The sequence below is a fragment of the Centroberyx affinis genome, unplaced genomic scaffold, assembly GCF_046629955.1.
Source record: "Centroberyx affinis isolate AG114_WGS23_722 - 3 ecotype Tasmania unplaced genomic scaffold, CSIRO-AGI_Caff_v1 ptg002428l_1, whole genome shotgun sequence".
NCBI classification, from domain to species: domain Eukaryota; kingdom Metazoa; phylum Chordata; class Actinopteri; order Beryciformes; family Berycidae; genus Centroberyx; species Centroberyx affinis.
This window is the reverse complement of record NW_027280673.1, coordinates 4-130,048: the sequence shown is the minus strand read 5'-3', so window position 1 is coordinate 130,048 and position 130,045 is coordinate 4. Positions and strand designations below refer to the sequence as shown.

The window sequence follows — 130,045 nt, the reverse complement described above, 5'->3', positions numbered from 1 at the left end:
TTTATATTTTCTTGTTTGGACCCAAATTTCTATCTATGCACTCAAAAGGGTTTGCACAAACTACAATTTTGGATTAGAATCAACTGAAGTATCCATGCAATGTCACAAGCAGTCATGTAAGCCTAAAGGGTGGAAAATGTTTTTGTTTTTTTTAATTATTAATAATGACAATAATATATGAAGGATAAATTGTGATTTTTATTTTCAGACCTTGATTAATTAGGTGTATTACATGTATAGTACATGTTACCTGGTATGGGGTGATTTTATTTAAATCCATTTTGCAACCTGAAAACATTTAAATACACTATATGAGTTGTAGATACACTTACGTTTATAGCATAACAAATTGGCCGTTCTTGTGAAAATGGTTTTTGAATTACTGAGGAAATTGGAATAAGTGTTACGCCTCCATTAAGTGTATCAAAGACATGTATGTTAGGGTTAATACTCCTGTCAGTGCCCCTGACCAAGGCACTGGCAAAAGAACTGGAGCTGGTCCCCAGGTGCTGTACTGCGGCTGCCCACTGCTCCTAGTGTGTGTATAGGATGGGTCAAATGCAGAGGACAAATTTCCCCACGGGGATAATAAAGTATACAAATACAAATACAAAAAAATTAATCCACTGGCAAGAGCCCTGTGGCTGTAGGTGGAGTCATGAACCCTGATTTACCTCAGTACAGGGTCCAAGACAAAGGAAAGCCCATGCAGTCTTTCATACACCTTATATATGTTTTATAGATGCTCGCAAAATAAATCCTTAGACCAGGAATTTTCCTTCTCAGCAACAAAAATCCACGTGCCATCTATGTGACTGATTGTGGCTGCTTTCCTACCGGTCTGGTCATTCATCTCCAGTCCATATTTAGTTTGATAATGGCCCTCTCCTTCTGCACCACAACAGACTACAATGTCCGGTAACAACACAGTTTGTCGTAACAACACAGTTTGAAACTCCTATTTCCCTTATTTCCATATCTATCTCTCTGCCCTTTAAACCCAAATAGTTTACTTCTCACTCTCAGCCTCACTTCAAAGACTTTTCATATAAATTGTGTCATATTTTCTGTCAGTTTAATGTTGTTCCTTACACTGCCTGCACCACTTGGTCCTCTGTTATAGGAGTCCTGCCCGGTTTGTTGATGCCTCCCAGCTCTTATTGATTTTGCCCTGTCAACCTTCATTGAATACTCGCTCTGTGAAGAGGCACAGACCAAGTTGGAGGTGTAAGAATACTGGGAGCGAGACAACATTGCATTGCCCATCGCCTATCCCAGAGGCCCAACCCAGTGTGCCTGGGCTACAGTGATTTCATAGTTTGTGCTTGATCATTCATTGAAGATAGGACTGTCACACATCGCTTCACTGTCCAGTCTGCAGCCTCTAGGCCGAGCCGAGGAACCCCGCTACTACTGCTGCAGCGCACCAAGGAGGGAGGGGAGCAACAAAAGCAAAACAGGAGCGCACTTATGCTGCGTTCAGGTACTCCTCCTAAGCTCCTACTTCTTACATGTCTAGTCATACATACCATTTGTCGGCGCATTCAAGTGCCTTTATAAATCAAGAAGTGCAGAACTACTTTGTGCCGATGAGAAAATGTGTGGGAGGCGTGTAATCAGTGTTTTAATTAATGTGTTTAAAAAAACAGTAAAAATAGACATGCAGTCATTGTAAGTAGTTACATGGAGTGCCAAACAAAAACAATAACATGTAATGATATAATACATCACATTTACTGCTGATTGCTCACATGACTGCCATGCTCTCCGCCCCCTAAACGTCACATCTTGGCAACTCGGGTATCAAACAAAATTCCGGCTCTTCCAGTAGTATTTACCACTTCGTTGAGCCGTTCATTAGTTCACGACGCTCAAACTGTCTTTAAGAAATTTCCGACAGCACATGAAGGCAGCATTGATCCTGCGGTGGTTCGGGGAAGCGCACCGATGCGCGCTCACATTTCCACACATATACACACAGGCTACAACAGCACACCGGGAGCATCCCTGAACGGAGGGAGCGCTGGTTTTTTGGTTTGAGCAACTAAACGAATCACTCTACCAGGTTTTGTCACATTTTATTAGAGACTGCCTCTGACGCCGCAGAATGGTCCCGGGCCCTGCCGAGCCTTGTGGATTCTGAGGCCCGGAGACAAGCCCACCTCGCTCCGGCAAGAGGACCAACACAGACCGCGTCGCGTCTCCAGCAGCCAGCCCGAGACTAAATGTCAAGGAGCCCTGAAGAAAGTCACTCCAGGGGCGGCGGCTCCGACCAGGACCTGAAAATGGCCTCTTCGAGCAACACGTCCCCCGAGGGAGGACCACCGCCGCCGCACCAGAACCGTATACGGCAGGTGGGTGTCTGTCCGCAGGCTGCTCTCTGCATTGACCGGTCCAGTCAACCGTGTAACGAGCAGCCGAAACCGCTGCTGATGCTGTGCACTTCGGGAGAATAGTAAAAAGGCGTTGTCCTCCTGCTTAGCACGTCTTTAAACCTGATTGATGTCGTTCAAATAGGCTACCAATGCGAGAAAAGCTTTTAGAGAAAAAGGGCCCTCTGTTTTGGCAACAGACTGAGACTGATGTGCTTTAGGGAAAGTGTGGCGATTCTCAAATAAGCTAATTCTGGCCGTGTTATGGCCGTCAAAATAAACAGCACCAGGCCTAGACTGACTCCACTAGCTCATCACAGGCTGCAGTGAGGAGTGTTTGCACCTTCACATGGACCACTGTAGGCTTACTGACAAGTTGTGGAGTGGACCACCATGGGTTACTGGCCAGTGAGAGAGAGAGAGAGAGAGAGCATCTCTGGCACTGAGCTGTTGTCCTGTTTGCCCTTCTCCTCTGTCCTGTATGAACTCTCCTGCAGGTAGTGAACTAGCTTACAGACTTATATAGCTACATAGTCTTCTATAGTAGACTGATGTGAATTTGTGCTCTGAGACACACATACTGTATACACATGCACAGTTATAAGGTCTAGTACTAACTTGTGGTTCTGTTTCAGCATAATGCAATGCTGGGAAATGCGTGCGCACGCGTGTGTGTGTGTGTGTGTGTGCACGTGTGTGTGCGTGTGCACTCTTGTGTGTGCCCGCTAAGTGCTCTCTCAGGCCACTCATGGGCTGGGCTGTGTTTGCCAGTAAGCCTCTCAGTCTTTGTCTGGGCTCAAATTCTGATATGGTGCTGACCAGGTATCCTTGTCTCCTCTCCTCTCCTCTCCTCTCTCCATCATCATATATAGACAGACTGAACACCTGGATAGATTTAAGCAGTGCTTCTCTCACACATCATGGAATTTCAGATCCATAGTGAACCATAGGAAATAAGGTTTTTGTTGGCTACGCAAAAGTGCTGCATTTGGGAGAAATGATTGTTGCTGAGATTAGAGGCGATGACTTTGTTCTCAGACTTTAGTATTCAAACACTGACCCTTCTTCTCCCTGTGCCAACACTGCACAGCCGTCTTTTTATGAACTCCATATGAAAAGTTCATGAGCACACAGAAAAGTAAGGAAAACAAAGGCGTGGTGCATATGACAACAACAAACAATGTCTAAAACCCAGCCTTGTTTTATAGGCCTTTTTTTTTCCAGTTAAAGTTTCACTCAATAAATTGATGCACAGTCCCCCGATGACATAACTACTACATGAGCTTAATACGAAAAGTGAAAAATATATCTATTATCCATTTATTTTATATCTGTAAAATGAATCTGTATTCATGAATGTGTATTATAAACATGTAAAGGAAATGAATGTTAAAGGTTGCCATCTAGACATGAGATGGTTGTGTATTTGTGTGTGTTTGTCAGTCAGTGTGTGCAGTGGAAGAGAATGAGGAGATGGTAGATGGTTGTTTCCTGTCTCAACGCACTCTCTCAGGCTAATTCGATTTCAGTAATGGACTGTAGTGCTACATACGCGCACGCACACACACACACACACTTTGCTCCTTCTCCATTTTGGGTGGGGCCATGATCCTCAGTTACTCAGATGCGATCAGGACTTGTTCTATAATCAGCACTGAATTATCAAGAGCAACACTGCTCGAACAGGTGTGTGTGTGTGTCTGTGTGTGTTTGTGTTTATCTACATGTACTCTATAATGATAGCATCAGGGCAAAAGTGTTTTCAAAGCATACAGTATGTACCCCAGCACTAGGCTCATTATCCCAACAATAAAGGTCTTATCATTGTTCCACTAGATTGGCTTCGATTTTTGATTTACTGAAATGTCATTAAAAAGTTAGCTTATGTCCATGAACAGTAAGAAGGATTCTGGGATAAAGTTGAGTCACATGTTAACCTCAAGCAAAGCTGCTATCTTGGCCATGGATAGAGATTTATATGCATGAAGTGTTTATATAAAGTATATATGCATGGAGTACTGAACTTAGATCCGCTTGCTTCTTCAGTCACAGTACAGTTTACCTGTATGATCGTCATGTGGCTTAATCTGTGATCTTGTACCCCTATTTTTTAGCACAGCTCTATCTTTGCTTGAAGTCATAATATTTACCTCTTAGTCTGACACTTTTGTTTATTTCCTTGTTCTGCAGGGTAACAGATTTAGGAACTAAAATGGGACGTCTGATGGTTAGCTGTTAAACTGGTGTAGGCTGTCTGATGGAGAAAAAGAGAAAGATGGAGATGGAGGGAAGGGAACGGGTAGGTGAGGAGAACTTGAAATAAAATATACCTGGTGAAGCTTAATGTAGAGAGGGAGTTCAATAGTAGCAGATCTACAACTTGTGTGTTCGTGTTTGTGTGTGATACAGAAAGAGACAATGACAGAGAGACATTGTGATGTGAGGATGTGAGCGCGCTTACTTGCAGGTCTAAAAATACCGCCTCTCTCTAGTGTGACTGTCCTGGAGAAAAATGGCTCCTTCCCAGCTGAATGGCTGTGTGTCCGTGTCTCCATGCTCACTGAACTGCCGGCCAGCCTGTGTCACTGGGCACTTACAGGCCGCTCTGGGCTGCTGGTGAGCAGTTACTTCCCGCAGTCTTTTCTCTCCTCTATCTGAGCAGCACAGAGACTGCGTCATAATTTGTCACCCCTCTGCCTGTGCCAACTCACTTTCCTGGGGTTGAATACTGGATACTTGGAGCTCAATTTGCAGAGATTAAGTCCAGGACTAGATTTAATTAATATCTGCCGCTTGCAGTCTGGTATTGATTATAACAAAAACGCATATTTGAACCAAAATGCACTGTTTTCAATTGGCTTAGATTGTGTATATGTTAGATGCATTGGCCACCATCAGATTGAAACTCTCAAAAATAAGTTTACAAGTTAGATAAGACAGAAGAGAGGCTTCCTCACACCACTGATGGAGCTGTATTCTCATAAACAGTGAGGTTTGTGTTCTGATTTTACATCTAGTGATGGGATGATATATCGAAATTCAATATATCGCAGTACGACAAAGTGACAATAGGTATCATAGGGAAGAAAAATTCTGCTGTAGTAATCACAAGTAAGACGGCTTGCACATCACAGTTTCACAAGCTCTCCATCTAAATTACATTATTTGCTCTTTTGTAATGACATTTTTAAATTGTTGTTTACATTCTAGCAAGCCAATGCCATTGCCGGAAAGATCTGTGGCTCAGAAATAAACATAATTCTGCACAGTCATACTTTGTTGTCATTGAACTTTTATTTATTACATTGTATTGTGGTTGTATCGAATCGCGAACCCCATATCGCACATCAAATTGTATCATGAGATATCGTCCCTTTCCTATGAGTTATATATAGACACACACACATGTATATATACAGTATATGTGGACATGCTATATGTGTGGACATGCTGACCACACATAATATTGATATAGTATTGACCCTATTTGGGCTGCCCAGTGGTGCCTATAGGGCTAGACAACTTGACCTATTTCTTGGTTACGCAGCACCTGGTAGGGAGATCCTTTAGTGTGTTTCCCTATTTCCTCCCATTTGACAGCTCTTATTGGACCACATCCCTTCCCCACTTTCCTCTCTCTCTCCCTTTCCATCCTTCCCTTTTCTTCCTCTATCATTCCTCCCCCAGGGCCTCACTCCCTGCATATAGGTGTCAGGCTGTACCCCACTTTTCTCCTTGTCTACTCAGGTGTCATTCCAATCCGTCCCATCCATCTCCCACTAAATACTTCCCTCCCTTCACCATGTCTCCCTCACCTCTTTAACCCCCCTCCACCCCCCCATCCCCCACCCTACCCACCCTGATATCCTGATGTGCCACAAGGTCAGGTTTCGCTGCAGCCTTTGACATTTACATCTCTCTCTTTCTGTCTCCCTGTCCGTCTCTCTGCCTGTCTCTCTCTCTCTCTCTGTCTGTCTCTCTGTCTCCACTGGGAGTGGTGTGATGGGATTCTGCAGGAAGGGAGTCCTAATGGAGCCCCAGCCTTCATTACATTACTTCTTAACAGCCACAGCCACACACAGCCACACACACACACACACACACACACACGCACAGACGCACACACACATACACACACACACACACACACAGACACACACACACACACACACGCACACACACACACATACACACGCACAGACGCACACACACATACACACACACACATACACACACACACACACACACAGACACACACACACACACACGCACACACACACACATACAGCCACAGCTGCCTGCACCGCCCTACTGCATGTTGGGAAATGGGAATGTTTGGCCAGTTGGGGTCTCTGTGGGTGCAGTTGTGCAGGGTGAGCTTGCACACACACACACACACACACACACACACACACACACACACATACATACAGCATTACATAGCTGTATTTACCAGTGCTGTTAGAGCACTAGCTTGGTTATAAGTGGTTACACACAAACCTGTGAGTGGCCACAAGTCAGCCACTCCAATACTACTGCTGATGGTAACCAGAAGTGGAATAGTTGCCATTAAGCGGTAATCATCATTGCTGTCTTGAAGCAGCTGCTTGATACCGCTCTGTTGTGCAGCCAGGCATGATGCGGTATTAGGTGTGATGCAGGATATGCCCATCACATCACCCCGCTCCCGCCCACCTCCCACTCTGAGTACCTTCGGCATGGCTGTGAAGGGAAACTTCCCGAGTTTGATTCCCACCAGCAAAACAAAATTCACAAAATAAAAAATTCAGTGTCGTGGGGCTGCTAGACTCTTAGTCGTGTTTCATCATAGATGAAGAGAGACTTCTCAGAGACTCCTTGTGCAACCATGCCATGCACACCAAGCCCGAAGATTTACTTTTAGACTGAGAGAATAAGATTAGTAATGGGAAATTTAGGCATGCAGGAAGGGTTCCCTCCTCACTGTGGTCCTGAACCAGCTCCACTGTGGCGTACCTTGGCATTGTGCGACACACTGACCTAAAGACAGGACACAGAAATATCCATCATCCCACATGGGTAAATAAATACACCTACGGGGGTTGCTTGTACCATGTTGGACATAAGTGGATACTCAGAGTGTTCCAAATGCCAAGGAGCCGCTTCATCAACCGGCTCTGATGCAATATAGAGGCAACAGTCATATGATATTATCTATGGGTTATGGGCTATGAGTTTCCATACCGTGTAATGGTGATAGGGTTGTAAGAAAAGCAATGGTATTCCTGTCCTGGATCCAGGGAACCATGTGGAACTTTAGCATGGCTATATTTGGGCACAAATGGCATCCTGACATTTCATATCCTGGACTGTCACTCTCGGTCACCATGGCACACCAAAACTAGTTGGGGTGTCCCAGTTAAATCTGACACCATTTCTCACTGGCTTCCAGTGTTGGATGTTGCTAGGGTCTCTCTCTACTGTGACTATCCAATAAAGCAGAAATGCCCCAAAAAGAATCTTGCAACACTGCGGTTGTCTTGTTCGAGGTAAAAGCCATTCATCAAAAGAGCACAGAAGAAGTCAAAAGGTGACAGGCGATGAAACCTTTGTGATGAGGAGAGGGAGTCAGTGTATATGATGCAGATGGACAGATAGTTAGATCACGTTAGCTGACTACAGCTGCGGGATATGAGGAATAGAAGCTGTAGACTTTTGAGATGCATCCTCAGGAGGAAGCAAGGAAGAATACGGAGATGGGTCTTCTGTTGACAGTTTCCACAGAGAGCAGGTGTTTTAAGGGAAGAAGCTAGACTATTGAGATGCATCCTTAGCCAGTCTGGCTCCATAAAGGGCAGGTGTTTTTGGACTGGGGGCAGTCCGAGGCATTTAGATGTTAATTATTCATTATGGCCTTATAACTCTGTTTCCCGTTAGAGAGAACCAGAGAGCGAGGAGGGGGCGGTTGGAGATCAATGGACTTCTCAGAAACAGCTCAAACACCTTTATATAAACACGCTCTCTCTCTCTCTCTCTCTCTCTCTCTCTCTCTCTCTCTCTCTCTCTCTCTCTCTCTCTCTCTCTCCAGCTCCTTCTCCACCCTCCACCCTCTCCCCCTCTCCCCACTGCCTCTTTCATCATGTTTGAGTTGAGTCAGTGAAGGATTTCTCACAGGAACACATCAAAGCTTTTTGCTGTGTTGTTGAGAATAGCATGGCTCATAACGCTGCATGTAGAGAGGCAGACAAACGGGCAAACACATATGCGTGCAAGCAAAACACCAGATTGCCCTTGATGAGGAAGATGCTGTGACATAACCGCAGTAACACCTGCAGTTGGAGAATCCAAAGTGTGCTATTTACCACTTTATTCTGCCTTTGTCCCTGTTTTGTCCCAGGCTCCTTATAGCTATCTACATTATGTAGTAGCAATCAAAATGTTGACTGTTAATGAACTGTTTATACTCCTTGCCAGATCTGTTATATTCTCTGTCTGACTCTCTCTCTCTCTCTCTCTCTCTCTTTCTCTCTCTCTCTTATGCTATGTCTGTCTGTCTCTCTTGCCCTTGACAGCATCACTCAGCATTACTGGTATGACTGTGTGTGGCACTGAATTTTAGGTCATGCACTTCATTATTCATTATACATTCAACTTGGAGGTGAAATCAGTTTATGCCTCAATACACTTTGTCCGCTGACGCTGGATGAGATCAGCGAGGGGATGGAAATACATTTTCCCCATGCTTTAGCTGTGTTAGCACAACAACATGGAGAGAAAGCGGTAAAACAAAAAGGATGTCTCTCTGTGTTTTCTAACTGTATGCAGCATTCTGAGGCTGTCATTCTCAGTGTGGGGTCTGGAGATGAAGAATAGTTTCACTATGATTCCCCAAGAAAATGTTTTTCTTCATTTATTGTCTCTAACTTACAGACATTCATTCTGTTCTATCCTGAAATCTTACCAAAAAACAAAAATCTCAAAGTCCCAACAGTTTTTTCAGATTGGTGTCCCTGACGCCATGTGCATCGATCAATAGGATCTATTTTAGGGTCTTTGGCATGAAAATGGAACCTGTTCTGTAAAGACTATGTCTCTTTATTTGTTTCTACAATTCCAGCCTCGCTCTAGAATAACTGATTTACCCAGCGAAGGTCTCGATGGGCGGCTCAGTATTTTGTCTTGTACAGTCCTGAAACCACAGCCTGCACATCTACTAGATCCTTTGGCTGGAAACGCCGCTCTGACACACTAAAGTATTTCTACTCAGTGCTCTATCCAGTATGTCTCAGTTTTTAAAATGTTCCTAAAATCCCAGAATCATAACACCCTGATCCCATGAATGCTGTTGATATTCGTTAGCATAGATAGCAGCCACAGTGGGATGGCCGTTTCAGTGGAATAGGGTAGTTCATTTTCCATTGGGCTGCAGACCTCTGTCTCATCTCATTAACAGGAATGGCAAACTGACGTCATGCGTTCCCAAGGGACTTGGGCAGGACTTCAAAGAGAAAAAAAGGGAAAGCCATAAATTACTATGACGGCCATTTCCAAGGCAGCGGGTATCTAAATCTCCTGTGCCATGGAGAAGCAGTGGATTCTGGTTCTGGTTTCAGGGTTTACTGAGGGACTACTCTAGCACTCTAGTACTCTATGTGTGTGTTTGTGAGTTGTTGCTGTCTCTCTGTGTATGTCTGCATCTATCTTGGTATACCATAAGTTTTCCATATAAACATCACTGTGTCTATATATATTTAGTCCTTTAAATCTCTACTCTCCTGTTCACCTGAAGGTATATCACATATCCTGCATTTTACTGATAGCTTTTAGCTATAGCACTTGATAAATCAAACTTGGCATCAGTTGCAGGAAGTGAATTATGAATTTATGGACTTAATCCATTGCTTACTCTGCGATTCTAGCCCTCTAGACTTTAGAGTCTACACTTTTAAGTCCTCCCAGCCAGTTTGCTCTGAGAAAGGATGTTGAAGGCTGTGGCTTAATGTACCAAAAAGCAAAAGCTGGAAGCAATCAGTTAATGTGGTGCTGCTGCCTGCCTGTGGGGCTGCTGCTTGTCTGTCTGTGGAGGCACTGGGGAGGGCTGTTTATATGGTGGGAGCACTGAAGGACGAATGGAGAAAATCATGTAGCCCGTGCTTTATCGGCTCTTTTACAAATCTGTCTGTGTGCGTGTGTGGCATCACTGCAATTTCGACAGGGTGTGGTCTTTCTCCGGTGTCTGTCTCTCTCTCCCTCCTTCCCTCTTTCTCTGGGGACGTATCATCTGACTGTATCAAGGTTATACGTCCCATCTACAATGCCTCTCTCTCTCCCTTCTCCCCCCCCCATCCCTGTCTCGGTGATATTACTCAGTACATCAGTGCATCTGGGTGTGGTCCGATCTGGATTCTTAACTGCCTGCCTTGTCCACTGGCTATTAGATTTGACTCTATGTGATTTAGCTGAGTGAAAAATGGAGTGTGTGTATGCACATGTGTGTGTGTGTGTGTGTGCACATGCTTTGTGTACTTTATGGCTCTGACCTTTCTTAAGCAGTAAAAGAGGAAAATGACTTGACATTTAAATCATATCTGTGAGCCAATCTATTGCACTCTCTACCCCTGGATTGTGTGCGCTCTGCTATACCAATATAAGCAGAGTAGGTATAATTTATAGACTAGCAATATAGCCAACACCAATATTTACACTAGCCTATGTATAACACCCATACACTATCAATTTATCAAGTACAGTATCAATTGGGTTTGTTTTTGCAGAAGCGGAATGAAAGCTATGGTCCTTCTGTCACCCTGTTGTTTACAGGACTTGGTTTTAGCATTTAGCCCACATGTTTCTCACATACCTCCCTCTGCCCACCAGTAAAATTTGTGAAAACCTTGTTCTACTATGTATCTGCAGTCTTCCAGCACAGCCGTTTATTGTTATCATTTTTAACTTTTAACCAGGTAGTCCTACAGTCATTAAAGCGATGTTGAACTTTGGTAGTACCTTGGGTTGTGTAGCTTCCTGGACCTGCAGGTGACAAATAGTAGTGTTCCCCACAGCTTTCTTTTTAAAATAATCCATTATAATACTCCCCTTGCTAGTGTATTACTGTTAATGCTGTCTCAGTGGGCAATCAATAACCCTGTGTGTGTGTGTGTTTGTGTGTTTTTGTGTGTGTGTCTGTGTGTGTGTGGCATTTTAAGACTGATGATTGACTATAATCCAGTGTGGATTCATGTTACAGGCATCTGGTGCAGGGTTCAGCTGCAGTTTATAATCAATAACCTGGGAGGAGAGGGTGAGCATCCACAGCATGTAGTGTATAAATTTATGCAGATTGTGCTGTTTGTGTGTGTGTGTGTGTGTGTGTGGGTGTGTGTGTGTACGCGCGTGTTTTCTGAGGTTGAGCTTGAGGAGGAGTTTCTGTGTCAGATCTCAGCTGGGTACTGCAGACCTCCTGCTGCTCTCTTGAGCTTTGCTACAAACACGCCAACTAGTGGCCAAGTTGAAGATAGCAGCCTCACCCACCCTGCTGTGACGGTTAGCCATCACTACATGCTTGGAGACCATATTAGCTTGAATCAACCAGTGACTCATCTATGTTACTAATAATGGGAACTTTGTGAAGGTGTGGAAAGCAAGTGGATTTCTTTGGTGTTTGCCTTCCAATCCCAAAAGTCATTAGCTGCCTGTGGTACAGTGGTCTTCGGTCAAGTACAGTGGTATTAGGAAATACTGTTACAACAACAGTGACACTTTTTTAGTCAGTCGATCAGTCACCTACTTACTCACTCACGCAAAAGGTTTGCGTAAGCATAATGCATCACTTAAACCAAACACAATTAAGCAGTAATGAAAACTATAATTTCTCTGAGAGGGAACAGTAAACGGGTGTGTGTGTGGGGGTGGGGTGGGGGGTGGGGGGTGGGGTGTGTGGGGGGGGGGGGGGGGGGGGGGGGGGGGGGGGGGGGGGGGGGGGGGGGGGGGGGGGGGGGGGGGGGGGGGGGGCTGAGGAGAGTTGAAAATTGTGGTCATGAAAGATATATGGGCTTCCTGAAGTCTAAAATGAGCCATCTCAAACACAAAGAGCCTCCCTCCATTACAGCTCAAATGCATTATGCTGCCAGGCACTCATCATCAGCTGAACCCCATCATACAGCACTGCACCTCCATTAGCAAGCAGGCAAATCATCAACAACAACAACAACAACAACAACAACAACAACAACGACAGCAGAAATAAGAGCAATAGCAAAAGCAGTAACACCAGTAACAGCAATAACACGTCTTGTATTACAGCTGTGGATCTGGTTTGTTATTTCTTTTTTGGTTATAAGACATTATGGGAGGGGGAGCGAGATAACAACAACAACAGAAATAACAGCAACAACAAAAGCAGTAACACCAATCATAGCTATGGCACTATGGCACTGGTGTATTTTTTGGGGGGTTAGATATTATTGGAGTTGGAGTGCGGTGTACACACTTAGATGTAGTTCTAAGTGTGTGTGCACGTGACTGAGTTGAACCAGCGCACACCTAACATTCACACACACACTCATACACGTTAAGTCACATGAAGAGACACGTGCACACACACACACACACTCATGCTGCATCTCTCATTTCTGTCTATCATAGCGTCTTAATGGGCCATATAAAAGCCTTTGGATCTATAAAATGGAAACCAGACCATTAACCCCTCCCGTACAGAAGAACCACTAAACCGATAGAAACAGGAGCTCACCCTCCTCCATGTAATCTGACCCCTGGATGGACACACACACACACACACACACACACACACACACACACACGCTCTCTCCCTCTTTTCTTTAGCTTATACTGTATTTCTCTTAATCCTGAGTGTCTTGTATGGATGGAGATGGGAAGGATCTATTCGGTTTTCCATTCATCAGCCTTTGTTGAGATGTAGACACTGCTGCAAAATTTATAGCATTAATAAAGACATACACATGCACACACATTACTGTAAGAATACAGCTGAGTGTTTTAAGATTTTTTTGGGGGGCATTTGTTTTATTAGAGAGTTGAAAGTGGAGAAAGACAGGAAAGATTGGGGTAGAGAGAGAGAGATGACATGTAACAAAGGTCCTGGGCCAGATTCAAATCCAGGAAGTCACAGTTAGACTGTACGTGCCTTAAACCACTGAGCCACCAGGACGCCCCGTAAGAACACAGCTTTAACAGTGTTTTAGGATCAGCTAACATGCTGATCAATAAGCTCATAGATTTTGTCTTTTAAATCTGAAACCTGAGCCAGCAAAGCCTTACAAAGCCGAGAAGTAAGCCATGTCAAGAAGATGGCACATGTGAGCACAGACTCACATTTAGCACACTTGCTGTTGTTGTTGTTGGAAGGCTGTATTTAAGAGGCAGTGCTTGGTAATGAACCGTAAGTTGGCCTTAGGTAGATCTAAAAAAAAAAAAAGCAATGTGAAGGTTAGAGGATTTCCAGGTGGAAGAACTAGTCAAAACAAATGTAGTGGCCTTGGTGAGGCAGCCTGGAAAATAACTGATTATTTCTTGAGTACATTTATTGTGATTATATTGTGAATTTCACGATTATGGAATACAGGTGCAGAATTCAGAAGATATTCCAAGAAAATATTTCCTCAAGCCCAAAAAAAAAAGAGATTTTTACAGTCATCATCACTGCATCAATTTTCTATTGTTTCTTGCATTTCCTCTGTTTCACCAGCAGAGAGTGCTAGAAGAGTAGAGCACATCCCAAGAGCTGTTAGTGTATTTCCTCCAACAGCAGGATCATTGTGGAACTGAATGAAGGACCAAGACTGAATGAAGGACCTAGACAATACAAGAGCGCGAAGTGATTCAGTGGCTCTGTCCCACTCATGATTGATAATATGTGTCTGTCACACGGTGTGACCTTGCTAGGATGTTGTTATTGTTGTTGGCTTAGACTGTGGAAACACACATCAGCCAAAATGTGTGAACAGAAATAGAGGTGTGAGAGAGAAAAGTGTGTGTGAGTGTGTGTGTATGTGTGTATGTAGGTATGCAGGCAGTAGTGCTGCTGGCCTGCTGACTGTGGGAGCTGTCCTTAGTGCTGAAATTTCAAACTCTCACACTCTTAGCTGCTGAGACAGAGAGAGACCTTTACACCCCTCTGCTGGTGGTGTAGGCACATACACACACACACACACACACACACACACACACACAAGCTGTCAAATCATATCCTGCCAGCCACCAGTAGCAAAGGTGCAGTGCAGTTGGGATTCAGACCGAACCACTTTCCCCGCATGCAGGGGGTATCCTGTAACATGCAGGTGATTGCAAGTCACTGTTCTCTGCTCCCGGCTCTCTGGTCCCCTATTAGACTGAGTGGAGTGTCCCTCCCTCTCTGCTGCCGCCTCACACAAGGACAGGCTGTACTTCAGTTCGTCCTGCAGACTCTCTCTTCTTCCTCTTTCTCTCCGCTGCCCTTTCTGCTTCCGTTTCCCTCTCATCTTTCATTCTTTTATTCCATCCCTTCCGTCACCCCCTCAACTTTGCTTGATTTATATCCTCTTTCCCATCTGTTCTCTCTCGTTCTCTGTGCACGACCTCACTTTCCCTGTTCCCCTACTCTGCCTTCTCAACCTCTTATTTTGTGTTATTCCTTTCCCCATTCTCCCTCTCTCCTCATCGCCTCCGTCTTCTCCTGCTTTCCCCCTTCTAACCCTCCTCTCTTCATCGCTCCTCATCTTTTCCCCACCTCCCTCTACCTTTCCTCCTCCTCTTGCATCCCTCTCTCCCTGTCATGCAGTGAACAGTGTGGAGTGTGTTTGGACACAGCGGTTGGGAGGGAGTAGCTGTGGCTCTGGCAGTGGGTTGGCTGTTGGCACGCAGCCTCCTTAAACCCCTTACACACTAAACACTCCCCTTTGACTGCTGCTCATGCACACATAAGCATACACATGCATGCACGTGCACACACACACACACACACACACACACAAATGACAAAACGTTTTCCAGCTGCTCCTGTTGGAGTTTTTATGTACATCTGGACTGGGGTCATTCCCTGTGTGTGTGCGTGTGTGTGTGTGTGTGTGTCAGGGAATGTAATGAGTGGATGGGTCCCTCATTCACCTATCCCTTTTCAGTCATCATCCCCCTATCGCTCTCACACACGTAAATGTTTCATTGTGGGATGGTGTGTATGGGTGTGTGGGTCTGTGTGTGTTTTGTGTAGGAATGTGAAAATCCAGTAGCTATTTTCTGACTGGATGTGGAGGAACAAAGGCGGAAGAAGAGGAAGAGAAGAAAATAGGAGGAGAAGAGGAGAGGGGAAGGAGTGAAATAGGAAACATTTTAAAACTGTTTAACTCCACTGTTGATTGGTTTGAGGAGGAAGATCTTTTTTCTTTTCTCAAATTTTTCAAATTTTTTCTTTGATTTTATTTTATTTTTTTCATGGAATCGTCAGTTGAGGACTTTATCAGACTTTGTCAGATGAACTCTGATTGATTGAAGTTGGTTTTTACAAAATTTTCCGGACTACATCAGACTGTGGACCACAGGTTTTCTGCAGTATGCAACTTCATTAGTTCTTAAGTTCTATATTGTGGAACTTTTTTCTGTGTGTGTGTGTGTGTGTGTGTGTGTGTGTGTGTGTGTATGCATGACACAGTGAGTGTTAGTCAAGGATGTATGAATGAATACAGTGTGAGTTAGAAAATTCGGCAGCTAAGAAAACAAGTGGTTGAGACAGAGAGAGAGATTTTAAGTCATGGCCCATGCTGCGGCCCACTTGAAGAAAGCTCGTGAGCTCGAGCATCCACCAGAGTACAGAGCGCTGCAGAAAGCCAGGGAGAGGAGGAGACGGCAGCGCGAGAGAGCCGAGCGCAAGCGGCAGGTAAAACACACACACCCTGTCCTGTCCGGGCTCATACCATGTCCACAAGTGGGAATGTAATTAAGAGGGTAACCGTGTCGCGTATCACGCTTATTACCGCTATAGTCTCATCCACACGTGCACTTACGGGCTTAAGTGTACGTTTACGGGTGAGAGGGCGTTTTGTGTGTGTGTGTGTGTGTGTGTGTGTGTGGAGGGGTGGGCTGGGGGGGGGTCAGTCGTGCAGTTTAAAAGGACAAGGTTGAGCGGGCAATGTGCTGCGGCTGCTGTCCTCTCAGATGATTTATCATGTAGTATGAGAGAGATCATTAGTGAGATGGGGGTATAATAGATGACAGATGTGATGCGGGAAGGGCTCAAGTTCAGTAAGATGTCATATGCTGATGAATGGGGGCAGCATTTTGGTCAAATATGAAATAAAAGAATATGTTTAACACATTTAATGCAATAGAACACTGAAACATATTGTCAGTTAGCTTTAGCAATGGAAAGGCCTACGAATATGTGACAATTCCAGTGTGATTTGAGTTTTTGCTCATTTTATTTTTACATTTTCCATGTTAATTGTAACACTTTTTACATACATGCGCCATACCCCGGTTTCATTCACTCCCATTCAGTTCCAAGCTGCATAGAAAACAACTCTGGGCACTTCTAATTTGGTAAAGGTAATCCATCATTGTGAATGAGAAACCAATAATTGCGTTTTGAGAAGTTGCATTAAAACGCTAATATCAGGCTAGAAACTTTTACATTTTGAAAGAAGTTCTGCTCACCGTTTCATATTGATGTGCACATTCGGGAACACCACAAGAGCCGAGATAAGATAAGACATGAGGAGGCATCTTACTTCTGCTGTCTGATTTCTGCATTTTCCTCGCCAAAATAAAAGTTTCAACCAGTAGCATATGTTCTCTGCAGCTACGTTAGGACCCGAATTCTGTCAATCACAACCCATTCAAGCCAACAGACAAACCAAAGCAAAACGCTTCTGCTAGCTATAGTCTGAAAAATTAAATGGAAAATAAAACATGATGATTTTACATGATTAAGGCTTAAAAGTGGCGCCCTCATCTTTACTGGAAATACCTCTTAATAGACCGCATTCATTTACAAAACAACGAAGAGGGAGAGATAGCAAATATTTATAAAAGCACTGGAAAACTATAGTAATGCAAAATGGAAAAAGGGCAAGCAGGAAATGAGCAAAAACTCCAATCACGCTGAAATTGTCCTTTAAGTGGCCTAATTTATCTATGTTCCTAGCTGCTAATGGGATGTTTATGATACTGAGTAGAGTGTTTGTGATTTTCCTCCAGTGCAGGCATAGACTTGGACAGTAATAATCCAGGATCCTCCATTACACAACTGGCTGCATGTCAATCTACACAGATCCTGCAGGGATTATAGCTGGTGCTTTATCAATCCAATCTCTGTATGGGTTGTATTTTAGGCAGACAGGCAGACCAACAGGCAGTGAAAAGACAGTCAGAAAAGACAGACACACACTGTCTAGCACACATATTGATCATTTTGGTCACTTGGCTGTAGCTACACATACCAGAAATACAAGCACACAGTTGTCTCTGGACATCTGTTTTAACAATCATGGTAATGACGCTCATACATCACAGGTTTGTAACTTGACAGACTCTTTCAAGCCTTCTAGCCTCTAGTATTTTGGAGTGGACCTTCACTAATACTTGACATTTCTGACAGGAGAGCTAGAAGAATTCCAAATACGCCTTATTCCCAGACTGTCTAAGATGATTTTTCAGTGAAGTTGGTTACATCTGTATTAATATTCTGATATTATTTGGTATACTCTAGTATTCTTATCAGAAGTGGATGCGTGTAAGCTTCATATCCCATTTACAATAGCCGGTATAAGCTCATATCTTGATTATTGGAAGCCCAAATATGATAGCTGGGATTATGATATTAGGATACTGAGGCATGTGAATACATTATTCTGTATACTGTTGGTTTTTGCGGTCTGTTTTAGTTCTGTTTCCATGGCAGAATCCAAGGAGACATATATAAACACCTTATCCAAAAATGTCAACTAGTATCTGGGATGCTCTTTGCAATTCTGGCAATAATGGCATATTCTCAAGTTCAACCCTAACAGGTGAAAGGTCACAAAGTTTCTTTCATTCTGTCTACTGATCTTGCATCAGATGTGTTTTGCCCTAATGATGAACAATGGGCGTGTAAGACTGTAAGTTACTGTAATCTGATCTGAGTTCTGTGTTGAGGCTCAGCTTCCACCTCTACACCCTGACCCTCGGCATTCCTGGAGAGCACTGCAGGCCATGCGGTCTCCGGCCCGACTCGCACCCAGCTGTCATGCACCCCACCCTGGGCACACACGGCAAGGGGCTAGGGGCCTGTCGGAAGAAAGGGTCTGGTGGCCCGGTGGGGTAAAAATAGCCAGTGCGGGAGAGGCCTGAACTGGCGGTGTTGGCAAAGTGTTTACGGCTGCAGTTGTTATTCCCACAGAGAGAGGGAGAGAGAGAGAGAGAGAGAGAGAGAGAGGGAGAGAGGGAGAGGGAGACAGAGGAGAGGAAAGTTAGAGGAAGAGCAGGCGGGACCGGGCCTTGGGTAGACTTGGCTCACACGCATAGACTGAGCCAGAGGTACCCAACGCTGGGGAAGGTGGGGTTTTGGCGGGGCAAGGGATCAGAGGGGACAGAGAGAGGATAGAGTGGTGACAGTGGTAGAGGGAGAAATTTGGCTTGAAATGAATCAAGTATGAACAGAAGACATGCAAGACGGGTTTAATGGGTGTTTTCAAGGAGTGATGCAGGTTTGACGTGAGACAGAATTCCATAGCACAGGCCTTTACCTAAGGACAAGGTCTGGATTTGCGAATTGAGAAACTACCAAGATTGGACTCTGGTGGAGAGAGTCAACCAGAATTTGAGTGAGCCAAGAAAAGCCACAATTTTCAGGGGGACGGAAAAGTTCTTGATTTGTTTGGCTGGTAACCATGGGCAACGCTGCAATGTGTAAGGCCTGTGGCTCGGATAAGCCTTTAAAGACCATTGGGAGCGACACAGATTTAAACCGACAATCTGACTACTACGGGGCCGCTGACTCTGGATCTGAAATTGATGATGCACTGGTAAGAGTTGGAGAGTGGGAGAGAGAGAGAGAGAGAGAGAGAGATGCTTCATCAGCTGTTCTAATAATTTCTTGATGGACTTTCAGCTTTTTTTGTTTACTGTGACTTATGTTGCATGCTTTAAGTGTCCTCCCTTCAATACCAGATGATGTACTGATGTCTTTGTTGCTAGGAACATGTGTGTTTGTGTGTGTGGTGACATCTCATGCGAGGGGTTTGACCCTTGACCCCAGACAGGGGCGGGGCCTCATCCCAAACATGCCGCTGGGAGGTTGAATCTGCTGACCTCGTGAGTTAACACTCAGCGGTGTCTGACTGGCACGTCCCTGTCTTAACCCCACTAATAAGAGGTTAAAATCTTGTCAACACACTCTCAACTCAATACAGTCAGTCCTCAGCAGGGGTAAAGTGGCATTGAGTTAGCACAACCTGAATAGCAAAAGCTCATTTTAATTATCACTAAACCCTAATCCAAATATTAGCTAACTATAACACTTGCCGCTCAATGGTAACCCTATAGGAGAGATATTTCTAGTTACAGTTATGAGTTATGTTACATGGTGAGGAAGACTCGTTCTTCTGTTACATCTGCACAGAAACTAGGTTGATATTTTAGAGGGGCACATGTTACACTGTTACACTGTTACACTGGCGACACATGGTCCTGTCATGATGAATATCATAAATGTAGCTTTGATATTACAAAACATAGTCCTATGTATACCGTGTTCAAGTGTGTGTGATTGTTTGTGTGTGTGTGTGTGTGTCGCAGCTGTCTCCTTTCTTTGTAGTCTGGGCGTCTGGTAGTTAAATTTAGAATACTCAGACCAAGTATTGATAAGAGCGGGACATCCGGCTCTCATAAAACACTCTCTGACCACTCTGTCTACCAACTGCCATCCTATCCACCATATTACATGAAATTGCTCCTCTTCCCACCATCCACAGCAATAACAAGTTATTTACATGCATCTAGTTGAATTGATTTGAATTTGTGACTGACGGGTTAGAATTCAGATATTTGGGGAAATGTAAACCTGTATTACTTTTCCCTCAGCTCTCATGTCTACTTGTAAAACGAACTAAAATAAGATAAGAATATACGTGAAATGTTTTTAGTTGATGTGCAGGGTAAGAAAGAGAATGAACCTTTAAGTTAGTTGAGGATGTATTGAAAAATAATATAGCCTAAATACATTTTTAAAATAATTTTGTATCACACAGTACCACCTCTGCAACTGAAACTAAACAAAAACAAAGTGCTTGTATTTCTGTCGCTAATGCCCCCCTTCTCTCTTCATCTCTCCAGTCGGACAGTAACACCAGTTTCCTGCGGGCTGCCAGGGCAGGGAACATTGACAAAGTCCTAGAGTTCCTGAAAGGTGGAGTAGACATCAGCACCTGTAACCAGGTAAGGACTCCTTACTACTCTCACTGACGCTGCTTCTATTGTCCCATGACATTTCCATTTCTGCTGTTGTGTATGATGCACACTGTTATTTTGGAAGGCTTTGTAGACTGAATTTCCCACAGGACAAAAAATTGTATTCTATTGCGTTGTATTGCAATTTTCAACTCAAATGTTTGTCTCTTTTACTTTTTCTTCCCTCTAGATCTTCATATCACAATGTAGTGTAATGAAATGTGAAATGTACACATTTATGTATATGTATAGAGGTTTATTTGTACATTTAGCCAAGGCACATTTCCTTGTTAATGTGGGGGGGAAATGCTCAGCACCTTGACGAGAGGTTCTGTTACAATCTGCTCTGCATAGCGCTGTAGCACCTGGGGTTTTTTGATGAAAACTTGATTCAGATTAGGATATAGTTAGTGTTTGTTGATGTAGTCGAGCCTCATTAACATGCTATTGGCCTTTCTATGGTTGATTGTGAACACACAGCCATGTCTTATATATACAGTGCACACCACTTGCCAGATAACCACGGTTTATGCTACAGTATTGCATTCTGTCTATACAGTGTGCCAGAATACTGAATGTAAGTATCAGACTGGACTATTTGATCTCCATTTTAATCGCACAGATGACGGCTCTGATGCTGACTCTATTTAGAACAGTGGTGGCTTTCTGGCAAATTGCAAATACCCACAAGAGGACATGGTCGCTAAGAGTTGGGGAGATTACATCAGTGTAGAGCAAGATAGGGATGTAATTCTAGCTGGATGTGATGATAATGTCTTCTCCAGCATCTTTCTTCTAAACAAAGTAGTGTTTATTTAGAGTCATGACAAGCCTGTCTTCTTGTTGCCTGCTACTCAAACTCTAAAGAAACATTGCTGCTGCAACAGATAACGGCAAAGAGCAGATTTAGCTGAAAGTCCAAAAACTGTAATCTCAAGTCCCGTTGTTCGATTACACCCACTGTCAAGCTGGCCAGTGCTGTTTGATGGGCTGGCTAATGTTTGTTAAGTAGCTCCTTATGCGATGGCCTTATATTTGCCCTCACATGTACTTTGACCTGTTTCTCACAAGTTATTTAGTTTAGTTTTAACTCATAAGTCATAAGTTTTTAATCTCTTATATAACATGGGCAGGGCTTTTTGTCATAATAACTGCTCAAAGGGATCTTCGCACCATGGAGCAAAGCTTATTGCACGATTTGAAAAACATTGTTTGTGTGTTCACACGTAGCTTGACACACACGTGCTGTCTTGCACGCACACACACACACACACACACACACACACACACACACACACACACACATATTTTTCCAGTCACACACAGATGATTACACACTTGTGTTCATTTATGAAAAGCCAGCAGTGGGGATTTCTTTTGTAATGCCTGATGCTGTTATTTGGTGTTGACCGAGTAGCAGCTTAGGGTAATCAAGCAGCTGTAGAGCCGAGGTTTTAACGCTGAACTGAGCTGCTCCCATGGATACAGCTGCTATCATGTGATTTTATGTTCACGTTTACCTTTATACATATGTTTCCTTATTTTGGCATTTATCTTATTTCAAAAACAAAAACCCTAGCTTTTAACCCTTTCACATTTCAATGCAGCAGCTAAATATATAGTTTCACTACAGTCTGCTTCTCTGTTGAAGTTGTCTCTGAAGGCAGTTTTAGAGCTGTACTGAATATGATACATCTGGCCCGGCGTTGGCACATCAGTGAAGTTTCCCTGAGATCCACTGTTAATGGTTCATTGAGGCACATACCGGCCGACGTACAGCGCGTATACTGACCGTGTGGAGGCTAGGCTAGCATCACAGAAGTAGGCCGGAGCTGTCAACTGGTCTGTGTGTCAAACTTGCTGAATCCTCCCTAGCTCTGCTGTGTCACAGCGGCATCACCCTAATGAGCTAGGTCAGCGCATACCTACACCGCGAACCCCCCCTCCCCTCCCCACCCCAACATCACGACCACCCTCCTGGCCGCCAGTACCCCGCCTTCCTTCCCCTCCACCACACCCCCTATCCCACCCCTGGCCCCCCTTATCTCCTCCAATCTCAGCTGCTGTATTTGCGCAATGGTCCATCTCTCCCTGACAGCTGTTCTCACCCCCCTCCCCCCACCCCCCCCCACCCCCTCTTCAGCCCTCACCCACATTCCACTGAGGAGAAAGGGGGGTCGGAGGTAGGGGGGTCGGTGGGTGGTAGAAGAGGGGGGGTCAAACAACTTCCCACTAGAGCCATGTACACCCCCACACCCCCTATCCCCTGACCCTCTCTGTCAATATGATTTACAGAAGTCACAAGGTATCTTAAAGGAGGATGGGTGGTGGGGGATTAAGAGGGATTATTATGTGACTGTGTGTGTGTGTGTGTGCATGTGTGTGTGCGTGCTCCTCATACGCCCCACTGTCTCCTTGCAGTCAGCCTTTTGTGACTCTCCAACAGTTTAACAGCAGCTATTTATACACTGGGCCCTGATTGGCTAGGAGACAGGAAGTGGCAGCTTCCCACCCAAACCTCTACTATTTGTTTTCATGGGCACCATGGGCTTTGTTTTGTGCTCCAGCAGTGAGGCCTGACTAAATTCAGTGGCAGTGATTGTTGACACTCACTCACACAAACACACACACACACACACACACCCTCCTCCTCCCTGCAACAGGAGAGCCCTGGCGTTCAAATCTATCAGGTGATCACATCTGTCAGGTGACTGCAAATGAGTGTGACATTTTCGTAATGTCCCAGTGCTAAATATCACTTTGTGTGTGTGTGTGTGTGTGTGTGTGTGTATGTGTGAGAGAGAGAGTGAAGGCCAATATAAAACAGCACATCTGATTCCTGTTAAGGAGTCACAAGAGACAAACAAACACCAATCTGCTCATATGGCTTCACCTTTCACCTTTAGTTGTTTGTTTGGCTTTGCATGACTTGATGGACGGGGCTTTGTTTATGAAGGAGGGAAGTGTCCTTGTCTTTGAAGCAACAATTTTTCATTGTTGTCCTTGTTGACAGAGTAATCCTCCAACAGGTGTGTGTGTGGTGTGTGTGTTTTTGAGTATCTGTGCATACGTGCATAGATGTACGCACAAACATACTTACATACATACTTACATGCATACATACATGCACCCACACACTCTCACTTCCCCAGGCACAGGTTGGCTGTTTGTTTGGCTGTGGTTCAGACAGAGATATCATGTGATACTTTATCAAGCACTTTTATTTTCAGACTGCCATACTGTCATGGTCATGGGTTTAAGGCTCCGCTATCACATCTTCATTTAAAACTTGTTACAGCTAGCCAACATACTTAGACTCTATGGAAAGGGGACGTCATTAGCCTCATGTTTGAGATGATCTAGAGGAAGGACAACTAGGGTGTGGTCAAACTAAAGGAAACATCATCATTTCTTTCTTGAGGAGTGGCTTCTTCCAACAAAACACAACAGGCAGTGGTTTGACCAGCCTCACAGCGACGTTATACAGATATGATGCCCTTTCAGCATTAATGAGATTTCAAGGATTTCTGGAGTAGGATTTGAGATGCCATTTTCAACAGCCATCCCAACGAGAGAAGGCCCAGATAATCACTCAAAAGTATTACGTTACCACTGATTGGCATCACAATGGCTCTCACGGAAATGAGTGGACCAGAATCATGTGGGAGAAAAAGCAACCCACACAATTACAGAACCATTAACTCCATACCCAGTACTTTAAGCATTGTAGTCTATAGAGTCAGATCTCTGTTGAGTATCACACTAAGTAAATCGCTTATGTTCAAATCTAAAAAGTGCAGTCTGGTTAATTGGCAGTGGGAATCAATTTATCTGCAGTGATTTAACTTTAATATTATGCAACAGCATATGTTCCCATTTAATCTCCAAGTACACATTGGATCTATGTAACCCAACCTGCAACAGCAGGTTCACTGGGGAATACCACCCTATATATATATATATACATATACAGTATAAACAGTATATACAGTATATACAGTATATAAAAAAATGTTTTGCACCATAATGCACCAAATATTAGTTGTTGTTTTTCCAGTAATGTTATCAAATCTGATCCAGGAAATTTATCCTAAAATTAAAAATGTAAAAGTAATATATATAGAATATCAGCAGCAAATCCTTAGTACTCTGAGTAGTTTTTATATTTTCTGATTTAGTCAAGCTGGGTAAGTGGAAGACACCAGGAGGCATTGGAACTGCACACAGAAATGTTTAAATTCAGTAGCATTGGTCTTGACGGTGTGTTCATTCATAACTCAAATGCCAGAACCTAGAAAGCAGCAACAGGGTGGCGAGGGCCAGAATCAGGCGCCAAGGGCAAAAGACTGTCCAAGTCAGGACAGGAGAGGGAAAGAGAGATACACTGCCTGTCTGCCAAACCCAGAGTCAAGCTATCCATCTCTATTTCATGGATTTAATGAATGAGACAAGTGTCCCTTCTTGACAGATAGGAAATGGCAATCTCACACATTACCGTTATCAAAGAAAACTTTAATGTATAGTTTGGTGAGCACGATTGTTTACTATATCATACCATATTTTGAGTATGTACTTTTTTAAAATTGACAGTCCCAATTAAAATCAAACCTCTTAACGCCCATGCTACACAATGTAATTGCTGGATAATCAATATCATATAATCATCATCCATGTTTTTGTCTGTTAATAATATGAGTTGTGCTCTGTTCTGTGTGGAATCACAGTGGGAAGGAGGGATCGCTGCAGTCACTTTGAAACAGCAGAACTCAGAAGTCCATCTTGTTCCTATTACATTACATGTGTTTCTTTGTGTGTATGTGTGTGTGCTTGTGTGTGTGAGAGAGAGCGTGTATATGTGTGCGTGTGCATGTGCATGTCTGTTTCTGTCCCACATCCTCACAATAAAAGTCCAGACTTATCCTCCTCTAATCTACCCACATGTTAATCCTTAGTGAGTGATATTACTCTTTAATCTGCACGCATTTATTTCCCCTCTTTATTCTGACCCCCGGACATTCATCCCATATGACACTTGGGCCTATAAAACAACGAAAAACATGACCATTTATTACCGTGTATGGTTATAACGAAGGTCAGAGGTCGTAGCGGTGTTAATACTGCGTTGGACGCACATCAGTGTCACTCCCGCCAGGCAAAGCTGCATACTGCCAGGGATCACTGTGCTTGGCTGAATGTCCATTAGCTAAATGAATCTTTCACTTACAGTTCAGAGAGAAAGGAGATTTAGATCAGGTTGTGTGTGTGTGTGTGTGTGTGTGTGTGTGCGTGCGTGCGTGTGTGTGTGTGTGTGTCTGTTGTGGGTTTTGCTTGCCTGTCATGGAATACATAACGGTTGAAATGTGATTGAAACACTGTAATTAGATTGCGTAATTCTTGCTGTGTCAGGAAGGCCACCATTTCAGAATTGATGCTCAATCCCTGCTGATCAAAGAACAGATCACTATAATAGAATAGAATAGCATAGAATAGAATACCACTTCCTGTGGACCCACTACTGGATTTAACTCAGTAGAAACCACTCCCATTACCTGGTGACAATGATGCAATGCACAGAAAGACAAGGTGTGTGTGTGTGTGTGTGTGCGTGTGTGTGTGTGTGTGTGTGTGTGTGTGTGTGTGTGTGTGTGTGTGACTCAGATAATCATTACTTACAGTAAGAGTCTATTGGGAATGCCACATGGAAAGCCAACAAATTGACTTTTCAAGTGCAAGGCTGATGGATTATAAGAAGACATTTCAGAGTGGTGGTTCATCAGATGATTTGCTGACACAGATTCGGTCAGGATAACTTCAGTATTACTGCAGGAGGGCCTTATGTGCTGTGTAAGCTTTCTTTCTAGGAGACCTATTATGGCTTGCTAATAGCTTCCCTGCCCCCCAGACAAAAAATGAACATACAGTAATACCTTTTTAAAATTTCCAGCTTATTGAGAGGCTGAGTAGAAGCTTCTTGCATACAGACAATCGACAATTATGTCAGGAGACACGATGATGGCTTATATAAACACATTGATCAGACTCATTTTGACCCTTTTAAAGCCATACCACTCCTTCTGTGGTGCCACACATTCACATACATACTTTGGCCTCTGAGGAATGCCCCCTTTTTCTTTTTTTGAAAGGTTGACATTTTCAACAGCTTCTAAATATGAGAGTATCCATGTTTGTGTGTGTATGGGTGTCCTACATACCCTCTATGACTGTGCAGAAACATGACACCCCCATGGCTGTTTGGCATTTGGCGATTCACCGACTGTGTGTGTGTGTACGTGCATTTGTTCACATAATGAGTGTGTGTGTGTGATGAGGCCCCTGTGTGTAAGGGGAAGGAAGGGGGGCAATGACGGAGGTGCTACCAACACAGCGGCTCCTCTCTTTACCTCAGTGCCAAGAGAGCCTCCAGAGCCAGGAGGCACATCTCCTCTCTCTAACCCAACTGACAGAGCCTGCCGGGGGGGAAGAAAGAGGCGGACGGACCTTTTCATCCAGAAGTCTGGATCCAAACCGGTGGGAAGCAGAGGATCGGTGATTGATCCGCGGGGCTCCATCACTTGTAAACCCAGTTTGGAGTATCGTACCAGAGGTCAAGAGATAGAAGAGAGCGAAGACTTAAAGAAAGGAGAGAACACACAGAAAAGAAATAAGACAGAGAAAGACTGACTATTGGTTTGAAGAAAGGAACAGTGAACTTGAGGGGCAGAAGGGAGGGCAGGATTTGAAATCCTGCCCTTGCTGGCACATTTCACAGGGATACTTTGCGCAGAATGGAGGAAGAGGAGGATGAGGTGAAGCATTCTTGCGTTTGTGTGTGTATATCTGTGTCAGAGGAAATGGGAGTGTGTGTTTAATACATTAGTTGCGTTGAGATTGTCTTCCATAGTGAAACATTTGGATCATTATACCATGCACTCCTCCTCATGTTCCGGTGCCAGTCTCCAGTTGTACTTGATGGATCATAGTCCTCTGATGTAATGCTCACATCAAACCTTCCTTTCCTGCCTCAGGGAAAAGCAACCGTGTCTTCTTTGACTCACACACTGGCTCTTGTGTTCTTGAATGTTGATCTCCCAAAGCATTTCTGGGAATAAGCACCTCTTTGCATTTTCTTGTTATTCACATTTTTCTACAACAGTAAAGCATCCCACAGTCATTTATTTATCCCCATTTAATATAGATTTTATGGTTGTGCATAAGAGTTGTGTAAAAACTACTTTAACTACAAATATCTGGTAAAACATACCTTACATTGATTTATTTCTGTGTGGCAATGAACTGATGATCTGATTCTCTAAGTTTGGAAGAATATTTTTGAGTTTTCCCACCAGAGTTGATTAATACATTTACATATCTGATGTCTTAATATTGACCGCTTGCTTAAATATGTATTCCACCTCTTGCAATGTGATGCAGGTGTCTATATCGCTCATACTAAGAGGCATACTGTATATATATAACACTAACGAATGTTCTTAATTCCCCAAACTCCAGTCAGTTGTACAATAATTTTATCACCACATTTGTTTTCTAAGAGTCTTACCTTCATGTCTGTTTTTCCCCAGAACGGTCTGAACGCGCTGCATCTGGCAGCTAAAGAGGGCCACGAGGAGCTAGTGGAGGAGCTGTTGGAGAGAGGAGCACCCGTTGACTCAGCCACCAAGGTACACATCACACATTGACATTTTGTTTTGTTTCATATTGAGTGCATTATTTTTGTATTCAGATATGAACATAAATGCTAGCCTTTATTGCATTTTCATGCCAAAAAAAAAAAAAAGAAAAAAAAAACGCCCCATAAAATGTAACTGTAACCTGCATAGCTTGGGTAAATACGTACTCAAGACACACCCACTTATTGACTTCCCACCTTTGCTCTTTAGCAGAGCATGAAGGAGTAGAGGTGACTTGGAAAAAGAGGAATGGAGGGAGGAAGGAAGAAGGGTGACAGCTGGGAGACGGGGAGAGAGAGAGAGAGAGAGAGAGCGAGAGTATCAGTATTACAGTGCAGTGTAAATCACTGCATGGAATCCCACTGTCCCTGAAAGTATGAAACTTGAGCTGAGAGGGTGATGGTAGTGGTGCATATGGAGGTGAATTAACAGGGTGAAAGACACATATAAATGGTTTAACTTTGCAACTTCACATATCCATAACAATCAGCTTGTGTTATACAAAGAGAATGTAACATAATGCCATCTCAATTGCTCCAAAAGAAGTCGCATTGCCAGTGAGGATTCTGGATTATGTCATGATTCAGTATTGTATCTTCAGTGGGAGAGAGAGGGAGGAGGGAGAGAGAGGGAGGGAGGAGGGAGAGAGAGTGAGGGCTTGGCTGCTTGTTACCTGACTCTGTGGATGTCTTATGTGTCAGTCTTAGCAGCCAGCAACAGTAAACAACCAGCAAGGAATCTGTCGCCCTCCTGCCCATGTCCACCGCCTTGGATTGACATAAACATAGTCCTAGTCATTAATCAATCAGTAATCTACTCATTCTTGGATTATTGAGAAAAAGCGGGTCAAAAAGATAATCTGTGCATCGCAAATTTGCACATATGGGATGTTAATACAGTATTCTATAGCTGCAGCCTCTGTTCATTAAACTGTTGGAGGTTTCTGTGTCCTCACTTTTGTGTGCTCACATGGATACGCACACACACACACACACACACACACACACACACACACACACACACACACACACACACACACACACTTGGCTGTTAGGCCTGAACCCTGCTTGTCTCTGCAGAAAGGAAATACCGCCCTCCACATCGCCTCATTGGCTGGACAAAGAGAAGTAGCCAGAATCCTGGTGAAGAGAGAAGCAGATGTCAACTCTCAATCACAGGTGAGGATCCTCTTAGGGAACACAAGCTATATTGTATTGAACCATACAAGTGTATTACATCATGACCAGTTGTCTACACCATCCTCTTTAACTCTGTGTGTGTGTGTGTGTGTGTGTGTGTGTGTGTGTGTGTGTGTGTGTGTGTGTGTGTTTGTTGCCTCTATAGAATGGCTTCACTCCGCTTTACATGGCAGCCCAGGAGAATCACTTGGATGTGGTGCGTTACCTGTTGGAAAGTGGAGCCAACCAGAGCATCGCAACAGAGGTATGTGTGTGTGTGTGTGTTTGTGCACAGTATGTGTATATGTTCTCTCATATTATTTGGATTGGGCACATTATACAGCTTTATATACAGTGACATTCACATTTCCCCCTCCTCTCTCGATTTCAATCTTTCACTCTCATTTTCTCACTTTCTGTTTTCCCTTCCTCTCTCTCTCTCTCTCTCTCTCTCTCTCCCTCCCTCCACCTCTCCTCCAGGATGGCTTCACCCCGCTGGCCATCGCTCTCCAGCAGGGCCACAACTCGGTGGTCTCCCTGCTCTTGGAGCACGACACCAAGGGCAAGGTCCGCCTGCCGGCCCTGCACATCGCCGCCCGCAAGGACGACACCAAGTCCGCCGCCCTGCTGCTCCAGAACGACCACAACGCCGACGTCCAGTCCAAGGTGAGGAGGGGAGGGAGGGAGGGGCGGATGGAGGGAGGAGGGCGACATGCAAGAAGGAATGGAGGCCACTATGGAGGGAGGGAAGAAGTAATGCTTGTTTGGAGTGGGGAGGTGGCGGGTATGAAAGGGTGAGAGGGAGGAGGAGGAGCAGAAAGAAGAGAAGGGAAAAGGAAGGAGTGGTAACTTAATTGTTCGAGTGGATCATTTTTCATGTTGATACAGTTTTATTGATTTTTAAAGCTCATCCATTTACCCATATGATAATACTTAGGACAGGGCTTGTATCAGAATGCTTTGTTGTTCGCCTGCCTCTCTGTTTTCTCTCTGTGTATTGTTGCCTTGGAAACTTACCCTGTGTGTTGTTACTCTTGTGGTGAAAAGTCCTTTCCTTAACAACCCAACCACCTATTCCCCCCCCCTCCCCCCTCTCTCTCTTTCTCCCTCTCTCTCTCTCTCTCTCTCTCTCTCTATGCGTCCTAACCAGATGATGGTCAATAGAACCACGGAGGTATACAGACCGATTGTACTCATCACTTCTTTTTTAATTCCTCCTTTATCACTTCTGACCATCTCTTTCAGCTCTTTAAGTTTTGATCTTTGATCTTTGAGCTTATGGAATACTGCATGCCAGAATTACGTACCACTAATATGGCATTGGTCTTTGTGTGCGTGATGCAGACGTGCATCTGACAACGCTGTACTGTACACTCCTGCATGGCTGACAGTGAAACACACTGTGTTGTATAGATAGTTCCCTGTGAATGTTAGTTTATTGTTTTTTTTGATAGATTATTATCTGTTTTACACTTCTTTATTTCTCTTTTTTACTTTTAAAATGAGTGAATCATTCTTTAAAATGTAAATGACATTTCAGTTTTTCATACTTAAATTGTAATGACTCAAACACTGACAGCATTCAAATATAGAAGCTGTTAGTTTTTCATTTCTTTACCTAGGCTCTCTTTCTCTACATCGCCCACAGCATGTGTGCTCCTAAGCACATTCATGTCGTTGTTTTTCCTTTCTGAAACACATTGTCTGCTCGATCTTTAAGTTAACTCTGTTTCTTAATTAAATTGCACCATGTCTATCAGAATGGGAAGGTAAGGAGTGAACACCGCTACAACTCTGTACCATAGATATTTATATACAGTATATGTAGCTCATATATAAATGTTCATCTGTCCGTCTTAGCACATTCGCATAAAGTAAAGTTGCTTTGTGTTTTTCTTTTTCTTTTTTTAAGTTCTTTATGTTACTTGACAATCTTTTTTTTGTTCAAAAATTAAACTGTTGTTTTTTTTTCATTCTTGTTACTGTTTTAGCAAGCATGGTAGAATTACAGGGCTTGGGCATGTGTTATGTTTGCATGTGCTACTTTTGGGCATGATGAATTTTGATGACGCTTCTTTTTATGCTAATTTGTCTGGATTTTTTTTTACAGCTTCACTGTCTCATGGGAATGCTGCATGCATTAGAGTCAGTTTTCTTTCCTGTATCCGCTGCATAAAAAATCTAATCTCTTTCTTTCTGTTTTCTTTTTCTTTCTTTCTTTCTTTCTTTCTTTCTTTCTTTCTTTCTTTCTTTCTTTCTTTCTTTCTTTATTTCTTTCTTTTTTTCTTTCTTTCTTTCTTTCTTCCATCCCATTCCATCTTACTTTACTCTTCTTTTCTCTTCTATCCACTCTCCATTGTCTCACCTTCCACTTCCCCCAATCTTCCCTTTCTTCCTCTTTCTGTCCTCCATCAACCTCTTTTCCTCTCCCTCCCTCTCTCTCTCTCTCTCCTCCTCTCCCTCCCTGTCTTTCTCTAACAGAGTGGGTTCACCCCTCTGCACATCGCTGCTCACTACGGCAACGTGAATGTCTCCACCCTGCTGCTGAACAGAGGAGCTGCTGTGGACTTCACAGCCAGGGTAACGTCCTGTTTTCACTTCTCAGCCCATCATGACGCTGACTGTACTGCTGTCCAACCACTAACTGATGTTTCCCACTTAAAGACTTCCACAGCAGTGCGTTTGAAACTTCCAGTCACAACTGTCCCTTTTACTCTCAGCCTATAATGACTGCATTTCCAACCTCTCTAGTCTGTCAAAGGTTATATTTCTCATCCTGTCACATTTTGATCAAGTATAAATGGCCATCAAATATAAAAGCTGTTTATTAGCTTTCATTATAATGTTTTGTTATGTTGTTTATTATGTCCCATGTTTTTTGCTGCTGTTACAACTGAATTTCCGTCAGTGATAAAGTTAACTGTTCCCTTGTTTCCTCATCTGCCTACTCAGAATGGGATAACACCTCTCCATGTGGCCTCCAAGAGAGGCAACACCAACATGGTGGCCCTGCTGTTGGACCGCGGAGGTCAGATAGATGCTAAAACCAGGGTGAGACTCTTAGTTCATGTTGCCAGAGCAGCTTTCTGTAAATGAAGGGCTACTGAGCTACACTTTTGCTGCCCTCTGGTGGTTGTTCTACAGGATATAGAAACCAGCTGCCAACTTACAGGATGGAGCTCTATGCTTTGTGCGTGTTCATGTGTTTGTATATGTTTGTGTGTGTGTTTGTGTGTGTGTGATTGTCTCCCAGGATGGGCTGACCCCCCTGCACTGTGCAGCCAGGAGTGGACATGACCCAGCAGTGGAGCTGCTGCTGGAGAAAGGAGCCCCCATGTTAGCCAGAACAAAGGTACTGGATCATAAGCGGAATTTGAATGGGTGGCAAACAATGTAGAGAATCACTTTTAGTAATTTAGTAATATTGGTTATGTACTTACTCATAAGGTAAATAAATACATTATGAACATCCATCGACTACTTTCCGTCACTAATTCATAGGGTTGGTGCAATATGGCAGATGTGCAGAATGTTGCTGTGCTGTTGCTATGACATTGAGGCTCTTACATGACTTGATGTGAATTGCTAAATAAATGCACCAAATTTCGGCTAAATGTTCATGTTGTTTTGACAGATCACTGGGAATTATGTGCTGCATTTTCGTTGCGAATTTTAACTGTAATTTTAGTATGCTGAAAAGTGTTTGTCTGTGTTTAAGTGAGCTCACTAAGACAAATTCCAATCAACTCTGTTGATATGGCAATAAAATACTGAATCTTGAATCTTATTGTTTTGTCCTTTTTAGACCTATAACAGGATTGGGTAGTCAGAGATCAAAAATAGACTGGATACTGTACTGGATAAACTAGGGTGTGCTGCTATTGGCCTACATTTTATTTATTCATTTAATGCCTCAGTTATGTTTTTTTTGTAAATTAATTCATCATTTAAAGGCCCAGTGTATCTCAGAGTTTCTGCTACCACCGAACAGGTGTGTTGGACAGTTTTAGTGTCCCAGCTAAATGCTGTTTCAGAGGCTTTTTCACGCTGCCAAGAATAAAATCCCAGGAAAAACAAAATTTTTGGCATAAAATAGTCAAATTTAAAGATATTAAATATTGTCACAAAATATTAGCTATCAGCAACTTTAGTCTAAAAATGTCAGTATTGCTATGTCACTATTATAGCACTATTATGCTATAATAGAAAAAACACAAATAATTTCACAAGGAAAGGAAAACAGATGATACTTCTCTCTCTTTCCCTCTTCCTTGGCTTCTTATCCTTTTTCATTACTGCCTTCTTGTTTTTTCTCCATCCCTCATTCCTCCTTGTTGTCCTCACACAGAACGGACTGTCCCCGCTGCACATGTCGGCCCAGGGAGACCACGTGGAGTGTGTGAAGCACCTGCTGCAGCACAAGGCGCCCGTTGATGATGTCACACTGGACTACCTCACAGCGCTGCACGTAGCGGCTCACTGTGGCCACTACAGAGTCACCAAGCTGCTGCTGGACAAGAAGGCCAACCCCAACGCTAGAGCACTGGTAGGGATACAGACACATGTAAAGACAAATGCACACACACACACACACACACCCACAAACAGACACACACGCACTCACCAACACTTTCAGACAGGAAGACAGACAAATACACACACATGCTGTACATCATACATAGATACCTGTTTCTTACATACAGGCACTATCCAGAGCATAGTCAGTCACTCACTTACTCTGCTTTCTTCTCTTTGCCATTGCTTTCTCTCTCTCTCTCTCTCTCTTTCTCTCTCTGTCTTTCTCTCACTCTCTGTCTCTCTATTTCTTTCTCTCTCTCTCTCTATACCAGAATGGTTTCACCCCTCTTCACATCGCTTGTAAGAAGAACAGAGTGAAGGTGATGGAACTGTTGGTCAAATACGGAGCCTCCATACAGGCCATTACCGAGGTGAGCCACTTGGGGGCGCTGTCTCGGGACAGAGTTCACGAATATGAGTACACAGTATGTGTTTGATATGTATATTGTCACGGTTGTAACTTGCTTGCATTTCTAATTCCTTCCTTCCTTCCCCTCTCTCTCTCTCTCTCTCTCTCTCTCTCTCTCTCTCTCTCTCTCTCTCTCTCTCTCTCTCTCTCTCTCTCTCTCTCTAGTCTGGTCTGACTCCCATCCATGTAGCGGCCTTCATGGGCCACCTGAACATCGTTTTGCTTCTGCTGCAGAACGGAGCTTCGCCTGACGTCTGCAATATTGTGAGTACTGGCCAGCAACTCAACTTTCTGTGGTCAGGAATAATCATGACATACAGTAAACCTCAATTTTTCAATTTAACACCTGACACTTATGCAACCAACTGGCAGCTATAGATAAATACTGTAGGGGGAAAAACTGCACAGTATCCATTTCCACTGGCCTTTGTTTTTAGCACAGTGTGTCGGTACTCATTTTCTCTGTGTGTGTGTGTGTGTGTGTGTGTGTGTGTGTGTGTGTGTGTGTGTGTGTGTTTGTGTGTGTGTGTCCCAGCGTGGTGAGACAGCACTCCACATGGCAGCACGGGCAGGCCAGATGGAAGTGGTTCGCTGTTTGCTGAGGAACGGAGCGCTGGTGGATGCCATGGCCAGGGTGAGTCAGCTGTCACACCATCCGTGTTAATCACTGTCTCCTTCTGTTTAGTATGAAAAAACTGTACATTGCATACATAATCTGTGACAGAAAAACAGAGTGCTTGTGCTTGATTTCTTCTGCCTCAGTCTCCCAGAATCCCACCATCTCCGCCTCTCTCCCTGCTTTCTCCAATGTTGCCTCTCCACTCTCACATATATAACTTTTCCACTCTTCCACCGCAGGAGGACCAGACCCCCCTCCACATTGCGTCCCGTTTGGGGAAAACCGATATTGTCCAGCTGCTGCTGCAGCACATGGCCCACCCAGACGCTGCCACCACCAACGGCTACACCCCCCTCCACATCTCAGCCAGGGAGGGCCAGGTGGAGACTGCCGCTGTGCTGCTGGAGGCCGGGGCCTCACACTCACTGGCTACCAAGGTAAGGGGACGAAGATACGCACACATGAAGATGTGAAAAATCTCATACTAGCTCACAAATATCCAGCTAAATATTAAAAGTAAACAGCTTAGACATTTAGGTTTGAAATGAAGTTGGATTTCTCTTCCCCTCTACAGAAAGGATTCACTCCATTACATGTAGCAGCTAAGTACGGAAGCCTCGATGTAGCAAAACTCCTCCTTCAGCGCAGAGCTCTCCCTGACGATGCTGGCAAGGTGAGCCAAAGAGCAGACATATTGGTACACTCTATTTATATAGAACATATAGGACCAGTTTCACAGACAAGGATTGAAGTTAGTCCAAGGCTAAGTAATTTCTTTCAGTTAGATACCCATCGCTTTGAGCTTTTTAGTAACTGACTAGGCTTCGTTTGTAAATTACAGGCAAAAACAAGGGGTAGAAGCAACACTCCAATAGTTAAAAAAAGAAGCGTCGGTCAATTCTTCATTTTGCTGCTTCCTTTAATTTGTTTTTTGGGGGATAAGACCCATTCTGGACAGCACACTGATATGTTTCTTTTTAACTATTGCAGTGCTGCTTCTGCCCTTGTTCTTGAGGATAATGGTTTTCTGTTGACTATTTGTGACAGAGCCTTCTTCCCTCCTGATAGGCTTTATTTGTATCTGTGAAATAGACTCGAGAACAGTTTATAACCAATAAAGGAAATACAGTCTACAAAACACAACAGAAATATCCATGCTGTAACCAAATGCTTCCTCTTACAGAATGGCCTAACTCCGCTGCATGTAGCAGCTCACTATGACAACCAACAGGTGGCACTGCTGCTGCTGGATAAAGGGGCATCGCCTCACGCTACCGCAAAGGTTAGAAAAACTACATGGAAAATCCACCCACAAACACTCTTACACTGTTTTGTATCATCAATCTGTGATGTTCAGTGTATTCCAGGAGTTATTTTGTGATGAAGTGTTGTCATTTTCTTTTTAGTTGTACCGGCTTTTCCTCTCCTGTGGGTTTTACGTGTAGGTGGAGAGAATGATAGCAATAGCAATAGCATAGTAGGTTTTTCCAGAAAAAAACAAATTGGTATCTCTGCCTTTTTTATGATGTCTCCCTTTATGATTGTTGAACTTTAGTGCAAAATGGTTAAAAAAGTTATGGGAATAACAAAAATACACCACCAAACAACAAAATGGGTCCAGAAATGTAAGGTACATCACCAATACCTGTTTTTAGGTGGGATTTTACATTTTAAAGAGTGATATTATCATCAAACACTAATATCCAACCATAGGGGCAATAGGGACTACAATAAGAAAGATCTATACTAATACAGATACAGTCACATTACAAAATAGTTACAAATGACTGACTCTTAATCCCCCTCCCTGTCCAGAATGGCTACACTCCTCTCCACATCGCGGCCAAGAAGAACCAGACGGCCATTGCTTTGGCACTGCTGCAGTACGGAGCGGAGACCAACGTTCTGACCAAGCAGGGAGTCAGCCCGCTGCACCTGGCAGCCCAGGAGGGGCACGCCGAGATGGCCAGCCTGCTGCTGGGCAAAGGAGCTCACGTCAACACAGCCACCAAGGTGACACACACACACATGCTGCACGCATACACACATACACACGCCCATAGCGGCCCTCATAAGGATTATTTAGAATTTACAAATCATTCGTTAATCATTTACAAAAACCTACCTAAGTATTTAAAAGTGTTCAACCTGGATAATAAATTAGTAACAAAGTGCTAACTTGGGCAATTGTTGATTAACTTAACAGTTATAATAAAGATATAAATGACTAATCCATTTATTAACATGTCATTAATTAATGATTAAATAATCTACATTATATCATTTACTATTAATTATCTAGGAATATAGGAAATTAAATAATCATCAATTAGTTGTTAGTTAACCATTCCATAATGATTAATACATATAATACATTATACAGTATAATCATTAATTCACAATTTATTGGTGTTAGTTATTATAAAGTGTTACCCCCCTCCTTTCTTTCCTCCTCCCTCACACACACACACACACACACACACACACACGTTTACTTAAGTCACTTTTGGGGTATTTACATAGACTTACATTCATTTCCTGGAGATTTACCCTAACCATAACCATAACCACTACTTGCCTAAACCTAACCCTCACCCTAACCTTAACTTAACCCTAACCTTAACCACTGACCCAAAAATCAGCTTTTTACCAATTGGGGACATGGCCCCAATTGTCCCCAATTGCACAAGCCGTCCCCAATCAACTGGTCTTAAGTCTGGTGTGTGTCCCTGAAAGTAAGTTAAGTCATACCCACACACACACACAGACACTAAGCAAGACGACTCTGTGCTTTGTGTGTCACAGAGTGGACTGACTCCTCTCCACCTCTCAGCCCAAGAGGACAGGGTCAGTGCAGCAGAAGTACTGGCCAAACATGACGCCAACTTAGACCAACAAACTAAGGTACACACACACACACTCATAGATAAACACATACATGCACACACAAATAGCTATACAGGGTTCCCATTTGTTATGGACTTGCTGGGATTTCATGGAAGTGGAGAGTATATTCCGTAGTTTCTTGAATTCTCTGGTAAAGTCCTAACATTGTGGAATTTCCCACATAGATTACTTTTATGTGCATTTGCTGCATTAGTGTTTAGCTGCTTGTTCAGCTGTTCAGCTGCTTTTTACATTCAATGGCCACATTCCCACAGCAAGTCAAAGCAGGGTTTACTTGGGCCTGGCTCATCTCAAAAACCTTATGAAAGACATTTCATTAATTTGAAGGCATAGTTCTGCTGATAAATTATCCCAGAAATCACAAAAATAGAATCAGGCAATTTCTTTCTCTATTTTTTTGAATAATGTAACTTGTGGTAGTCTCAATTGGTGGCATGATGGTTCAGTGGTTGGCCCTGTTGCCTCACAGCAAGAGGGACCCGTCTCTTTCTGTGTGTAGTTTGCATGTTCTCCCCATGTTTGCGTGGGTTTCCATCGGGTGCTACAGTTTCTTCTCCCACATTCCAAAGACATGCAACTCAGGTGGATTGGACACTCTGGATTGCCCATAGGTATGAATGTTTGTGGACCCCAAGACGTGTGGTGGTCACTGAGGTGATGGGGATCCCCAGCTAAGTTACATTTTTTAGTTCATGGATGCAGTATTTTTTCCTCTCTTTCATTTCCTTATTCTCTTTCCACTTCAGCTTGGATATACCCCTCTGATAGTGGCCTGTCACTATGGAAACGCCAAGATGGTGAACTTCCTGTTACAGCAAGGTGCCAGTGTCAATGCCAAAACCAAAGTAGGTGTCTGACAAGCTCTGATCACGTTACTCTGCAAGAGTAATAACAGTAACAGTTAAAGCACTTTTTGTTTTAGTTGTTACTATGACCATTCAATACAAAACACCAAAATTGATCTCCTTATGTCTTTGTCTATAGAATGGATACACACCCCTTCACCAGGCAGCACAACAAGGGAACACACACATTATCAATGTTCTGCTACAGCATGGGGCTAAACCCAATGCTACTACTGTGGTGAGAAAGGAAAAAGTCCACATTTCCTTCACTCACAAATCTACAAAGAATTAAGAAAAAAATGATTGAGCAGCCTCTCCCTCGCTCTCTCTCTCTCAATCACATGCACTCTCTCTCTCTTTCTGTCAGAATGGAAACACTGCTCTGTCCATTGCTAGACGTCTGGGTTACATCTCTGTGGTGGACACGCTGAAGGTCGTCACTGAGGAGGTCATCACCACAACAACGGTAAGCTCCAACAGTGATCCCATCAGACTCTAGATCTTGGACCAGTTTACTTTGCCCCAAATTTCCCAGAGAACCCAGTTAAATCCCCTGTTTCTCATATTGCCATTTTGTCTGTATCTTTTCATGGCTGTGAACGGGTGTCACGTCAGACGGTTACAGAGAAACACAAGCTCAATGTTCCAGAGACCATGACTGAGATCCTGGATGTCTCTGATGAAGAGGGTGAGTTACTTCACACACAGAAAGCGAAAGAAAGACATTGTCAAGCTCATAAACACTGTGATTCATGTGCTACTGTGATGATTAGGACCATATGGAGGTCATTGTATTACAGGCACAATCAGACAGTATATTCCAAAGTTACCCTATGATGAAGACAATTTCCTTTTTGGTCATAAGAGCTATGTGTTGTGGGTAATGTAGTTTTATAGCTGTAGTTCTTAAAGCTGTGTGTTCCATAGCTCTGAGGCTCATGGAAGACGAACCATTCACTGAGATGTCTGTGGAGCTGGAAGGTATTGGAAAATTTACAGACTGCTCTGTCCGGCTCGGCCTGCTTGGCGTGGACTATATTTGTGTTCTTGTACCCAATCAGTGTAATCATATTTGGAGCATGCTGCAATGGTTTTAACTGCTAAAGCAATAAAGTCACAGAAATCATGTCCGTGGGTTAGCTCATTCTTAACTTCTTAAACCCCATGATGTCTGCTTTGAGAAAGTCTTCACAGTTAATATGGCTGTTTTGTTGCTGTGCAGTTTTATTTATTGTTGTCTTTCCTCAGGCACAGCTGCATTGTTCTAACACCTTGTTTTTACAGGGGATAGTCGCAGCTCTGTGGAGTGCGTGTTAATGCGACAGTGGAAACTAACTGCACGAAGATTATAGAGGGTGTGGATATGATCAATAAGGATGATTATGGTTTCACCTGTCAATTCAATGCAATTTTTTCCATCTTTCATCACGCTAGAACACATTGATTGAGTGGTGTGGACAGGCAAAAAACTTTTTTCTCACCTTGCTATCAGGTCTTTGAAACCTAATTTATGGGGTGCTCAGGTGGTACAATGTATATGTAGATGGAAGGGAGAGCAGGAAAATCACGTGGACACATATTTAAATGAATACAGCCATGGAACCGTTTTCAGGCCAAGTGGAAACACAGCAATTTGATCTCAATCACAATCAATCACAAACAATCACATCTCTCTCTCCCCCAGGTGAGGACACTATGACAGGGGACGGAGGGGAGTATCTGAGAGCAGAGGACCTCCGAGAGCTGGGAGACGACTCTCTGCCTGGACACTACCTGGACGGCTTCAGCTACATGAGCCACAACCTGGACAGGTCACAAACAACACACACACCAAGACACAAAAAAAGACACAAAAAGTCTCCTTTCACATCCAGCCTCTTTATCGACAGCAGTTACAATGGGCATGTGTGAAGAAGGTGATTACAAATTGCTCATTCCTTCACCTAATCCACCTCCCCATTCCAACAGGCCCCAGCAGACTCCCATTCACCAAAGTTTCCACCAGAGAGAAGGGGTTCTCATAGAAGACATGCTTACAAGCCACCAGGTACAGACAAATCATACAAACAGTGTAGTGATTTGTATGATTGTAGTTGCATTGCCAACTGGCCTACTACTGTTTTTCTTGGTCTGTAGGTGTCGTCTCTGTCTAGAGAGAATGACAAGGACTCGTTCCGTCTGAGCTGGGGCGCAGAGCACCTTGATAACGTGGTGCTGTCTTCCAACCTGCTGCACTCTGGGTTAGTGCACACACACACACACACACACACACACACACACACACACACAGACACCAGCACACATGCACACACACACACTTATTTCCTGGAGTAGTAGTAAACATGCTAAGGTTATGTAATTGCTCTTGAAATGGACACTCCTTTGTGTTTCACACACTTTTTAGGTATCGGGGTGTATGATTCACCTCCAAATCAAATTTATTTTACCCTTGTATTTTTTCCCACTCCTCCACTTTTCTGTTCTCTCCTCTCCCTTCTCTGTTCTTTGCTGCTGTGTCATTTTCTGTCTCTGATCAGGTTGTTCTCACTCTTTCTCACTCTTACCCCTTTCACTCCTTTCACATTTTTTGTTCAATCTCTTTTTCTCTCTCTCCTCTCCTGGCTGTGTTTGTGATTGTGTTTGTTGTATTCTGCTTCTAGCCGTTCCTCCCCGTGCCTAGACCATGACAACAGCAGGTGATACTCTTCATCTTGGCTACTCTCTCTTTCTTCTTCTCTCCTCCACACCCTTACTTTTTCTGTCCTCCTTCATACTCTCACACTCTCGTCCCTATCTTATGTTTGCACAATTTCATGATGCATGATTTTTCCACTTCCAGGCTTCATCTTTGATAAACTAAATGATGTTAAAGTCAGTTCTGTTTACATTTTATGTACAGAAAGCTTAAGTATTATTGTAAGCACTCACCTGCCTGAAGACATCCAATATTTAAATCATTATTCATACTTATTTGCGCATTGATACAAAATATGCTCCTGGAAGAATCTTGTTTAATGCCCTCCTCTTTACTTGCCTGCCTTGCAAATTATTTCACATGGAATGAAACTGGAAAGGATTGAAAACAATGGAATAGGACAGGCTGGAATGAAATGTTATTTGTCGATACCTGCTTGTTGTTGTATCACTAATGATGGATATGATAAAAATAGTGCGTTTTCAGTCTGAGTTGCTTTGTCTGCATGGAGGCTCACAGTCCGCAGACTGAACGTCTGTGTCAAACAATATTACATATTTGAGTGTTTGTTTTGTACTAACGTTTATTTCCTATTGATGAACAATACATTTTGGGTTGTTGACAACTAGTTTATCTGGCCTTTTTCCTCAGCTTCCTGGTCAGCTTCATGGTTGATGCCAGGGGCGGGGCCATGCGTGGTTGCCGTCACAACGGCCTGCGAATCATTGTACCACCCAGGAAGTGTTCTGCGCCTACACGGGTGACATGCAGGCTGGTGAAGAGGCACCGTCTCGCCTCTATGCCCCCTATGGTGGAGGGAGAGGGGCTGGCTGGTCGCATCATAGAAGTGGGACCCACCGGTGCCCAGTTCCTGGGGTAAGCGTGTGTTTGAGTTTGTGTCTGTGTGTGAGTGTGTATATATGTGTGTGTGTGAATGTGTGTCTGTGTGCGTTCATACTGTTGTGCATGAGAATGTGTGTTCATACTCTCTTCTCCACTCCTCCTCTGTGCTGCGTATGGATCAGTAAGCTCCACCTTCCCACAGCTCCACCCCCTCTGAATGAGGGTGAGAGCCTGGTCAGTCGCATCCTGCAGCTGGGCCCTCCAGGAACCAAGTTCCTCGGGTAGGGCCACGGGGTGGGGACACACCACCACCCTGGCATCCTGGTCATATACCCACCCATACACTTCTACCCTATCCACCTCAGTTTGCACTTCTGAATCCCCAGTGAGATACTATTAGTGTGTACGTTTTGCTATTTCTTTGAGCCCAGTTACTTTCTTTGTTTCTTGGTACTGTAGAAGAACAAGCGTTCATTTGCAACAAAACCACCTCACCTATGGCTTTTTGTTGTTTTGTGTTATCCTGCTTGCCTCCGTCTATCCCAGTACAGTGCCAATTGACACCTTTCTAGTTGGATTCTTTGTTATTTCATATTTTTTTTCACTGTAAGCATGACATACTCCTGATGTTTTTTTTTACTCAAATTTGAATCTTTTATGCCCACCATCATATCATCTCTGATTAAGTCGGCGCCCACTGCCATACTGTTGCCATGCGTTGTGTGCTTTTATCTCTCCATCTTATATTTGAGATTATCTCCTCACCCCTTTCAGGCCTGTGATTGTGGAGATCCCCCACTTTGCAGCTCTGCGGGGGACCGAGAGAGAGCTGGTGATCTTGAGGAGTGAGACAGGTGAGAGCTGGAGGGAGCACCACTGTGAATACACTGAGGAGGAGCTCAACCAGATTCTCAACGGCATGGACGAAGGTATGGGATTTACAGTGGGAATATGAACTGTGATTTCAGATGGAGGTTGTGCAAAATGAGCCACATATACAGTGGTATATCTCACTTTGCGGTTTGAAGGGGCTGTGTAGGATAGATCAGCCATGGATCTTGAAGGAGTAGTAATAACTATCCATTAAGTGTCATTTTAGTGGTTGTGCCACTATTCCTGCTCACAGTGTCTTGATTATACATCTCTGGGCTTTCTTTGCAGAACTGGACTCCCCTGAGGAGCTGGAGAAGAAGAGAATATGCCGCATCATCACCCGGGACTTCCCACAGTATTTTGCGGTGGTGTCACGGATCAAGCAAGACAGCCATTTGATTGGCCCAGAGGGTGGGGTCCTGAGCAGCACTCTGGTGCCTCAGGTCCAGGCTGTCTTCCCTGAGGGAGCCCTCACCAAGAAGATCAGAGTTGGGCTACAGGTACATATAGTGCATCCCTTGGCCAGACAGGTGTCTGAATTGTTTACATCCATTCAAAGGCAAGGAAACTAGTAAAGGCAACAGTTAAAGTTGTTGAAATGAAGTTGATATTTTTTTGTACTTTGTCTTAGGCCCAGCCGATCACTGCCGAGGTAGTGAGAAAGGTTCTCGGTAACAAGGCCACATTCAGCCCAATCGTCACACTGGAACCAAGAAGGAGGAAGTTCCACAAGCCAATCACCATGACAATCCCAATTCCCAAGAGTTCCAACAATGATGGAACAACGACCGTGTTTAGTGGGGAGACCCCCACCTTGCGTTTGCTGTGCAGTATTACTGGTGAGTTGGCCGAAAATTCAAACCTATCTTTACATAGCCTTCCATATAGACAAACATCTTTCTGCAGATATAATTCAGCATTACTTGAATACTGGACCTCACAGCCCATCATCAGCTACCACTTCTGTTTGTGGTGATGTCAGATGGTCATAGTCAGTATCTAATATGTTACTGACAAGTCAAACACATCTGGCAAGTAACATAACATATTTTCATTGATGCATGCTTGGCCAGCACAGTGAAAAGCCCATCAGAATTTTCCTGTTTTGTAAATACAACAAATTTAGTGTGACAGGTTTGGAAACTAATTTTGACTCTGTGTTTCAGGTGGAACCACTCCTGCCCAATGGGAGGACATCACTGGCTCCACACCTCTCACCTTCGTTAACCAATGTGTGTCCTTCACCACAAATGTGTCAGCGAGGTAAAGCCTTCTTAAGTTTTTAAATGTGGTGTATTAAATGCTCTTCTAATTAAGCCTCCTTTATTCAGAAGCCTGAGAGTTTGATCAAAATCCTGTCTGTCTTCATCTAGGTGTTCCAAGATTTCACCATAATTACCTAGCTTCCATCTACTTCTTGAAAGCTTCCATCAATCAGTTATTGATTGAAAGTCTCATTCATATTCCTAGGTTCTGGCTGATAGACTGCCGACAGATCCAGGAGTCGGTCAATTTCTCCTCTCAGCTGTACAGGGAGATCATCTGTGTCCCGTACATGGCCAAGTTTGTCATTTTTGCCAAGACCCTGGACCCCATCGAGGCCCGCCTACGCTGTTTTTGCATGACCGACGACAAGATGGACAAGACTCTGGAGCAGCAGGAGAACTTCACTGAAGTCGCCCGCAGCCGAGACGTAGAGGTACAGTGGGATGGTGAGGGATAAGTGCGGGTAGAGAAGTGTGAGACAGGGGATTCAGCTAAAGTGGATGAGAGCTGCCTGTAGCCAAGATGCAGAGGTGAAAAGACAGAGAGGAGATAGAAGCAGAGCAGGGAGAAAGTATAATGGCGAATGGAGGAGAAGGAGTGAAGGGGAAGGAGGAAGAGGAGCTCAAAACGTGGGCATTGCTTCCATGGTAATCTTCAAGGAAGGGCCAGTGCAGAAGGAGAAGTGTAGATCTAGATCTGGCCAGCTGGTTCTTAGGATAAGCAACCTGTTGTAATTTTTTTAGATCCATCATAAATATTGAACTGTTTTCCAGTTATCTATGCACTTGGTTTGCAAATTGCAAGGAGAAATAACTGTTTTCGTGGATTGCTGCTGTGTGATTCATGAGTTTGCTTGCTTCCCCTAACTTCACTAATTGGAGGTTGTTTTTAATGGTTTGGATCATGGAAACAGCTGTCATATCCACACACAGGTGCTGGAGGGAAAACCTATATTTGCTGACTGCTTTGGAAACCTGGTGCCTCTTACCAAGAGCGGACAGCACCATGTCTTCAGCTTCTTTGCCTTCAAAGAGAACAGACTAGCCCTCTTCATCAAAGTACGTGTATACGTAAATTTCTGGAATTTCTATTCATTTGTTTGTTTCTATTAGAGGCAAAAAAAGTCAAAATGTATGGAATTAATGGGCTAATTGTTTCACTGATTGACAGATTCGAGACACAGCACAGGAGCCGTGTGGTCGGTTGTCCTTCACCAAGGAGCCACGCACTTACCGTAGTCTTAACCACAATGCAATCTGCAACCTCAACATCACCCTCCCAACATACTCAAAGGTCAGCCTCAACATTCAGTCTGTACTTACAGCATGTAATAATTGTAAATGACATTTACTAGCAATGATTGAATTGGTTGATATTAAATGATTTTACTCTTCTCCTTAGGAGTCTGATTCAGACCAAGATGCAGATGATGAGGTAAATAGTTTACTTGATATAGCAATACATTGAAGAAAGAATAACTACATAAAGAAAGAAAGAAAGAAAGAAAGAAAGAAAGTAATTACATAATAGCTAAATATGTATTTTTGACTTCCTTTCTTGCAGAGTGAAAAGAGTGACAAGAAATGTAAGCTGAACTCTTTGCTATTTTTGTGTTTTCCTCATGACAAAAAGAGCGTGTTTCTGAGTATCCTGCAAAAACGTTTTAGGTTTTTTATAAACCTTTCAAAAATAGAAAAAAATGGATTGATTTTCCCACTGACATCCATGCATTTGGGAAATTTTACAATACATTTTCAATTACAGTAAAAAATGATAAATTGGAGATATAAGGTTTCTGCAGGACACCACACTTAATAACTATAATTATCCTTAGTTAAAAAAAATTACTGCCTCAGGTTTCATAGCATTCACTGTGACAACACTATGAATACTGCGAAAGTACTGTAACAAATGCTGTTTAGTAATATGACAGACTGTATGTACCAAAGAGTTGCACTGCTTAACATGCAGTAATAACCATTTGGATTAACCCTGCTTTCTTAATTTCCTCTACTAACAGTGTGTATAGTTACATGTTGGTCACTGGCCGCTATGCTATGGCTGATGTGCACCGCATTCCCCTCTCCAATCCCCACTCACTTTCTCCCTCCCTTGCTCATCCACTGATCAAGAACATTTTAATTTATCTGTGATGGCTATGAACCTTTGCTTTAATTTTTATTGAAAATCACAAATTAAGGTCAAAAGAATACTTTTTATTCTAATTTACTCAAATGTGCTTCAATTTCAAAACTATTCCAAAGGAATTATTCATGTATTCATTCATTTATTTAATTAGAATTTCATCTTATCATGAGAATAATTATGTTACTGTGGAATTAACATATAAGAAGTATTTATTTTGACCTTTGTTTTTCTCTCAGGTCACTTCCTTCAACAATTGCATGCTAACACACTTTCTTTGCTCTTTACACAAACTCACACAAACAATGTCATGTTGTTTGTTCATTGTAAAAGTATCTCTAGATTAGTTGCTGGTTTATTTATATTCTCATCATTTTACATTATTTTGGCCTCTATTATATGTTTTGATATATTTACTTTGAGTGCATTAGCATGTTTGACTTTCATGGAACAACTCTCTTAAGTTGCTTTCATACATGTAGTTTTATTTTTAATTAAATCCATATTCAATTTTTTTTTACATTCTCCGGAGGTCACAAAGATATTGGAAGCACTATTAACAAATTTGAACCTGGTATGATATTCGATACCAGTGTTGTCACATGTTGTTACACAAATATAGAATAAAATGTTTTACATTAGGTTATTTTTACATCTGTGTAATAGGCCTTAAACATTCTAAAATTAAATTATTGTTGTTGAATTGTTGTATCTGATTGTGTCACAAACTGTTCAAGCCTATAACAACTTGAACTTCTAATGATTATAAAGCTATAATTTTATTGTTACACAGAATGTGAGCAACTTCATGTTTTCAATGTTCATATCAGTGAACCCCTTTACATCACTTACAAGTAATGGTTATTCTAAAATTTTAGAGCATACTCATAAATTTCAGTAACAATGACCTATTTATTTTTCCAGTAATACCTTTTCACATTTTCTCTTTGTCAAGACTTTTTTATTAATTTTTCAGTGTATACCAAGCTTAATGTTTTCTATGCTTTGAAAAATTATTTTGTCGGTAGACATGACTCTTCATGTCAACAACAATCTTGAGATGTTTTGTTTGTCTGTTATCCTTCCATCTTGTCCATTTGTTCCATATTCAGGTTTCTCTGTTTCCTTGGGTTCTTTTTGTAGACTATCTTGTAGTCAAACATATGAGATGAATACAGTTATTTTTTGTCCATATTCCACTTGTTTTGTTACTCCTCTGTGCTTGCTTATGCTGTTGCTGCTCTCCTCTCCTCCAAACTCCTCTGGGTCACTTTGTCAGATAATCTCCTTTTCAAGACTCCTTTATCCTCTGACCTGTGAGTCTTCTCCTTACTCTCTGAACTGAAGATAGCTTTTTAATATCACTGTCTTGACCACAGTTTTCCGATGTCTCTCTTCCCCTACTTCATTTCTCCCTTATGTTCTTTACCCTCTTTGGTTGTGAACTCATTTTTAAATGGAAGATGATGAAACTGAATCAACTGAGACATTCTCCCTGAAAACTAACCAACCTCTTGACCCTGCAACCCTGGCAAGCCCGGACCTTCTCTCAGAGGTGTCAGACATGAAGCATGACCTCATCAAAATGTCTGCCATCTTGACAGCAGAGCAAATGGAACACTTAACTGATGAAGACAGAAGAGGAGCTAGAGGGGCAGAGGAAAATGTGTCAGGAGAGCCTTTGGAGATTGTGGAGCAGTTTAAAGAGAAGCTGGAGAAGGTTGGAGAGATTCTAAGAGAAGGGATACAAGATAGTAGAGAGGAAGTACTACAGGTTAATGCTAAAAAAGAGGAGGAGTGGGTTGTAATCTCTGGGACAAAGGTTGTTGGAGCCAAAATGAACCCCAATGTTCAAGAACCGGAATTTCAGGAGGTTTGTCTTGAGAGAAAGACCTCTTGTAGACCTGCCAGAGAGGTCAGAGACATGTCAGGCATGGTCTCACACCTTAGCATGGACATGGACCAATACCTGGAAAAGACACCTGTAGTGACATTTGGTTCTCAAGAAGACATCATCCAGGAGAGATTTGAACAGGTTACTCTAAAGCGTGATGGCAAACGGCGTCCACCGGATATCAAGAAACCTATTCGGAAGAAACTAGGAGAAAGAGAGCGTTCTGGATGCAGCAGCTCTGAGGGAGAGCTGGAAAGGATGAGCTCTGAGGAGTCCTTGGATGGGGATGTTATTCTCAGGGAGAATGGCCTTGCACCTGCCACAGCCATGGACCCACCAGTGTCTCCTCTAGTGGTTGAGACACCTATTGGATCCATAAAGGATAGGGTCAGAGCTTTACAGAAAAAAGTTGAAGAGGAGGAGGTGCAGAAAAATACACAGGTATCAGTCTCTCAAATTAAATCTTTCATTTCCACAAAGAGGATGGAGGCAGACATGCCAGAACTTCCCAAAGTTCCCAAGTCTCCTAAATCCCCCAGGTCTCAGACAGAAAGATTAGAGGAGACTATGTCTGTTAGGGAGCTGATGAAAGCATTCCAGACGGGGCAGGACCCTTCAAAAAATAAAACGGGGCTTTTTGAACACAAAGCCATGGCTGCATCTTCTAGTTCAACTTTAATATCTGAATCAGTAGTTTCTGAAGAGATACAAAACACTGTACACAGTCCCACTCAGCAGCCAACATCACAAACCCTAATTCAAACACAACTCAAAATTTTCTGTCCAGAGAGTGATGTTAAGACATATGACAACATAAACTTAGAGGAGCAAGCAATAAGCTTAATGAGAGAGAAATCTGAGCAATCACAGTTTATTTCAGATATTGGTCATTTTGGAGAGACAGTAAAAAGTACTGATAGAGCTCAATGTGATGATGGAGGGGTTAGCCCAGAGAGAGAGGAAACAGAGTTGTCAGGGAAGAGCCTAGACAGGATGCAGTTAGAAGAACCAGTCATAAGCAGTGGTAGGAGGTTATCTGAAGACATACAGATCAGCCCTGATCGCAGACCTTCTGAGGACTTCAGTGCCGACATAAAGGCTGAGCTAGAAGAAAGTCCTGAGTACCAGCTGTTCAGGCAGACGTCAAAGGCAGGAGATGTGAACTGTCAGCTAGAGACACCTGAGGAGGAGGTCTTGGCTGATAATCCTGATGCGAACCCAGCCTCCATCTTCAGTCCTTGTATGAAAATTGATAGTGGGGAAGTTCTCTCTCTAACTGAGAATCAAATGGAAGAGGAGGATCAAAGCCCTGAGAGTCCCAAGCATGAAGGTATGGCTGAGTCTTCAGATACCAGTGTGGACATTGGGACACCTCATTCTAGCTCAGGAGAGAGTGAAAAACATGACGAGCTGGCAGTTACTCCTCAAATGAACTCTGAAATGCTTACCTTCTCTACTAGAGGAGAAGACATGTATGTCATACATTCAGAGGAATTGAAAGTTGACAAGGTGAGACAAGACCATGGAAATGAATTAATCTCTTCTCAAACTGAAGCAATAGACGTCAAAATGATAATAAACACTGAAATTGAGGAGCCACAACTCCATGAGTTCCACATTGAGAGAAAAACATCTAACCAGGCATCCACAGCAGTGAAAGATATGTCAGGGATGTTGTCATTGATGAGCAGCGACTTGGATCGGTATCTAGAGGGTAGGCCTGTGGTTAGTGGACCACCAGAAGAGGATATTGTTCAGGAGAAATTTGAACAAGTCATTCTGACAAGGGACAGAAAAAAAGAAATGTTCCCAATCTCCACTGATGGAAAGAAATTGTCCATAGTAGATGTCACATCACAAGAGATAGATAATGCAAGACTGGAAGAAAATAAGACCACAAGGGGAGCTGAAGAAGCCAAACCAACAACCACAACCTTGGTTAAAGAGCTGCCATTAAAAGAAGTTTGGATAGAGAAAAAGGCCTCATATCAACTGTCCACAAAAGTGAAGGAAATGTCAGGCATGCTATCACTACTGAATAATGACTTGGACCAATACCTTAAGGACAGGCCTGTGATCAGTAGAGCTCCAGAGGAGGATGTTAGCCAGGAGAAATGCGAACAAGTTATTCTTCCCAAAAAGAGTAGTTGTGGAGAAATCCAAAAATTCTCCAGTGAGGAGCAAAAGATACCAATAGCATATGAAAAAACACAAATAGTAGATAGTATTGATTTGGAGGATATGGAAGGTAGAGAGAGAGATGAAAAAATCCAAACTGATGTGGTTGGAGTCAAAGAATTGTCACCAAGTCCAATAGAGGAGACACCATTCCAAGAAGTTTACATTGAGAGAAAGACTCCTCACCAACAATCTACAACCGTGAAGGATGTGTCAGGCATGTTGTCACTGCTCAGTAGTGACTTGGATCAATATCTAAAGGAGAGGCCGGTGGTGACGCAATGCCATCCAGAAGAGGATGTTATCCATGAGAGTTATGAACAAGTTATATTGACAAGGGACACTAAAAGACAGACAATTACATTCTCCACTGAACATAAAACAATGTCAACAGAAGATAAAGAACTAAAAATGATGGATATCAATAAAATAGGAGCTATGGAAAGTGGATGGCAGACAGATGAAGTCCATGAAGCTGAGGGCCCCAAAGGTTGTTCATCTGAGGATAAGGCTAAAACCTCACCCACTGCAGTGTCACATTTTGATGACTCAGCTGAAGAGACCCTTGACCTTCAAAGGTCATCTGTGACAATGCATGATTGTAAGAATGACCAGGAAGATAATTGTGTAGTTGCTCTTGACTCAATCCAGAAAACACAAGAATTTGTGCACCTACCATACTGTTCTGACACACCACAAAGACCAGCAGATTTGGTGAGCCTAAATACTGTGTTTTTTGATGAGTCAGCAAGACAGCCATCTCATAGAGATTCGTTAGAGGCAAGTCCTGTCATGGAGGATAGATCCTCAAAGAAATCCCCTGATTCAATTGAGCCAAGCCCCACCGGAGAATCCCCCTGTCCAGACTCTCTAGAAGGAAGTCCCACTCAACAAAAGGACACAGAATTCAAGATGCCAGGAAAGACAGCTGTGTATGAGGATTATACATCCCAGCTCAAAGCATGTATTGCTTATGACATTTACAGAGATGATGATCATCATGATAAGCAGGAAACCACCCAGGAGACCCTCCAACCGGAAAGTGAAAGAAGGGAAGACATACATAATCTCTCACCAAAGAGACTAACTGATAGCAATCTGAGCTCTGACCCCAAAATATCTGACCCTGAATATCTTCCAATAGCCATAAAACAGAACTTTCTCACCAATGATGATACAGAAGAAGATGACACCACCAAAAAACAATTCACCCCAGAGGAGGAGATGTTTAAAATGGTTGCCAAGATCAAAACCTTTGAGGAGATGGAACAGGAGGCCAAAATGAAGAGAGATGGTAAACCGTCAGATGTTTCTGCTCTATCAGAAGCAGAAGATCACAAATATGATGAGTTAATGATACAATTTAGCCCAGTTACACAGCCTTCATCGCATGATATATTGGAGGAAATCTCTGAAAAATATATGACAGAAAGCACTCATGAACATAGGGAGGGGACGGATATTAGTTCAAGCATCGACATACACAGGGAGGAGTTAGAAATTCAGTCACAGCTAAGTGTCAGTCAATCAGGTGAAAGCTCATTATTTATAACTGCCACTCAGGGAGCGGTAGAAAACCCTGATACAGAGAATGAAGAGTCTATGATACTCTTAACAGAAAGAGAAGTTGAAATACATGAAAATAAAGAAGCAGCAAAAGCTGATTGTTTACATTCCACAGTCACTGACAACTGTTTTTCCAGCTGTGTGGCAGATGAGCACCATGCAGATCGTGACAAAGAAACTAAGTCATTACTGACAGATCGCTCAAGTTCTATCAGTGAACCTCAGGCTCTCTCAAAATTTGGAGAGGCTGAGGAGGTATTCAAAGCAGAAGTGTGTACAGATGAACTTGAAGTAGACAGAGTAGTTGCTGACAGTGAAGCCTCTGTGCTAGAAATACATTATGCAGAAAAAGGTGAACAAATAGAGCCTGTGGCTTGGAATGTTATCCCAGGGTGTAAGCATGAGGATGATGTAGCCTTCGATGCACAGGTTGAGGCTGAAGAACAAAGGTTTCCGGGTCTTGCAGAAGACAGACAAACACCTGACACAACACCTGTTCGAACACCAACTGAGGAGGGAACTCCCAACCCATTTCAGTTTCAGGAGGGGAAGCTATTTGAAATGACCAGAGGGGGAGCCATTGACATGACAAGAAGAAGCTTTGAAGAAGAAGGGGAAGGATATGCATTTTTTCACATTGGGGAACATCCAATTGATGAAGTTGTGCCAGAGGAGGCTGGGGAAAATCAAGAAAATGCTTTTATTTTAGAGAATAGTAATTCTGTCTCAGATATGCCCCTCGAAGAAATCCCAACCTCATTATTGGCTGAGGGTGCCCTTGGCAAGATTCCTGTTCCTAAACCTAGAACTCACATCAAAGCCTCAGGTGATACGTCAGAGAGTGAGCGCCCACTCTCTGAAGCTAATCTCGGTAGCTCCACAGATGTTCAATTGGGCTCTCCCAATGCTTTGGAGAGACTAACCAATTTCCAGAGTGAGGTTGGAAGCCCCAAAAACCTTGGACTAGACTACCTAGAATCTACCATAGCTGACCTTCAATCAGCCACATCTACTGTTACCCGTTCAGTGTACTCAGAACAGAGCCATGATTCCTCAGAGTCCTCTCCTGAGGATGAGGATGAGGATGAGGATGAGGAAGAAGAGGAAGAGCAGTGCTCAGTCATTGAGATGCCCTCTTCAACTGATATGAAAGTAGAGTCCTCCAGGGTCTGTGCAGGGTCTGACATCCAAGCAGATTATCAAGAGTCACCCCCACTTGTCACAATGAAACCAGGCAGCACATCTACAGAGGAGAACAGTTTGAAATCCAAAATGCCTGTCAAAGCCTCACAGATATCTGAGCTGGACCAGGTTCAAATATTTAAACTGGAGGAACCAGCAACCGTGGAGCGCATGACTAGATCTGAGGCTGATAGTGGCACAAGTAAAGCCTCCAATAAAGACAGCAGGAGTCATTCTGACAGTGATCATCCGACAGATACATCCAACCTTCTCCCCTCCAGACTTCCTATCATAGCTAAACAGAAACCTGCAGCTGAGCTGTTCTCCTCTGCCCAAGGCAAAGACCAACTCTCTATGAGTGGAGAAGCATCTCTTAGGTCTTCATTGGATACTGAGGACATAAGCAGTGCTGGTCACAGGAGTCCAGATTCTGTTATCTTCAAATATGACATTCCAGCTTCGCACAGCTCAGATCCTGATGTCAAGTCTTTGCTGGGCGTGCAGTCATCTTCTGTGATTGAGGATGTATTTGAATCCAGGCCCATCTGGGATGACACGGTGGAAACTCAGATGCAGAGAATCGTCGATGACCAAACTCCAGAACATAAGCAAGGTATTCCCAGATCTACATGGGCTTTTGCTTTCCTTTCTCTGCTCCTTGGCAGCAAGGCCTTTATTCTCTTCCTCAAGACACATTACCACCACTAGTCATTTTTTGTTGTGTTGTTTTGTCATGGGTTGTGATGTCTTGTCTTGTCCCGTCTTGCATTGTGTTGTGTTATCTTATGTTTTCTTGTCTTGTCCTGCATTGTTTTTGTGTGTGTGGTGTATTGGCTGTTGTAAGGTTTCTTTTCCATTTGTATATATGTATACGCAATCTCAAGATTGACTGGCCATGTGTTTTAAGAAGTACCTTTTCTCTGGCTATTTGATGCCCATTGTGATGCATCCTCATGATGCAGACTTCTTGTATTATCCTGTAGTTTACTAATACAGCTTTACTAATATTTGCACTCACATTGCTTAATCAACACATTAATGTCATTGCTTATGCTTATGATTAACCAATATAATGTGCTGATTATGACCAAATAATCTACTCTTGAAAAGTAAGCTACAATTAAACAAGTAAGCTGCTCTTGAGAGTGACAAATCACCAAATCCAATCCTTATGTCATTATCCATGTCAACATCACTGATCCACCTTTAATTTCAAAATATTACAGCCTATAACATAAAGGGCCACAGTAGCTATTTCAGGACGCAATTGTTTTGCATTTACCCTGTACATGACTAGGACCTGCAATATGAATACTTTGAAATGTATAGTCAGTGGTGTTTCACATCTTGGATTGTGAACTACTATGATTGAGTGTCATGTTTGGCTCCGGCTGCATTTCTAGTGGATTGGCAGGATGATGCTGACAGAAAAGAGGAGACCTTAGCTATCATTGCAGATCTTCTTGGCTTCAGCTGGGCTGGTAAGCTCTCAAATAATGCATTCATATTCTGCTTTCATCTCTTCTTTTGAATCCAGTTTTCAATTCAAACCTAATCAATATAATATAGGGATATAGGGATAGGGAGTATGTGTTTGTTTATAATGATGATGATAATGAAAAATACCTGTTATCAAGCTGCTTTATTTTTTTGATGTCTGATAAACACATTTTACCCTACATGATACTACCTCAGAAAAGGGAACTTAAGCGAACAGAACAAAAACGTAATGTCTAGAACATCTGGTTAGAAATTGGAAATTATGTATTTCAGAGCAGAACTAAAGGAAATCAGAGTATATGAGAACATTTATATGCCTACCAAAAGCATATAAATATTGTTTTCAGTAGTACTGAAAACATACTGCTTTCAGTTTTGTCGTTTGAAGAAGTGTGGAAAATCAAATCAAACACAGGTCATCTGTGAGCACATGCACGAGCAAGAGCCATGAACATTTCCATCCTTTGTATTGTCTTTCCACTCCTCCAGAGCTGGCAAGGGAGCTGGAATTCAATGAGGATGAGATCCAAATAGTGAGAACAGAGAACCCCAACTCCCTCCAAGAGCAGAGCCATGCCCTGCTACAGCGCTGGGCTGAACGGGAAGGCAAACATGCCACAGGTACACAGTCCTTTGGTCTAACGGATTTGATTTATATTTCGCTAGTACATTCTAATCCTATTAATAATGCTAGTGTGTGCATTAACTGGAACAATTTATTAATTCAGTGACAAAAAACAACATGTGCACACATGAATTTATTCAAGGATTACACTGACTTTTGGGGAAATTGGCCTGTTGGTCAGCTTACCCTTTTGTGATGAGAGGATTGGCAAAAAAAGAAAAAAACAAACACAGATCCTGTACAGACCCACAGCGCATGTTCAATTCTATGCACTGAAGCACTGCGACACAGTTAAGTTACCTAATTCCACTAACGGTACTTAAATACCACAAGATGACGTCACCTACCATAAGTTTGTAGGGCAGCGAAGACGAGTTACTGTCTGCAAATCCCTGTTACTAACTGTTTCACTTTTGTTTTCACACTGGGAAACTCTGTGGCTTGAGTTCAGTGCTGCTGGCCTGCTGTCTGTACATCTCCAAATTACAGACATGACGTGATGCGCACATCAGGTGCATTAGAGATCGATTTAGATCCATTTCTAAACACTGACCAACTTTTGATTTTGTGCCTCTGTATGGGAAACACTGCATCGCACAGTCAAAAACGCCCTCTAGAGGCCATCTGACGAAGCGCATCATCTCACTGTTACCTGACTGACTGACTGCCTGACTGCCTTACCTGAATTTTCCTTGTGATGCCCTCGGCTGCGCCATGGGAAAAATCTCTGAATTACTCAAAGTCTGCCTTCTTATGTTAGACAATGTTAGTTGCCTAATGGCACTTAATTAACGCACTGTATGCTAATGCATTAGCATGTCCACAGGACAGACATATTAACCAGAGACACAATAAATGATTTTGGTGGTTCTCCTATCATAACATGTAAAAGGTAAGTTGACCAATGAACAAATTTCCCAAAAAGTCAGTGTATTCCTTTAAACTGTCCCATATATGCTCTTGAACCTTTCAAATAATTGGAATATATACCTGTATTAATAAATTCAGTGTCAAGGATGTCAGATCAGGTATAACCTTACATTTAATTCTCATTCTTATTTACCATGGACACTCATTTCACTTTTAGTATTCCGCCAGTTAGATGCAATAACTTTTCTATCAATGTTACTTGGTGACAAAGGTGAATAAAGCTTGCCTGTAAAAAAAGATTATTCTACAGTTTTGACTTGATTTAATTCGACATTTTTTCTTAAATTGTGCAAAATATTTCTTAAGCATTTTCTTTTATGTGTTGATTGAATGCTTTTCACTCTAATGCCTATCTCTGTGACTTATATATCCTTCCACAGAGGACTGTCTGATTAAGAGACTGACCAAGATCAATCGTATGGACATTGTCCATCTCATTGAAACCCAGATGAACAAGTCAGTTCAAGAGCAAACATCTAGAACCTATGCGGAGATAGAGAAGACACTGGATCACAGTGAAGGTAGTAAAGAGTGCATGAACTGTTTTCAGCCAGTCTCCATCTCGCACACAATTTTGAAAAATGTAAAAAAGTGGGATGGGGAGTGAGAAAGAATAGGGGTGTGTGTCTGTGGTAACAAATTACCATCTCTACTTGGGGGTGACAGTTTTCTGATCACAAAGCGTTTGATGCTGACAAAAGTGAAACACTTGCCCTGACATCACTGATTTAGGTGTGGCCTACAACACAGTTGAAGGTTCCAGCCCATAGAGAGCAGTGTAACAGGTGTTCAACAATTCAGAAAATGGCAAAATTAAGTACAGGATTAATACTGTTCACTATATAGAACCCATGTGACCATGTTTACAGCTCAAAAAAAAAAGGAGTGAATCAGCACTAAATTTCACTCCTTAACACCTCTAAACACTCAATCCAACAACCATTTTAAAGGTACAGTCTAACATCTGTATACCATAGTGTTACAGGCTGTGCCATGCAAAATAAATAGTAACTTACTTTTTTTTGGTGTGTGTGTGTGTGTGTGTGTGTGTGTGTGTGTGTGTGTGTGTGTGTGTGTGTGTGTGTGTGTGTGTGTGTGTGTGTGTGTGTGTGTGTGTGTGTGTGTGTGTGTGTGTTTACACGTGTACACACGTATATGTGTTTTTTCAGTGTCGGTAGCCCTATCTTCAGTGCAAGAGGATGTAGATAGCCCCAGACTGGTGCGGAGGGTGGAGTCAGACCGCAGACCGCCCCCAGCTGTTTCTGAAGAGGACTTATCAGTAGCTTCCCTACTGGATATTCCTTCCTGGGCAGAGCCTATTGGACACACCCACTCAGAGAGCATGCACGGTGACCTGTTGGAGGAGCTTGAGATCCCACAGTAAATAATTAATTCCAAATGATCTCTAAATCTCAGTCCCGTTAGATTAGTGCCTCAACATGACATTTACGCTGAATGACATTTTATGACCCAACCTATTTGTGTTTTACAGTGAATTGAACCCTAACCTGTGGACTTCAGAGGATGTAATTACACGAGAATCTACAAATTATGACAACATTGAGGAGCAAGTAAGTCCACCTCCCTGCTCAAAAGAAGCGGCACTGTGGAGGCCAGCATCTCAGTTGTATGACCCCCAGTACAGAGTGAAAGGCCATCAAGGTTACTGCAGTGTTGAAGTTCATTCCACCAGGTCATTGCAAGGTGGCACTGAGTGCCAAGTCCAAGATGACTGCTGCCAAACCTCACCACTGAAACAAGGTGTCAGTGAAGATGAGTTGTTGCAATCACCTGACCCTCTGAGGGTATCCTCACCTATATCTGTTAGAGACTTTGGTCTGAGCCTATCTGAATCAGACCAAGCTGAGACAGACTTCAATGAGCTTTGGGATGGGTTTAGGGATACACCACAGCTTGGTTCTTATGTCTCCACCGCATCTTTTACCCTCACTCCCAAAGGTGACACTAGGTCAGCTAAAACCATTGCCAGAGGAGTCTCTGGCCCTAGCCAGTTAACCTTGCCACCAGAGGACCATCCAGCAACTCCGGCCATGGCTGAAGACAACATAGATCAGAAAGGCAGGGTCTCTCAGAAGCATATAGATGAGATCACAGCCCGCTTCTACAGTGTACTGTATGGTCATGACAATACCCCTCAGGTTTCAAATATGGATATGGGCCTCAAACCCTTCAAGTCAGGTGAACAGGAAGAAAACACAAAATCCCAAGAGCGCAGGGATGCCCACCCAGAAAACATGCCCTTCATTGATGAACCTCAAGAGGTTTCAAAATTATATGATGTCCACTCCACCAAGCCCACTATTGCTACAGCCAAGTACAGCATGGTGGAATATACTAGACCCATTCAAATGAATGTACAAAGGAACATTTTGCCACATTGTCTGACCAGTGGCCCTGCTCAGATGGCCAGTGACTCAACTGATAGGCGCCCTAGTTTCTATTCTATTAGTCCAGACAGTGACTGTATAATAGTCAGGGCAAAGACATCCTACATCTCTGAGCCTAAGGCTGTCACTTCTAGCCTTTTCGTGCCCATCACCCAACTCACACCGCAGTCACCTGAAGAAGATTTAACACTACAATCCAGTTTTATAGGATACAGGCCTTTTACCTCAGATTCATTGGCATCTGAAAAGGGGTGTGGCTCATTTTCACCTGTTTATGAAAGGGGTTTCTCCCCTGTACAAGCATGGATGGTAACTGACCCTATAGCTAGACTATCATCCCCTGAATCTGTGATGTCGCTTAGTGATTATAGGGCAATGTCACCTGACTCTCCTCTGGGGCAAAAGAGGGTTTTATCTCCAGACTCTTTCAGTTTAATGTCTACTGTCATTGAAAATAAAGTACCTCCTTATCAATCAGATATATATGACTATGAAAAGCCAGTGTTTGGATTGGAAGGCTTGGACAGTGTGGAAAGTTCACGCTCCCCCTTAGTGTTCTCTGATTACCTTTGTTCTGATTCACCTGAGTCCTATGAGTCTATGAATGAGTACAGGTCACTGTCACCTGATTCTCCAGTACCTGAGTATAGTCCACCTATACCTGAATGTGTAGTGATACAGGGAGAGGACAGAGCATCCTCACCTATGACATCAGATATAGACTGTGATGAGTTTTGGCTTGAAGATCTGTTTCCTAATACTAGAGCATCTTCGCCTGACTCAGTTACATCTATTAACCTATATGCACGTCTCTCCCCAGACTCCCCCATTCCACAGTATGGGCCATCATTACCAGAATATTCAGTATCTGTGTGTTCTCACAGATCATCCTCAATTGAGTCAATCCATTCAGACCTGGAGTACTCAGATGTATGTCTAGAGGAACTTTTTGCACAAGAAAGACCAGATTCCCCAGAATCTGTATTCTTGGAAATGGAATATTATCATTCCTGCAAACAAGATTCATTGGGTAGTTCTATGGAATTTGTTAATTCAGACAGTGAAATTGAAACAAATTGGGAGTTGGTCCAATTTTCCTCTTTTCCAGAGTATAGACCACTCTCCCCTGATTCACTGTACTCATATGATGGAAGTCTTCCACATTTAGACCACTTGTTTACTGACATGAGGCCAACTTCTCTGGCATCTGTTGTGTCATTTGATGACAACAAACCCCTTTCTCCAGACTCACCAATTCCCCAATATGGAAACCAATGGTGTGATTATTACTTGCTCTTCTCAGGAAATAGGTCAGCTTCTATTTCAACTATTTCATTAACCTCAGACTGGGATTATTCTGGTTACTGTCTTGAAGGAATGTGCCAAGAGGAAAGAGTAGATTCACCCCAGTCCATAGCATCACTTTATGAATATAGACCCCTGTCTCCTGACTCTCCTATACCTCACTTTAGACATTTAGGCACTTTAGACAGTCAGTCTTCCATTTTGTCATGCAGATCATCTTCACCAGAATCTGTGATATCAGATATAGAGTATTCAGATGTATGTGTAGAAGACGTTTCTGCTGAGAATCGACCAGATTCACCAGACTCAAACATGTTACACATACCAACATATATTTCGGGATTCTTTCACTATGAGACATTGGCAGATAAACACAGACCTTCAATACAACATCACATGGAAAACAGGTCTGTGTCACCAAAATTAGTGGCTTCAGTGAGTGAACATAAATATACTGTTCCTGTTGCAAAGTTCATTTCTGAACAATGTGACCACTATTTAAATGGAAGTAGTCCTTCAACACCTGTACATTCAAATGGTGACAACTCCAAGGACCCGTTTACTTGGAACAGGTCCTGTTCTGCTGCATCAGCAATGTCAGATTGGGATGACAGATCATCTTCACCAGAATCCCAGATGTCTCAGTGCAGTTTCTCATTCCTTGAACTCTTGCTCTCTGAACCAACCCGAGCCCAACTCAGGAGTCAACATTGTGATTATTATTTACTATATTCAGGAGGAAATCCACCATCACCTCAATCAGTGGTATCAGCTCTTTATAGTTCAGCATATTGTGAGGATTGTGAGGAATTAGCAGAGGATAGCAAATTGGATGTCCTTGAGCCTTTAATATCCAAAGGTTCCCAGAAAGATCTATGGAAAGACAGACCTTTGTCACCAGAATCATTATCTTCAGATTTAGATTTTTCTCTCCTTCAGGAATGTTTGGCACAGGTTCGACCATCCTCCCCAAAGTCTGTGACATCAATTGAGGAGCATTTCTCCCTGGATATGACAGTTTCCCAATGCAGGCATCTAAAATGTGATTATTATTTGCAATATTCTAGAACTACACCCTTGTCACCTCTGTCAGACCTTGAATACTCTAGATATTGCCTTGAGGAGTTGTTCAATGAAAACAGGCCAGATTCACCGGATTCATTTACATCACATGTTGAAGCTCAACAGAGTTGTTTACCTCCAACTAGGCCTGTTTCCGTTCCAAAACCTTTTACATATGCAGAAGTTGTGCAAGGTACCCATGTTGAACGTTCAGGGTGTTCAGGTAGAAAAGACAAGCCATTTCAATTCAGACCTCTATCATCTGTATCCCCAAAGTCAGAGAATGATTGCACTCAGTCTTTCCTTGAGTACTGGTTCTCTGAGTTAAGACCACAATCTACTAAATATATACCATCATCAGGAAAGTCAGATGAAGATTTGAACCAGCACAGGCCATTGACTCCTGAATCACTATTACCTGAGGACAGTTTCTCATTTTTGCATGAATGCTATTCACAGATAAGACCATGGTCCCCTGAATCCATGATATCAATAGATGAGTATAGACCCCTCTCTCCTGACTCACCAATTCCTCAATTCAGAACTCAATTTGGTGAATATTATCTGGACTTATTGGGAAAGAGGTCCTCCTTGCATGTATCACTGGCCTCAGATGGGGTGTACTCTGATTTATGTCTGGAAAGTAAGTTAGAGGAGAACAGACCAGATTCACCAGAGTCTGTTCAAACAAAGTTTGAATTTGAACGGTCGTTTAATTACAGGCCCTTGTCACCAGAATCAGGAACCTCAAATATTGAGGACTGGTTGACAGACTTTAGGCCATACTCCCCAGAGTCTGTGGGATATATCTCTCCTGATTACACTTGTGCGCAGCCAAAACATTATTTGCAAAACTGTAGAAGTACACCTTCATCCCCACTGTCAATGATATCAGAAGTTGAGTATTCTAGATGTTTTCATGGGGAAATGCTTGATGAGAAAAGACCTACTTCTCCTGAATCAATTTGTGACGATAAATTTCTATCACATGATTCACCAATTCCCCTCTCCTGCCCTCATAGACAAGACTCCATACAGTTGTATTTGATGAAACAATCGCCGGCCAAAAAATCTTTTTCAAGTGTTGAATATCCCAGGCCATATTTAGATACTTGCCGCACATGCAATAGACTGCCAATGGTCTTCAACTTCGTGGAAAGACCAAAATACATATTGGAATTTCCAGAACTGATGTCTCTGACATCTGCCAAAGTAGATGTTGGTGCCGAAACTACTAATGCAGAGTACAGTCAGACCTTATGTGAGTATGGAATAGAAAAGGTAGAACCACAATCTCCTGGATCCCTGGCATCCTTGGAATCACCAGATCTATTAACATCACACGCTGATGCTGAACAGAGTAGTATACCTCTAACTATGCTCAGACCTTCTGCAGTCACAAAATCTTTTACATATGCAGATGTTGTGAGAGGCATTGGCCACGTAAAACAAGCAGATTCTGCCTTTACAGAGAAAACAGTGGAATTCAGGGCTGTTTCACCTGAATCATTATCATCATATGAAGAGTACACTCAGGCCTCCCTTGATTGTTGGATCACTGAGTTAAGACCACGGTCCCCTGAATCCATTGCATCTCAAGATGAATGTAGGCCCCTCTCTCCTGACTCACCTGTTCCACAGTTCAGGTCTCAGTATTGTGGTTATGATGTTGACTTTTCAAGAAACAGGTCGTTTTCACCAGAATCAGCAACTTCAGACTGGGAATACACTGATTTGTGTCTTGAAAGCTTGTTTGAAGAGACGAGACCAGATTCCCCAGAGTCAGTTCTATCGGACTGCGAACTTGAAAGGTTGTTTCATAGCAGGCCCTTGTCTCCAGATTCTGTATCTTCCGATTTTGATTTTTCATTGCTTCAGGGCTGGTTGGCAGACTTTAGACCATCCTCCCCAGAGTCTGTGGCATCAGATGGGCAGCATTGTGTGTCTCCTCACATGACATTTGCCCACCTGAAGAATCAACATTGTAACTATTATTTACAATACTCTGAAAGTAGACCCTCATCACCTCTGTCAACAATGTCAGACCTCGAGTACTCTGGATATTGCCTTGAGGAGTTGTTTGATGAAAACAGACCAGACTCACCAGATTCATTCACATCACATGTTGAAGCTGAACAGAGTAGTGTACCTCTAACTATGCTCAGACCTTCTGCAGTCACAAAATCTTTTACATATGCAGATGTTGTGAGAGGCATTGGCCACGTAAAACAAGCAGATTCTGCCTTTACAGAGAAAACAGTGGAATTCAGGGCTGTTTCACCTGAATCATTATCATCAGATGAAGAGTACACTCAGGCCTCCCTTGACTGTTGGATCACTGAGTTAAGACCACGGTCCCCTGAATCCATTGCATCTCAAGATGAATGTAGGCCCCTCTCTCCTGACTCACCTGTTCCACAGTTCAGGTCTCAGTATTGTGGTTATGATGTTGACCTTTCAAGAAACAGGTCGTTTTCACCAGAATCAGCAACTTCAGACTGGGAATACACTGATTTGTGTCTTGAAAGCTTGTTTGAAGAGACGAGACCAGATTCCCCAGAGTCAGTTCTATCGGACTGCGAACTTGAAAGGTTGTTTCATAGCAGGCCCTTGTCTCCAGATTCTGTATCTTCCGATTTTGATTTTTCATTGCTTCAGGGCTGGTTGGCAGACTTTAGACCATCCTCCCCAGAGTCTGTGGCATCAGATGGGCAGCATTGTGTGTCTCCTCACATGACATTTGCCCACCTGAAGAATCAACATTGTAACTATTATTTACAATACTCTGAAAGTAGACCCTCATCACCTCTGTCAACAATGTCAGACCTCGAGTACTCTGGATATTGCCTTGAGGAGTTGTTTGATGAAAACAGACCAGACTCACCAGATTCATTCACATCACATGTTGAAGCTGAACAGAGTAGTGTACCTCTAACTATGCTCAGACCTTCTGCAGTCACAAAATCTTTTACATATGCAGATGTTGTGAGAGGCATTGGCCACGTAAAACAAGCAGATTCTGCCTTTACAGAGAAAACAGTGGAATTCAGGGCTGTTTCACCTGAATCATTATCATCAGATGAAGAGTACACTCAGGCCTCCCTTGACTGTTGGATCACTGAGTTAAGACCACGGTCCCCTGAATCCATTGCATCTCAAGATGAATGTAGGCCCCTCTCTCCTGACTCACCTGTTCCACAGTTCAGGTCTCAGTATTGTGGTTATGATGTTGACCTTTCAAGAAACAGGTCGTTTTCACCAGAATCAGCAACTTCAGACTGGGAATACACTGATTTGTGTCTTGAAAGCTTGTTTGAAGAGACGAGACCAGATTCCCCAGAGTCAGTTCTATCGGACTGCGAACTTGAAAGGTTGTTTCATAGCAGGCCCTTGTCTCCAGATTCTGTATCTTCCGATTTTGATTTTTCATTGCTTCAGGGCTGGTTGGCAGACTTTAGACCATCCTCCCCAGAGTCTGTGGCATCAGATGGGCAGCATTGTGTGTCTCCTCACATGACATTTGCCCACCTGAAGAATCAACATTGTAACTATTATTTACAATACTCTGAAAGTAGACCCTCATCACCTCTGTCAACAATGTCAGACCTCGAGTACTCTGGATATTGCCTTGAGGAGTTGTTTGATGAAAACAGACCAGACTCACCAGATTCATTCACATCACATGTTGAAGCTGAACAGAGTAGTGTACCTCTAACTATGCTCAGACCTTCTGCAGTCACAAAATCTTTTACATATGCAGATGTTGTGAGAGGCATTGGCCACGTAAAACAAGCAGATTCTGCCTTTACAGAGAAAACAGTGGAATTCAGGGCTGTTTCACCTGAATCAGATGAAGAGTACACTCAGGCCTCCCTTGACTGTTGGATCACTGAGTTAAGACCACGGTCCCCTGAATCCATTGCATCTCAAGATGAATGTAGGCCCCTCTCTCCTGACTCACCTGTTCCACAGTTCAGGTCTCAGTATTGTGGTTATGATGTTGACTTTTCAAGAAACAGGTCGTTTTCACCAGAATCAGCAACTTCAGACTGGGAATACACTGATTTGTGTCTTGAAAGCTTGTTTGAAGAGACGAGACCAGATTCCCCAGAGTCAGTTCTATCGGACTGCGAACTTGAAAGGTTGTTTCATAGCAGGCCCTTGTCTCCAGATTCTGTATCTTCCGATTTTGATTTTTCATTGCTTCAGGGCTGGTTGGCAGACTTTAGACCATCCTCCCCAGAGTCTGTGGCATCAGATGGGCAGCATTGTGTGTCTCCTCACATGACATTTGCCCACCTGAAGAATCAACATTGTAACTATTATTTACAATACTCTGAAAGTAGACCCTCATCACCTCTGTCAACAATGTCAGACCTCGAGTACTCTGGATATTGCCTTGAGGAGTTGTTTGATGAAAACAGACCAGACTCACCAGATTCATTCACATCACATGTTGAAGCTGAACAGAGTAGTGTACCTCTAACTATGCTCAGACCTTCTGCAGTCACAAAATCTTTTACATATGCAGATGTTGTGAGAGGCATTGGCCACGTAAAACAAGCAGATTCTGCCTTTACAGAGAAAACAGTGGAATTCAGGGCTGTTTCACCTGAATCATTATCATCAGATGAAGAGTACACTCAGGCCTCCCTTGACTGTTGGATCACTGAGTTAAGACCACGGTCCCCTGAATCCATTGCATCTCAAGATGAATGTAGGCCCCTCTCTCCTGACTCACCTGTTCCACAGTTCAGGTCTCAGTATTGTGGTTATGATGTTGACTTTTCAAGAAACAGGTCGTTTTCACCAGAATCAGCAACTTCAGACTGGGAATACACTGATTTGTGTCTTGAAAGCTTGTTTGAAGAGACGAGACCAGATTCCCCAGAGTCAGTTCTATCGGACTGCGAACTTGAAAGGTTGTTTCATAGCAGGCCCTTGTCTCCAGATTCTGTATCTTCCGATTTTGATTTTTCATTGCTTCAGGGCTGGTTGGCAGACTTTAGACCATCCTCCCCAGGGTCTGTGGCATCAGATGGGCAGCATTGTGTGTCTCCTCACATGACATTTGCCCACCTGAAGAATCAACATTGTAACTATTATTTACAATACTCTGAAAGTAGACCCTCATCACCTCTGTCAACAATGTCAGACCTCGAGTACTCTGGATATTGCCTTGAGGAGTTGTTTGATGAAAACAGACCAGACTCACCAGATTCATTCACATCACATGTTGAAGCTGAACAGAGTAGTGTACCTCTAACTATGCTCAGACCTTCTGCAGTCACAAAATCTTTTACATATGCAGATGTTGTGAGAGGCATTGGCCACGTAAAACAAGCAGATTCTGCCTTTACAGGGAAAACAGTGGAATTCAGGGCTGTTTCACCTGAATCATTATCATCAGATGAAGAGTACACTCAGGCCTCCCTTGACTGTTGGATCACTGAGTTAAGACCACGGTCCCCTGAATCCATTGCATCTCAAGATGAATGTAGGCCCCTCTCTCCTGACTCACCTGTTCCACAGTTCAGGTCTCAGTATTGTGGTTATGATGTTGACTTTTCAAGAAACAGGTCGTTTTCACCAGAATCAGCAACTTCAGACTGGGAATACACTGATTTGTGTCTTGAAAGCTTGTTTGAAGAGACGAGACCAGATTCCCCAGAGTCAGTTCTATCGGACTGCGAACTTGAAAGGTTGTTTCATAGCAGGCCCTTGTCTCCAGATTCTGTATCTTCCGATTTTGATTTTTCATTGCTTCAGGGCTGGTTGGCAGACTTTAGACCATCCTCCCCAGAATCTGTGGCATCAGATGGGCAGCATTGTGTGTCTCCTCACATGACATTTGCCCACCTGAAGAATCAACATTGTAACTATTATTTACAGTACTCTGAAAGTAGACCCTCATCACCTCTGTCAACAATGTCAGACCTCGAGTACTCTGGATATTGCCTTGAGGAGTTGTTTGATGAAAACAGACCAGACTCACCAGATTCATTCACATCACATGTTGAAGCTGAACAGAGTAGTGTACCTCTAACTATGCTCAGACCTTCTGCAGTCACAAAATCTTTTACATATGCAGATGTTGTGAGAGGCATTGGCCACGTAAAACAAGCAGATTCTGCCTTTACAGAGAAAACAGTGGAATTCAGGGCTGTTTCACCTGAATCATTATCATCAGATGAAGAGTACACTCAGGCCTCCCTTGACTGTTGGATCACTGAGTTAAGACCACGGTCCCCTGAATCCATTGCATCTCAAGATGAATGTAGGCCCCTCTCTCCTGACTCACCTGTTCCACAGTTCAGGTCTCAGTATTGTGGTTATGATGTTGACTTTTCAAGAAACAGGTCGTTTTCACCAGAATCAGCAACTTCAGACTGGGAATACACTGATTTGTGTCTTGAAAGCTTGTTTGAAGAGACGAGACCAGATTCCCCAGAGTCAGTTCTATCGGACTGCGAACTTGAAAGGTTGTTTCATAGCAGGCCCTTGTCTCCAGATTCTGTATCTTCCGATTTTGATTTTTCATTGCTTCAGGGCTGGTTGGCAGACTTTAGACCATCCTCCCCAGGGTCTGTGGCATCAGATGGGCAGCATTGTGTGTCTCCTCACATGACATTTGCCCACCTGAAGAATCAACATTGTAACTATTATTTACAATACTCTGAAAGTAGACCCTCATCACCTCTGTCAACAATGTCAGACCTCGAGTACTCTGGATATTGCCTTGAGGAGTTGTTTGATGAAAACAGACCAGACTCACCAGATTCATTCACATCACATGTTGAAGCTGAACAGAGTAGTGTACCTCTAACTATGCTCAGACCTTCTGCAGTCACAAAATCTTTTACATATGCAGATGTTGTGAGAGGCATTGGCCACGTAAAACAAGCAGATTCTGCCTTTACAGGGAAAACAGTGGAATTCAGGGCTGTTTCACCTGAATCATTATCATCAGATGAAGAGTACACTCAGGCCTCCCTTGACTGTTGGATCACTGAGTTAAGACCACGGTCCCCTGAATCCATTGCATCTCAAGATGAATGTAGGCCCCTCTCTCCTGACTCACCTGTTCCACAGTTCAGGTCTCAGTATTGTGGTTATGATGTTGACTTTTCAAGAAACAGGTCGTTTTCACCAGAATCAGCAACTTCAGACTGGGAATACACTGATTTGTGTCTTGAAAGCTTGTTTGAAGAGACGAGACCAGATTCCCCAGAGTCAGTTCTATCGGACTGCGAACTTGAAAGGTTGTTTCATAGCAGGCCCTTGTCTCCAGATTCTGTATCTTCCGATTTTGATTTTTCATTGCTTCAGGGCTGGTTGGCAGACTTTAGACCATCCTCCCCAGAATCTGTGGCATCAGATGGGCAGCATTGTGTGTCTCCTCACATGACATTTGCCCACCTGAAGAATCAACATTGTAACTATTATTTACAGTACTCTGAAAGTAGACCCTCATCACCTCTGTCAACAATGTCAGACCTCGAGTACTCTGGATATTGCCTTGAGGAGTTGTTTGATGAAAACAGACCAGACTCACCAGATTCATTCACATCACATGTTGAAGCTGAACAGAGTAGTGTACCTCTAACTATGCTCAGACCTTCTGCAGTCACAAAATCTTTTACATATGCAGATGTTGTGAGAGGCATTGGCCACGTAAAACAAGCAGATTCTGCCTTTACAGAGAAAACAGTGGAATTCAGGGCTGTTTCACCTGAATCATTATCATCAGATGAAGAGTACACTCAGGCCTCCCTTGACTGTTGGATCACTGAGTTAAGACCACGGTCCCCTGAATCCATTGCATCTCAAGATGAATGTAGGCCCCTCTCTCCTGACTCACCTGTTCCACAGTTCAGGTCTCAGTATTGTGGTTATGATGTTGACTTTTCAAGAAACAGGTCGTTTTCACCAGAATCAGCAACTTCAGACTGGGAATACACTGATTTGTGTCTTGAAAGCTTGTTTGAAGAGACGAGACCAGATTCCCCAGAGTCAGTTCTATCGGACTGCGAACTTGAAAGGTTGTTTCATAGCAGGCCCTTGTCTCCAGATTCTGTATCTTCCGATTTTGATTTTTCATTGCTTCAGGGCTGGTTGGCAGACTTTAGACCATCCTCCCCAGAGTCTGTGGCATCAGATGGGCAGCATTGTGTGTCTCCTCACATGACATTTGCCCACCTGAAGAATCAACATTGTAACTATTATTTACAATACTCTGAAAGTAGACCCTCATCACCTCTGTCAACAATGTCAGACCTCGAGTACTCTGGATATTGCCTTGAGGAGTTGTTTGATGAAAACAGACCAGACTCACCAGATTCATTCACATCACATGTTGAAGCTGAACAGAGTAGTGTACCTCTAACTATGCTCAGACCTTCTGCAGTCACAAAATCTTTTACATATGCAGATGTTGTGAGAGGCATTGGCCACGTAAAACAAGCAGATTCTGCCTTTACAGAGAAAACAGTGGAATTCAGGGCTGTTTCACCTGAATCATTATCATCAGATGAAGAGTACACTCAGGCCTCCCTTGACTGTTGGATCACTGAGTTAAGACCACGGTCCCCTGAATCCATTGCATCTCAAGATGAATGTAGGCCCCTCTCTCCTGACTCACCTGTTCCACAGTTCAGGTCTCAGTATTGTGGTTATGATGTTGACTTTTCAAGAAACAGGTCGTTTTCACCAGAATCAGCAACTTCAGACTGGGAATACACTGATTTGTGTCTTGAAAGCTTGTTTGAAGAGACGAGACCAGATTCCCCAGAGTCAGTTCTATCGGACTGCGAACTTGAAAGGTTGTTTCATAGCAGGCCCTTGTCTCCAGATTCTGTATCTTCCGATTTTGATTTTTCATTGCTTCAGGGCTGGTTGGCAGACTTTAGACCATCCTCCCCAGAGTCTGTGGCATCAGATGGGCAGCATTGTGTGTCTCCTCACATGACATTTGCCCACCTGAAGAATCAACATTGTAACTATTATTTACAATACTCTGAAAGTAGACCCTCATCACCTCTGTCAACAATGTCAGACCTCGAGTACTCTGGATATTGCCTTGAGGAGTTGTTTGATGAAAACAGACCAGACTCACCAGATTCATTCACATCACATGTTGAAGCTGAACAGAGTAGTGTACCTCTAACTATGCTCAGACCTTCTGCAGTCACAAAATCTTTTACATATGCAGATGTTGTGAGAGGCATTGGCCACGTAAAACAAGCAGATTCTGCCTTTACAGAGAAAACAGTGGAATTCAGGGCTGTTTCACCTGAATCATTATCATCAGATGAAGAGTACACTCAGGCCTCCCTTGACTGTTGGATCACTGAGTTAAGACCACGGTCCCCTGAATCCATTGCATCTCAAGATGAATGTAGGCCCCTCTCTCCTGACTCACCTGTTCCACAGTTCAGGTCTCAGTATTGTGGTTATGATGTTGACCTTTCAAGAAACAGGTCGTTTTCACCAGAATCAGCAACTTCAGACTGGGAATACACTGATTTGTGTCTTGAAAGCTTGTTTGAAGAGACGAGACCAGATTCCCCAGAGTCAGTTCTATCGGACTGCGAACTTGAAAGGTTGTTTCATAGCAGGCCCTTGTCTCCAGATTCTGTATCTTCCGATTTTGATTTTTCATTGCTTCAGGGCTGGTTGGCAGACTTTAGACCATCCTCCCCAGAGTCTGTGGCATCAGATGGGCAGCATTGTGTGTCTCCTCACATGACATTTGCCCACCTGAAGAATCAACATTGTAACTATTATTTACAATACTCTGAAAGTAGACCCTCATCACCTCTGTCAACAATGTCAGACCTCGAGTACTCTGGATATTGCCTTGAGGAGTTGTTTGATGAAAACAGACCAGACTCACCAGATTCATTCACATCACATGTTGAAGCTGAACAGAGTAGTGTACCTCTAACTATGCTCAGACCTTCTGCAGTCACAAAATCTTTTACATATGCAGATGTTGTGAGAGGCATTGGCCACGTAAAACAAGCAGATTCTGCCTTTACAGAGAAAACAGTGGAATTCAGGGCTGTTTCACCTGAATCATTATCATCAGATGAAGAGTACACTCAGGCCTCCCTTGACTGTTGGATCACTGAGTTAAGACCACGGTCCCCTGAATCCATTGCATCTCAAGATGAATGTAGGCCCCTCTCTCCTGACTCACCTGTTCCACAGTTCAGGTCTCAGTATTGTGGTTATGATGTTGACCTTTCAAGAAACAGGTCGTTTTCACCAGAATCAGCAACTTCAGACTGGGAATACACTGATTTGTGTCTTGAAAGCTTGTTTGAAGAGACGAGACCAGATTCCCCAGAGTCAGTTCTATCGGACTGCGAACTTGAAAGGTTGTTTCATAGCAGGCCCTTGTCTCCAGATTCTGTATCTTCCGATTTTGATTTTTCATTGCTTCAGGGCTGGTTGGCAGACTTTAGACCATCCTCCCCAGAGTCTGTGGCATCAGATGGGCAGCATTGTGTGTCTCCTCACATGACATTTGCCCACCTGAAGAATCAACATTGTAACTATTATTTACAATACTCTGAAAGTAGACCCTCATCACCTCTGTCAACAATGTCAGACCTCGAGTACTCTGGATATTGCCTTGAGGAGTTGTTTGATGAAAACAGACCAGACTCACCAGATTCATTCACATCACATGTTGAAGCTGAACAGAGTAGTGTACCTCTAACTATGCTCAGACCTTCTGCAGTCACAAAATCTTTTACATATGCAGATGTTGTGAGAGGCATTGGCCACGTAAAACAAGCAGATTCTGCCTTTACAGAGAAAACAGTGGAATTCAGGGCTGTTTCACCTGAATCATTATCATCAGATGAAGAGTACACTCAGGCCTCCCTTGACTGTTGGATCACTGAGTTAAGACCACGGTCCCCTGAATCCATTGCATCTCAAGATGAATGTAGGCCCCTCTCTCCTGACTCACCTGTTCCACAGTTCAGGTCTCAGTATTGTGGTTATGATGTTGACTTTTCAAGAAACAGGTCGTTTTCACCAGAATCAGCAACTTCAGACTGGGAATACACTGATTTGTGTCTTGAAAGCTTGTTTGAAGAGACGAGACCAGATTCCCCAGAGTCAGTTCTATCGGACTGCGAACTTGAAAGGTTGTTTCATAGCAGGCCCTTGTCTCCAGATTCTGTATCTTCCGATTTTGATTTTTCATTGCTTCAGGGCTGGTTGGCAGACTTTAGACCATCCTCCCCAGGGTCTGTGGCATCAGATGGGCAGCATTGTGTGTCTCCTCACATGACATTTGCCCACCTGAAGAATCAACATTGTAACTATTATTTACAATACTCTGAAAGTAGACCCTCATCACCTCTGTCAACAATGTCAGACCTCGAGTACTCTGGATATTGCCTTGAGGAGTTGTTTGATGAAAACAGACCAGACTCACCAGATTCATTCACATCACATGTTGAAGCTGAACAGAGTAGTGTACCTCTAACTATGCTCAGACCTTCTGCAGTCACAAAATCTTTTACATATGCAGATGTTGTGAGAGGCATTGGCCACGTAAAACAAGCAGATTCTGCCTTTACAGAGAAAACAGTGGAATTCAGGGCTGTTTCACCTGAATCAGATGAAGAGTACACTCAGGCCTCCCTTGACTGTTGGATCACTGAGTTAAGACCACGGTCCCCTGAATCCATTGCATCTCAAGATGAATGTAGGCCCCTCTCTCCTGACTCACCTGTTCCACAGTTCAGGTCTCAGTATTGTGGTTATGATGTTGACTTTTCAAGAAACAGGTCGTTTTCACCAGAATCAGCAACTTCAGACTGGGAATACACTGATTTGTGTCTTGAAAGCTTGTTTGAAGAGACGAGACCAGATTCCCCAGAGTCAGTTCTATCGGACTGCGAACTTGAAAGGTTGTTTCATAGCAGGCCCTTGTCTCCAGATTCTGTATCTTCCGATTTTGATTTTTCATTGCTTCAGGGCTGGTTGGCAGACTTTAGACCATCCTCCCCAGAGTCTGTGGCATCAGATGGGCAGCATTGTGTGTCTCCTCACATGACATTTGCCCACCTGAAGAATCAACATTGTAACTATTATTTACAATACTCTGAAAGTAGACCCTCATCACCTCTGTCAACAATGTCAGACCTCGAGTACTCTGGATATTGCCTTGAGGAGTTGTTTGATGAAAACAGACCAGACTCACCAGATTCATTCACATCACATGTTGAAGCTGAACAGAGTAGTGTACCTCTAACTATGCTCAGACCTTCTGCAGTCACAAAATCTTTTACATATGCAGATGTTGTGAGAGGCATTGGCCACGTAAAACAAGCAGATTCTGCCTTTACAGAGAAAACAGTGGAATTCAGGGCTGTTTCACCTGAATCATTATCATCAGATGAAGAGTACACTCAGGCCTCCCTTGACTGTTGGATCACTGAGTTAAGACCACGGTCCCCTGAATCCATTGCATCTCAAGATGAATGTAGGCCCCTCTCTCCTGACTCACCTGTTCCACAGTTCAGGTCTCAGTATTGTGGTTATGATGTTGACTTTTCAAGAAACAGGTCGTTTTCACCAGAATCAGCAACTTCAGACTGGGAATACACTGATTTGTGTCTTGAAAGCTTGTTTGAAGAGACGAGACCAGATTCCCCAGAGTCAGTTCTATCGGACTGCGAACTTGAAAGGTTGTTTCATAGCAGGCCCTTGTCTCCAGATTCTGTATCTTCCGATTTTGATTTTTCATTGCTTCAGGGCTGGTTGGCAGACTTTAGACCATCCTCCCCAGAGTCTGTGGCATCAGATGGGCAGCATTGTGTGTCTCCTCACATGACATTTGCCCACCTGAAGAATCAACATTGTAACTATTATTTACAATACTCTGAAAGTAGACCCTCATCACCTCTGTCAACAATGTCAGACCTCGAGTACTCTGGATATTGCCTTGAGGAGTTGTTTGATGAAAACAGACCAGACTCACCAGATTCATTCACATCACATGTTGAAGCTGAACAGAGTAGTGTACCTCTAACTATGCTCAGACCTTCTGCAGTCACAAAATCTTTTACATATGCAGATGTTGTGAGAGGCATTGGCCACGTAAAACAAGCAGATTCTGCCTTTACAGAGAAAACAGTGGAATTCAGGGCTGTTTCACCTGAATCATTATCATCAGATGAAGAGTACACTCAGGCCTCCCTTGACTGTTGGATCACTGAGTTAAGACCACGGTCCCCTGAATCCATTGCATCTCAAGATGAATGTAGGCCCCTCTCTCCTGACTCACCTGTTCCACAGTTCAGGTCTCAGTATTGTGGTTATGATGTTGACTTTTCAAGAAACAGGTCGTTTTCACCAGAATCAGCAACTTCAGACTGGGAATACACTGATTTGTGTCTTGAAAGCTTGTTTGAAGAGACGAGACCAGATTCCCCAGAGTCAGTTCTATCGGACTGCGAACTTGAAAGGTTGTTTCATAGCAGGCCCTTGTCTCCAGATTCTGTATCTTCCGATTTTGATTTTTCATTGCTTCAGGGCTGGTTGGCAGACTTTAGACCATCCTCCCCAGAGTCTGTGGCATCAGATGGGCAGCATTGTGTGTCTCCTCACATGACATTTGCCCACCTGAAGAATCAACATTGTAACTATTATTTACAATACTCTGAAAGTAGACCCTCATCACCTCTGTCAACAATGTCAGACCTCGAGTACTCTGGATATTGCCTTGAGGAGTTGTTTGATGAAAACAGACCAGACTCACCAGATTCATTCACATCACATGTTGAAGCTGAACAGAGTAGTGTACCTCTAACTATGCTCAGACCTTCTGCAGTCACAAAATCTTTTACATATGCAGATGTTGTGAGAGGCATTGGCCACGTAAAACAAGCAGATTCTGCCTTTACAGAGAAAACAGTGGAATTCAGGGCTGTTTCACCTGAATCATTATCATCAGATGAAGAGTACACTCAGGCCTCCCTTGACTGTTGGATCACTGAGTTAAGACCACGGTCCCCTGAATCCATTGCATCTCAAGATGAATGTAGGCCCCTCTCTCCTGACTCACCTGTTCCACAGTTCAGGTCTCAGTATTGTGGTTATGATGTTGACTTTTCAAGAAACAGGTCGTTTTCACCAGAATCAGCAACTTCAGACTGGGAATACACTGATTTGTGTCTTGAAAGCTTGTTTGAAGAGACGAGACCAGATTCCCCAGAGTCAGTTCTATCGGACTGCGAACTTGAAAGGTTGTTTCATAGCAGGCCCTTGTCTCCAGATTCTGTATCTTCCGATTTTGATTTTTCATTGCTTCAGGGCTGGTTGGCAGACTTTAGACCATCCTCCCCAGAGTCTGTGGCATCAGATGGGCAGCATTGTGTGTCTCCTCACATGACATTTGCCCACCTGAAGAATCAACATTGTAACTATTATTTACAATACTCTGAAAGTAGACCCTCATCACCTCTGTCAACAATGTCAGACCTCGAGTACTCTGGATATTGCCTTGAGGAGTTGTTTGATGAAAACAGACCAGACTCACCAGATTCATTCACATCACATGTTGAAGCTGAACAGAGTAGTGTACCTCTAACTATGCTCAGACCTTCTGCAGTCACAAAATCTTTTACATATGCAGATGTTGTGAGAGGCATTGGCCACGTAAAACAAGCAGATTCTGCCTTTACAGAGAAAACAGTGGAATTCAGGGCTGTTTCACCTGAATCATTATCATCAGATGAAGAGTACACTCAGGCCTCCCTTGACTGTTGGATCACTGAGTTAAGACCACGGTCCCCTGAATCCATTGCATCTCAAGATGAATGTAGGCCCCTCTCTCCTGACTCACCTGTTCCACAGTTCAGGTCTCAGTATTGTGGTTATGATGTTGACTTTTCAAGAAACAGGTCGTTTTCACCAGAATCAGCAACTTCAGACTGGGAATACACTGATTTGTGTCTTGAAAGCTTGTTTGAAGAGACGAGACCAGATTCCCCAGAGTCAGTTCTATCGGACTGCGAACTTGAAAGGTTGTTTCATAGCAGGCCCTTGTCTCCAGATTCTGTATCTTCCGATTTTGATTTTTCATTGCTTCAGGGCTGGTTGGCAGACTTTAGACCATCCTCCCCAGAGTCTGTGGCATCAGATGGGCAGCATTGTGTGTCTCCTCACATGACATTTGCCCACCTGAAGAATCAACATTGTAACTATTATTTACAATACTCTGAAAGTAGACCCTCATCACCTCTGTCAACAATGTCAGACCTCGAGTACTCTGGATATTGCCTTGAGGAGTTGTTTGATGAAAACAGACCAGACTCACCAGATTCATTCACATCACATGTTGAAGCTGAACAGAGTAGTGTACCTCTAACTATGCTCAGACCTTCTGCAGTCACAAAATCTTTTACATATGCAGATGTTGTGAGAGGCATTGGCCACGTAAAACAAGCAGATTCTGCCTTTACAGAGAAAACAGTGGAATTCAGGGCTGTTTCACCTGAATCATTATCATCAGATGAAGAGTACACTCAGGCCTCCCTTGACTGTTGGATCACTGAGTTAAGACCACGGTCCCCTGAATCCATTGCATCTCAAGATGAATGTAGGCCCCTCTCTCCTGACTCACCTGTTCCACAGTTCAGGTCTCAGTATTGTGGTTATGATGTTGACTTTTCAAGAAACAGGTCGTTTTCACCAGAATCAGCAACTTCAGACTGGGAATACACTGATTTGTGTCTTGAAAGCTTGTTTGAAGAGACGAGACCAGATTCCCCAGAGTCAGTTCTATCGGACTGCGAACTTGAAAGGTTGTTTCATAGCAGGCCCTTGTCTCCAGATTCTGTATCTTCCGATTTTGATTTTTCATTGCTTCAGGGCTGGTTGGCAGACTTTAGACCATCCTCCCCAGAGTCTGTGGCATCAGATGGGCAGCATTGTGTGTCTCCTCACATGACATTTGCCCACCTGAAGAATCAACATTGTAACTATTATTTACAATACTCTGAAAGTAGACCCTCATCACCTCTGTCAACAATGTCAGACCTCGAGTACTCTGGATATTGCCTTGAGGAGTTGTTTGATGAAAACAGACCAGACTCACCAGATTCATTCACATCACATGTTGAAGCTGAACAGAGTAGTGTACCTCTAACTATGCTCAGACCTTCTGCAGTCACAAAATCTTTTACATATGCAGATGTTGTGAGAGGCATTGGCCACGTAAAACAAGCAGATTCTGCCTTTACAGAGAAAACAGTGGAATTCAGGGCTGTTTCACCTGAATCATTATCATCAGATGAAGAGTACACTCAGGCCTCCCTTGACTGTTGGATCACTGAGTTAAGACCACGGTCCCCTGAATCCATTGCATCTCAAGATGAATGTAGGCCCCTCTCTCCTGACTCACCTGTTCCACAGTTCAGGTCTCAGTATTGTGGTTATGATGTTGACTTTTCAAGAAACAGGTCGTTTTCACCAGAATCAGCAACTTCAGACTGGGAATACACTGATTTGTGTCTTGAAAGCTTGTTTGAAGAGACGAGACCAGATTCCCCAGAGTCAGTTCTATCGGACTGCGAACTTGAAAGGTTGTTTCATAGCAGGCCCTTGTCTCCAGATTCTGTATCTTCCGATTTTGATTTTTCATTGCTTCAGGGCTGGTTGGCAGACTTTAGACCATCCTCCCCAGAGTCTGTGGCATCAGATGGGCAGCATTGTGTGTCTCCTCACATGACATTTGCCCACCTGAAGAATCAACATTGTAACTATTATTTACAATACTCTGAAAGTAGACCCTCATCACCTCTGTCAACAATGTCAGACCTCGAGTACTCTGGATATTGCCTTGAGGAGTTGTTTGATGAAAACAGACCAGACTCACCAGATTCATTCACATCACATGTTGAAGCTGAACAGAGTAGTGTACCTCTAACTATGCTCAGACCTTCTGCAGTCACAAAATCTTTTACATATGCAGATGTTGTGAGAGGCATTGGCCACGTAAAACAAGCAGATTCTGCCTTTACAGAGAAAACAGTGGAATTCAGGGCTGTTTCACCTGAATCATTATCATCAGATGAAGAGTACACTCAGGCCTCCCTTGACTGTTGGATCACTGAGTTAAGACCACGGTCCCCTGAATCCATTGCATCTCAAGATGAATGTAGGCCCCTCTCTCCTGACTCACCTGTTCCACAGTTCAGGTCTCAGTATTGTGGTTATGATGTTGACTTTTCAAGAAACAGGTCGTTTTCACCAGAATCAGCAACTTCAGACTGGGAATACACTGATTTGTGTCTTGAAAGCTTGTTTGAAGAGACGAGACCAGATTCCCCAGAGTCAGTTCTATCGGACTGCGAACTTGAAAGGTTGTTTCATAGCAGGCCCTTGTCTCCAGATTCTGTATCTTCCGATTTTGATTTTTCATTGCTTCAGGGCTGGTTGGCAGACTTTAGACCATCCTCCCCAGAGTCTGTGGCATCAGATGGGCAGCATTGTGTGTCTCCTCACATGACATTTGCCCACCTGAAGAATCAACATTGTAACTATTATTTACAATACTCTGAAAGTAGACCCTCATCACCTCTGTCAACAATGTCAGACCTCGAGTACTCTGGATATTGCCTTGAGGAGTTGTTTGATGAAAACAGACCAGACTCACCAGATTCATTCACATCACATGTTGAAGCTGAACAGAGTAGTGTACCTCTAACTATGCTCAGACCTTCTGCAGTCACAAAATCTTTTACATATGCAGATGTTGTGAGAGGCATTGGCCACGTAAAACAAGCAGATTCTGCCTTTACAGAGAAAACAGTGGAATTCAGGGCTGTTTCACCTGAATCATTATCATCAGATGAAGAGTACACTCAGGCCTCCCTTGACTGTTGGATCACTGAGTTAAGACCACGGTCCCCTGAATCCATTGCATCTCAAGATGAATGTAGGCCCCTCTCTCCTGACTCACCTGTTCCACAGTTCAGGTCTCAGTATTGTGGTTATGATGTTGACTTTTCAAGAAACAGGTCGTTTTCACCAGAATCAGCAACTTCAGACTGGGAATACACTGATTTGTGTCTTGAAAGCTTGTTTGAAGAGACGAGACCAGATTCCCCAGAGTCAGTTCTATCGGACTGCGAACTTGAAAGGTTGTTTCATAGCAGGCCCTTGTCTCCAGATTCTGTATCTTCCGATTTTGATTTTTCATTGCTTCAGGGCTGGTTGGCAGACTTTAGACCATCCTCCCCAGAGTCTGTGGCATCAGATGGGCAGCATTGTGTGTCTCCTCACATGACATTTGCCCACCTGAAGAATCAACATTGTAACTATTATTTACAATACTCTGAAAGTAGACCCTCATCACCTCTGTCAACAATGTCAGACCTCGAGTACTCTGGATATTGCCTTGAGGAGTTGTTTGATGAAAACAGACCAGACTCACCAGATTCATTCACATCACATGTTGAAGCTGAACAGAGTAGTGTACCTCTAACTATGCTCAGACCTTCTGCAGTCACAAAATCTTTTACATATGCAGATGTTGTGAGAGGCATTGGCCACGTAAAACAAGCAGATTCTGCCTTTACAGAGAAAACAGTGGAATTCAGGGCTGTTTCACCTGAATCATTATCATCAGATGAAGAGTACACTCAGGCCTCCCTTGACTGTTGGATCACTGAGTTAAGACCACGGTCCCCTGAATCCATTGCATCTCAAGATGAATGTAGGCCCCTCTCTCCTGACTCACCTGTTCCACAGTTCAGGTCTCAGTATTGTGGTTATGATGTTGACTTTTCAAGAAACAGGTCGTTTTCACCAGAATCAGCAACTTCAGACTGGGAATACACTGATTTGTGTCTTGAAAGCTTGTTTGAAGAGACGAGACCAGATTCCCCAGAGTCAGTTCTATCGGACTGCGAACTTGAAAGGTTGTTTCATAGCAGGCCCTTGTCTCCAGATTCTGTATCTTCCGATTTTGATTTTTCATTGCTTCAGGGCTGGTTGGCAGACTTTAGACCATCCTCCCCAGAGTCTGTGGCATCAGATGGGCAGCATTGTGTGTCTCCTCACATGACATTTGCCCACCTGAAGAATCAACATTGTAACTATTATTTACAATACTCTGAAAGTAGACCCTCATCACCTCTGTCAACAATGTCAGACCTCGAGTACTCTGGATATTGCCTTGAGGAGTTGTTTGATGAAAACAGACCAGACTCACCAGATTCATTCACATCACATGTTGAAGCTGAACAGAGTAGTGTACCTCTAACTATGCTCAGACCTTCTGCAGTCACAAAATCTTTTACATATGCAGATGTTGTGAGAGGCATTGGCCACGTAAAACAAGCAGATTCTGCCTTTACAGAGAAAACAGTGGAATTCAGGGCTGTTTCACCTGAATCATTATCATCAGATGAAGAGTACACTCAGGCCTCCCTTGACTGTTGGATCACTGAGTTAAGACCACGGTCCCCTGAATCCATTGCATCTCAAGATGAATGTAGGCCCCTCTCTCCTGACTCACCTGTTCCACAGTTCAGGTCTCAGTATTGTGGTTATGATGTTGACTTTTCAAGAAACAGGTCGTTTTCACCAGAATCAGCAACTTCAGACTGGGAATACACTGATTTGTGTCTTGAAAGCTTGTTTGAAGAGACGAGACCAGATTCCCCAGAGTCAGTTCTATCGGACTGCGAACTTGAAAGGTTGTTTCATAGCAGGCCCTTGTCTCCAGATTCTGTATCTTCCGATTTTGATTTTTCATTGCTTCAGGGCTGGTTGGCAGACTTTAGACCATCCTCCCCAGAGTCTGTGGCATCAGATGGGCAGCATTGTGTGTCTCCTCACATGACATTTGCCCACCTGAAGAATCAACATTGTAACTATTATTTACAATACTCTGAAAGTAGACCCTCATCACCTCTGTCAACAATGTCAGACCTCGAGTACTCTGGATATTGCCTTGAGGAGTTGTTTGATGAAAACAGACCAGACTCACCAGATTCATTCACATCACATGTTGAAGCTGAACAGAGTAGTGTACCTCTAACTATGCTCAGACCTTCTGCAGTCACAAAATCTTTTACATATGCAGATGTTGTGAGAGGCATTGGCCACGTAAAACAAGCAGATTCTGCCTTTACAGAGAAAACAGTGGAATTCAGGGCTGTTTCACCTGAATCATTATCATCAGATGAAGAGTACACTCAGGCCTCCCTTGACTGTTGGATCACTGAGTTAAGACCACGGTCCCCTGAATCCATTGCATCTCAAGATGAATGTAGGCCCCTCTCTCCTGACTCACCTGTTCCACAGTTCAGGTCTCAGTATTGTGGTTATGATGTTGACTTTTCAAGAAACAGGTCGTTTTCACCAGAATCAGCAACTTCAGACTGGGAATACACTGATTTGTGTCTTGAAAGCTTGTTTGAAGAGACGAGACCAGATTCCCCAGAGTCAGTTCTATCGGACTGCGAACTTGAAAGGTTGTTTCATAGCAGGCCCTTGTCTCCAGATTCTGTATCTTCCGATTTTGATTTTTCATTGCTTCAGGGCTGGTTGGCAGACTTTAGACCATCCTCCCCAGAGTCTGTGGCATCAGATGGGCAGCATTGTGTGTCTCCTCACATGACATTTGCCCACCTGAAGAATCAACATTGTAACTATTATTTACAATACTCTGAAAGTAGACCCTCATCACCTCTGTCAACAATGTCAGACCTCGAGTACTCTGGATATTGCCTTGAGGAGTTGTTTGATGAAAACAGACCAGACTCACCAGATTCATTCACATCACATGTTGAAGCTGAACAGAGTAGTGTACCTCTAACTATGCTCAGACCTTCTGCAGTCACAAAATCTTTTACATATGCAGATGTTGTGAGAGGCATTGGCCACGTAAAACAAGCAGATTCTGCCTTTACAGGGAAAACAGTGGAATTCAGGGCTGTTTCACCTGAATCATTATCATCAGATGAAGAGTACACTCAGGCCTCCCTTGACTGTTGGATCACTGAGTTAAGACCACGGTCCCCTGAATCCATTGCATCTCAAGATGAATGTAGGCCCCTCTCTCCTGACTCACCTGTTCCACAGTTCAGGTCTCAGTATTGTGGTTATGATGTTGACTTTTCAAGAAACAGGTCGTTTTCACCAGAATCAGCAACTTCAGACTGGGAATACACTGATTTGTGTCTTGAAAGCTTGTTTGAAGAGACGAGACCAGATTCCCCAGAGTCAGTTCTATCGGACTGCGAACTTGAAAGGTTGTTTCATAGCAGGCCCTTGTCTCCAGATTCTGTATCTTCCGATTTTGATTTTTCATTGCTTCAGGGCTGGTTGGCAGACTTTAGACCATCCTCCCCAGAGTCTGTGGCATCAGATGGGCAGCATTGTGTGTCTCCTCACATGACATTTGCCCACCTGAAGAATCAACATTGTAACTATTATTTACAATACTCTGAAAGTAGACCCTCATCACCTCTGTCAACAATGTCAGACCTCGAGTACTCTGGATATTGCCTTGAGGAGTTGTTTGATGAAAACAGACCAGACTCACCAGATTCATTCACATCACATGTTGAAGCTGAACAGAGTAGTGTACCTCTAACTATGCTCAGACCTTCTGCAGTCACAAAATCTTTTACATATGCAGATGTTGTGAGAGGCATTGGCCACGTAAAACAAGCAGATTCCGCCTTTACAGAGAAAACAGTGGAATTCAGGGCTGTTTCACCTGAATCATTATCATCAGATGAAGAGTACACTCAGGCCTCCCTTGACTGTTGGATCACTGAGTTAAGACCACGGTCCCCTGAATCCATTGCATCTCAAGATGAATGTAGGCCCCTCTCTCCTGACTCACCTGTTCCACAGTTCAGGTCTCAGTATTGTGGTTATGATGTTGACTTTTCAAGAAACAGGTCGTTTTCACCAGAATCAGCAACTTCAGACTGGGAATACACTGATTTGTGTCTTGAAAGCTTGTTTGAAGAGACGAGACCAGATTCCCCAGAGTCAGTTCTATCGGACTGCGAACTTGAAAGGTTGTTTCATAGCAGGCCCTTGTCTCCAGATTCTGTATCTTCCGATTTTGATTTTTCATTGCTTCAGGGCTGGTTGGCAGACTTTAGACCATCCTCCCCAGAGTCTGTGGCATCAGATGGGCAGCATTGTGTGTCTCCTCACATGACATTTGCCCACCTGAAGAATCAACATTGTAACTATTATTTACAATACTCTGAAAGTAGACCCTCATCACCTCTGTCAACAATGTCAGACCTCGAGTACTCTGGATATTGCCTTGAGGAGTTGTTTGATGAAAACAGACCAGACTCACCAGATTCATTCACATCACATGTTGAAGCTGAACAGAGTAGTGTACCTCTAACTATGCTCAGACCTTCTGCAGTCACAAAATCTTTTACATATGCAGATGTTGTGAGAGGCATTGGCCACGTAAAACAAGCAGATTCCGCCTTTACAGAGAAAACAGTGGAATTCAGGGCTGTTTCACCTGAATCATTATCATCAGATGAAGAGTACACTCAGGCCTCCCTTGACTGTTGGATCACTGAGTTAAGACCACGGTCCCCTGAATCCATTGCATCTCAAGATGAATGTAGGCCCCTCTCTCCTGACTCACCTGTTCCACAGTTCAGGTCTCAGTATTGTGGTTATGATGTTGACTTTTCAAGAAACAGGTCGTTTTCACCAGAATCAGCAACTTCAGACTGGGAATACACTGATTTGTGTCTTGAAAGCTTGTTTGAAGAGACGAGACCAGATTCCCCAGAGTCAGTTCTATCGGACTGCGAACTTGAAAGGTTGTTTCATAGCAGGCCCTTGTCTCCAGATTCTGTATCTTCCGATTTTGATTTTTCATTGCTTCAGGGCTGGTTGGCAGACTTTAGACCATCCTCCCCAGGGTCTGTGGCATCAGATGGGCAGCATTGTGTGTCTCCTCACATGACATTTGCCCACCTGAAGAATCAACATTGTAACTATTATTTACAATACTCTGAAAGTAGACCCTCATCACCTCTGTCAACAATGTCAGACCTCGAGTACTCTGGATATTGCCTTGAGGAGTTGTTTGATGAAAACAGACCAGACTCACCAGATTCATTCACATCACATGTTGAAGCTGAACAGAGTAGTGTACCTCTAACTATGCTCAGACCTTCTGCAGTCACAAAATCTTTTACATATGCAGATGTTGTGAGAGGCATTGGCCACGTAAAACAAGCAGATTCTGCCTTTACAGGGAAAACAGTGGAATTCAGGGCTGTTTCACCTGAATCATTATCATCAGATGAAGAGTACACTCAGGCCTCCCTTGACTGTTGGATCACTGAGTTAAGACCACGGTCCCCTGAATCCATTGCATCTCAAGATGAATGTAGGCCCCTCTCTCCTGACTCACCTGTTCCACAGTTCAGGTCTCAGTATTGTGGTTATGATGTTGACTTTTCAAGAAACAGGTCGTTTTCACCAGAATCAGCAACTTCAGACTGGGAATACACTGATTTGTGTCTTGAAAGCTTGTTTGAAGAGACGAGACCAGATTCCCCAGAGTCAGTTCTATCGGACTGCGAACTTGAAAGGTTGTTTCATAGCAGGCCCTTGTCTCCAGATTCTGTATCTTCCGATTTTGATTTTTCATTGCTTCAGGGCTGGTTGGCAGACTTTAGACCATCCTCCCCAGAGTCTGTGGCATCAGATGGGCAGCATTGTGTGTCTCCTCACATGACATTTGCCCACCTGAAGAATCAACATTGTAACTATTATTTACAATACTCTGAAAGTAGACCCTCATCACCTCTGTCAACAATGTCAGACCTCGAGTACTCTGGATATTGCCTTGAGGAGTTGTTTGATGAAAACAGACCAGACTCACCAGATTCATTCACATCACATGTTGAAGCTGAACAGAGTAGTGTACCTCTAACTATGCTCAGACCTTCTGCAGTCACAAAATCTTTTACATATGCAGATGTTGTGAGAGGCATTGGCCACGTAAAACAAGCAGATTCTGCCTTTACAGAGAAAACAGTGGAATTCAGGGCTGTTTCACCTGAATCAGATGAAGAGTACACTCAGGCCTCCCTTGACTGTTGGATCACTGAGTTAAGACCACGGTCCCCTGAATCCATTGCATCTCAAGATGAATGTAGGCCCCTCTCTCCTGACTCACCTGTTCCACAGTTCAGGTCTCAGTATTGTGGTTATGATGTTGACTTTTCAAGAAACAGGTCGTTTTCACCAGAATCAGCAACTTCAGACTGGGAATACACTGATTTGTGTCTTGAAAGCTTGTTTGAAGAGACGAGACCAGATTCCCCAGAGTCAGTTCTATCGGACTGCGAACTTGAAAGGTTGTTTCATAGCAGGCCCTTGTCTCCAGATTCTGTATCTTCCGATTTTGATTTTTCATTGCTTCAGGGCTGGTTGGCAGACTTTAGACCATCCTCCCCAGAGTCTGTGGCATCAGATGGGCAGCATTGTGTGTCTCCTCACATGACATTTGCCCACCTGAAGAATCAACATTGTAACTATTATTTACAATACTCTGAAAGTAGACCCTCATCACCTCTGTCAACAATGTCAGACCTCGAGTACTCTGGATATTGCCTTGAGGAGTTGTTTGATGAAAACAGACCAGACTCACCAGATTCATTCACATCACATGTTGAAGCTGAACAGAGTAGTGTACCTCTAACTATGCTCAGACCTTCTGCAGTCACAAAATCTTTTACATATGCAGATGTTGTGAGAGGCATTGGCCACGTAAAACAAGCAGATTCCGCCTTTACAGAGAAAACAGTGGAATTCAGGGCTGTTTCACCTGAATCATTATCATCAGATGAAGAGTACACTCAGGCCTCCCTTGACTGTTGGATCACTGAGTTAAGACCACGGTCCCCTGAATCCATTGCATCTCAAGATGAATGTAGGCCCCTCTCTCCTGACTCACCTGTTCCACAGTTCAGGTCTCAGTATTGTGGTTATGATGTTGACTTTTCAAGAAACAGGTCGTTTTCACCAGAATCAGCAACTTCAGACTGGGAATACACTGATTTGTGTCTTGAAAGCTTGTTTGAAGAGACGAGACCAGATTCCCCAGAGTCAGTTCTATCGGACTGCAAACTTGAAAGGTTGTTTCATAGCAGGCCCTTGTCTCCAGATTCTGTATCTTCCGATTTTGATTTTTCATTGCTTCAGGGCTGGTTGGCAGACTTTAGACCATCCTCCCCAGAGTCTGTGGCATCAGATGGGCAGCATTGTGTGTCTCCTCACATGACATTTGCCCACCTGAAGAATCAACATTGTAACTATTATTTACAATACTCTGAAAGTAGACCCTCATCACCTCTGTCAACAATGTCAGACCTCGAGTACTCTGGATATTGCCTTGAGGAGTTGTTTGATGAAAACAGACCAGACTCACCAGATTCATTCACATCACATGTTGAAGCTGAACAGAGTAGTGTACCTCTAACTATGCTCAGACCTTCTGCAGTCACAAAATCTTTTACATATGCAGATGTTGTGAGAGGCATTGGCCACGTAAAACAAGCAGATTCTGCCTTTACAGAGAAAACAGTGGAATTCAGGGCTGTTTCACCTGAATCATTATCATCAGATGAAGAGTACACTCAGGCCTCCCTTGACTGTTGGATCACTGAGTTAAGACCACGGTCCCCTGAATCCATTGCATCTCAAGATGAATGTAGGCCCCTCTCTCCTGACTCACCTGTTCCACAGTTCAGGTCTCAGTATTGTGGTTATGATGTTGACTTTTCAAGAAACAGGTCGTTTTCACCAGAATCAGCAACTTCAGACTGGGAATACACTGATTTGTGTCTTGAAAGCTTGTTTGAAGAGACGAGACCAGATTCCCCAGAGTCAGTTCTATCGGACTGCGAACTTGAAAGGTTGTTTCATAGCAGGCCCTTGTCTCCAGATTCTGTATCTTCCGATTTTGATTTTTCATTGCTTCAGGGCTGGTTGGCAGACTTTAGACCATCCTCCCCAGGGTCTGTGGCATCAGATGGGCAGCATTGTGTGTCTCCTCACATGACATTTGCCCACCTGAAGAATCAACATTGTAACTATTATTTACAATACTCTGAAAGTAGACCCTCATCACCTCTGTCAACAATGTCAGACCTCGAGTACTCTGGATATTGCCTTGAGGAGTTGTTTGATGAAAACAGACCAGACTCACCAGATTCATTCACATCACATGTTGAAGCTGAACAGAGTAGTGTACCTCTAACTATGCTCAGACCTTCTGCAGTCACAAAATCTTTTACATATGCAGATGTTGTGAGAGGCATTGGCCACGTAAAACAAGCAGATTCTGCCTTTACAGGGAAAACAGTGGAATTCAGGGCTGTTTCACCTGAATCATTATCATCAGATGAAGAGTACACTCAGGCCTCCCTTGACTGTTGGATCACTGAGTTAAGACCACGGTCCCCTGAATCCATTGCATCTCAAGATGAATGTAGGCCCCTCTCTCCTGACTCACCTGTTCCACAGTTCAGGTCTCAGTATTGTGGTTATGATGTTGACTTTTCAAGAAACAGGTCGTTTTCACCAGAATCAGCAACTTCAGACTGGGAATACACTGATTTGTGTCTTGAAAGCTTGTTTGAAGAGACGAGACCAGATTCCCCAGAGTCAGTTCTATCGGACTGCGAACTTGAAAGGTTGTTTCATAGCAGGCCCTTGTCTCCAGATTCTGTATCTTCCGATTTTGATTTTTCATTGCTTCAGGGCTGGTTGGCAGACTTTAGACCATCCTCCCCAGAGTCTGTGGCATCAGATGGGCAGCATTGTGTGTCTCCTCACATGACATTTGCCCACCTGAAGAATCAACATTGTAACTATTATTTACAATACTCTGAAAGTAGACCCTCATCACCTCTGTCAACAATGTCAGACCTCGAGTACTCTGGATATTGCCTTGAGGAGTTGTTTGATGAAAACAGACCAGACTCACCAGATTCATTCACATCACATGTTGAAGCTGAACAGAGTAGTGTACCTCTAACTATGCTCAGACCTTCTGCAGTCACAAAATCTTTTACATATGCAGATGTTGTGAGAGGCATTGGCCACGTAAAACAAGCAGATTCTGCCTTTACAGAGAAAACAGTGGAATTCAGGGCTGTTTCACCTGAATCATTATCATCAGATGAAGAGTACACTCAGGCCTCCCTTGACTGTTGGATCACTGAGTTAAGACCACGGTCCCCTGAATCCATTGCATCTCAAGATGAATGTAGGCCCCTCTCTCCTGACTCACCTGTTCCACAGTTCAGGTCTCAGTATTGTGGTTATGATGTTGACTTTTCAAGAAACAGGTCGTTTTCACCAGAATCAGCAACTTCAGACTGGGAATACACTGATTTGTGTCTTGAAAGCTTGTTTGAAGAGACGAGACCAGATTCCCCAGAGTCAGTTCTATCGGACTGCGAACTTGAAAGGTTGTTTCATAGCAGGCCCTTGTCTCCAGATTCTGTATCTTCCGATTTTGATTTTTCATTGCTTCAGGGCTGGTTGGCAGACTTTAGACCATCCTCCCCAGAGTCTGTGGCATCAGATGGGCAGCATTGTGTGTCTCCTCACATGACATTTGCCCACCTGAAGAATCAACATTGTAACTATTATTTACAATACTCTGAAAGTAGACCCTCATCACCTCTGTCAACAATGTCAGACCTCGAGTACTCTGGATATTGCCTTGAGGAGTTGTTTGATGAAAACAGACCAGACTCACCAGATTCATTCACATCACATGTTGAAGCTGAACAGAGTAGTGTACCTCTAACTATGCTCAGACCTTCTGCAGTCACAAAATCTTTTACATATGCAGATGTTGTGAGAGGCATTGGCCACGTAAAACAAGCAGATTCTGCCTTTACAGAGAAAACAGTGGAATTCAGGGCTGTTTCACCTGAATCATTATCATCAGATGAAGAGTCAGTAACTTTCCCAAATGAGCAATGTACAGAGCGACCTTCATTACAGGTGATATTAGACACTTGTGAAGAAAAGGCATTGGTTCCAGAATACAGTCTGTTTTACAAAATAGTGCCTTGCAAATTGATGTCCCATATGTATGACTCAATGTACAATGTAAGGGGCTCCAGGATTGAGGAAGTTGTATTGGATCATGAATGTGAAAGATGTAAAAGTACTGAATTAATGGAACATCAGAGAGATTCATCTGGCATCATGTCGCATCATATAAGTAAACCCAGCCTTGAATGTTCCTCTCATACAACTTTATTGGGTCTGACTGAAAGGTCAAAAAGTGATAAACCTTCACTTGAAGAGGTAGTACACGATGATTCCTCACTATCATACTATAATGAAGAGAGTAAAATGGATTTGACCAGATCTTGGCCAGTAGAGATGAATAAACCTGGTTTCTCCCAAGTCTCAGTAGAGGGGGGGTTTGTACAATTTGCTTCACTTCCAGTGTACAGGCTGCTGTCCCATGAATCAGTAAATTCAGATGATGGACACCTTTCCTATCTATACTATATGTTCACTGACACAACGCCACATTCTCCAGTATCTGTTGCATTATCTGATGAGTATAGATCCCTATCTCCAGACTCACCAATTCCTCAGTTCAACTCTTGGTATTGTGATGATTGTCTGGATCTGTCTGGTAACAGATCATCTTCCCCTGGGTCTGCAACTTCAGACTGGGAAGGTTCTGATACATGCTTTGTTGGCTTGCTTGATGAGGACAGACCCGACTCACCTGATTCCATTGTATTTGACAGGGCATTTAGAGAACCTTTCAGTGTAATGTTGTTAAAAGACAGACTTCCTTTACCAGAATCTGTAACTTCACTGGATAACTTTTCATTCCTGGAGTTTTTATTGTCAGAATCCAGACTATCATCACCTGAATCTGATGCATCATTTAATGAGAATAGACCCCTCTCCCCTGACTCACCAATTCCTCAATATGGAGACCAAAGTTTGGACTATTATTTAATGTTTTCAGGAGCAAGAACAATATCCCTGTCTGAAGTCCCTGACTCAGGGACTTCAGACAGGGAGTGTACTGATTTATGTCGTAATGCATTGTTTAATGAGGATAAACCCGAGTCTCCTGATTCGGGGTTGTCAGAGCATGTAGATAAAGAATGTGAAGAGATACCATGCAGTCTCAGAGCACTTTCACCTGAATCACTAACATCAGAGTCTCAATGTTTGGAGTCTGTCCTTGAGCACTGGTTCTCTGAATTTAGAATGTTGTCCCCTGAATCTACCACATCTTTAGATGAGTATAGGCCTCTCTCTCCTGACTCACGAGTTTCCCAATATGTTCCTGGTCTGCCTGTGTACACGCCAACAGTAGAGAGATATTCTTCACCTGAATCTGTGATGTCAGATATAGACCGGGAGGAGAAAGGTCTGGACCTGTTCAGTGAGTTCAAATTTTGTTCACCTGATTCCATCTGTTCTGAGGGTGAGAGCAATGTGTATCATTCAGATGTAACTCAGAGTGGAGCTAAGTCAGTTTCCACAAACTTTAACAAACTAGAAAAACCTGAAAAATCACAGGTGATATTGGATGTTTGTGAAGGCATGGCATTGGTTCCAGAATACAAGGCAGTCCCATGCAAACTGATGTGCCATATGTATGATCCTGTGTACAAAGGAAATAGCTACAGGAGTAAGACAGTCATATGTGAAAATGTAGCTGAAATATGGCAAGGTAGACAAGTTATGGAACATCAGAGAGATTCTTCTAGTAATATTGAGGTACTTCATGTTATTAAACCCAACACTGGAAAATGTTCTTCTGAAGCAACCAAACATGGTGAAACTGAATTGTCTACAATTGATAAGGCTTTACTAGAAGAGGCATTGCAAGAAAATTCCTCTCCAACATACCATAGAGAAGAGGAAAATGCAGAGTTGAAAGAGTATACTCATTTGTTAACATCAGGGCCACGGGAGGCACAAAATCTAGCTACCTCCCACCTGTCAGTAGAGTGGGAACTTGTCCAGTGGTCTCCTCCTTCAGAGTATAGACATCTGTCCCCTGAATCACTAAATTTGGATGATGGAAACCCTTTACATCTAGACCATACATTCACTGACATGAGACCACCTTCTCCACAATCTGGTGTATCATTTGATGAGTATACACCCCTATCACCAGACTCACAGATTCCTCAGTTCCAATTTGAATATTGCCATGACTGTCTGGATTCCTCTGGTAATAGGTCACCTTCTCCTGGATCCATAACTTCAGACTCAGTGTGTTCTGATTTATGCCTTGATACTTTGTTTGATGAGATCAGACCAGATTCCCCTGATTCCATTGTATTTAACAGTGAATTCCATGAGTCCTTCAATAACATGCTATTGAAATACAGACCACTGTCACCAGATTCAGTATCTTCCACTGATATTTTTTTAGTCCAGGAAATCTTGTTTTTAGAGTCAAGACCATCTTCACCTGAGTCAGTTGCATTGTTCAATGAGTATAGATCCCTTTCTCCTGACTCTCCAACTCCCCAATTTGGAAAGCACTTTTGCAGTCATTATTTACTATCCTCAGGAGGCAGATCATGCTCCCCTGAATCAGTATGTTCTGACCTTGAGTATTCCAGATATTGTGTTGAGGAACTGTTTGCAGAAAACAGGCCAGATTCACCAGATTCATTTATCGCAGAATATGAACATGAACAAAACATAGAAGAGATACCATCAGCTACAACTCCTCAAACATACACTGATGTTGTACAAGGTAGCACTCATTTCAAACAGTCTTCAGAGTCTTCAGAAGAAGAGAAACAATTTCAGTTGAGACCTCTATCAGGGGAACATTTGTCATCAGAAAATGAGTACGCTCAGTCTTTCCTGAAGTATTGGCTGTCTGAATTGAAACCACCATCTCCTGAAGATATTGCACAGTTACATGAGTCAGAAAAAGATTTTATCCAGCTCAAACCTATCACTCCTGAATCAATATCATCTGAACAAAGTCTCTCAGATTACACAACTTTTACCACAGAATACAGAGGAGCAAACACGCCTCTCCCCAACAAGTTAATGGCAAATATGTATGATCCATGTTATAAGGGAAAACATTTTTGTAGTGAACCAGGATTTTTTGAATGTACACTAGAGAACCTGTCTGACGTGGTTTATGATACACCACAAAAATATGGAGATTTAAGAACAGTCAGCATCGAAGAACAACATAGCTTAGGGAAGTCTTACAATTGTCAAAGTAGATCAGATGACAAAACAGTAGAAGCTTCTTCATTCTCACACTCAAGAATCATTGATCATACTGTACTAGAATGTCATAGCGACACTCTTATACCACCATCTGAAACAGTTGACACTGGACCTATAGGTCCTTCCCCGCATGCAGTTGAATGGGAATTGGTTGAGATTCCTTCACTTCCAGAGTATAGACCATTATCCCCTGAATCATTATGGTCAGATGATGGAAACCTTTTCCATTTAGACTGCTTGTTCACTGACGTGAGGCCACCTTCTCCAGAATCTGTTGCTTTGTTTGATGAGTATAGTGCCCTATCTCCAGACTCACCAATTCCTCAGTTCAAATGTCAACATTGTGATTATCTGCATTTCTCAGAATATAACTCAGTTTCACCTGACTCCATAATGCTGGACTGGGATTATTCTGATTTATGCCTTGATACTTTGTTTGATGGGAACAGACGAGATTCTCCCGATGAACCTTTAGGACCTTTTATGGAAAAGAACCAATATGAATTCCATGATCTATCAGCTGAATCTTTGTCATCAGAGAATGGGTACACACAGTCCTTCCTTGACTACTGGTTGTCTGAGTTAAGGCCATCATCCCCTCAAAATACTACCTCATTAGGAGAGTCAGATGGCAGTTTGCATCAGCTGACATCTGCTATACCAGAAACAGAATCAGTATCACTGTCATCTGAGCAAAGTCTTTCAGATGAGATTTATACCACAGAAAACAGACTCACACACAAGCCTGTCTCCAGCAAGTTAATGACACATATATATGATCCATTATATAAGGGAAAACCTTTCTACAATAAGGCAAGTTATGTTGAAGATGCAGTAGGAAAATGGTCTGAGGAGGTTTGTGATCTGCCAAAAACACATGAAGATTTTACATCAGTTAGCATGGAAGAGCAACAAAGTCGTGGGAAATCTTGCCATTTTGAAAGCATCAGATCAGATTCCAAACCATTAGAAGATTCCTCATTATCACACTCCACAATCAGTGATCATACAATCACAGAATCTCATACTGAAACTCTGATGCCACCAACTGCAACAGTTGAGACAGGACTCATAGCTCCTTCTCTGGATTCAGATAATCAGTCTTTTTTTGTAAGGCCTCCTCCCCAGACAGCCGAGAACCTAGATTAGATCAGGTGAGGGTACATAGGATTAGGCAGTTTTGTACTGAGTTGAGTCATGTGCCATCTGTAGTACAACAACTGAGATTTCCTCATGCTGTCTGGCTGGAGGAGGCTCTCCATACACAAACTCAAGGAAGTGGAGAATCAGTGAAAAGAAGAGAACATGAACAAGAATATAAATGGACAGAACCTGAATCAAAGTCAAACATTACAAAGCCCCAAGATTTGTTTTGCAAGCACATGACAAGAAAGACCATGAGAGAGGAAGAAAACAAAAGTCCCTTGGTGTCGGTAAGACAGCACAAGCTCTTGCTCGGCAGAGAATGCAATGTTGCTTTGAAAAGTAATGAAGATGGCAGTGCATAATGTGTGAACTTCACTTAGTGATTCTTGGCTCAAGCTTTCACTAATATGATCTAGAGGCTTTACTCTTCTCCTGTGGCATGTTTGCATTAGAGCAGCAGGAATGTTCTCTGAAAAAAATATTACTAATGGAAAGAACAGAGACATCCTGTCTCAACGCCATGACCTTTCTATCAGACACATGGTGTATAACATTGTCATAAGCTAGCTAAAGAGCTAACCATAGATTTAGTGTCATATATAGAATGCTTTGACTGAAAGCCTTCCTTAACGCTAAGGAGATTTCAGTGCCTTGGTTATGTCATGCCTTGGTGTCCTGCTTGTATTTATTTATGTATTTTAACTATTACAGAAATTGGAAATAACAGACTCAGGGCACTATTTAGACCTCAACTTAAAGGATAACACCAGTGTAATTTTAGGTTTTTTTCCTATCATCATTAATACCTATGAAGATTCTAAACCCACCTCTATATTTGTATTGTCTATCCTACTGCAGGTTTGCATTACCGTCCAGAAGTCATAGGCTCCCGTTGTTTTCAAAAATCTATTAAAAACAGCTTGCAGACACATACTGCTGCATTGACAAACATAATCCATCATTTTAAATAACACATGTGTTGGGGTGTCCTGGTGGCTCAATGGTCTAACGCGCATACCATGAAAATGCGCATACCATGTAAATGCAATATTCCAATAGGATCCAGGACCTTTTGTCCCCCTTTCTCTCCCAGGCTTTTCTTTGTCTAATAAAGGCAGAAATGCCCCCCAAAAACAATAACACGTGTGTTTTATTTTTTCCTAACATGACTTTATAACGCCATAATCATTGCAGTTACAATTGTATCAAAAGTAATTATATTGTACTAGAATTGAATGTGAAGATATTGCACATCTCCAGCTAAAAGTTGGCTTGAGTTTCATTTGCCTCTTTGCTGCCACTAAAAGTAGGTAATAATGCGCAGTAATGGAAAGAGTGAAGGCCCCATTAAAAGCGATAATTAGCTGTGTGATAAAGTCAGGTTAGGAAAAACCGCAATACACGTGTCAAGGCAGCAGAAGAAGTCTGTGAGTTGTTTTTAATGTATTTTTGAAAACAATGGGAGACTATTGGGAGATGGGGCAAACCAGCAGTAAAACACACAGTAGTACATTCTGACTATGGCAGATACATTGGTAAGTTTAGATTTTTCATGGCCAATGATGGTGACAGGAAAAAAGTAAAATTACACCGGTGCTATCCTTTAAGCAATGTGCAGTGGTGCTTACCCTGCACTTACGCACGGGGATGCACACTTGAGATGATGACTATGTAAATTGAGGCATGTCCATGTTCACATTATGACTTAAGTTCGTTTGTACCCTCCTTGAGTGTTAGAATTCTTACCAAAATTTTGTTTTGGCAAGAATATTTGGAAAACATCTTAATCTTGTAGCATCTGAATCAGTCAATATTAAATATAAAGTACATAAAATGTGCATTATTTTATTGTATGTGGTCTGTTAGATCATAGTTTTATATATGACATGAATGATGCTTCTAAAAATACATCAGATTTTTTAAAATGCAAGTTGACAGACAAGTGAATTTCTTAATTTGATAGGCATTGCAATAATCTATAAAAACAGAACTTGTTCCTGAACCCTTCTAAAGTGCATGCTGAGTATGACTCTTCCTTTCATCACCAAAAAAAATATCTTTCATCTCTTATTCATATTTGTTTTTCCTTTTTCCACTCCATTATATAATTTCTTGCAGGTTCCCACAGGATCCTCCATGAGTCTCTCAGAATCTTCAGAATACAAAAATGTGGTTTTAGAGCAGAGTCAGCTCTTACCAACTGAGATCCCATCCTTGGCACATGAGTCAAATACAACACTTCATACTGAAAACCAATCTCTAGAATTACAGAGTTCAGTTACATTTGACTTAAGTAAAACACAACCTAAAATGACCTTGACCAATGACAGTGGCTCACCACAGGAGAAAGATGAAAAGCTGCCGAGCACTAAACAAATCAGAGATTCAACCTCAGCTGATTCAAGCCCAGTTGTCCCAGACCTGCTGTGTCATACGTCCCAAGACAGCCTGGATGATCAAATAGCCATGTCTTTAGAGTCCACTCCAACACCACCAGGGTCTGGGTCCCCTCAGCTTGACCAGCTACTGTCAGACCTGGAAGAGATGAAACTGAAGTTTAAACCAGAGACAATTGACCCACCTCTGTCAGAATCCAGTGATGAAAGCCCTGAAGTTGATCAACCTTATATTGAGTTTGAAGACCTTTCACCTGAAGATCAATGCCCTAACGAGGATAGTAATGCCTTAAGAGTCAGCGTGTCATCTGTTCTACAACTTGCAGAAGCTCCAAATCAAGCAAATGCAGCAGTCTCAGTGCCTGCACATTTCCAGACTTCCATTGAAATGGAACCTGAAGTAGTGAGAGTCACTCCTGATCTGATCAAAACCTCAGAGACAAATGAAGTCATAGCTAAACCAGTTCATTTTCATAACTTGGATCCACCTGCTTCCATTCACACTCATAGAGCTGTAGCATCAAGCCTTGGCAGTGTTACAGATAGTCATATATCCCCTTCTGAATCTGTTACAATTCTAGAATCTCCCCAACAAGCCTGTGATGTTAAGGAAACATCATCAGACTCAGGTTTTCCTTGTGAGGTGTTGCGGTCAAACAAATGTGATGGAAATGTTACTGAGCGATTCTCTTCAGTGTCCTCTCCCAAACTGTCTACAAAGAGTCAGTCTCACATATTTGAGGAAGATCTGGCTGATGTTAATAAAGAATATTCCACAATTGACATTCTTATTCAAAGTCAAGAATTATGTGAATCCACTAGATCATCTAATGAATCAAGTCGTGAGGTAGAAGAAACATCAACACAAAGTACCAAAGATCAACTCCCTTATTTATGGGAGACTTCTGTAGTCTCCCATCTCCCGCCTGAAGCCATTCAGACTGATGATCTTTTTTCTCAGTCTCTCTCTGATTTGACTCCACGCACTCCTGAAACAGTCACATCTGCAAGACACTTCAACTTTGAGGAGCTGGCACCTTACCCCTGCTCAGGGAACCTTGACATATCCTCTGATGAGGTTAGGCCAAGGACCAGTACACAGCAGTCAGGAGAATCCCTGACCCTGGTAGACAATGAGTCTCTTGCCTCTCAGTCCACTCTAGCCGAACCCAGAGCAGAGACGGCAGCATCAACCTCTGATGAGGAGTACAGCATCCCACCTGGGTATGCAGAGACCTCTCCTAATACAACCATCTACAGCCCCAAGCCTCCAATATATGCAGATGTTGTACATAGTGGTGTATATAGAACAAACTTCGAAGACTCTGACCCAGAGCCTTACTTTGACTGCGAACAGGCTGCATCAGATTTCTCAGAGACTGAGCCTGATGAACCTAAGAGGAGTAGGTCAAGTGGAGGTCGGCCCCATGATCATTCCACTCATCCTGGAGAACAAGGAAGGATGTATCCAAAGTCAACAGACCCTGCTTACTCTGCTTTTGGCAGACAAGAACGAAAAGTCCTGCTGTCCTCTGGAAGTGAGGATTATGAGGATGCATCTTATGTCCACAAGCCTCCTGATAATGCACACAAAGAGAGTGAAGAACTAGTACACTCCCTGGAAGCACACAATGAAGACTTTATCTTCTATGAGGCTCCACAAGACCTTCCTGCTCATGGATTGGCAGCACATGATGATAATGATAAATCTCTGGCAAGGGTAAGATGAGATTTGGCAAATCGTCCCAACCTGCAATCCTTTCCCAGAGCTGTGCTAACCCAAATACCTGCTTCAAAAAGGAATGACTGCTTTAACATAACTGTGTGGCCACAAAGATTGGATCTGAAACTCCCATTAACCCTCAATTTATTTTGTTTTTAGAATTAACCAGTCCTAATGCTTAGCATGCTGTTTTGTTGATATACATACAACATATTCAGACACATTTTACTTATTTTGTTCATACTGCCTTAGTTCATCACTGCTGATACTGATACATGGGTTGTGTGTTTCAGTCATAAACCATGAACCACATGGTATTTCTTGTCACTAATGAGAGCCTTAACTCTCTAATCAAACACATGCATGGTATGCTTTATAAAATATTTTCCCAGTTACAGACTACTATGTTGTGCTTTCCAACTTGGAGTACAAAAACTCAGTGTAAATACTCAAAAGGAAAGTGCACCATAACACTCTGTGCTTATTGCTTGCTTTGCCACAAACATCATTTCATTTAAAAAGTTATGCCATAAACCTCAATGCATCTTTGTTGTCTGGTCAGGAGATCACTGCAGAGCTTGGAACAATGTCAGAAAGTTCAGATGAGGAATTTTTGACCACCAGAGTAGTGCGAAGGAGAGTTGTCATTCAGGTATCCATTTTAGCATGGACTGATGTGTTTTAAATAAGCATGGAGGGTTGTGACTTCCAGAGTGTAACTTCTACCAGTCTTGGGGTTCATTGTCAAGTAAAAAATATTTCTTGTCTAACAACCTTCAGTTTCATCAAAATGGATGAAATATGTGAGTGTTCAAGCATTCATTTGGGGTTAATAAGAAACCTACCGCTTCTGATGGCGTTGTATAGATGGCTGAACCTCATGAATGTGTTTTGTGCCACTGTGTGTACTTCTTTGTTTATTTGACTACAATAACTTTTCCCTGACAATGCAAGTTAATTTCCTGTGTACAGATGTCCCTTACCTCTCACTGAATTGCTATCTAAAATACAAGTTTTTGCATCCTATTTTTTTCTTGAACAGCACCATCCACAAGAGAGACACGCAGTATCCCATTCCTGATTAGGTTTGTGTTGTGTCCCCTATAGGGTGATGAAATGCCTGACCTCCCCCCTCAATCAGTGACCGAAGAGAAGTACACGGATGAAAATGGACACATGGTGGTCAAAAGGGTAATGGATGTTTCTAAAGAAAAAACTCTCATGCACATACCAAAAAGGAATAGTTTAAAGGAATAGTTCACCCAAAAATGACAATTTTGTCATTATCTACTCACCCTCATGTCAGTGGAAACACTGCTGTTTGTGTGTCCGCATGACACACAGCGAGTTAGCTTGCACAGCTCAGTGTCAGCCTTCCCCAAAATAACTGAAGTGGAAAGTGCCTAGTTCTTTAGACTTCCAAAAAGGGCACCTGACACCTAAAGGATAAACAAAGACTGAGAATGTCACATCTTGGCATCATTTGTAATTACCACTTTATTGGGTCATTCAAGCCCACTTTACCCGTAATTACAATATTTCTGACAGCATTTGAAGGCAGTATCTGCTTGCTACTGTTGTGACTGCTAGCCGGGTGCAGATAATAAGGTAAATATTAGACTTTTGGATCCAAAGCGCAATCTATTGGCTTCAGAGCACTTTAATTATGCTACGTAATTTCATGGTCATTTGTTGCCCTTTTTGGAACTCTAAAGAAGCGGTCACCATTCACTTCAGTTGTTTCAGAGAAGGTAGCTGTGCCAGCTTACTCGTTGTGTGTTATATTAGCATACAAACTCTGCCGGTGTTTCAACTGATATGAGGGTGAGTAGATAATGAAATTTTCATTTTTGGGTGAACTATTCCTTTAACAAATCAAACTTGTGATAGTGTAGCAATACAATACAGCAATACCTGTGCAGCTGCTTCTAAAATGGATGCCTCTCCCCCTAATGCTCTTTGACCACTTGATCTTCCCCAGGTGACCCGTAAGATTATTCGCAAGTGTGTGTCTGCAGATGGTGTGGAGCATGAAGAGGTCTCATTAGAAGGAGCTCCCCAGGGGTCCATCAGTATGGCAGAGGGAGATGGCTACTCTAAGGTGGTGAAGCGGACTGTATTGAAAAGCGAGGGAGACCACACAGAGGTATGTGTATACAGTGCATGTGTACAGTATCATGTAGGTCTTCAAAATTGCTGGAAATACAGGAAATACGAAAGAAACATCAACATTTTTATTAGTAATAACATAAAAATAATAAAAACACAAACCAAAATCAACTTTATTTTATCTAGGTAACATTCTCTCAATGTGAGGGTTTCTCAACATCAGGGCAGGAGACAACTGGGGGCTGTAAGGTCAGTCGGGTGGAAAGGACGGCAGTGGTGGAGGGTGAGAGGACAATGACACACCTTGGTGACCCATCATTGGCCTCTGACCTCCCCTCAGCCCAGGACGACTTCAAACAGGTCTGTTAATAGTCTGTTGCCAATAATTTCCATTATCTCCTAACCTAGATTTGGCAGATTACCTATGTGTGATAAGGCTTTTAAGTTTTGTAGACATTATGCCAAAAACTGTTAGCAGGATAATTTGTTTGTATAGCTTGACTAGAACACATGTCAGTGTAGTAGCCTATATCAATTCATGTGCAGTAGGAGAGAGTACCACATTTTTGCTTTGGTTTTGGCTTTCACTGTTACCGCATTCCTTATCAAGTCACTGGAGTTGGCCTACTGTCTCAACTCCATTGAACCATACTCTCATACTCATTGCCTTAAAACAGGATCAGACCTCACAGTTTTGCAGTGTCAAAACTTCTTCTCCTTTTCACTCCACCAGGCACTAGGTTACGTAGGTGGTTTTAGCAGAGCAGAGCTCCCTCAGGTGGTAGAGAGAGAGATTGTCAAAGAAGATGGAACTGTTGTCAGGAGGTTTGTGTGTGCTTGTGTGTGATTTTGTGTGTGTGTGTGCGTGTGTGTGTGTGTGTGAGAGCACTATTTTGTGTGTGTGTGCATTTTTACCGTGGTGACCATGCTGCTATGAATCTAGGTAATGTTATAATTTGTTTGCTAGTGGTTCAGTTACAAACATTAACCAGTGAGTCAATGGGCTAATATTACTGTAGGCTATTCTCCATAGAAAAGAATAAGGCAGATGATCAACTATGAGATCACATTTCATTTAAAGCCCAACCAATATGAGATTTTTGTCTCCAATACCACCATCGATATTTGGGATCTTGAATTTCTGATATCCGATATATCTGTCCATATCCTTTTTTTAGAGACAGACTCAGACTCAGACTTAATTACCGACGGCAATATCTGCAGCATTAAAGTCAAGATACAATACAAAAACATAAAGGAATCATATGACAATAGAAACACACAGAACACACACATCCATACATCAATGGTTTTCAATATTTTTGGGGCTAAGGCACACCATAGGTCAAAGCCAAATCTCAAGGTATACCTACATATAAGTGTAGTCATAATTACACAGAATGTAACACATATTACCATTATATTGTATTTAGAAATATTTGGCACACAAACACACTTCTATGACGGGTCAATCTTGTTGATGTGAATTCAGAAATAATTCAAAATTATAAAAAGTGCAATTTCTAGAACAGTACAAATACCACTGATGTGTGTGACTAAAAAAAGACATCTTATGAAGAAAGTGATGTAAAATTAACAGAAACTATGGCATTTATGTTCAACTAAACATAACACAAAGAATCAGTAACTATATCTGCTAACTTAATTCTTTTTACAAGTGAAAAAGTACTAGCTAGTCAAACTAGACAGACCACTAACTTGAAAACAAACCCAGCAACAATGAATGGAGAGCTCATATAATATCAGCTCTACACACACACACACACACACACACACACACACATACATATACAAAGAGAAATGCACAAGAAAGTGATCCATATAGATTTTTTTTGTAGCCTATGCTGGCTGTCACTAGCTAGCTACTGTAAACTCGTCACATCATCTGATATGCAGCGCAGTAATTATTTCAACCAACCCCATAATAAAATTGAAGGGAGAACATGAATCGGGCCCACTCGGACTGAGCAAATAGGATCAAATTTCATTTTAAATAAAAAAAAAAAATTGCCTATATTAGGAAGTGACTGCTCACACAAATTACTGATTATGTTGCACTGTAAATCAATAGCCTATTTTGTGAAGCTGAGTTGTACTATAAGTAAAATGCATTAGAGGTCTCAAAATTCCACAGCACACTTTAGCTTGCCTCAAGGCACACTAGTATGCCACGATACACCGTTTGAAAACCTCTGCCATACATGATAGTGAAGTGTGGTGAAGTGCTTAGTGCATGAAAAATAAACTAGTTGGTCCACTGTGCCCCATGCATGACGATGGAATGATTAAAATCACACTACTCACTGTGACTATTCAATTTTGCTGCTTGCTTTCCATAGTTCTACATTACTAACATGAGTTTGTAGTTAACACTAACTCTCAGAGAACTGTAGACCATATTATGGGTTGATCATTGACTTGCCTCCTATTGCAGCACACTACATTCCACAATAGCAGGGGTACATTACTCATAACAGTCCACTGTGGGAGTTTTGTAACATATGCAAGCAATTTCCTTTGGTACTAGATTCACTCAACACAGTTTGGAAGAATGTGCAAGTTTACACATAAGCTACACATTAGTTACACCTTAGTTACACCTGTTACACGTGAGTCTCTTATTGCTACATCCCTACAAACTACTGAATTGCAACAAACACGTAACACAAATACGCTAAGGTTATGTCAGCCTGAGCTTCTCTCAGATTGTGTTGCACATATTCAGCGGCTGACACAGTGGAGGATGGGCTTGCCTCTAGCTCATCAGCTAGAGCCAATTGCAGGAGTTGGGAGACATCTAAAACACAGCATTGGCCTGCCAGACTGACTTTCACAATTGATTTCTCAAAGGCAGCAGGTACAAAGTGATAGGCAGCACAATGACACCTTAAGACTCCCAGAAGGCCAAGCAAGAGTGTGGTATCTGCCAGGCAGCCTCAAGAATGACAGACAATGTTCAGAAGCATTCCCTAACAATCATGAGGTTCCTGCAGCTAGAAACTAAAGATGAAGTTGCTGTGCATCTGTTGACCACTGAATGCTGGATTTAAAGCATATCCTTTGCGGTTTGTCTGTTCCTCCTATTACAATGCATTCCACAGAGCCCACAGGTGTATTTTTAAAGATGCTGACCTTATTCTCTTCCTCTTTTTGTCTCCTCTCCTCTCCACTCCCTCCATGCCTCGTCTGTAGGGCCCACATGCGTAAAGGTCGCACCCACAGACGCACAGTGGTGAAGGGAGCTGGGCGGCGAAAACAGGTCCTTCTGGAGCAAGTGGAGGACCCCAACGAAGGGTCACAACCACATGACCTCCAGCAGCATCTCCATCAGCTCATTCACTGCTACTGTGAAGAAGAAAAGGAGGACAATGACGAGGAGGAGGAGGAGGAGGAGGAGGAGGAGGAGGAGGAGGAACAGAAGAGGAATGTGTAATACTCACAGCTCCCCCTCTCCCTGGCTCTGCCCATCCCTAAAGTTCCCCCAATCCTATGCATTAGCCACATGCAATCCCAGTGTGCACCTTCGCACCTCAGACCTACCACAGTCTTCCCATTTAAGTCCTGGAAGATGACCTTTTGTTCACTAATTAGGAGTTTTCTTCCCTGTCCAGTATTAAGTTATTCATGATTTTTTTTTTCCTTTCAGTGTGTCTTCTTTTACCTTTTTGTGACCAAAGAAAGCCTTCTTTTGTTTTCCTGTGAGGTTTTACTTTCCATGTCAGAATTATTTGTCTTGGATATATTTTTGTCTTGATGCTGTGGTAGAACAAAGAAAAAAACAAAGCAAAACAGTAAAATAATACATCAACTAACTCACAAACCTCCTATTGAAGAACACTGAGCAAAATATTTGTACTACTCTCTGAGTAGGTGCTTGGACTCAAGGACAATACGTCACACTGCACTGCCTCTCACAACCACAGTTCTTAGAAATTCCTTCATGAAAACATTCGCTCACTGTACTAGCCTCTCCGCTGTTTTGATTCAGGTAGTCAAGATGTCACAAAAAGAAAACCTGACTGTATCGACACTGAATTCATAATAACTGCTGCTGCCGTGTTTTGTGTAGGCTATGTGTAATCTGTCTTTGGAAAGTATATATAATCTGTGCATTTCTAGAAATTACTGACATCTGTAGCCTAGGCATTATTAATCACTCATGTGAAGTAGAGCAGGCATGACTAATCAACATCTGTCACTATGATCATAGCTATGACTGCTTTGTAGTTCTTGTAGTGATCCCCCTCTGCCTCTCTCTTTCCCTCCTGTGGATGTCTGTCTTTCGCTGTCACACCCTTTCATTCTATCCCATCCTGTCTGATTTTTTTTCCCTCAGATGACCATTCATCTTGAATTTTGTATGGCTGGTATGTGTGTGAGTGTGTGTTTGAGTTTGTGCATGCATGTGTTGTGACTGAGTTAAATACTGCATCGACAGCTGCTTTGAACAGGGTGTTTTATGCATATTTTTACTTTTATTGTTTGAAGATGTCTTATTTTGGGGTTCTTTTTTGGTTGAGTTTAGTGTAACAGATAAGATAGGAAACTAATTTCATGTATTCTTTATTTGTATGGAGATGTGAAGTTTCTTTTATTAGGAATTCCTTCAAAACAATTCCCAATGGTGAATAAGTTGCAAGTCGATAAGGTGAGATCATGAGTTATTTTTGAGACACTTGTCTGATATGAAGGTTGTAAGATGGTTTTCAGGTGTTTCTGCTTACTTTAATATAAGAGTTTGTTAGTTTAACTTTTGGCCCAGATTGTTTGGGACCAGGTGTTGGTGGTTGCGTGGTGTGTGTGTTTGAGTGAGTGAGAGTCTGTAGGTGTAATAGGAGAGTGTGTGCCAGTTTCTGTCAGCAGAGAAAGGAAATATTTATTTCACACAATCACATTGCACTCCTGAATGTCAGGAGGGAACACCTCCATGCTTTTTGGGCACAGGATATGAGATACAGTATGTTTGCAAACGGGACAGCCTCGTTTTGGCCGAACAGACGACAGGTACAAGACGGTGAAACACCAGACACAAGTGTGATGAGGCAGGTTGAGAGCATATATTACTGTCATTCACAGCTCTAAGTATAGCTACTGTATGTATCTACGACATGTAATGTATTTATTTCACTATCACTGTTTACTTTGATTGCCATTTAGAAAAAATGAAAAATGCAAAACTAGTGGAAGTTCACTGTGACAGGTAGGCTTTTAATTTGAAGAATCAGCATCCCGTTTCTGTGGTGATGACAGTTATATACATATAGTATACATATATAAATATCTATAAGGGCATGTATTACTTTATCAAAATTAAAAAAGACAAAAACAAAATGGCTGCAGTGTGTCTATGGCTGATAGAAAATAAAGTCTACAAGTGTAAAACTAGTCTTGTGTTTTCTATTTAACAACATGCTGTACAATACTAATGCAGGCATCACCTGTGAATGCACAAAGGTAAATTACACAAGGATATGACACTTTTGTGCAGCCTGTGGAATTGAGTACCACACAGGACACAATTACTTTGGGCTTCTTTTATTTTTGAAATGTTGCTATAGAGGTGCAACATGTACCAGATTTAATAGATGTTTCATCAAAAATGTAACTATAACAATACAGCTTCCAGGATTACTGTTTCAAAATTGCAGGTAAAAAAAAATACAAAAAGTTACTACCAAAAACATATGGCAGTTGGCTTATGCTACTCAAATAAAATAAAATGAAACAAAATAAATATGCATATAAACCCACAGTAGGTTAATTACTCTGGAACATACCATTTGATTTAGAGAACACTTACATCGCAAACACTGATGTCTAAGTAAAATAAAATTACAATGCAATAAGCAGCTGCTTCATTTCAGCAATAACCAAGTACAACAGCATGGGTGACTGACCGCACCTCGCCATGCAATGGGAACAGTGTTCGGCTGCTCCAACATTATCCAACACATCCGACATCATCCAGTTAAAATACGGTAACAAATATAGTTATTTAACTTTATACATGCATATCTTAACAAGATGTTACAATATTTACCGATTTATTTTACACAATGCATCCCAGCACCGTGCTCCAGGTTGTGCTAAAACAATAAAGTCCAAGAGCCTCGGCACAGTAACAAAAGTGACTCACGACACTGCCACCTAGTGTCCAAATAATGAACTCAAAATGGGACTTCAGTCAGCAAACTGTCCTATGTATCCTGTGTACTATGAACATTATGTTATTAGGGGCTGGGCAGCTCTGCATACTTTCAGCTCGAAACTTCATTCAAACTTAAAACTGTTCATCTTTTTTAGGACATTATTACATGTATTCAACTTTTTTTATATCTTGTATACTTTTTGAACTATTTAACTTTTTATACCTGTTTTTACAATGTAAGTCTATGGAAGGACTGTTCAAACCATGCCCTGTTTGTACTCTAACTACTCATACTTTGTACTACAAACTTCATTCAAACTTCCTCCAAGGAAATCTGCCTTCCCATGCATGAAAATAAACAAAACTTTGCACATAGGTCCAGTCCAATCAACTGGCATTGTGGGCCAATAGTCCTGATGGTCTAAAGTTCAAAACTTTGAAAATTCATTACAAATCAGTCTTACATGCTACAGCTTTGCAACTTCAACCTCAATGTAGGCCCAAATGTGAAGAAACTTTCATAAACTTCAACCTAGTGCAAATTATGGATCCAACACAGTTTTTCTCAAAAACTGTAAAACTAATTAAACCTATGTCCTCCCACATTTTTTGCTCACACCAAACTTGCGACACTGCATCTTCAGACTGTCCACGACAACTGATCCAGCCAGATTTTTGAAATATCAAAAATTGAGCCCACAGTGCATCAAAATGTTTTACTGTAAATGGCACTGTAAACAGCTACTGCAAATTCTCGCTAAATAAATCTCCAATGTTCATGAAAATAAATGACGAATTTTTGCTCTTATGGTAGATGAAGTGTGGTATATTTCATAATTGTATCTCAAAAACTGAATTTTTGACTTCTATCCTCATGTAAACTATTGCAGTCAATGGAAATAGAGCATCTTTTTTTATATTTATTTCAGGCATTTCATGCTTCATTTGACAGTGATAGTGTGAGAGAGAGACAGGAAGGCACAGGGGAAAGAGAGGGGAGGACAGGCAGCAAATGACCGCAGCCCGGATTCAAACCTGGGTCGCTGCGGGAAGGACTGAGCCCCACATGGCACACACTCCACCCGGTGAGCCACCGGGGCGCCCAGAAATAGAGCATCTTTAAACATCAGTTTTTCACTTATGGAGCAATCAATCTTTGTAAAAAAAATTAATTACAGACATCTCTATGTTGTCTAGGTGAAGTACGCAAATTCTCAGAATTTTGAATTAACTGAATTTTTGACACTAGTTTGAAATCTGGCTTTACATATGGACAGCTGTTATCATGCACCCTGGTGGTTGGCTAAGTCATAGTGTCAAGCCACCTCTAATTGTCTCACTTCTCAGGTAGCTCAACTCAATCACAACTTGCCATTGGTGGCAAAGGTTGAGAGTTCAGGCCCCAGGTGATGCAGATGCAGATATACTTATGCAAGATAATTGGGTTTTTTTAAATTATTTTTTAGGCATTTTTATGCTTCATTTGACAGAGAGTTAGTGAGAGAGAGACAGGAAGGTATGGGAGAGAGAGAGGGGAGGACATGCAGTAAATGACCTCTACTCTGTGAGCCACCGGGGAGCCCCAAGATAAATGTTTTTCAGAGCACCATTACACTGCAAGATTTCAATGAGAAAAAAGTACAAAATAATACAGTCATACTGTGTTTGCACAATAGTAATGCTTTGGGGGTATTGCATTACGTAGCCATGTAGCTGTCACAAGTTTCGAATAAAATTTCTATTTTACAATTGCTCCATAATTATGACGTATTAGAGCATTTTGGCACATTTCACTTTCCACTTCCTTTGCTTGGACCACAGACTGATGATGATTGGTTCACCAAATTTCAAAGCGTTTGTCTTTCAGAATGGGGTTTCTGTCCCTGATGCTGTTGCTGAAGAGTCTAAGAAGATGCCAGAGCAGAGTCAGCAAATGTCACTTCATCAGCCAGAATAATGTGTGTAACTGTGCTTAGTAATCTAAGATCATGAATTATGTCTCTGCAAGTCTGGCAATACAAAAGATTTAATATAGTATTTAATATATTAATAATGCACAAGTGCATTTACACTCACCGCACAGTGTGGATAGAGGTGTTGATGGAGACCAGCTGGAGTAAACTGTCAGTCAGAGCATCAGTGATCTTATTGTGACTCAGACTACAACAACAATAAAAGACAAAAGACAAAGCAAGACATTTTTAGATTATAATCAGATTTCCACACACACACACACACACACACACATACAAACACATGCAACTCCATTCTAGCGGACTCACTCTAGGACTTGTGCTTTGTGCAAGTGTGGGATCAGTGTCTGTAGCAGCTGGTCAGTGAGTTGACAGTGACTGAGATCCAGCTCTGTCAGCCCTTCAGAAAGCTCCAGTATCAGGGCCAAAGCTCCACAGGCCCTCTGATCCAGTCTGGTCTCACTGAGGTCCAGCTCTCCAGCCAGAGCTCGACACAGGGACTCTGCTCGCCTCACTGTGTCCCTTTCACTGCCCACAGGGACCAGGGACACCAGCTGGAGGAGGAGGGCTTTGCTACTGCTGAAGGGGGGAACAGAGTGCAGAAACAGGAATCAGCCATGAATATGACTGTAATCCAGACTCTTCTCAGATTATCTGTTGTCTTTCCTCTCTCACCCCAGGCGGACTCTGTCCAGGACAGGGAACAGCAGGTCCAGTCCACTGTCCTCCACCTCACAGTCTCGCAGGTTGAGCTGTGTGTCCTGGCTGCTGTGTCTCAGGACAGTGGAGATGGCCCTGCAGTCTCCAGCGGTTAGACACAGAGCCTCTCCTTGCTCCTGCTCTGACAGCTCCACACAGGAGGAGCAGGACAGATCCAGCCTTTGCTGCAGAGACCTGAGCAGACCTGCTGCTGCTGCTGCCCCCTGTTGGGCCTCAGAGGCAGCGCAGCAGTGGAGGAACCTCAGCAGCAGCTTCCTGTCAACACTGGGATGAAAAATTATGCAGAAATATCATAAATGTTTCCATTTCAGTCATCAACTATCAATAATGTATGCAGGTACACAACTATACAAGACAAAGAGACACCATGCATTCAATGTAATATATTTATGTTTCAAGCCAGCAGGTTCAGCCATTCCATTAGTCTACATAGACCCATAGCAAGTTTAGGAACTATTGGGTCATGTTGTGAACTAGGTAAAAGTACTGTATAGTGTTAGGTGACTATAGTTCGGTTTAATATTGACAGCGGTTGTGGAGGGGGGCGGTTCTGGGATGCCAGAACTCACTGTTGAGCCTTCTGCAGGTGTAAAAAAAAATCGGTGATGGGAGGTGACACCTGATAACCCAATGACAAACCCCATCTCATCCTTTTCCCTCTCACATCCAAGGTACAGTGGGTTTCTCCCAAAATAGCACCAGAGGTAGTCAAATCATATCCTATGTATTGGCTAAGTAATGATCCTTTCAACATTGTACATTTATGAAGTAGTGGTATTCCTACAGCATTGCTACATGAGTACTAACATCTGACCTGAGATGAGAGACTTTCTCCAGTGTGAACAGGATGGGTTCTATTTCCCCTGGTGGTATGGAGGTCCACAGCAGTTTGAGTTTGACTCCATCGCTGTGTTGGAGGGTGAAGAGCAGAGCAGCACAGTCCACTGTGTCCAGCTGTCTGCAGTTCAGGTTGATCGCATGATCTAATGACCTCAGTAAACTGGGTATACAGTGACTGGCATGAGTTTTATAGCTCTCTCTGATGGCAGACAACACCAAGCTGGGACTGGGCCTGAAAGCATACAGTATATTTAGCATAACATGCTGGATATTTGCATTACAATTAGAGGGGTTTGTTTGATTTGTCATGGAATTGTTTACGCTATTACTAATGAAAGATAAGCATAATACACATGCAAATTATTTAATAGGATCAAATGTATTTCTCTATCGAATGAAGAGTAAATAAATCTTTATCACCTTTTAAATAGAATCCTGTCCAGAAAGGGAAGAAGATCAGTGATTCTCTTCTCTGAGATCCTGTTCTTCCTCAAGTCAATAGTGATGGTCTGAGTTGATGACTGCTGCAGCAGATAGTGAACTATGTCCCAGTCCAGAGAGCAGGAGGTCAGGTCTCCACCAACCTTCCTCAAGAAAGACTGAGTCAAATCCTTGTCCTGGATCTCATGTATGAGGACAAGCAGCTGCTGAAAACGCTGTGCACACAGTCTGAGGAAGTCACAGATCAGAGGATGAATACAAATTAATGAACATATTTAGGAAAAATAATATTAAGGATTTATATGATATATGATTTGGCATGTTTTTATGGTTCAGCAAAGTAAACAGATTTACTTGATCGTCAGAGGATCATGGTGAAGTATCAATGTCATGAGAAAATTAGCATCGATGGAGAACTCAGTCAGGTCCAAACATCTGACTCTCCAGTATCTCAGCAGGGACGCCACACTACTGACAACCCTCGACAAAACTCTGTCTGATAGCTGGGTCGTCTTTAGGACAAGGGATAGCTCTTCAATGGCCACTGGACAGGCCACTCTCTGTTCTCTTACCAATCTAAACAGTAGCAATGCCATGCCTTCAGACAGTCTGAAAATCAAACAAAAATAAACACAATCCTGGAATGATATACACCCCTAATGGATTTAACACATAATATGACTTTGACAGTAGGTAAACACTGATATTAGCAGTAAGAGACCAAGCCTTTTTCAATAATGACATAAATGCAGCATACCTAAGACTGTGTATTTGTGATGTATGTCTCAAAACCAGTGAGGCTCCTTTGCGAGAGATCTTGCTGGCTGTGAGGATGAGATCCACACTGGAGCCGCAGAGTCCCAGAACTCTCCCCACAGACCAGCAGGTTTTCCTGGGTAACTCTCCCGTTAACACCAGGGTGAAACCCAGGAGCTGGAGGAGAGAGGCCAACTGCTGGGTCTCCTCTCTGGATCTCACACAGATGGATGCACAGACATACTGGAAGAACCCTGGATCACAGCTAAAACATTATAATGGGATGAAATGTCAATTCAGCAGTGTTATAGTTAGAGGAATAGTTGACAATAGTTGATGTTTTTCACACCACCGTATGTGTGATGTCTAACATTATCTATTGGGCAATATGGATACTGTTTAATCAAAGGGCAGGTAATCAAAAGGTGAAATTAAGAGCAACCGCATAAAGTATGATGAATTAAGTATATTACTAACTGTATCATTAGCTATCATGATGTCATAAGAAATATCTATATTAAATAACTATGTTGTTGAAAATTTACTGAGCAGAGGAATATTATTAATCTATTTTTAAGCATTTAGTATTCATGTGATGCATTTTTTGACAAACCTCAACTGTGAGGTTAGCAACATTTACTTGTTTAGTGAGTATTGTTTAATATATTTTTATCTGATGTAGCCTACCTCAGATGTGAGATATAAGGCAGACACTGTAGGAAACTCCTCACTTCACTCTCTTCATCTGACCAGTCTCTCAGCTCCACTGCTTTCTTTTCTGATTGGAGTTTCAGCACTTCCAGGAGGAGGGAGGCCTTTCTCTCTGAGAGGTTGATGGACCAGACTGTAGGGGCTGACTGGTAAAGTGGCTGTAATGCTGGAAGGACACTCCTGCCTGTTTGAGTCTCATAGTCCTTGACATGGGAGCAGAGGTCCAGTAGGAAATCACACTTATACTCATTATCATCATCATCATCATCAGCCCAAATGAGAGAGAATGTGTTGTAACTGCACACTGATGATAACAGCTCCAGTATCTTCTCTCCTGTCTGTTGTTCCCTCTCTGCTGCTCGACAGAAGAGATTCCCCAAGAACTTGGTTTGTTTTGAGTATTCCGACCAGCAAGGCATGAAACTGGAACCATGAGAAATTATGTGATGATCTGATTTCTGCATCATATACAGCAGAGAACCAATCAATCAAGACAGACACTGTATCTCTTAAATGCTAGAAAGGAATTAGTAAAGAGAAAGTAATACATAATAGATCTGCATGAAGTACAAATACAGTGCATTAATCATGACAAAATATTCACACTCTGTCTAAAGATATATTTTCTATATGTAAACTGAAATTATGTGAATGAATTACAACCCATTTACCTGAGCTGTGAAATGTAAGGCAGACACTGTAGGAAACTCCTCACTTCACTCTCTTCATCTGAACAGCCTCTCAGCTCCACTGCTTTCTTCTCTGATTGGAGTTTCAGCACTTCCAGGAGGAGGGAGGCCTTTCTCTCTGAGAGCTTGATGGACCAGACTGCAGGAGCTGACTGGTAAACTGACTGTAATGCTGGAAGGACACTCCTGCCTGTTTGAGTCTCATAGTCCTTGACATGAGAGCACAGGTCCAGTAGGAAATCACATTGATAGTTCTTATTAATACCATAACCTTTGTCATAGAGACGGAATGTGTTGTAACTGCACACTGATGATAACAGCTCCAGTATCTTCTCTCCTGTCTGTTGTTCCCTCTCTGCTGCTCGACAGAAGAGATTCCCCAAGAACTTGGTTTGTTTTGAGTATTCCGACCAGCAAGGCATGAAACTGGAACCATGAGAAATTATGTGATGATCTGATTTCTGCATCATATACAGCAGAGAACCAATCAATCAAGACAGACACTGTATCTCTTAAATGCTAGAAAGGAATTAGTAAAGAGAAAGTAATACATAATAGATCTGCATGAAGTACAAATACAGTGCATTAATCATGACAAAATATTCACACTCTGTCTAAAGATATATTTTCTATATGTAAACTGAAATTATGTGAATGAATTACAACCCATTTACCTGAGCTGTGAAATGTAAGGCAGACACTGTAGGAAACTCCACACTTCACTCTCTTCATCTGAACAGCCTCTCAGCTCCACTGGTTTCTTCTCTGATTGGAGTTTCATCACTTCCAGGAGGAGGGAGGCCTTTCTCTCTGAGAGGTTGATGGACCAGACTGCAGGAGCTGACTGGTAAACTGACTGTAATGCTGGAAGGACACTCCTGCCTGTTTGAGTTTCATAGTCCTTCACATGGGAGTACAGGTCCAGTAGGACATCACATTGATAGTTCTTATTAATACCATAACCTTTGTCATTGAGAGGGAATGTGTTGTAACTGCACACTGATGATAACAGCTCCAGTATCTTCTCTCCTGTCTGTTGTTCCCTCTCTGCTGCTCCACAGAAGAGATTCCCCAAGAACTTGGTTTGTTCTGAGTGTTTTGACCACTGAGATGCGAAACTGGAACAATGAGAATGAATGATTATGCCATGATTTGATTTCTGCATCATACAGAGAACAAAACAATATGGACAGACACTGTATCTCTTAAATGGTAGGGAGAAATCAGTAAAGAGAAAGTAATAAATAATTCATCTGCATTACATACAAATACAATGCATCAATCATAAATATCCTCATACTGTCTAGCGAGATAGTTTTTATAGGTAGACTGAAATAATCTGAATGAATTACAACCCATTTACCTGAGCTGTGAAATGAAAGGCAGACACTGTAGGAAACTCCATACTTCACTCTCTTCATCTGAACAGCCTCTCAGCTCCACTGGTTTCTTCTCTGATTGGAGTTTCAGCACTTCCAGGAGGAGGGAGGCCTTTCTCTTTGAGAGGTTGATGGACCAGACTGCAGGAGCTGACTGGTAAACTGACTGTAATGCTGGAAGGACACTCCTGCCTGTTTGAGTCTCATAGTCCTTCATATGAGAGAACAGGTCTAGAAGCAAATCCCATTTCCGATGCCAACATTTAGACAGTGTAAACACCTCTTCTATTGCACTTTGGATGGTTATCCTCTCATGGAGCGTTGCTTGCAGACACAGATTCATTAGAAATGTTTCCTTCTTTCTTCCCTCTACAAGCGATCCTGTTTGATTCCGAGGAACAGTAAATCTGCACAGGGTTCAAAACATATTAGGAGAGCCCTGATAAGCAAAAACTGATACAGAAAACATCACATCACAGATTTTGTACTAGTCAAATTAAATCACAATGCACAGATAAAACATGCTAATATTAAAATCCACTTTGTATCTTGTTAAATCTGAACTGAAAGGCAGACTCTTGAATGACTACGTCAGCATTAAATATTGCTTTATGTAGATTTGTCACCATGTTTTACTCTGCATGCTGATATGTTAAAAGGCAGGTAAAATACTGTATGTTTACTAAATTCTCCTAAGTTGGAAAACCTTTCTCAGAAAGTTGGAATGTTTTTTTCTGGAAGCCCTGACTGGGGATAAAAATTCATTATTAATTGACCTCATGGTTAAATGAAGGTTAAATATTGTTTTGAGTAGGAACAGCGGATAACTTTACATGTGCAGCCATGTTATAATTTTTATATTAATCCCATCACCTGAGCTGTGAGATGTAAGGCCGACACTGTAGGAAACTCCTCACTTCACTCTCTTCATCTGACCAGCCTCTCAGCTCCACTGGTTTCTTCTCTGATTGGAGTTTCAGCACTTCCAGGAGGAGGGAGGCCTTTCTCTCTGAGAGGTCTATGGACCAGACTGCAGGAGCTGACTGGTAAACTGACTGTAATGCTGGAAGGACACTCCTGCCTGTTTGAGTCTCATAGTCCTTCACATGGGAGTACAGGTCCAGTAGGACATCACACGGATAGTCCTTATTAATACCATTCCCTTTGTCATAGAGAGAGAATGTTTTGTAACTGCACACTGATGATAACAGCTCCAGTATCTTCTCTCCTGTCTGTTGTTCCCTCTCTGCTGCTCGACAGAAGAGATTCCCCAAGAACTTGGTTTGTTCTGAGGGTTTTGACCACTGAGATGCGAAACTGGAACAATGAGAATGAATGATTATGCCATGATTTGATTCCTGCATCATATAGAGAACAAAACAATATGGACAGACACTGTATCTATTAAACAGCAGGGAGAAATCAGTAAAGAGAAAGTAATAAATAATTAATCTGCATTACGTACAAATACAATGCATCAATCATAAATAAATATCTTCATACTGTCTAGTGAGATAGTTTTTATATGTAGACTGAAATAATCTGAATGAATTACAACCCATTTACCTGAGCTGTGAGATGTAAGGCAGACACTGTAGGAAACTCCACACTTCACTCTCTTCATCTGACCAGGCTCTTAGCTTCACTGGTTTCTTCTCTGATTGGAGTTTCAGCACTTCCAGGAGGAGGGAGGCCTTTCTCTCTGAGAGGTTGATGGACCAGACTGCAGGTGCTGACTGGTAAACTGACTGTAATGCTGGAAGGACACTCCTGCCTGTTTGAGTCTCATAGTCCTTCACATGGGAGTACAGGTCCAGTAGGAAATCACCCTGATAGTCCTCACCCCATATGTCACTGAGAGGAATTTTGTTGTAACTGCACACTGATGATAACAGCTCCAGTATCTTCTCTCCTGTCTGTTGTTCCCTCTCTGCTGCTCGACAGAAGAGATTCCCTAAGAACTTGGTTTGTTCTGAGCGTTTTGACCACAGACAGGGGAAACTGGAACAACAACAATTAAAAATCATGTGATGATCTGTTTTCTGCATCATATACAGCAGAGAACCAATCAATCAAGACAGACACTGTATCCCTTAAATGCTAGGGAGAAATTAGTAAAGAGAAAGTAAAACATAATAGATCTGCATGAAGTACATGTGTAGTGCATTAACTCTCAGGAAATTATCAACTGATTTTCAAAATTTTTTTATTTTCCACATCAGACAGATTCCATCCCAGAAGCAGCTGATCAAGAGCCAGATGTGATTGGCTGCTTGTTCGGCAAAGGGACACCAAAAGGGAAGGAAAGGGACAGAGAGAGAGAAGCAACAAGAGAGAGAATTAACGTTAGTGAATTCAGCTGCTAGAATTAACGTTTGTGATTTGAGCTGCAGGCTCTTTCTCATCTGTGATTCAGAGGAACACTCAACAGAAAACCAGTTTAGAACATTAGAAATTACATTTGGAGAACGACTTTTACTTTAATACTTTAAGTAAATTTAAGACCATGTACTTTTATACTTTGACTTGTGTAATGGATTTGAAACGGTACTTCAACTTCTACCAGAGTATATGTAAATTAGGAGGTTCAGAATGAAAAGTTGACTATCATCATGGGCATCAGATCAGAATGCATGGAAATAAAGCCAGGAAACTTCAATCCTCTGAACAAAGGTTTAATTTCTTCAGAATCAAAGGATTTGCATTTATGAACATAAGGGGAGAAAAAACACACATGGGCTTTGAATCAGAACTGCCACCCCATGCGAAGGTGAGTGAGGGAGTGAGAGGGAGTGCAGTCTTCAAATAAGGAGTGATCAGGTGAACTCAATCAGGTAAATGAGGGGTGACAAAGGGTGAAACAAGAGCCAATTAGTGATGAGGAAAGGAGAGGAAAGGAAGTGGAAAAATGAAAGAAAATAGGGATCTTTACTACAGTATATTTTTAGATGAGTATTTGCACTTTTACTTGAGTAAGGAATTTGTGTACTTCTACCACCTCTGATCGTGACTAAATATTCACGTTGTCTAATGATATAGTTTTTACATGTAAAATGAAATAATGTGAATGAATTACAACCCATTTACCTGAGCTGTGAGATGTAGGGCAGACAGGGTAGGAAACTCCACACTTCACTCTCTTCATCTGACCAGCCTCTCAGCTCCACTGGTTTCTTCTCTGATTGGAGTTTCAGCACTTCCAGGAGGAGGGAGGCCTTTCTCTCTGAGAGGTCTATGGACCAGACTGGAGGAGCTGACTGGTAAACTGACTGTAATGCTGGAAGGACACTCCTGCCTGTTTGAGTCTCATAGTCCTTCATATGAGAGAACAGGTCTAGAAGCAAATCCCATTTCTGATGCCAACATTTAGACAGTGTAAACACCTCTTCTATTGCACTTTGGATGGTTATCCTCTCATGGAGCGTTGCTTGCAGACACAGATTCATTAGAAATGTTTCCTTCTTTCTCCCCTCTACAAGCGATCCTGTTTGATCCCGAGGAACAGTAAATCTGCAGAGGGTACAAAACATATTAGGAGAGCCCAGATAACCAAAAACTGATATAGAAAACATGACTGAGTTTGTACAAGTCAAATTACATCACAATGTACAGTGCCGATAAAACATGCTAATATTAAAATCCAGTTTGGCTGTATCTTGAATTGAGCTGAAAGGCAGACTTGAACAAGTCCAGCGTTAAATATTGCTTCATGTAGATTTGACATCACACTTTAAGCTGTATGTTATGTTAAAAGGCAGCTAAAATACTATATGTTTACTTCTTTCTCAAAAGGTGGGAAACTTATTTTGTCTCATTAAGTTAGAATAAAATTTTCCTGGAGGCCCTGACTGGGAATAAGAAGTCATTCTTAACTGACCTTATGGTTAAAAGAAGGCTAAATATTGTTTTCAGGAGGAAGAGTGGATTATTTTACATGTGCAGCCATGTTCTATGTTTTTATATTAATCACATTACCTGAGCTGTGAGATGTAAGGCAGACACTGTAAGAAACTCCACACTTCACTCTCTTCATCTGACCAGCCTCTCGGCTCCACTGGTTTCTTCTCTGATTGGAGTTTCATCACTTCCAGGAGGAGGGAGGCCTTTCTCTCTGAGAGGTTGATGGACCAGACTGCAGGAGCTGACTGGTAAACTGACTGTAATGCTGGAAGGATACTCCTGCCTGTTTGAGTCTCATAGTCCTTCACATGGGAAAACAGGTCCAGTAGGAAATCACACTGATAGTCCTCATCATCAACAACATCATCATCATCATCAACATCCATTGTGTCATTGAGAGGGAATGTGTTGTAACTGCACACTGATGATAACAGCTCCAGTATCTCCTCTCCTGTCTGTTGTTCCCTCTCTGCTGCTCGACAGAAGAGATTCCCCAAGAACTTGGTTTGTTCTGCGGGCTTTGACCACAGAGAAGGAAAACTGGAACAATAACAGTGAAAAATGATGTGATGATCTGATCTCAGCAAACTAAAGGAAACCATGTAATAACGATAGATACTGTATCTCTTTAATGCCTGGATTAAGCTGGTGATGAGGATAACAATACTCAACTGTATTTGCATGAAATACAAAAATATAGTGCTTTAATCAGGCCAAAAAATCTTCAAATTCATACTGTCTAGTGAGATAGTTTTAATGTGTGACTGAAATTATGGGAATCACAACCCATTTACCTGAGCTGTGAGATGTAAGGCAGACACTGTAGGAAACTCCTCACTTCACTCTCTTCATCTGACCAGCCTCTCAGCTCCACTGGTTTCTTCTCTGATTGGAGTTTCAGCACTTCCAGGAGGAGGGAGGCCTTTCTCTCTGAGAGGTCTATGGACCAGACTGGAGGAGCTGACTGGTAAACTGACTGTAATGCTGGAAGGACACTCCTGCCTGTTTGAGTCTCATAGTCCTTCATATGAGAGAACAGGTCTAGAAGCAAATCCCATTTCCGATGCCAACATTTAGACAGTGTAAACACCTCTTCTATTGCACTTTGGATGGTTATCCTCTCATGGAGCGCTGCTTGCAGACACAGATTCATTAGAAATGTTTCCTTCTTTCTTCCCTCTACAAGCGATCCTGTTTGATTCCGAGGAACAGTAAATCTGCACAGGGTTCAAAACATATTAGGAGAGCCCTGATAAGCAAAAACTGATACAGAAAACATCACATCACAGATTTTGTACTAGTCAAATTAAATCACAATGCACAGATAAAATATGCTAATATTAAAATCCACTTTGTATCTTGTTAAATCTGAACTGAAAGGCAGACTCTTGAATGACTACGTCAGCATTAAATATTGCTTTATGTAGATTTGTCACCATGTTTTACTCTGCATGCTGATATGTTAAAAGGCAGGTAAAATACTGTATGTTTACTAAATTCTCCTAAGTTGGAAAACCTTTCTCAGAAAGTTGGAATGTTTTTTTCTGGAAGCCCTGACTGGGGATAAAAATTCATTATTAATTGACCTCATGGTTAAATGAAGGTTAAATATTGTTATGAGTAGGAACAGCGGATAACTTTACATGTGCAGCCATGTTATAATTTTTATATTAATCCCATCACCTGAGCTGTGAGATGTAAGGCAGACACTGTAGGAAACTCCTCACTTCACTCTCTTCGTCTGACCAGCCTCTCAGCTCCACTGGTTTCTTCTCTGATTGGAGTTTCAGCACTTCCAGGAGGAGGGAGGCCTTTCTCTCTGAGAGGTTGATGGACCAGACTGCAGGAGCTGACTGGTAAACTGACTGTAATGCTGGAAGGACACTCCTGCCTGTTTGAGTCTCATAGTCCTTCACATGGGAGCACAGGTCCAGTAGGAAATCATACTGATAAACCTTATTAATACCATTCCCTTTGTCATAGAGAGGGAATGTGTTGTAACTGCACACTGATGATAACAGCTCCAGTATCTTCTCTCCTGTCTCTTGTTCCCTCTCTGCTGCTCGACAGAAGAGATTCCCCAAGAACTTGGTTTGTTCTGAGTGTTTTGATCCCTGAGGCATGAAACTGGAACAATGACAAACAAAAATGATGTGATGATCTGATCTCTGCCTAATAAATTAAACCAAGCAATATGGACACATGCCATCGCTCTTAAATTAGCGGATAAATTCAGTAATGAGAAGGATAACAATAATTCATCTGCATTAAAAACAAAAATACAGTGCTTTAACTCAGGCCAAAAAATCCTCAAAATCATACTATCTAGTGAGATAGTTTTTATATGTAGACTGAAATTATCTGAATAAATTACAATCCATTTACCTGAGCTGTGAGATGTAAGGCAGACACTGTAGGAAACTCCACACTTCACTCTCTTCATCTGAACAGCCTCTCAGCTCCACTGGTTTCTTCTCTGATTGGAGTTTCATCACTTCCAGGAGGAGGGAGGCCTTTCTCTCTGAGAGGTTGATGGACCAGACTGCAAGAGCTGACTGGTAAACTGACTGTAATGCTGGAAGGACACTCCTGCCTGTTTGAGTCTCATAGTCCTTCACATGGGAGCACAGGTCCAGTAGGAAATCACACGGATACTCATAATCATCAACATCCATTGTGTCATAGAGAGGGAATGTGTTGTAACTGCACACTGATGATAACAGCTCCAGTATCTTCTCTCCTGTCTGTTGTTCCCTCTCTGCTGCTCGACAGAAGAGATTCCCCAAGAACTTGGTTTGTTCTGAGGGTTTTGACCACAGAGGCGCGAAACTGGAACAATGAGAATGAATAATTATGCCATGATTTGATTCCTGCATCATGTAGAGAACAAAACAATATGGACAAACACTGTATCTATTAAACAGCAGGGAGAAATCAGTAAAGAGAAAGTGATAAATAATTAATCTGCATTACGTACAAATACAATGCATCAATCATGAATAATTATCCTCATACTGTCCAGTGAGATAGTTTTTATATGTAGACTGAAATAATCTGAATGAATTACAATCCATTTACCTGAGCTGTGAGATGTAAGGCAGACACTGTAGGAAACTCCACACTTCACTCTCTTCATCTGAACAGCCTCTCAGCTCCACTGGTTTCTTCTCTGATTGGAGTTTCAGCACTTCCAGGAGGAGGGAGGCCTTTCTCTCTGAGAGGTTGATGGACCAGACTGGAGGAGCTGACTGGTAAACTGACTGTAATGCTGGAAGGACACTCCTGCCTGTTTGAGTCTCATAGTCCTTCACATGGGAGAACAGGTCCAGTAGGACATCACACTGATAGTTCTTATTAATACCATAACCTTTGTCATAGAGAGGGAATGTGTTGTAACTGCACACTGATGATAACAGCTCCAGTATCTTCTCTCGTGTCTGTTGTTCCCTCTCTGCTGCTCGACAGAAGAGATTCCCCAAGAACTTGGTTTGTTCTGAGCGTTTTGACGACTCATCATAGAAACTGGAATAATAAGAATTAAAACTCATGTGATGATCTGATGTCAGCATCATAAAGAGGTCCAAATATTATGACTAAATATTCTCATACTGTGTAGTGAGATAGTTTTTCTAACGAATTACAACCCATTTACCTGAGATGTGAGATATAAGGCAGACACTGTAGGAAACTCCATACTTCACTCTCTTCATCTGAACAGCCTCTCAGCTCCACTGGTTTCTTCTCTGATAGGAGTTTCAGCACTTCCAGGAGGAAGGAGGCCTTTCTCTCTGAGAGGTTGATGGACCAGACTGCAGGAGCTGACTGGTAAACTGACTGTAATGCTGGAAGGACACTCCTGCCTGTTTGAGTTTCATAGTCCTTCACATGGGAGTACAGGTCCAGTAGGACATCACACTGATAGTTCTTATTAATACCATTCCCTTTGTCATAGAGAGGGAATGTGTTGTAACTGCACACTGATGATAACAGCTCCAGTATCTTCTCTCCTGTCTGTTGTTCCCTCTCTGCTGCTCCACAGAAGAGATTTCCCAAGAACTTGGTTTGTTCTGAGGGTTTTGACCACTGAGATGCGAAACTGGAACAATGAAAATGAATGATTATGCCATGATTTGATTTCTGCATCATATACAGAACAAAACAATATGGACAGACACTGTATCTATTAAACAGCAGGGAGAAATCAGTAAAGAGAAAGTAATAAATAATTAATCTGCATTACGTACAAATACAATGCATCAATCATAAATAAATATCCTCATACTGTCTAGTGAGATAGTTTCTATATGTAGACTGAAATTATCTGAATAAATTACAATCCATTTACCTGAGCTGTGAAATGTAAGGCAAACACTGTAGGAAACTCCACACTTCACTCTCTTCATCTGAACAGCCTCTTAGCTTGACTGGTTTCTTCTCTGATTGGAGTTTCATCACTTCCAGGAGGAGGGAGGCCTTTCTCTCTGAGAGGTTGATGGACCAGACTGCAGGAGCTGACTGGTAAACTGACTGTAATGCTGGAAGGACACTCCTGCCTGTTTGAGTCTCATAGTCCTTCACATGGGAGTACAGGTCCAGTAGGAAATCACCCTGATAGTCCTCACCCCATATGTCATTGAGAGGGAATGTGTTGTAACTGCACACTGATGATAACAGCTCCAGTATCTTCTCTGCTGTCTGTTGTTCCCTCTCTGCTGCTCGACAGAAGAGATTCCCCAAGAACTTGGTTTGTTCTGAGCGTTTTGACAGCTCATCATAGAAACTGGAATAATAAGAATTAAAAATCATGTGATGATCTGATGTCAGCATCATAAAGAGGTCCAAATAATAAATATTAACATTGTATACAATTACAATTACAATTACAATTTCACATTTGGCAGACGCTTTTATCCAAAGCGACTTACACATGAGATTTGCATACAACACAAGCAAGTTTCTAGATAGGAGAGAACAACGAGAGTAAGTGCTATAGAACTAAGTTCTGGTCCAACAGGACAAAGGTGCTACGAGACAGTGCAACAAGCTAAGTTCTGGTCCAACAGGACATAGGTGCTACGAGGGAGTGCTACAAGGTAGTGCTATGAGGTAATGCGTAGAGTGCATCAAAATTTTTATTTTTTTTTAATTTTTTTATTTATGAAAGGAGGTATTCGCTAAAGAGCTGGGTCTTTAGCCTTTTCTTAAGGATAGAGAGGGATTCTGCGGATCGAATGGAGTTTGGCAACTCGTTCCACCACCGGGGAACCACAGAAGAGAAGAGTCTGGCTAGAGACTTAGGGCCTTGCTGAGGTGGCAGCACCAGGCGCCGCTCCATGGCAGAGCGTAGTGAGCGGGAGGGAGCGTAGACCTGAATGAGGGAGTTCAGGTAGGTCGGAGCCGTTTTGGTTATTGTTTTGTAGGCGAGCATCAAGGACTTGAACTTGATGCGGGCAGCAACTGGGAGCCAGTGGAGGGATATGAATAGCGGAGTGACATGTGCTCTTTTGGGCTGGTTGAAGACCAGACGCGCCGCCGCGTTCTGGATCATCTGCAGAGGTTTGAAAGTACAGGCCGGGAGCCCTGCCAGTAAGGAGTTGCAGTAGTCAAGGCGTGATATTACAAGAGCCTGTACCAGGAGTTGTGCTGCATGCTCAGACAGGTAGGGTCTGATCTTCCTGATATTGTATAGAGCAAATCGGCATGACCGAGTAACAGAAGTCACATGCTCCTTGAAGGTTAGCTGGTCATCAATCATGACACCCAAGTTCCTGGCAGACTTTGTGGGTATGAGCTCAGTTGATTCGAGCTGGATGCTGATTTGTTGTTGTATAGAGGGACTGGCTGGGATGACAAGGAGCTCAGTCTTTGACAAGTTAAGCTGAAGGTGGCGTTCCTTCATCCAAGCCGAGATGTCGGCGAGGCATGCCGATGTCCGCGCCGAGACTGTGGGGTCGTCTGGCGGGAACGACAGGAGGAGCTGGGTATCGTCAGCATATGAATGATAAGAGAAGCCATGTGAGCGGATCACTGCACCCAATGAGGTGGTGTATAATGAAAAGAGAAGGGGTCCAAGCACTGACCCTTGAGGTACCCCTGTGGACAAGTAGTGGGATTTAGACACTTCCCCTCTCCAAGACACTCTGAAGGATCTCCCTGAGAGGTAGGACTCAAACCAGCAGAGGGTAGATCCTGAGAAGCCGTATCTCTTAAATTATGTGGAGAAATCAGTAAAGGGAAAGGAATAATTCATCTGCATGAAGTACAAATAGAATGCATTAATTATGGCTAAATATCCTCATACTGTGTAGTGAGATAGTTTTTCTAACGAATTACAACCCATTTACCTGAGATGTGAGATGTAAGGCAGACACTGTAGGAAACTCCTCACTTCACTCTCTTCATCTGACCAGCCTCTCAGCTCCACTGGTTTCCTCTCTGATTGGAGTTTCAGCACTTCCAGGAGGAGGGAGGCCTTTCTCTCTGAGAGGTCTATGGACCAGACTGGAGGAGCTGGCTGGTAAACTGACTGTAATGCTGGAAGGACACTCCTGCCTGTTTGAGTCTCATAGTCCTTCATATGAGAGAACAGATCTAGAAGCAAATCCCATTTCCGATGCCAACATTTAGACAGTGTAAACACCTCTTCTATTGCACTTTGGATGGTTATCCTCTCATGGAGCGTTGCTTGCAGACACAGATTCATTAGAAATGTTTCCTTCTTTCTTCCCTCTACAAGCGATCCTGTTTGATTCTGAGGAATAGTAAAACTGCAGAGGGTACAAAACATATTAGGAGAGCCCAGATAACCAAAAACTGATATAGAAAACATGACTGAGTTTGTACAAGTCAAATTACATCACAATGTACAGTGCCGATAAAACATGCTAATATTAAAATACACTTTGACTGTATCTAGAATCAGAACTGAAAGGCAGACTTCAACAAGTAGTCCAGCATTAAATATTACTTAATGTAGATTTGACATCACACTTTAAGCTGTATGTTATGTTAAAAAGCAGCTAAAATACTATATGTTTACTTCTTTCTCATAAGGTGGATTTTGTCTCAATAAGTTAGAATTTAATCTTACTGCAGGCCCTGACTGGCAATAAGAAGTCATTCTTAACTGACCTTATGGTTAAAAGGAGGTCAAATATTGTTTTGAGGAGGAATAGTGGATTATTTTACATGTGCAGCCATGTTCTATGTTTTTATATTAATCAGATCACCTGAGATTTGAGATGTAGGGCAGACACTGTAGGAAACTCCACACTTCACTCTCTTCATCTGACCAGCCTCTCAGTTCGACTGATTTCTTTTCTAATTGGAGTTTCAGCACTTCCAGGAGGAGGGAGGCCTTTCTCTCTGAGAGGTCGATGGACCAGACTGGAGGAGCTGACTGGTAAAGTGACCTCAGTATTGGAATGACACTTGTATGTCCTTGACTCTTGACATGTTGGTATAAATCAAGAAAGATGTTGTATCTCTCAGTGTTAACAGAGAACAATGAGAAGAGTGTATTCACCACATTGTGAAAGCTTTCTCTTTTGTCAAGTGCAGCTTTCAGGCATAAATCTAGTAGTAGCTTCTTTTCTTCCCTCTCCAGTGTCCCAGGGTATTGTTCCTGATCCTGTGAACCTGCAGCTGCGCGGGTATTCCTGAAAATGAAAAATCATATACAAACAAATAAGTCATCAGACAAATTTCAAATACTTTCTAGTACATGAATTAAAATGAAATTGCAACCAATATTCATGCACATATGGTTGTACACAAACAATAAAGGTAACCCTGTGATCAGCATTATGCATCCCGCCTTCAATCCTGGCACAAACACTCGGCTCAGCAGTACCACTTCTTAAAGTGTGACAAAGCATCAATTCATACAGCAAAGGGGAACTAATTAAATTTGAATTTACATTGTTAATCCATTGTACATTGGATTAATTTATGTGGAATTAATATTACACAGAAACATCCAAAAACTCATACCTGAGTGTGTTGATATAAGGCAAAGACTCGAAGAGGGACTCGCTCAGAGCTTGGCAGACAGGAGTTCTCCTCTCCCAGTGGAGGCAGAGGTTTACCCTCTTAGTACTCTTCTGCATGACCTTTACTGCTCTTTCAAACAGTTGTCTTTTACCAAGGACTGGAAGGTGCAACTCATTTCCTTCATTTTCATCAAGACCAAGTAAACTGCTGTAGTCCATCTCCCCCTCACTGAGAAGCAAAACTGTCCACAGTTGCCGTTGCAAGGGGTCGCACCTATCATCAGAGGATTTGTTGGAGAGACCGTCCGCCTCATTATTCAGGTAATCAACCACACAGTATCATCAAGTCTGCCAATTTTGATTCATGCTAAAGTATGTGAATGTGAAAAAGGCCCCCTCTTGAGGTGACTCTTCCCCTTTTCCCCTCCATTCCCCCTGCACTCTCTCTCATTTTCTCTCTCACTCTCTCTCTCGCTACCCAAATTTTGGGCCAATCAGAGCCCAGTTTACGGATTTGCCCAATCTTCCTCCATCACACTAGAAGTTGGAGATTACAGAAAGACACTCATCCAACAAATGTATTTACTGTGAATACACCGAATTGTAGGTGTGGGGAATAATTTACTTAATCAAAGTTAATGTTAGTTTATTTCTTGTGTTTCTTGCTAGTGTAGAATTTCAATTCACCCTATATCACAGCAATTGTTAGTAGCATTCGTATACCTTTGTGTTACTGGAATTTGTTTCTGATAATATTACTCTTGTGTGTGCACGAACACAGCAATAGTTCATTTGTAGTGGCTTTTATTGTGTATAACAGAAGTATGTTTCATAAACCTTGCAAGTCCTGTCAATCTGGCCCGTGCCAGGGTTAATTCACAGACCTTGTCATCTGAGGAGGGTCCTACACACATTTTTATTGTACACTAGAGGGCAGGAGTACATCATCAATGTATACTGATCTGCTGTTACTAATCTTGCCTGGGTCCAGACCTTTGAATCCGCCCACTGTGTAACGAGTTGACAATTCTGTCTGATATCAGGCAAGTTACTAATCTAGATTAGTCTGTTGGGAGATCATTTCAGCATCAGAATTGCCTATCAGCACTGAATGACCCTGCTCTCTCTCTGTTGGCTTATTTGATTATATTGCATTTCTTTGGACTATGCAAGTTTATTTACAATCAAGTTATTCACTTGTGTTGTACATTGTCACTTTAAGTTATTTGTTTATTCAAGGTATTTATTTGCTCTGTGTATTCACCACCTTCTATCTACAGAGCCACTGATACACCAAGAAAATTGTGATGTATGAACAACGTGTGGTTGGGGTGGTGGACAAATAAAGTTTTAAAAGTGAGACGGCATCTGGACAATTCTAGCCGATCACCTGCAGTGAGCTAGCCTTCCAACCCAGCAAAAAGTCAGATAGAAGAGAATCAGTCATAGTCAGCTATTCCTTCATCACAAGTACTAGTACCACATATTATTTTGTCATCTTCAACACCTCTTGGGTTAATTAGTAGACATGAGAGGTTAGATGTTGAGATTATTAATTCTCTCATACAGTGTAGAAATTTAGTATATTATATTCTTCAAAACATGAAGCAATTTAAATAGGTAATCAAAGCAATGTATGAGTGGTACCAGAGTAATCTAGTTGTAATGTTGTAGCCTAAGCAATACTGTGAAACTCAAAATACATGCTCACCCATACCATTGGACATTCTTGAGGCAGCCGAATATTAGTCTCAGTCCTTGTTCTGATATCTTTATGTCCTCAAGGTTCAGCCTTATTTTTCTCTCCTTAGACTGACTGATTACATAGGACACAGCGGAGCAATGGTGAGGGTCAAGACTCTCTTCACTCAAATCAAGACAATAGTCCAGTTTGTCCAGAAGGTAGAGGCAGGCTTCAGTAGACTGAGATTCATACAGGCATTGGCATAAGAACAGTATATTGATATCAAGCCCACTGCCCTCAGTATCACTGTGATCTTGGTTGAGTAGGGGGACAAATGTGGTTACCACTTCTTTGAAGAACCACTTTGATATATCCTCGACCTGCTCAGCTGGAATCAGACATGTCAACATATCTAGATTTGTGTCATTCAACAATCCACACATGAAAGGGACCAAATGTTTCATGTGCTTCATCCGTTCAGTCAGGCAATCGTGTACAACATCTCTGATTTTGTCTGGATTCTTCAAGAGCCACAGTCCTGCAAAGAACTCCTGTATTGTGTAGTGGAGAAATGCAGATGAGGTTTTCCACTTAGTAGGGCCAACATGGTCTTGAAGTGTCTTCAGAAAGGCAGAATGAACACAGCTGTCTTTACAATGTGGTGCTGCCAAGTTCACAGTTTTTCCTTCAGTTGCAACAAAAGCAACCTTAGCCAAAGACAGTATTGCCTCACATTTGTTGCTAATGTAGTTATCTAGATCGTTTTTTCTTTGTCCACTGTTTATTTGAACGCAAAAACGTAGGACGTTCATATATATTTCAGTTACCGTGCATGGTTGTTGAGAATCTTTAGAGGTATTAAAAGAAAAGCAGGCAACCACCATCAGTGCATACATCGGGACATGGCAAAGAGTGAACAACTCCAAGTTGCTCAAAACATTGCTCGAGTGCTCAGTGCTGAGCATTTTAAATAAGTATGCTCTGATGGACTGTTCACTGAAGCCTTTTACCTCCACTCTGAGAGAAACCCAGTCTATCAGGAAGTCTTCTAACTCAACCTCTGGTCTGCACGTTATCACAATCTTCGCATCAGGTAGTAGGTCCTTCTCTACAAGTCTCTGCACCACTGGTGAAGATGGGAGATCTGTGACCCCATCAAAGATGATTACGACATTTTCAGAGTTCTTCTTTATATCCTGTAAGACCTCATCTTTGCCTTCATCTGGTTCACTGAACACACTGAAAAGAAGATCCTCCAAACTCATGGTACTTGTGATGTGGGATGTTTCTCTCATGTCAAAATAAAACATGTAATCCAGTTCCTTGTTATCTCTTTCAGACCACAGTTTCAACATTTGATGGGCGACTGCTGTCTTCCCAATTCCAGGCTTACCAACCAGGAGGATGTTTTTCTCATCTGTTTTCAGCAGCTCACTGGGGGAAAGTCCTTGTTTGTCCACAGGGATATATGTCCTTAGCTTTTTAGGACGAATTTTCTTGCTTTTTTTGCTCTTGGCGTGTTTTATGTCAGATGGGGAAATATTTCCTTGTGTGTCTAATACAAGTGAAGTGTAAGACAGATTAGGGTTCGTATTGTTTTTGTTTGATAGGACTGCTTTGCTTTGCATCCATAAGCCATCTGACATCTTTTGCGCTTTTGACTTCAACTTTGCCTGGTATTTGTGGCACGGTTTTGGGCCTAAAAGGAAAGTAATAATAAGTAAATAAACTGTGAATTGACTAATGTGCCCTTGCACAGCATTTCTAAATTAATCATGGATTAATATTTCACACTGATAAATCAATATTCAAAATGCATAATATGTAATCATCACATCAGTTTTCAATAATGAAAATATTACACATTACCAATCACCAATCTTTAAAATATACCTCTTAAGTAGGTTATATCCATTTCAGTGTCCTCCCTGAAAGAAAAGCAGCTGATCCAGATGTGCAGGTCAAACTCGCTGCTCTGAGTAGAGGCTAAATCTGTCTTTTCGGGTAGAGGGGGTGGCCTCTCTAAGGTCCTCTTCCTCGTCATGTCAATAATCTTTAGGAACTCATAGCAGGCTTCTTCCCCTTTGTTCATGACCCAGTCCAGTATCTTCCTGGTTTTGTCAAAGTCATCAGGCTCTGTCTGTATTTTACTGACTTCTTCCTCATTGAGAACTCTTCGCTGATGAAGGTTCTCCACAATAACTGAGAGACTCCTTAATCCTCCCACCAGGTGGTCTCTGGCCCTCCTGATGTATTCTAAGGCCGACTGCCTTGTAGAAGCCATGTACTCTTATTTTCCAACATGTACACAGGCCCAATTCAACAATCTAAAAAAATGAAGGTAAATGTCTTAATTCAAACGTCTGCCTATATTGCATTATGTACAAATTCTGAAATCTTTCACAAAATTGGAAATGTTTTGTCTGAAGATACATATAGTACTAATTTGATGGAAAATAGCTTAGAGAAAATAAACTGAATGAACTGTCTTCATATTATTGTAATATATTAAAATGTAGCCTAATTAGGTCTAAGTGACATCATTTATTTCACAAAAAAATGTATCTTTGCTTAAGACAGAAATTACTGTTATTCATATATGATAAATTTCACAAC

At 42.5% G+C, this 130,045-nt stretch overlaps 3 protein-coding genes across 4 annotated transcripts; 1 reads left to right on the top strand and 2 right to left on the bottom strand.

Moving 5' to 3' along the window:
- The first annotated feature begins 16,113 nt into the window (after positions 1-16,113).
- ank2a (ankyrin 2a, neuronal) lies at positions 16,114-103,630 on the top strand. The gene is made up of 47 exons (XM_071533775.1): positions 16,114-16,239; positions 20,676-20,777; positions 28,370-28,468; positions 29,557-29,655; positions 29,822-29,920; positions 30,136-30,321; positions 30,806-30,829; positions 32,137-32,235; positions 32,608-32,706; positions 32,909-33,007; positions 34,004-34,201; positions 34,506-34,604; positions 34,808-34,906; positions 35,178-35,276; positions 35,501-35,698; positions 35,836-35,934; positions 36,445-36,543; positions 37,077-37,274; positions 38,067-38,165; positions 38,915-39,013; positions 39,153-39,251; positions 39,381-39,479; positions 39,629-39,701; positions 40,698-40,918; positions 40,992-41,060; positions 41,150-41,253; positions 42,360-42,584; positions 42,734-42,832; positions 43,326-43,480; positions 43,713-43,924; positions 44,056-44,263; positions 44,591-44,687; positions 44,895-45,123; positions 45,623-45,748; positions 45,861-45,983; positions 46,092-46,124; positions 50,824-50,853; positions 55,070-55,136; positions 55,645-55,776; positions 57,091-57,231; positions 57,880-58,059; positions 58,670-58,909; positions 97,343-98,064; positions 99,175-99,258; positions 100,049-100,213; positions 100,400-100,425; positions 103,390-103,630. Exons 1-47 carry the CDS (start codon positions 16,114-16,116, stop codon positions 103,628-103,630), a joined length of 6,519 nt encoding a protein of 2,172 aa, XP_071389876.1.
- A 1,565-nt stretch (positions 103,631-105,195) lies between these two features.
- On the bottom strand, positions 105,196-114,254 carry LOC139656266 (uncharacterized). 2 transcript variants are annotated; one of them, XM_071533782.1, is made up of 12 exons: positions 113,839-114,254; positions 113,150-113,593; positions 112,458-112,901; positions 111,763-112,209; positions 111,077-111,340; positions 110,674-110,928; positions 110,299-110,547; positions 109,853-110,110; positions 108,994-109,302; positions 108,628-108,897; positions 108,422-108,505; positions 105,196-108,249 (listed from the first exon to the last, which is right to left on the bottom strand). In XM_071533782.1, exons 1-12 carry the CDS (start codon positions 114,195-114,197, stop codon positions 108,183-108,185), a joined length of 3,450 nt encoding a protein of 1,149 aa, XP_071389883.1. In that variant the 5' UTR covers positions 114,198-114,254; the 3' UTR covers positions 105,196-108,182. The 2 variants fall into 2 exon arrangements, with proteins under 2 accessions (XP_071389883.1, XP_071389884.1); XM_071533783.1 differs by lacking the exon at positions 109,853-110,110.
- Positions 114,255-124,979: 10,725 nt separating this feature from the next.
- On the bottom strand, positions 124,980-129,713 carry LOC139656256 (nucleotide-binding oligomerization domain-containing protein 1-like). The gene is made up of 4 exons (XM_071533771.1): positions 129,323-129,713; positions 127,463-129,128; positions 125,747-126,019; positions 124,980-125,412 (listed from the first exon to the last, which is right to left on the bottom strand). The coding sequence occupies exons 1-4, from the start codon at positions 129,711-129,713 to the stop codon at positions 124,980-124,982; spliced, it is 2,763 nt and encodes a 920-aa protein (XP_071389872.1).
- Between the last annotated feature and the right edge of the window lie 332 nt (positions 129,714-130,045).

Bases quoted from the DNA above. Each gene is read 5' to 3' on its own strand.
- LOC139656256 (XM_071533771.1), bottom strand. From the start codon at position 129,713: ATGGCTTCTACAAGGCAGTCGGCCTTAGAATACATCAGGAGGGCCAGA. The intron at 126,020-127,462 runs GTATGGGTGAGC...CTCTGATGATAG, and splicing joins TGCCTCAAGAATGTCCAATG to GTGCGACCCCTTGCAACGGC. The intron at 125,413-125,746 runs GTATGAGTTTTT...TTTCATTTTCAG, and splicing joins CCTTATATCAACACACTCAG to GAATACCCGCGCAGCTGCAG.
- LOC139656266 (XM_071533782.1), bottom strand. From the start codon at position 114,197: ATGAATCTGTGTCTGCAAGCAACGCTCCATGAGAGGATAACCATCCAA. The intron at 110,548-110,673 runs GTAAATCTGTTT...TGACTTCCTCAG, and splicing joins CATGATCCTCTGACGATCAA to ACTGTGTGCACAGCGTTTTC. The intron at 110,111-110,298 runs GTGATAAAGATT...GTATGCTTTCAG, and splicing joins GACAGGATTCTATTTAAAAG to GCCCAGTCCCAGCTTGGTGT.
- ank2a (XM_071533775.1), top strand. From the start codon at position 16,114: ATGGCCCATGCTGCGGCCCACTTGAAGAAAGCTCGTGAGCTCGAGCAT. The intron at 16,240-20,675 runs GTAAAACACACA...TCATCTCTCCAG, and splicing joins GAGCCGAGCGCAAGCGGCAG to TCGGACAGTAACACCAGTTT. The intron at 34,202-34,505 runs GTAGGGATACAG...TCTCTATACCAG, and splicing joins ACCCCAACGCTAGAGCACTG to AATGGTTTCACCCCTCTTCA.